Source organism: Schistocerca gregaria, chromosome 6 (assembly GCF_023897955.1).
Source record: "Schistocerca gregaria isolate iqSchGreg1 chromosome 6, iqSchGreg1.2, whole genome shotgun sequence".
NCBI classification, from domain to species: domain Eukaryota; kingdom Metazoa; phylum Arthropoda; class Insecta; order Orthoptera; family Acrididae; genus Schistocerca; species Schistocerca gregaria.
In genome coordinates this window covers 270,856,431-271,000,609 of record NC_064925.1, presented here as the reverse complement: position 1 = coordinate 271,000,609, position 144,179 = coordinate 270,856,431, and the positions used below count along the sequence as shown (strand labels likewise).

The window sequence follows — 144,179 nt, the reverse complement described above, 5'->3', positions numbered from 1 at the left end:
CTGTGATAGGTGACCTGAGTGGAACCAATGAGGTTATGGAAATTTGCTCTGCCGGCGATGTAGAATATACGTAAGTCTTCAATGTGGGTAGGAGGTGTGGAAAATTGAGGAGACTGTAGAGGATTTACGCGAGGGCGAGCACATGCATACCAAAAGCTAGTGAGTGACCATGATATTCGAGGACTTGGTGGGAATGAAATTATTTTATTATTATATCATTGTTTTGGAAGCTGTCGATGATAGTAAGGTGCAACCAGTTATTTTGCCAGTTTGTAGTTCCTGTAGTATTAGTCTATTATGTGCATATGTTTGGATAGTTTGTATATCAGGATTTTATGTTAGATGGCTGTCATGATTTCGTCTAAAATGTTTTAGTGTTAGGTTAATGGATTAGTTAACTGAATATAGTCATGGAGGTGGAATGTGTCGGTGGTTTGTCCTAAAACTATTTCCTGGGATTTGGAGGGGTTGATTTCTATTTGAAGGGATCTTCGTGATTTCTAAAATGTATGGTGAAGGGCTACGAAGGCGGTGACGTCAGCGTGCTGAAGGGGGAGTTCTGTTGGAGATTGCTTTGGCAAATCGGTAGTTTACAGGTGCTAAAAGAGAACAGAGAGGAGCTCTGGAGCACAGTTTTTGTGGAATGAAAGGTATCGGGATTGATTATGTAAATAGTGACGAAGGATTAGTAATTCGTTAGTAAGGACGCAACAAGGCAGACGTACTTAACTGGAAATGTGTAAGTTGCGAAATTGAGTGATTATTTTTTCTGTTCTCTGACTCGTGTGTGAATATGTGAAATGCTTCACTACTCCCCTCAAGATGGAGGTCTGATGAAAGTTACATTTAAAGGAAAGAATACGAAATTGTAACATTCAGTTTAAGGCCCAGAATTTAGGACCTGCTCCGAACTCTTTGTAATAACGCGTCTTACTTACAATTATGCCTTTGCTATTTCTAAATAATACACCTGACTTACTGAAATGGAATTGGTACTTTTTTGTACCTGCATCATAACATACGATTTTTAAGAGTGAATGGTGCTAATACTTGAAACATGATGTTAGGTTAAATGATTACCATTTATTTCCCCCACAGAAGAGATTCAACATGATTTCAACAACTGATGATCACACGAAACATGAACCAAAATCTGCATTAGGAAAACAAGAATAAAGTAAATGAAGAAAAACTTATAATTGAAGGGTGAAACATATGATTCTGAGGGATTCTGAGTGAAGCTCCTGAATAAAGCTGTACTTAGAAGCAAAGGCCTCGTAACATGGACCAAGAAATTGAAATTTTTCTATATTCCATCCACCTTCCACAATCGTAAGAAGCAATCTGCAGAATGTTGCAGCTATTAACAGAGCTCCGTCTGTCACAACTGAAGGTTAAACAGAAAACTGTCTACTTGTCTATGTGCTAAGGCAGATGGCTGCTCTGCACTTGCAATTATGGATCAGAAGTATTTCCTCCCGTTGTCAGGGTAGATGTGCCTGTTAATCTCCAAAGTAGTCCACCTTCCTAGGGGAAGAAAGAAAAGGATGCCACACTCTGTTGTTGGAAGTTATGAAGTTTTGCAATCACCTTCTTTCTATCGTTTCTAGCATGCCTCTACCAGTCCCAGAAAGCAGCACAGTGTAGAGTAACTGTTATGTAAATCAATATTTGTATCCAATCCCGTCTGTGCCTACATTTCATGCTTATCAAGATAGCATCTCCTATTATCCCTCTGACATCATGTTATTTACACCATCAGCATTTCTCTGTCTACACGTTGTTAGAGTCACAGCGTGTTCACACGTAGTCTGGAGTTTCACCAAGAGCAGACTAATCGGAAGTGGTCATGGAAGGATTTACACTGTCCCTTTGCCGAAGTTCCTAAGATTTTGACATTCGTTAGGGCCGCCTTCACGGTGCATGGTGAGGAAAGCTTCTTACTCCTGCAATGCAGCCAAATAGCGGCGAGAACGCTTGTTTTGAGTTTTCACTGAGCCTGAAGCCACCTGTATATTTCAGGGCAAGAGCTGCATTCTACATGCTGCCGCCAAGTATATAACGAGGGGCTGCAAGTAATACACAATTTATTACAAATGCTATATTTAAAAAATGAGCACGCAATATTCACGCATATGACGAAATGAAATTGTGATCCATCTTCAAATACACTTCTTCGCTTATTAAAGAGAAGGACTATTCAGTTTTAATGTCCCGTCATACAGCTAAACTAAAACCAAGCAGGCCGTATATACCGACAAACAGCTACTGTCCAGTATTGTAGAAGGTGGTTATAAAAATCGTATGAAATGAGTCGAAGGAATCACTTGCGATTTCCGTAGTGTTACCACCAGTTCACGTAAAGCATTGACAGTGCAGATATGCTAAGAAAGAACGGGGAACAGTGGTCAATCAACTCCCTACAAGTCAGCGCTATATTCTGTGACAATCCGGTCGAAGCGTTTGCGTTTGGCGAATTCCTGAGGAGCGTTATCTTCTATCACATGTATCGTCAAGAATGTGGTAAGGAGGAGGTGGTGTTGCTCGTGACTGGTGTTGTATCGTCCAGAGATGGCGTTGCCACACCAAAGTTGGCAACGCTAATCGATGCTACAGACTTTAACGAAGGCTCGGTGCAATCCGCAACGATGTATGTGACACATTCCTGAAGACCACGCCTCCCCTATCAGCTCTCAGCGCCCTCACGTTGAGTTCAGTATAGTATCGAGCATGCCAGAGCTCGGACCATTTCGTGATCTAATCTACAAGAGTAGATGTGGTAATGTAGAACCAACGTGGTAGTTAATGTTTCTGATGGACGTCTTCATTAAAATGTGGAATATGGTAAGGCAAGAGCACAGTTCGTTAATCTGTGCGTCAAGTGACTCTTTATAGTCTCAAAAGCAGCTGTAAGTTATCAAGATATCCTGTAGAACACATCTGCTTCAAAGTTAGTCCAGTTTTATATTCATTTATGTAATAAACTGAATTAATATGTCATGTGCTCTAGTTTAATGTGCCACCTCACCAACAATCAAAGAAGACACAGTTGTGGCCAGACGACTGTAGTTTCGTCCTGTCACAAGAGTTAGAGTGTGGCCCTCTTACAGGGCATGAGAAAACTGTAAATTCAGAAGGATGCGAATTCATTTTACAGCATGGTTCTTTGCATTGAGTTGCGGAGCAGTTCGGACACGATGATCGTGCGTTGCGCCATGTAGCATCTGTGTGGCAGTTGCTTGTAGGTACCATCATATCTGAAACGGACTGGACTATCCAGAGTCCTAATCTGGATTGTTTTGTGGTAGACATTTGGAATGAGTTTGATTGTTTACTTCACTTGCAGAAATGGTCTGCAGCATATTTTCAAACTGCCACTCATACCCCGTATTGTAGACACATTTTTTTAATTTTTTTATTTTACACTTCTCGTTCCGAAGGACCAAATTGGAGAGCCAGTCTCGAAGGTCATGGAACGTTTCGGTACATGAAATTACAACATAAAAGTAATAACAGATTAAATAAATGTTTATAAACCGAAAAATGACAAGCTTTTAGTTTATATAAACGCTGTCAACAATATAACACAGGAATCAGTTTTATTTTTAAAGGAACTCCTCAGCAGAATAGGAAGCGTGACCCGAAAGGAATTTCTTAAGTTTCGACCTGAAAGCGCTTGGATTACACCTAAGATTCTTGAATTCTTGTGGTAGTTTTTTGGAAATGGATGTAGCAGTATACCGAACAGCTTTGTGCACAAAAGTGAAGGAAGTGCGATCGAAGTGCAGATGGGATTTCTGCCTAGTATTAACTGAGAGGTTCAAAAATGGCTCTGAGGACTATGGGACTTAACTGCAGTGGTCATCAGTCCCCTAGAACTTAGAACTACTTAAACCTAACTAACCTAATGACATCACACACATCAATGCCCGAGGCAGGATTCGAACCTGCGACCGGAGCGGTCGCGCGGTTCCAGACTGTAGCGCCTAGCAAAGCTCGGTCACTCCGGCCAGCTAACTGAGAGGAAGCCGCTAATTCGTGTGAATAAATTAATATTTCTAACCAGAAACTACAGTAAAGAATATACACAGTTAGAGGCCAGGGTCAAAATACCTAGCCTAATGAACAGGGTCGACAAGAGATTCACAAACTTACACCACTTATTGCTTGAACCACCAGTTTCTGAGCCATAAACGTGAGAATGGGCAGAGCTACCCCAAAATGTAATACCAAACGCAATAAGTGAATAGAAATAAACAAAGGGGACTAATAGTGTGTCGAACTACCACTTATTTCACATGTTCAAATAGTAAAAATGGCTACATTAAGTCTTTGAACGAGATCCCAAACGTGGCGTTTCTACGGCAGTCTATTAGCTATCTGAGTACCAAGAAATTCGAAATGTTCAGTTTCCATAATCATTCAGTGAAATTAAATGTCGGATTTTGTTGAATTCAGTGTTAGAAGCTGTAAAAACTTAGTCTTTCTCTGATTTATCCTTAGTTAATTTTCTACAAGCAATGAAGTTATGTCATGATCTGCAATACTTGAAACAGTGCACAGTTACACACAACATTCTTTTTTGCTAACAAGGTAGTGACATCAGCAAACATATTTTAGAATCACCTGTAATACTAGAGCGTATTTATATAAATAAGGAATAGAAGTATCCACAGCACTTATCCCTGACGCACCCCCATTTAAATGTGGCTCACTCTGACCCCACATCATAGCCGTTCTCAACACTGCGGCTTATGACCTTTTGTTGTAAGAGATGAACCAGTTGTGAGCTACTCCCATACTCGTTAATGGTACAACGTCTGGTGAACATTTTGTGGTCAACACAAACAAACGCCTTAGTTAAATCTAAAATATGCCTAGCATACGAAACCTTTTGTTTAATGCATCCAGCGTCACACAGAGAAATCAGAATATAGCATTTTCAGTTGTTAAATCACTTCTAAAACCGAACTATTCATGTGATAGTAAATTATGTGAAATAAAGTGATCAAACGTCCTTACTTACTCAGCCTTTCCAATAACTTTAGAAAACACTGATGGCACATATTTGTGTCTAAAACTTACATTAGCCTTTTCTCCCGTTTTATAAAGCGGCTTTACTACTGAGTACTTTAATCGTTCAGGAAACTGACCGCCATTAAAGGAAAAATTACAAATGTTGCTAAGAACACTGCAGTACTATAGTATGCTGCTACGTACACCATCATACCCATGTGAGTCCATGGTCTTCAGTGATTTAATTATTGAATTAATCTTCTCGTTGTCAGTAATACAGAGGAGCACTTCAGACATCAGTCTCGAAAAGTCATCATGCAAGAGAGTTATATGATTCCCTGTAGAAAGTAAGTTCTTATTTAATTCACCAGCAGTGCTCAGAAAGTGACTGTTATATGCTGTAGATATATCTGACTTATTAGTAACAGAATATTACTAGCACGAACTGACTTTATATTGTAGAACTTGTACTGCTAACCAAACACTTCCTCCACAGCTGACCATATGGATTTAATTTTATCCTGTGAATTACCTATTCTATTAGCGTGCCACATACTCTTTTTCTTGGTAATAATATTTTTAAGAACCTCACAATACTGTTTGTAGGGGCTACTGTAGCTCGATTGTGATTACTTCAAACATTTTGATATAATTCCCACTTTTTTCTACATGATATCCTCCTACTACTAGTTAGCGCCACAGGCTGTGTTTTATTGTTTGTACCCTGTTTAGAACGTTCTAATCGAAAGCAGTTTTCAAAAAGCAAGAGAAATGGGTCAGGGAAAGCATTATATTTGGCATCTACATTATCGTCACTATAAAGTTGCTGCGGTTCTTGTTTCTTAACGAGGTTTAAAAAATTCCCTATTGCCGTTGGATTACCTTCTCTACATAGTTTGTTACTACATATAACATTTTTTGAGTAAAAAAAACGTTTTAGTGTTAAAATTTGTACATCATGGTCTGAAAGACCATTCGCTGTTTTACTGACAGAATGTCCTTCTTAAGAATGAGTACAAATAATGTCTATGGCGGTGTTACTGTTCCCTTGCACAATGATTGGAAAAAAATACAGTCTGCATCAGGTCATATAAATTTCGGAGATATTCCAACATCATTTCTTGCACAGTCACGTACTAAATTATTACTGATGTCGCCACATATAACTAAATTTTGGTACTTCCTATAAAGTGAAACTAGAACCCTCGCTAGCTTGAGAATAATTACTCTGAAGTCTGAGTTGGAGGGCCTATAAATAAGAACAACCAGAAGTTTAGTTCCGCTAAATTCAGCTGCTCCTGCACAACATTCAAATACCTGTTCAGTACAGTGCCCTTATATGTCTGCAGACTCGAATGGTATTACTGTTTTTTTTTCTTTTTTTTACGTGCATGGCCACTCCCCCACTCCGCAAAGAACTCCTGGGAAAAACAGCCAGATAACCTGTACCCTGGTAAAGCAAGCCTCTTTATTGCCAAATTATTTTAGTGTTGCTCTAACATACCAATAAAGTTAGAGTCAACATATATAACCAGTTCCCCTTGCGCAATCCCGCCACAATCAACTACACAGTCACCTATAATCTTTGCCAGCCTTCCCTTCCCATACCAATTGAGATGCAGGCCATACCAAGTAAAACACCAACTTTTGATAGCTGGCACTACAGCAATGTGAGCTATGCACTCGTCCATCAGCGCTTTCTCCAGCCCCGTGTTATCACGCCTAACAGCAACATTAAGATGAGGCCGATCATGATGCTGAAAGAGCTGGACAAAGTTTCACATTAGCGCCCCCTGTTTGAGTATCTATGTAGTGGTTATGTTTACCAGGTCACCACCTAGATCATATTCCACATCCCTATCAAGACTATTCCCTGTTACACCCAAATTCACTTCGTGATCCTCTTTCATAAAATTCATACTTAAGTCACAGAGTCAGCCCTGCCCTAGGCTTCACAGTGCTGGCGACCCCGTGCTATCACCCCAACACTTCCTGAAAGTGCTGGCACACACCTCTGCCATGCGAGCTACCTAGTAATAGAATGTTCTTATTTTTATTAGAAATTGCAACTGACATAGCCCCCTAACTGCTGGGGACTGCTTCATGTCCCTACACCTAAAGCTACAAGAGGCTCCTCTCCACTAATCTCTGGCAGTTGGTCAGATATATTGGCTATACGCACAGTAAAACTGTCTGAATATCTCGTAAACCTAGCTGCCCTTTACCAACTGCCAATTCGCATTCCCCAGGGCCCATCACCCTCCTCAACCTATCTAGTTCCTCCTTTGCGTTTTGTAACTACAACAGAGGCGCGCAGATCTTAAGGTTCCTGCTCCTCTGTCAAGTTATTTCTGCTGCACACCCTGCATTTCCTGGAGAGCTGTATAATGGAATTGCGGTAAAGGAAATTTGGGCATGACCGGGACTTGATTTCGGATCTCCCGCTTATAGCTAGCGGCCGCTTGTCATATGTCATCAACCACATGTGTAATTGTACTCGTATATCCCTTGTACGTCCATTGTGCACGAGGGTTGGAACTTAAATAGTGGCAACTATTTACTTACAACTTGTACACAATAGATGAGCATTTCAAAGTTTTACTGACCTTCAACGTAGTCATCAGCATTGTGTATAACCCGTTGCCAGCGATGTGGAGGTCTTAGGATACTCTTAGCAGTGCCAGTTGTGTTGACAGTTCGAGGTTGCGTTTCGGTCTACTCTGAACAGGTCTGGAGTTCACTACACGCAGAAGGCAACTACACAAGCAGCAGGGGTTGTGTGGCGTGGACTGGGTTGTTTTTCAGGCTAGAGTGTCTCGGGAAAACACAAAGACGGCCTCAGTCACACAGGGTGCAGGCCGAACACAGGAAGAATGCAGGTACAGGAACCACCGGTATAACAGTTGTAAATTGTTCTAGCTGTGTTGCGAAAGTAGCAGAGCTCCATGCGCTAATAAAAACATCAAGTCGCCATAGGCACTGGAAGTTGGCCAAAGCCGGAGACACATTGAGCTGAAATTTTTCCGAAGAACCTAACAGTGTTCCGAAAGGATAGGCTAAACACAGTTGGTGGTAACGTATTCGGTGCTGTTAGAAGTCGCTTATCTTGTCGCGGGATTAAAGTAGGTAGTTTCGTCGAATTACAATGGGCAGCGCTCATTCTTGGCAATCGGTATAAAGTAATAATAAGGACCTTTTATCGACCTCCCAATTCTGGTGATACAATTGCCGAAAGCTTCAATCAAAACTTGAGTTTAATTTCGAACATGCAACCGACTCATACAGTTATAGTGGATGGTGACTTTAATTCACCCTTGATGTGTTGGCGTAAATACGTATTTAATTCCAGAGGTATGCATAAAACGTTTTCCGAAATTGTGCTAAACACTTTCTCTGGAAATTATTTCGAGAAGTTAGTACATGTGCCCACGCAAATAGTAAACGGTTCGTGAAAAAACACTTGACCTCTTAGTAACAAATAATCCTGAGCTAATAACGAGCATCAAAACAGATACAGGGATTAATTAACACAGGGTTGTCGCAGAGAGATTGAATATTGTAACCTCCAAATCCTCCAAAAGTACACTAAAAATATATCTGTTCAGAAAGACATATGAAAATTCAATGGACTCCTTCCTCAAGACAATCACCACTCATTCCAAATTAACAAGGTAAGTGTAGGCCAGATGTGGCTTGAATTAAAAGAAATTGTAATGGCAGCAATTTAGAGATTTATATCAAATAAATTAAGAAACGAAGGAGCTGTTGTGAATGGCCTTTCTAATCATGATGCTCAGCTAGTTACAGTATATGACATAGCTCCATTCAGTAATTCAAATCCACCCTCCAAAGTTGTGCGTTCAATTAATGCCTCAACAATTATAAATTTCAGAGAAAATCTTCAGCAGTTAGACTGGCATGAGGTGTGCAAGAAAACCAATGCTAATTTAAAATGTAACTTATTTCATGATACACTTGTAAGACAATTTGAAAACTGTTTCCCCAAGAAAGTAGTTAATCTAATTATAAGAAACCATGGGAAAATCCTTGGCTTACTAAAGGAATAAAAATATCTTGTGACCATAAAAGGGAACTGTATCTAACAACAAGAAAGAGTAATGACGCAGAAACATCCAAATATTGTAGAAACTACTGTGTTTCATTAACAAAGGTTATTAAAAAATCCAGAAGCATGTGCATCATGTCTGAGATTAATTTCTCTGATAACGAAGTCAAAACAATTGGGAATATTATTACAAGAGAGACAGGGCAAGCATGAGTACAGGATGACGGCATCACCATCAAAGCGAATGAAAACTTGATAAACAACCAGCCATAAGTCGAAAACATTTTGAATAATCATTTTTTAAATGTTGTAGAGTAAATAGGATCTAAATGTTCATTAGAAGAAGCGAGGCAGTTAATGGAAGAGGCCTTACCCACACCATTCTATACAATTGAAATTCCACCCACCTCTCCTTCTGAGACTAGGAACAAAATAAACTCTCTCAAGAATAAAAGCTCAAATGGAATTGATGTCGTTTCCAGCAGGATAATAAAAGCTTGTTCCCAAGTTATAAGTGAGAATCTTAACCACATATGTAATAGCTCTCTGGAATGATTGTTCAATGGAAAATGCAGTATATACTTTCCCTAATGAAATATTAAATGCTCTGAGTAACCCGAAGTCACCTATTGCGATTTTTTGTGGCCTCTCAAATGCTTTTGACTGTGTAAATCAAGGTTAAATCTAACTTTGGCTCAGCAAGGGGTACATTATGCTGCCACAAAACTCTTTGGTCACTTACCTAATAGCATCAAAAGTCTGACAGATAGCCACATAGCTTTTAAAAATAAATTAAAAGAATTTCTTAATGGCAACTCCTTCTACTCATTAGATGAATTTTTAGATATAGTAAGTGGGTAATTTCCCCAACCCTCACAAAAAAATTGTGTCATGTAATGTTTTGTGTAATGTAATATCTTGTATGGACACTTTTTATTAACCTGACACATTCCACGGCATTAGGAAGTGTCATATTCATGATCTATGGAATAAGTACTAATCTAATCTAATTCTACTTTCTTTCGGTCCAGACTGTATACCAGTTACGTTTCTTTCAGAGTATGTTGATACAATAGCTCCAAACTTAACAACCGTTCGGTCGACGAAGGATCTGTACCCGAAGACTGGGAAGTTTCACAGGTCAGACCAATTTTCAAGAAAGGTAGTAGAAGTAATCCACTGAACTACAGGCCCACATCATAACGGTCGATATGCAGCAGGACTTTGGCACATATATTGTTTTCGAAAGTTAAGAATTATGTCGAAGAAATCGGTGTATTGACACACGGAACACACGGATTTAGGAAACATCAATCTTGTAAAACGCAGCAACTCTTTACTTACCCGAAGTGTTGAGTGCTGTTGACAAGGGATGTCAGATTGAGTCTGTATTTTTAGACTTATAGAAGGCTTTTGATACTGTACTACACAAGCGACTTGCAGCAAAATTGCGTGTTTCTGGAATATCGTCTCAGCGACGTGACTGGATTGCCGATTTCCTCTGGTAGAGGTCACAGTTCGTAATAACTGACGGAAAGTCATCGGGTGTAACAGAAGTGATTTCTAGCGTTGCCAAGGTAGTGTTACAGGTCCTTTGCTGTTCCTTATATACATAAATGATTTTTATCTAATTTCTCATTTTCACTTAAATGCATTTTCTATGTTGTATACTGGGCAAATAAGCGTAGAGTAGTGGCACAATAAGAGTTTACAATACAGTAACATATTTTTGTGGCCAGTGTACTCTTATCGTTACGAGCAGTAGCACCATTTCATGGTGACTCTGTTGGCAACGTGCTCTAGTTCGCACCACAGTTACAGCTATGCTAAACGATGCCCAGGTGATTTTGTTTTTACATCTTTACGATGTCGCTATGGATTAATTATGCTAGGATTTATTTTAAAGGGGTTCGCTTTATCAAATTTTATGAGCATTTTGAGAGCTTTTACTTACTGTAAGCAGTACTACTCAGCATGCTATGATTTATTTGCAAGATGTAGACTTTCTCATAGCTGTAATTGTTTTCCAGTTTTTCTGCAAGTCAAACCATGGCACCACTGATGGAAACCGAAAATCTCATGACAAAACTTTTTGTTAACAACGGGAATAAAATAAAGAGATTCTGAATTCCTCACGATCTGTGCTAGTCTGTTTTTTATGTTTTGATGGCTGCGCCTGTCGTCTTCTATTTAGCTTCCTGCACTTCGTTTCCTTTAAGTTCCCCAATTTTAGTAAGTTTATTGCAAATACCTTCCTGTTAGTCGCCATTACTTGCCTCTTGCTTTGGTTTACTCTCACTCCAAAATATTTGCTCATTAGACTGATTCATGCATTTCATTTTCTCTTTCACTGAGGAGAGTAGTATCATCAATAATTTCGATCAATCATTAGAATTCCACTCTCAGGCTTTCTTTTAAATCCGTCATTGTTTCTTCGATGTACAAGTTGAAAAATAGTGCCATAGAGTGTTCCCCCGTTATGTATCAGCTTTTGTCCTATCACTTTGTTCGTTTTCTTCCATTCTTATTTCTATTACTTGGCTCTTAAGACAGGGGTTTAAGAGAAGATGTGCGAAAGATAATTCTGGGTCAGGTGATGCCTTCAAGAGTAAACAATAGATGCCTCATCACAACTTTCCGACTGTTTCACAAACCGAAGGGATTTCCTGTTCCCAGAATACCACTGGCTGTGAGGGGCCCCAGTCTTTTACTGCCTCTTTCAGTTCGTCGTCCTAGCTGAAGTGCTTCCCTTTCAGTTGTGGACCAAACACACTGCAGTCGCAGGCCGACGTGTCTGTGGTGCAGGGAACATGCTTCAAGTTGTCCGGCCTGTAGTTGTTGTTGTTGTGGTCTTCAGTCCTGAGACTGGTTTGATGCAGCTCTTCATGCTACTCCATTCTGTGCAAGCTTTTTCATCTCCCAGTACCTACTGCAGCCTACATCCTTCTGAATCTGCTTAGTGTATTCATTTCCTGGTCTCCCTCTACGATTTTTACCCTCCATGCTACCCTCCAATACTAAATTAGTGATTAGTGATCCCTCGATGTCTCAGAACATGTACTACCAACCGATCCCTTCTTCTAATCCAGTTGTACCACAAGCAACTCTTCTCCCCAATTCTATTCAAAACATCTTCATCAGTTATGTGATCTACCCATCTAATTTTCAGCGTTCTCCTGTACCACCACATTTCGAAAGCTTCTATTCTCTTCTTGTCTAAACTATTTATCAGCCACGTTTCACTTCCGTACATGGCTACACTTTTTACAAATACTTTCAGAAACGACTTCCTGACATTTAAATCTATACTCGATGATAACAAATTTTTCTTCTTCAGAAACAGTTTCCTTGCCATTGCCAGTCTACATTTTATATCCTCTCTACTTCGACCATCATCAGTTATTTTGCTCCACAAATAGCAATATTTACTACTTTATGCGTCTCCTTTCCTAATCTAATTCCCGCTGCACCAACCAATTTAATTCTACTACAGTCCATTATTCTCATTTTGCTTTTGTTGATGTTCATCTTATACCCTCCTTTCAAGACACTGTCCATTCCCCTCAAATGCTCTTCCAGGCCCTTTGCTGTCTGTAACAGAATTATGACAGAATTACAATCTCAACGGCGAACCTCAAAGTTATTATTTCTTCTTCATGGATTTTAATGCCTACTCCGATCTTTTCTTTTGTTTCCTTTATTGCTTGCTCAATATTCAGATTGAATGACATCGGGGAGAGGCTACAACCCTGTCTCACTCCCTTCCCAACTACTGCTTCACTTTCATACCGCTCGACTCCGTCTGAATGTGTATGCTCTGTGTTATGAGAGGTTTGTAATATGTGCTTCAAATTGTTAGTTGAGTCTGATTTTAACCCTTCCATGATTTTTTTGTGGTGAATTCTGTGTTTTTTGTGTGTATTCCTTTTCTCTGTGAGTACAACCCAACTCCCTTGGTCATATCTTCTTATCATAATATTGGGCATGTAGATTTTCTTCATATGTTAACTAACTGAATTTATTCTTTTTAATCTGTGTTGACATGATTTCCATTTTTTCTTTTTTTAATTCTGTAGTTTGTCTTGTATTACATTATTTTAGTTATTATTTTCATCCTCAGTGAGAATATAATCAGTTGCTACAATGAGAATTTCAGTTAGCTGTCAATTTTCGAAATGAGTCAACATTGTGTTTTAAACCTTTTTCCAAGAGATGCTGTGTGTTTTCAGTTAGCATTATATTTGTAAGATATACAACTCTTGATGGAAATGTGGCATCTGTATGTGACTGTCGTTATGATCTTTATGCAGTGCAGTTTAGATTCGTGATTTTTTTATGTTTTATTCGCATGTTGTCTGTGGACCTGTGTGGTGAGGTTCAGACTTTTTCCATGATGGTAGTAAACTAGCACACTTATTTCTGCAGTATTTGAAGACAGATATCAGATAATTTTTTGTCTGTGAAGCATTTTTTGAATGCAATTACTTCCTTTCATGTTTCAGGCAGTTTATCTTTGGCTCCATAAACGCACATTTTCATTTAGATGCAATGACTGAATTGAAATTTCCTTAATAATTGGCGTCTACCTGTATTATTAGCATTTCATTGTTCATTCTGTCTCTACTATTGTGGCCTAAGTAATGTTTTTTACATCTTCTCTTAATCTTATAGTGATGTCGGATGTTAAACCATATGTTGTAGTAACTGTAGCTGTGTTATGATATTCACATTCAGCAGTTACTCTAATATCACTGAAGCAGACAGTGTCTCTGTTTGAAGCTATCAATAATGTGTTTGTTTCATGTCATTGGTGGTCAGTAGTACCACAAAGTAGAGGTTATATGGTATTCATGCAAAAATGTCCGATTAGTTTAGGCCAGTGGTGGACCAAACTATCATCTCAATTCATCAATCAGAAAGTATTTGTTCTGTTTTTCCTGTACAAAGTTGCTGATTAATAAAATGATATGCTCACGTTTCTGTGCCTCATGTATCGGTTTCTTCAAAAAATGGCTCTAAGCAGTATGGTACTTAACAACTGAGGTCATCAGTCCCCTAGACATAGAACTAATTGAACCTAACTAACCTAAGGACAGCATACACATCTATACCTGAGGCAGCATTCGAACCTGCGACCATAGCAGCAGTGCAGTTCTGAAGTGCCTAGTTCCTCTCAGCTACAGTGGCCAGATTAGGGTTTTCCTTAGATGAGATTGAAGTGCCTTGTATTTGTAGTTGTATTTATGTACGTATTGTACTGTGTTTGGCAAACATAAAATATGATATCGCTAGAATAAGTAACATTTCTATTCCATTCTTGTGAAGACTTGTTTTGGTACACTCTCAAAAAACCTAAGTTTCTTTAATTTCAGTTTAGTGTGAGTTACATAGAGCATTTTGGAAAGAAATTATACATTTGTACCCACATGTCACATACTCTCAAATAATTTCAAAATGAATTCTCATGTGATGGAGATTGTCTGTTCTATATCTCCATAAATTTCATTTCAGGAGTTTATTTAATTACATGTAAATCACTTTCCTTTAAGTCAGTGATGAGACTTCTGTGGAAGAAAGAAGAGAAATCTGGTTTTGTAAATGAAAAGTTTTTCAAATATTTTCGACATAACTCAAAACAACAGTGATATAGCCTAGTCATGTAAGTACAATTGACTGACTATACAAAAAGCTGTCCTGATTTCTATGAAAAATTTATTCCCACACATTATTCCTTGTTTATTACTACCAACCATAACAAATTAGTAAAACTCTGTGACAGGTTCCAGCTGTCCATCCTCCAAATTAAAATCAAATATGTAGTGCTGAGGATCTTGAGGTATACTCATTACATGTTACCATAATACATGTGACTGAATTGCCAAGTTTATCCCTTTCTGGATTCTGCATTATGAAAATTATATTGTGGTACACTTTCTTAAATTATCAGTTTTGAAATTTGGCTTAAGCAGTTCTGGATTTGTTTCAACTAGAATATTTTCCTTCTTGCATTAGATGGTCCTTGTGCAAATAACTGCGTTTCACTCTGTACACTATGAAATATCGTTAGAATTGACTATGGTATTTTTTAGCAAACTTTTATCACAATTAATTATTTGTAATTTATACACTTAGATTCGGTGTTCTTCTGAAATTAGGAAGCGAAATATTGCTTTAAGCACAAACATATTTGAAATTAACACATTCAGCTGCGATACAATAATATCAGTATTCTTCATTGTACCATATTAGGGCTGCCTTTCTTCCAGAGAGTATTCATGACTTAATTTCAAGTGCTGAAGATAACCCCAAAATTAATTGTAATTGAAAACAATACAAAAGTCACAATTGTAAAAAAGAGTGGTGTGTAAAGAGAAGCTCTTTGTTGATGACAATGAAGATCTTTTGATACCAATAACATTTACTAAATCCGTTTTCATATTAATACTGCAGAAGAGTTCCATTCCTTGATAGAAAATACTTCAATATTAATCTTCAAAACGATTTACTATTTTAATTTAAAAATATTTATATGCTGTTCTGGTGAGTAATTATCACAGAGGAATAACTAAGTAATAATATATATATATATATATATATATATATATATATATATATATATATATGTCTTTTTGATTGTTATAACTAGGTTTTTAATAAAGCCACTGTGTAACACTGTAGAAAGAGCAGATAATTGAATTGAAAAGTAAAATTGTTCACTGAGAATATCTGTACAATAACTCTCTAAATATAATGTTTCTACACTTGAACTTTTCAGTTAGAAATTGAGGTTAAACATGGAGATTGCTCATCTTATACTTCATTTGCTGTTGATAAAATCTGTTGTAGTGGGCTGTAAAACTACTATGTTACATCAATCTGGTTCCAGTATCAAGTAATCGCCATATTCATTTTTCGGCAGTATTAGCAGAATTTCTGACATATGTAATGGATTATCTTATACCTGAAAGCAAAGAAATATTCATTGTTGGTAACATGATTAGTTATCCATTGTCTGTTGTGTGTATTTTTCAATTCCATTGCCTAATGTGCTCTCTATATGATGTCACTTTCTGAACATATCTGAAATATTCAGTTTTTTTAAATGGAATATTTACAGGAAGTGCAATCAGAAAATTGTTGTATAAAAATAAACCCACAAGGCTTTGGATTTTCATAGACCACTATTTAGGATGTCACTGAGTTATGATGGATCTCAAACAGTTCAAAGGAAATGAAGACTCTTCAGTGTAAATGTAATTAGCATTTGTTCTAATACGACGGCTATTCAGAGTAGGGAACCTAGCGCACACCGATCGCATATTTTTTGGTATATGAATGCTCAGCAGCTCAGTTGGCATCCATCTGTGACAGTGGGAGTGCCTTTATGTGTTTTGTTTTTTCAATATTCGAATTTGAAATGTGCTCTGCAATCTAAAATCCCGTCAGTTGTGAGGCGCGGTCTGTGATATGGTTTTTATACTGGCTGCAGAATAAGAGGGGTGTAGCAATTGTTAGTGAGAAGAATTTATCAGTAAAATGAGTTAAGTATGGTATAAGCCATTTAACTAATTCTACCTATAATAGTCTCATAACTGTAAAATACAGATTTGGTGCAAGACTATACATTATCAGACCATCTCTGTCAAATAACAACAGTAAAATCAGGCATCGAATCATTCCCTAAACTACAAGCCTATAAACGACATCTATCAGAAATCAAAATAAAAGATTTTTCAAAAGAACTAGAAAAACAAAGCTGGGATGAAGTGTATAAGGAAACCAATGTGAATATGAAATTCTCCAAATTCTCCACATTGTTTAAATTGAACTTTGAAACAGCATTTCCAAAAGTATGCATGACTGTATCAACATCTCACAAAAACAGATGGATAACAGCAGGTATTAAGAAGTCCTCCCAAACACTTAAACACCTCAGTTCCATGAAAAAGATTCACAATGATCCAGAATTCTTAAATTTCTATCATAGATACAAAAAGATTTATAGGAAGGTGCTGATTGCTGCAAAAAAGTCATTTAATGACAAAATAATATATAATGCAGAGAATAAAAGCAAAGCAGTCTGGGATGTTATAAAAAAGGAAACGGGGAGAGGCAAACAAACGCAGAATAACATACTGCTAAGGGAGGGGGATAAGGTAATAAATGATCCACAACACTTAGCAAACTATGTAAACGAGCATTTTTCAAGTATTGCAAAGAAGTTACAGCAAAAATTCCCCACAACAAATATAACACCTGCAAAAATTGTTGCACTAGATACAATGATGTTACTTCCAACCACAGAGAATGAAGTCAATAAAACTGTTCAAAAGCTAAAAAATAAAAAGTCAGAAGGCTTAGATGATGTACCAATGTGTGTACTGAAATAATGCATAGGGGTTATACAAGGCCCATTAACAAATATAATAAACGAATCCTTCACATCAGGGACATTTCCAGAGCAGCTAAAACAGGCAAGAGTTGTACCTTTGCTTAAGAAAGGTAATGCAGAAGACATAGAAAATTACCAACCCATTTCCCTGCTGTCAGCATTCTCAAAAATAATAGAAGCAATTATGAAAGACAGATTAATGAATTATCTGAATAAATACAATCTTTTAAGCAAATCACAGTTTGGTTTTCGAAGTGGCAAAAATACGGAGTCAGCCATAGTAGAATTCACAAAAGTTGTACTTAATGCTCTTGATAAAGATGAGTGTGTCACAGGCATATTTTTGGATCTTTCTAAGGCTTTTGATACAGTCGACCACAAGATTCTATTAAATAAATTAGAAGCATTAGGAATAAGAGGGGTAGCTAATGACTGGTTTCGATCATACCTAACAGATAGGGTACAAAGAGTAGAGATAACACATACTTCAAATAGATCTAAACATTTAGTAAAATACTTATCAGAACCAAAACATATTAATATAGGGGTTCCACAAGGTAGCATATTAGGACCAATACTATTCCTGATATACATCAATGACTTTCCCAGTAGTGTTACTCATGGTGAGAAAATTCTCTTCGCTGATGACAGCAATATTATAGTCACTGAGAGAACAAGAGAACTCCTTACCGAGAAAGCAAATGAAACTCTCAAGGAAGTTTATGATTGGTCAATAAGCAACAAATTGACATTAAACATAAAGAAAACTAATGCCATGAACTTCAGTTTGAAGAGGAAAAATGACAATGTTAAATTAAATGTAGATGGCACCTCTATAGACTGTGTAACAAATGCAAAATTTCTAGGAATGAATATTGACTCTCAGCTGAAGTGGTGTGAACACACAAAGGTACTTGCAAACAGAATGTCATCAGCATGTTATGCCCTTAGAATTCTATCATCTGTGTGTAACATGCAGTGTCTTTTAGTTACATATTATTCATATGTACACTCAATTCTTAGCTATGGCATTCTTTTTTGGGGAACAAATCCACAAAATATGAACACAATTTTCAAACTCCAGAAAAGAGCCATAAGAATAATAACCAGAAATAGTAGTCGAGCTCATTGTAAAGATCTGTTCAAAACACTGGGAATTTTAACTGCTCCATGTGAACACATTTACCAGTCAGTTGTACACATCAAAAGTAACATTGGCAATTACTGCACAAACAGCTCTGTCCATGACCATGCAACAGGAGATAGACTCAACTTACATTTACCAAGAAAAAATAAACATAAAACTCAAAACAGCATTTTCTACTAAGGAATAAAACTGTACAATAAATTACCAAAAGAGATTAAGGAAATTTCAAAAATACACTTATTTAAGAAGGCAGCTAAAAAGTACCTGTTATGCAATACATTTTATACATTGAAGGATTACTTAGATAGAGCAGAGTAGGGGTTTGATAAAAAAATGTTATACAAACAAATAATAATAATAATGATGATTATAAAACATCCAATATTCCACATAACACCTTCACTTTATTATTTTTCTTCTTTTTTCCTTTCTAGAGACACTCTCCCCTCAAGCTATGCATAGCACAATACTAACACCTCTTCCTCTTTCTGAGCTCAACATCTCACTCATTATGAAGGGATGCTGACTCAGTTTTTCAGGATAGCAAATGGGAACTTGCAGTACAGAAAATGGCCCAAGGATCACCTGTGTGTGTGTGTGTGTGTGTGTGTGTGTGTGTGTGTGTGTGTGTGTGTGTATGTAGTGAGTGAAGTGTTATGAAACAATGTGTGTATAGTGTGTGCAGAGACTGATAGTGAAATATGAGTGAACAGTGTGGCATTACATTATTTAATGAGTTATTTGTAAATAAATTATTGTATACCAGGAGTAAAATCTAATGTTTGTCTCTAACTAGAAGTCTGTAAATATATTTGTATACGAATTAGCTTATTGTAAATTGATCTAAGCTTGTAATTACTTTGACATGTCCTATATCCTTGTAAAAAGAGATCTACAGATGAATAAAACTACTACTACTACTATTTATATTGAAGGGAAAGTATGATTTCTGTTTCCATAATGGTAGAGCACTTGGCCGCAAAAGGCAAAGGTCCCGAGTTCGAGTCTCGGTCCAGCACACAGTTTTAATCTGCTAGGAAGTTTCATGATTTTTGTTTCTTGTAATGATCCCCATTCTTTTAATCTTGCAATGGGCAGGATCCTTTGAAAAGCTAAATGAACTGTTTCAGCATGTGGAGTTCTGTGGCAAAGATTTGCGGCTGACAGAACGCTCCTGCTTTCATTTTAAGAAATTCCATTATTTTCATTATTTTAATTTACTGTGTGTGGCTGATGTATTGGAGTGAATAGATCATAGTTTAAAAAATCTTTAGTTAGTGTAGGCGGATGTACTTGATAAGCATTGGGAGTAACACACAATCATCGACATTGACAATAAACACAGCAGCTTTATTGGCTTAATCATTTATAAAATTAACATTGAAGACTCATGATATTTGACATTGAAGTGACAGGTAGAACATTTGCCCTCCAGTTTACAGAAAACACAAAAGTACACTCAGTTTATTGAGGTAGCAATAGGCAAGTGTGGCCTCGCAGCTTATGCTGGCCACAACTTCTGTGAACATGATGACTGAATAATGATGAGGATAACAGTGTACACATCTCACTTTAGATATGTATGTGTAATAATGAAGTCCTAATTAAATTAGAAAAAACTAAAAGTAAAAATGAATGCCATATAGTTTTAATTACTTTAACAAAGGAAAGAAGGAAAAACAATATTTCCAAGATCCTACTTACAACTCATAGCCCTTTTCCTTCTCTCACTACAGATCTTTTAAGCACATGAATAGCTCCATTTTAAGAGAAGCTAGTCTTCAGTGCATATTACTCTTTACAACGTTATTTCTCCTGAAATGTGTCATATACATTATTTTACCAGTATATCCAGGTATGTAAATGAATGAACCAGTTTTGATGTTACATTATATGCAATCCAGCTAGTAGTTAACAACCTGTCATAGAGAATCAACATACTCACAAAATATGTAAAACTGGTGGACTCTACAACATACATTCCAGCTTTCTGAACTAACGCCTCCACAGTAACAATAACCGCAATTCAAAGAAGACATGTCTTATAGCACATGAGAGAAAGAAATACAGAAATAAGGTATCAGTTGATGTGTTCAGTTTTAAGTATCGATGGAAATGAGACTTTTAACATGTTGGCAAAAAAAGAATCAAATAAACAAGCTAACAACCGAAGCCATTCCATCAGGAACACATAGGAAAACTATTCACAAGATGATTGAACGGCCTCATATTACAGACTTAACAAATAAATCCAAAGGGAGAATTTGGTGAAACATGCGAAACACTGAGAGCATTTCAGTTCTAAACCAAGGAAAAAAGCAGCAACTAAGTTTCTACTATGACTGAAACATAACAGCATAGTCCATTCCCTATACAGAATAAGAGTGCATCCAAAAAATGAAAATCATGCTTGAAAAACCGATGTTTCACTAGCTTTCTTCATTGTTACATTACCTTCTATTACTACATCTGTGAATTTTTCTGGCACGCTAATGTACAGTGCTACATTATCATTATTTTTAAAGTAAATATACATTAAGGATATAATATGTTCACATTAATATGTAGTGAGATGTTAAGTGTATCATGGATTACTTTTCCCGGCTGGAGTGGCCGTGCGGTTCTAGGCGTTACACTCTGGAGCCGAGCGACCGCTATGGTCGCGGGTTCGCATCCTGCCTCGGGCATGGATGTGTGTGATGTCCTTAGGTTAGTTAGGTTTAATTAGTTCTAGGCTCTAGGCGACTGATGATCTCAGAAGTAAAGTCGCATAGGCTCAGAGCCATTTGAACCACTTTGATTACTTTTCTGTAAATCAGTGTGTATCTACAACATATGTATATATTGTTTGAAAAATGTGTTGCGATTAGAATTACGAGGGTTGCATGAAAAGTAATGTCTCCACCTTCCCTAATTGGGTTTGGTTAGGAATATTTTAATAAATCAAATGCAGAAATAACCCTGAGAATGTGATCTTTAATTTCCAATATTCACTTTTCCTCATAATCACCAGCTAATTGGATAAATTTCTGCAAACAATGAACAAGTTTTCTGAAGCCTGCACGGCGCGAGCTTTTGTGTCAATATTCCATATACTGATGTTTCGTCTCTGGGTCGTAATGATGTACCCACGTTTCGTCTCCTGTCGCAACTGAATCGAAAAAGGCATCACCTTCATTCTCGTAATGTGAGAAAAGTTCCTGGCAAATTTCAAGCCTGTGCACTTTCATTTCAGGAGTCAGCATCCGGCGTACCCATCGTCCACAGAACTTCCGATGGCAAAGCAAAGGAATAATGTGACCCCCACGTTCTTGTGAAATGCCGATTGTGCTTGCAGTTTCTCTCTGAGTCGTACAACGGTCGTCCTGAATCAATCGCTCAACATTTTGCTTGTGAAACTTGGTGGTTGCTGTCATAGGACGTCCAACTCTTTGTTTGTCAGGCAGGTCAGATGTTCCTACCTCAACATCTTTAAACATACTCGCCCAAAAGCGCGCTCAGTACTCACATAAACACAGCACCAGATATTGCTATCATTCTCTGATGAATCACCTTTGTGGTGATACCTTCTGCTGTCAAGAATTCAGTGACTGCATGTTGCTTAAATCGCATTGACCAACCATCTGCTCAGGGTTCCATTCTTTACACAACCGTTCAACGTTAAGGCTTCCTTTCAACTGGAGCTATAGAGAAGAGGTTACAGAACAAGCCAGTACCTGCCACATACCAATGCTGCCAACTGTTGAAGAGTTACGAAGGTAGAGGCTCTACTTTTCAGTCAACCCTCGTAATAGTAAAGAAATAATATCTGATAACGTTTTCCTTGATGCTAAACTTTTGCTGTATGAACATGTAAAATGTAGTCAGTATTTAACTTCTCCAATTCATTGTTTTGTGGAGTGTGCTAAAGAGAGAAAATTTTGATCAGGTGTAACATTATTTATATTTTTTGACCCCACTAAGTGCTCTTCTCCTCAAATACTGGATAATTAGCTCTTTAAAGCTGTTACTGGCCCAACTGAACCTAGGATGAGGTGACTAGTAGACTGATTTAGCCATTCTGTAATATACAGGGTGTTATGTTAGAGCTCATTTTAGTTTCGTCAGTATGTACTGTACTTCCTCGATTCACCGCCAGTTCGCCCAATTGAAGGAAGGTAATGTTCACTTCGGTGCTTGTGTTGACATGCGACTCATTGCTCTACTAGCATCGAGGAGATCAGTACGTAGCATCAACAGGTTAGTGTTCATCACGAACGTGGTTTTGCAGTCAGTGCAATGTTTACAAATGCGGAGTTGACAGATGCACATTTGATGTATGGATTAGCACGGAGCAATAGCCGTATCGAGACAGATTTCCAGAACAAAGGTGTCCCGACAGGAAGACGTTCGAAGCAATTGATCAGCGTCTTAGGGAGCATGGAACATTCCAGCCTATGACTCGCGACTGGGGAATACCTAGAACGACGAGGACATCTGCAATGGACGAGGCAATTCTTTGTGCAGTTGACGATAACCCTAATGTCAGCGTCAGAGAAGTTGCTGCTGTACAAGGTAACGTTGACCACGTCACTGTTTGGAGAGTGGTACGGGGGAACCAGTTGTTTCCGTTCCATGTACAGCATGTGCAGGCAGTATCAGCAGCTGACTGACCCCCACGGGTACTCTTCTGCGAATGGTTTATTCAACAATGTGTCAGTCCTGATTTCAGTGAAAATGTTCTCTTTATGGATGAGGCTTCATTCCAACGTGATCAAATAGTAAATTTTCACAATCAACATGTATAGGCTGACGAGAATCCGCACGCAATTGTGCAATCACGTCATCAACACAGATTTTCTGTGAACGTTTGAGCAGGCATTGTTTGTGTTGTCTTGATTGGGCCCCATGTTCTTCCACCTACTCTCAATGGAGCACGTTAACATGATTTCATACGGGACACTCCACCTGTGCCTTTACAAGTACGACACAACGTGTGGTTCATTCTCGATGGAGCTTCTGTTCATTTCAGTCGAAGTATACGTACGCTTCTCAACAACAGATTCGGTGACTGATGGATTGGTAGAGGTGGACCAATTCCATGGCCTCCACGCTCTCCTGTCCTCAACCCTCTTGACTTTCATTTATGGGGGCATTTGAAATTCTTCTCTACGCAACCCCGGTACCAAATGTAAAGACTCTTCTTGCTCGTATTGTGGACGGCTGTGATACAATACGCTGTTCCCAGGACTGCATCAGCGCATCAGCGACTCCATGCCACAGAGGGTGGATGCATGTGTCCTCACTAATGGAGGACATTTTGAACATTTCCTGTAACAGAGTGTTTGAAGTCACGCTGGTACGTTCTGTTCCTGTGTGTTTCCATTCCATGATTAATGTGATTTGGAGAGAAATAGTAAAATGAGCTATAACATGGAAAGTAAGCGTTTCCGGACACATGTCCACATAACATATTTTCTTTCTTTGTGTGTGAGGAATGTTTCCTGAAAGTTTGGCCATACCTTTTTGTAACACCCTGTATTTGTCAATTATGGCTTATCTTGAATTATTTCCAACGTTCACGCAACTGCACAGTACATTTAATGATGGTATCAGCTAAATATAATAGGAAGATTTTGAGTGTGATATTAACCCTCACAATGCCAAAGATGAGAGGGGCGATATTTCATCCCACCTTTTTACCTCTAGTGTACTGTATATTTTAAAATTTTGAAAAAAATGTTTGCTGTTCTAATTCTTATACAACATTTTAAATTTGTTTTACATTTTCCAATCTTAGCCCATAATTTAAGTCTTTGTACTAAATGTCAATTTTTGCTGCAAATGTCATATTTGTATTTCCACTATGGTGGACCTCCTCACACATCACTATACATTTAAAAACTATGTTGTGAGTAAATAATCAACGATAATTAACGAAATTAACATTTTTAAAATGTTTTGTGGCGGACATGGAAAATGCGATCGTATATCCTAAAGAACATTTTCGTGTTCAATACCCTGCTTATATATTAGTACCCATTTGAAAATCATGTTGTTAGTAAAAGTTAACAACAATAACGACATTTGTTTTTTCTGAGAGCTGTAAAGTACCCACCAGAATAATAGTATACATTATGTAGTACATATTATGGAAAAAGCGTTAGTATTGCTGGAATGAATAAATCTATCTTCCACAACCCTCAGAATTACAGTAACCAGAGCCAGTCCAAGAACATTTTTCAGACACAAGCGACTTACCATTTGGCAGCCTTGCCCTCACTCATCGCCGCCAGCCCTTTAGCTTGTATTCTTCTAGTTGCTAAAGTTTTCGCTACAGTTCTGATACACACAGAATACAAATCAAGCAGGAACAAGAAATAGTAGCCAACAGAACAACTATTTTGTAAGAGACTGCTAAAATTCCTTAGTAGGACAGAAAAATATGAAGGCTTACATAAGAAAGGATATGTCCTGTCATACGCATATCCCTTTACATTTACATATTTGACACATTGACTGTTCCATCTCAGTTGTTATTTTCAGAATGTGTATCTGCAAATTGTTCTAAAAATTATGAAACCAACCGGTCTATTAGTGATGATTCTTCTTCACACTCTCTGGCAATCTGTTTTAGAGCAGAACTTAGTGAGTGTGGTTTGAGTAGTGTTCTAATTTTTCTGTTAGTATCACTATTCCCAGTGACTTAATTGTCCTAGGTAATCATGTGACTTACTTTGTGTGACAACAAGGAAACTATGAAATTATTGTCGATAGTTCACAAAACGAGAATGGGTATAGTGTCCTGTGTTGATATTCCCAAGAAACTGAAATGCATGTTTGTATCGATACTTCATTAATCTGGGATTATTATTGTGCACGTTTATCATGAAGTCGTTAGCAAATTACTTCTCTCTGTTTACATCAACAATGAGCATATGGCATGATTTCCAATGTTAAATCGTTGAACAATTACGACAGATATGCTCGACAGAATACTTGAAGTACAGAAGTACAGAAGTACTTGGTGGATGACAGTAGTTTTTCATTTCTGAATAAGGAATATTGCCAAATTAAATTTCTAAGTGGATATTCCGTAAGAAATACCGATTAGTATCACATGCATTGTTTTGCTTTTGGAGCTGGCCAATTCATTTTACTTTTGCAATTTATTTTCGGTTTTTTCAGTGTGATGCTAAATATGTTCTGAAGACTTTTACTTTATTCATCTAATTATGGATCAGTATGATTAAATTGTGAGAATGAACTTCTGCAACAAGGCTATAAGGTGAGAACACTACTAGCCATTAGGGGACTAACTGTTCTTTGTCCAAAAACGCATAGTGAGGGTAAGGACCCCAAACAGTAAGAATTTTGATTCATTTGCAACCTCCTGCACTGTTCCACATTCTGTTTCAATCTTTATTTCACTTTGGGTCTTTTACTATATTTAAAGCTTGGTACTGAAAACGTTGGAAAATTAAAGTCATACGATAAGTAGAAGATTTACAAGTTATGATGGTGACGAAAACTTGTTGTAATTCATGTAAGGAATCAGAATTCATAATTATGATGGAACGATGTTCTGACAGTGAAATGTGGAGTGATATTAAGGTTTTTATGTATGTCATTATGAGTAAATTCTACATATTGAACTTGTAGTGAGTATTATTATTATTCACGTATGGGCCCAATAACACCACGTGAGGTAGAATCCATCAATGTCACTTTTGATTGTTAGCCTTACTTTGTGTCAAAATGTGTTTCATCCTTTCAGATTAAAGTCTCTTTCGTTCATCAGACCACTGTGTACCTTTCCTTTTTGTAATTTTCCTCTGACAAACTTTCCAAGGAAGTATCTTGTGCCTGTATATTTTTCTGTCTGTAACATATGCCTATGTTATATCAGGTAGTTTAAGATCCTCCTTAATAGAAGCGATCCACTTAACTCGTTCAGTTTTGGCCTTACTGCCTTACTTCTGTTTTCGTAGAATTCTAATTTCTTTTGTCTGCCTGGTGGATGGTGTTCTTTTAATGTGCCAATAATATTTAAATATTCCTTTTCTTATGTCACAATGTATGCCTGTGTATTCTCCTTATTATTTCTCAGCCTGAATGTTCCTCCATCAGTAATATTTGGGCCTAATATTTTCGTAAAAATCTTTCTTTTTCCTAAAAACTTTCCTTTCTTCAATGTTCTTAAAGTTCCTGCTGCATTAAGACATTCATATTTGATTGCACTGCTACAATGCCGAAGTTTACTGAATTTAGAAACATTTTATACCATAGATAATTGGTGTCAATCTTAATGTAGGTGCCATGTTTCAAGAGCGATCTTCGTTTGCAGCTATTTTCGGTCCATTTACTTTTATGATTACCACAAGTATTGAAATTGAGGAACCTCTTTTTATATTTGCATATGTTGATTTCAAAAACATAGGTGCATGTTTGTTGCATGCCATATATCCCGTTTTTCGAAGGGTATTTGTAGTCCTACTTGTGCGGCAGCTTCCTTAAGAAATTCAATTTGTGTTCGACCCTTGTTAATATCCTTAGTTAAAATTTCCAGATCATCTGCAAAGATGAGGCAGCCTACTTTAATATTACTTCTGTCTAACTTGATTGATTGGACTATATTTAGACTCGACTTTTGTTCTCACCAATCAGAACTCACCTTTTCCAAAACACATTTAATCAGTAAGGGGGAGAGTTAATCTCCCTGTCTAACACCAGTCTTTATAAGAAAAGATTCAGAAATTTCTCCCATGAATTAGAGTTTTGTTATCTAGCCATTGCTCCTTTAAAATATGGAGAAGAGATTCATGATCAACTGAGTCATTAGTCTTTTCAAAATCCATAAATTTACATACAATATAGTTTTCAGAAATCTATAGGTGCATAAGGGTTAGTTTTAAATTAAGATTTTGTCCAGACTGGATCTGTTTAGTCTGAAGCCATCTTGGTATTAGCCAATTTTAAGTTCTAACCGTGTTTGGGCTAGATCACATAAACATTGCGATAGTATTTTGTATGTAACCAGGAGAAGAGAGATTCTTCAGTAATTATTAACATCGGTTCTGTCGGCTTTTTTACGCAATGGATGAATTAGGGTGGTTTCCCAGTCCTGAGGTATTTTCTCAGTATACCACATACGTCCTATTAGTTGAGAGATATCGTCTATAGCGTTGGGGCCAGGATTTTAGTACTTCTACAATTATATTGTGTTCTCTGGATGCTTCTTTGTTTTCAAGTTTCCTAATTTGTTTAATTTCTTCGATTTTGTCAGGTTCTTTTGAATTACGGTTGGTGTTATTAGTTTTCTGTGCTTGGAATTTATTCGCTTGTTCTGGACTGTCTAATAGTTCTTAAAAACAAGTAGCAAATAACTTACAATTTTTCTGGATATTAAGAGCCAAATAGCCATTTTTATTCGTGCAGCAAAGACTTTGAGCTTGATAAGCAGTTCTGTTTTCAATGCTTCGCAAAATTGTCTTGTATTGTTCTCTTGGAAGTCTTTCGTGCTCTCTGAAAGTTGGGTATTTTCGTTGTTTACTTTAGTCTGTCAGATTAATTCGGATGTTTCTTTTCTTACTAGTAGAAAGGTGTCATACGTGCTTTCAGTTTTGTTACCATTCCAATTTTGGAATGCCTCATGCCTAGAATTAATGTTGTTTCACAATCTGCTTTTTTAAAAATATTTTTCTGTTGTGATGATGTTTTCTTTTAGGTTTTGCCAGTTGTTTTCTGTCATTTTCGTTTCTTAGAGTTGGGGTTATTTTAGCAGTGTCCAATTTTGATATGAGATATAATTTTGGTTTTGAAGAGTTTTTGAGGTTGATGTTTTACTTTTATTCATATTAAATACTGGTCACAATTTATGAGCCTCTTTTCTAACTTTGATTTTAAAATTTCTTTGTAGTTAAGGTATGAAATTAGTACATGGAAGATTTGAATTTCCTTAATAAATGTATTGGGTTCCCACCAGGTATTTTGTACAGAAGGGTTATTTTTAAAATATGTTGACATGATATTAAGGTTAAAATTTTTGCATCTTTCATCAAGTCTTTGGCCATTTTGATTTGTCCATTTATGCCGAGGAAATCCACCCACTGATTTCTTATATTTTTTCTCTTTACCTAATTGAGCATTAAAATTACCCATTATAATTTTAACATGGTTTGAGAGAATTTTTGTGATGATGCCTTTTCACCTTCTCAAGATACATTAACTTCTTCATATTTTTATCGTTATTTTCACTAGCCAATTAAAGTGTATGCCTTATTTGCACATTTTAAAGAAATTATCGTTAGTTTATTACTAATGAGTTTTACCTCTGTTAGTGATTTAAAATATTTTTGGAGACTGCAAAAGCAACTCCCAGTTGTGGTGTATTATTGAGGATTCTTTTATTAGTTCTGCTTTTAAAAAGACAGCAGTTGCCAAAATCCATGGGGTTACTTCCGCCATTCGTATTTCTTGAAGTACCAAAATTAAAATCTTCTGTTCTTTTAATGTATCTCCCAATTTATGTTTTCCTGCTTGCAAAGGTATTTGTTGTTAAGTGTTGCAAAAAATGTTTTTTTTTAAGTTGGCCACAGCACTCCAGCTTCATCTGTTGACTCACACAGTATGTTCACCTAGCTGCCCCAGAATCTGGAAGACCTGTTGCACCAGCAATACTGGCGGTCGATTGATTGACTGTCTAAATGCTCCATGATAATTGTACCTAGTATCATGTTAGCTAGCGTAGACTCATTGAGTGAACTCAGAGTGGTAAGACTGGAAGCATTACTTCAAGAATATAGATTTCGGACACACCAATGGTGAACAGACGCTTACCACTTTGCTACTTTCTACAAGATAGAGGCAAAGAGAATTAGGTTTTATTTTGCCTTGTTCTGGGACTGCTTATTGTGTATTCACAGCTGTCCAACATATCTAGTGGAGCGTTCACTATTCCCCATCTGTGGCCCATTAAATACCCTAAGCGAGATCGGATTCTTGGACTTTTAGTTACGAAGTCTTGAAGCTGGGAGTAGTGAGTATTATTATTTTGTGTACTGTTAAGAGGTGAGTCATGTGGTTTGTTAGGTCTACTCGAGCTGGAAGTTATGGCAGAGTTATTTGGTTTTATGACTGTATTAAGTGATGTAAGAGGATTGGTTAGATACATACAATGGTGTATACATTTGCTCCAGGTTGAGGCGTTTACAGGGAGATCATCTTTTGTTTTTGGGTGTTACTGATGCGTTAGCTGTGTTTATGCTTTTTACAGGTATTATTGTAACTAGAAGATTGTAAAGGGTGTTACGGGTACAGGTACAAATGTTGTGATAATTGGTACCTTAATATGTATCCATTTCACTGTATTAGTGGTTACTTTCCTCCACCTAATAGCTTTCCTACAAACAAATTAACCTGATTTTTCTGCACAGTTCTATCTGAACCAGAATGGACTGTACCTCTCGATATGGATTCTGCATTTTATGTCCATGCATCACACTTCAATACCTGATCTTATTCCCAGGGCAAAATAAACGTTAATGGCTCCTTTATACCATGGTGGTTAGTACCATTGTGGTACTAACGGATCAAAAAATATTACTTACCATAGACTTAATAATTAGTCACCAAATGCAGTAAACACTGACATAATGTTTTTCAATACACCATCCTCAATCATCAATAGAGGCATCTGCACTTCACCCATGTTACCCTGTACTACGTTAGCTAAGAACAAGGACTATGAATTTACTGAGTGTTTTGAATATTTACCTTAGGTGAAAGAACCGAATTAGGGAGTTTTGGATGCCAAACCATGATAATATTGGAATATATGTATATTACTCATTTATTCTTCCTCTTCTTGAAAGGAACTTCACCTGTTATATCTAACAAATAACATTTAACTCACATTCAGTAAAGATATCAGGTTTGTGTAGTCAGATACAACATAGAATTAGATTTAAAAGTCTTGTCAGCAGCCTTTACAACCATTACTATTTCTTTTATCTCTGATGTCTCTAATCTTGTGACATTCTGAGGGGACACTTACGTAGCCCATGTTGTGCTGATAGCTCCATGGTCAACTATAATGTAACAGAGTTTGCTGGTGAACTACAATTTTGGCACAGTGCCCAAGATGTACGTCAAGTAAATATTCTTAGTTTATAGATGATGAGGATGTTGAAAAATTCGCAGCTCTGGAAAAATCTAAAGTGCCATCTTGCAAAAATTCTGTGTCCCCTGAAATGCCGCCCAATGTCAGGGAGTAAAAGTGTTACAATTGTTTAAGCAATATAGCCCAAACATCAAACATTAAAACAAGAATAGTTATTCATTCAGTTCTAGTGGCTATGAGATAAATTCATATTTGTCTTTGTTTCTCATCACCAGGTTATCCTTCTAATTAAAGATTTTTACAATTCTGCGATTTTCATTAGAAATCATTTCGTATTGTCATTCATTGCCATGCTTTTTTAATTGATAATTTTATAGATTTTAATAAAATTATTTTTTGTATTAATTGTATCAGCTCTGTCAGTATCACTATGTTGTATATACTTACACCATGTGCTAATGTCCTTGCTTCACCTTGAAACTTCAAGTATCTCACTGCACCAAGATCCTCCTTTGAGGAATCTGTTTCATAGGACATACTGCAATCTTTCACTAACTAAACGATGTTCCCTATCTGTCTTTCAATGATCATACCATAAAGTATTTATATACTCCATTTTACTTACATTACTACATTAATTATACTTTTCAAAACGAGATGTGGAAAATATCAGATCCCATTATGGTGCTATGGTACAGAGGAATACCTTGTCTGTGATGTACGTGGCCAAATATGAGAAAATGTGTTTTAAGTACAGAGACAAAAAGACTTCAATGTGGGAAGTGCCAGGACAAAATGGTACCCCATGTGGGGAATTGAGGAATTAAGTGAAAGATATGAAACGTTACAATCTAAGGAAGAAAGAAGGTAGACTCCAAAAAGAGATATCTCACTGCAAATTCAGGATATATTCATTGGGGTATTTCTTAGGTGGGCTAGGTGATAAAGATCTTCATTATGTAAGGGACCCATACTCCCTTACTGAGAGCTAAACATACTTTGCTTGCACAGGTCTAAGTAAGGTTTGGAACAGATTGTCAAGTGCTAAGTGCCTCAAGCAGGTGATATTCATGTCAGTTGAAGTTGAAGAGTCAGTGATTAAAGTTTTTCTAATGACAATGTGGAAAGATCACTATTGTACTGCTTGTATTTGTGCACCTTCAAGGTTTAACAATACTAAATTCAATGAGAGGCGTTCCAGTAAGCCCCACAGATCACCACCATCAGCTTCCGCTTTACTGATGGCAGAAATGTTATATTAACCTTAGTCCAACATGTTAACTAAATTACAAAGTGGACTGATTAGGAATTCACACCTGTACCTTGTTTTCAAATTCTTTACTTTCTCAGGGTAAAAAGTTTATTTGACTACTTATACTAAATTAAGCTTGCCTCCATTAAAATTATATGAATTGAACCATATAATTCCGTGAAATAAAAATACCACAAAAAACCTTATAACAAGACTGTAGAAAAGTTCACAAACGCTTACCAGAACTGTAATTTAATTAATTAAACTTATAAATCTGATTAATAAATGTAAATTCCACAGAATTTCGGTCTGTGACTTCCCATAGTATAGAAATAATCGTTACTCTAGTAAAATACGCTCTAAGACTGTTAAAAATTTATTCACACCATCTTTGGACCAGAAGTATGTCTCTCCTAGTGTAAAGCTCCCCAAGGATGTTCAGTTCCCTTCAGCATTTCAAATAGCATCGTTATCACTTCTGGTGAACATTCTTATCTCATGAAACTTTCCTTCAGAAAACTGGTACTTCCCTACAGCAGAAGATATATGTTGCCTCCCAGCACAGAGGACAGTGGATAAAGCGACAAAGGCAATTACTAATATAGGCTGGCTACGTATCTGAAGCAAAGAAAGAAAGTTTCTTCCCTGTATGGAGAACCAAAGGTAGTTACACCATGATACATTGCTTGAGCCCCCAATACTTCACACTGATTGAGTATACAGCACACATGTGCTCACTCCTTAAAAAGTAAAAGTAAAATTGTGTTCTAGACCAGCATGTCAGTTAATGCTATGACTCATCGTCAATCATCACCTTTTAAAATCTGATAAATACATCGTAATAGGCACCAAACACTTACTTGGGCACTGCAGGTCCTCAGGGCATCTGCAAATCTACATTCCTAATTACAGCTCATGAATAGCCTCCAATTCTTCCACCCACCACAACTACTAATCAACATGTCTTGTTTTATATTAACACTTAAGAGTTAGTTGATAAATATAGATGGTTATTAATAAAAATTCCTCCAATTATCTTTTTCAAGTGTCACTTTGCCTAACATTTAACCAAATAAATTACCAACTATATTTGACAGATGCTAGAAATACCATGCATCACTAAATTTTTGAATTGTGGGAATTAATAAATGTTATATTTTATTAACAACTATTGTCAGTATTTCTATATCACACTCATTAATATCTGTTGTTAGTGTTGATGAGTCATTGCATGTAATTGCCATTGTCCCATTTGCATGAACACCACAAATTAATTGTCAGTGGAATGCCTGCCATTCTCCATCTCTACAAAGCAATGGACCAACATCTACATCAATGAAGTCCGATAAGGGTTCTATTATTATTAAACATCGTATGTAAACTACAACTGTAGTAACTACTGTCAATTTCTGACATGCACATTATTTGTAATATTGTTCATAAACATAAAGCAATTCTGATCCAAAATATAAACCATTTGATAGTATACTTCTTTCACTTGTAACATATATGAAGTACAAACGATTGCTAATATGTGAATCATGTGCAGTAGATCTGTTGTACATAAAGTTACAAATGTTCTTGTTTCTATTATTAACAGGTGCATATGGTAAATTTTTAGTAGTAAAGGATCAATACTAATTGAAGTCAGTAATATTCCATTAATAACAAAACACACTAAGTTTTAATGGTATTAGAGGATAGTAAATTCTTGATAGTAAGCTACTGGAATTTTCTGTAGTGTCAGAAGATGGAATAATCTACTAATGACGCTGATTATGAATACACAGTGGTGCTTGGTGCTGGTATATTACTTAGAAAGTTGCATTATTGTTATTTTGGACACTTCAAAAGTAATATGAAAGTCACAGGTTTTGTGGTGACTACTTTTCGATTTTTACATCATCATCAACTAATTATATCGTCACATGGATAAGATAGATAACTACATACACATGTATGATGTATTCACCCAAGCCTTGATTAATCTGATGATATAAATCGAAATGTGTAAGGAAGAAAGTAGCCACCACACAATAGCGACCGTTAGATCACTGATATCATCTTCAAATTACTTAATATTGGGTACGTACCTGTTCTGCGACTTCATGTCACATCTGTCACCAATGGTACATTCTTATTATTAAGTAAGAAAGTGTTTTATCTTTTAAATTGCCATTGTGAGCAACTTAACCATTATCTTGTGATACTAGTTTCTAGTTTCTCTAGCTGAGATTCCATTTTTTACACTTACTATAAATTTTTTAAATCTTAATTCGCAACTGTGATAAATTATCTGTTATTCCTACAGCTTCTGTTTCTGACAATTACTATTGCTTCAGAAGGCCAGCTTGCACTGAAGTTGTAGTATAAGAATGTTTAAAATCGCCATAGCATGCTTATTTCTTAAAGTCAATGGGATCATATATCTCTATTCGTTGTTTGGATTTTACATCAGATAGTCCTACATAAATTTATTTTCTACTTGATCTAATCTATCATCTGTTGATCAAATTTTTGTTCATTGAAGTAACATCTTTGTGTCATACTGCTTTTGTGTCTGTTGACTGCTTTAAAATTCTCTGCATAACTGCTTCTAAAGTGACACTGATCCCTAAGAGAGCAATTTCATCAATCATTCAAGTAATTTTTATTCAAACAGTTCTGGAAGTGGTATTATGAACGACGAACATGTGACTGTTCACAATATTTACCTCTTTTGTTTCAGTATTTCAGTAACGAATTAAATTCGATGTAGAATTTCTCTTTTGAAATTCAATGTTGCTTGATATTTCAGTTGTTTACGTTGGTATTTACCTAACACGTTGATATTATAGATTGCCACAACAAATATTTGAGTTTACAAGTAAGAGTTCACTTCACATGTAATTGTGTAGCTAAGAAACAGAGAACCCCACCTGTTGATTGACTGGATTCTGCACTGTGATCATGAATGGGGAGTTATCTCTTCATGATTGGTTGTAATACCACATTAGCACCTCCTAGGGGCATCGTGTTCAAACTGCTGACAGCGAAATGCAGGCTGACAATAAACGTCACTGGTGGCTGAGTAGATCTGCTACACACTTTGTCGTCTCTGTCTCGAATTATTCTCCTTATAGATTGAGTTTCTATTCAATGAAGTTGCAGGACATGTGTCATCTGTACTTGCTTTCAACATTAGATTTTTGATCGACATTGACTGATGAACCATGTGAAGGTGTCGGAGAGATATAGTCATAAGCCACACTTTTGTCAAAATTGAGATATTCACGCTATGACATTCTCAACGATGCCCTCTTCATCTTTGATGGAAGAAGTGATGATGTAGTGGAGTTCTATACCCTGCCACCTGGTGTCTTTTTCAGAAGACACATAGTCACAAGTCACATCAAAGTGGTTGAATGCTCACGCACATCTGAAGGCACTTCGCACATTCTAGGTGTATATTGCAGTGACAGTAGTCTAAATTAGGATCCTTTTTAACAGTGATGGTGATAAGTCTGGGTGTCCTTCAAGCCAAAATACCAGCTCATAAGATGTTTTGGTAACTATACAAAAATAATTTTTGCTGGTGATCATTGTTCGGTAGATTAGATTAGATTAGATTAGATTAATAGATTAGATTAATACTTGTTCCATAGATCATGAATACGACACTTTGTAATGATGTGGAACGTGTCAGGTTAATAAAAGATGTCTGTACAAGAAATTACATTACACAAAATATTGCATGACACTAATGATCAAGTTTTTTTTTTTACTTAGTTTATATCTAAAAATTCAGCCAATGAGTAGAAGGAGTTGTCATCTAGAAATTCTTTTAATTTATTTTTAAATGTTAGTTGGCTATCTGTCAGGCTTTTGATGCTGTTTGGTAAGTGCCCAAAGACTTTTGTGGCAGCATAATTTACCCCTTTCTGTGCCAAAGTCAGATTTAACCCTGCATAGTGGAGATCATCCTTTCTCCTGGTGTTATAGGTATGCACACTGCTATTACTTTTGAATTGGGTTGGATTATTATCAACAAATTTCATAAGGGAATATATATACTGTGAGGTTACTGTGAGGATCCCTAGATCCTTAAATAGATGTCTGCAGGATGACCGTGGGTGGGCTCCAGCAATTATTCTGATTACACGTTTTTGTGCAATGAATACTTTTCTACTCAACGATGAATTACCCCAGAATATGATGCCATACGAAAGCAGTGAATGAAAGTAGGCATAGTAAGCTAATTTACTGAGATTCTTATCACCAAAATTTGCAATAACCCTAATAGCATACGTAGCTGAACTCAGACGTTTCAGCAGACCATCAATGTGTTGCTTCCAGTTTAACCTCTCATCAATGGACACACCTAAAAATTTTGAAAATTCTACCTTAGCTACAGACTTCTGTTCAAATTCTATATTTATTACTGGAGTTGTGCCATTTACTGTACAGAACTGTATATACTGTGTTTTATCAAAATTTAAAGAGAGTGGCTTGTGACTTTGTTTCTCATAACAATGCTCTCATGGTTGATGATCGTCTTTTGTGTTAGTGAGAAGCCTTTAGAGCTGAATTTTAATAACCACTGATTGCGATAATAATATAGTTTTCATGGTTACAAATATGTAAGAATATTTTTATTATCATGCCATTTCATCAGCATACAATGATTTGTATGGCTTATGACTATATCTCACGGAAGTTCTGTGGCTATTCTTCTATTCATATTACAGCCTGAAGTAACTAGAGCAAATTAAGTATCACCCCAGAAACCAAGCTCTTCAAGAAAAGAAAGCATAATACTGGTGTGTGGAAAAAAATTAAGGTAAAACGTGGACCTAATACGGCTCAGCAGTATGTGTCTTCTAAAGCCAACAAGACTGTTGAGGCAGTATCTTTGGGAAGTCCCTGTAGTTGTTCAAATAAGTGCTATACTAAACTACTCGGAGAAGAAGAAAATATTTTCCACTCGTTTTGGAACATAGGAAACATCAATGCCCACAATACCTACCTAATGTGCTGTATGAAAATGGTGCCAAAAAAGTGAAGGTTTGTTTAACTTTTTTTAAACACGAATGGACCTGATGTCACAGATTTACTTTACCTTGTTCTGCTTCACATTTCTTTCTTTCACAGCTATCCAAAATCGACTACAAAGCAAATTTCATATAGAGCTGTGACATTTTTATACAATGTGAAAGTAAATGGAATAGAAGTCATGATTTGCAAGCAAGGTTTCCCTAGAGTTCATGGCTTACAGAACCACACAAGAAAAGTGAGGAATTTGCAACAGCAAATGAAGCTGGATCGCTCAGTTCCAAAATAAGACTTTTGAGTTCGAATATAACGTAGGCTTCAAACTGCTGAAAAGCGACACCCGTTCACATGTGATGCCTTTCTAACAGCAACGAGTAACTAAGAATTATATACAAAAGAAATTACACAAAGAAATAGCAACATGAGTGGGGTCTAAGAAAGGCTGATAGCGTGCAGAATATGATCGTATCTTTAATTTCTCTGGCTAAAGAGAATGTGAAAGAGCACCATGTAGTGGCAATGAACATCCAACAAACGTTTCCCACGCCAAAACTATCAATTGGCCCAGCATTCTACAAAAGAAAAGTGTGGACTTATAACCCACGATTGTGGGTCAAATGAGGGATACATCTTTCCGTGGACTGAGAAGAATGGAGGAAGTCGGGAACTTGGAGATAACTAACACTCAAGCAAAAATCTCCACAGAATCACAGATAACTGTAAGGGCCAGGCAAAGAATTGGCCTCTATTTGCCCTGGAAAAGACTCTCATTGCCACCAAAAGATTTGAATCTGTGCAGCATTATTTCCTCGTGGTAGGTCATGCTAGACTTCCTTGGGATCGTGATTTTGGTAGTAATGAAATTTACGCGAGAAACATATGTCCAATAGTATACATGCCAGATGAATGGACGAAGTAGTCCAAAAAATTTCGTTGTGACGAACATGCACAGACATCACTCCTGAGACTTGGGCGATCTGAAGTCATTAATCTCCATACCCACTCTATTCAAATCTGGAGATCCCATTCGTTTTAGTGAAGCGACACAATTTAAGTTTGAGTATAAAGAACATTTATCTCTAAGTGTGATGCACTGCTACTCAGATATCTTCATGTCAGTGGATCTACATAGTAAGTAGAAAGGAAGACCTGCTGAACCAGGTCTATTTCAGTTGCTAATAAAATACAAAAAGCCAATTGAAATTGATCAGAAAAATATTGATGACATTCTGTCTGTTATGGCAGACAAACCTGCAGCATACGAAAGGTTTTTTCGGTCAAGTGTTGGAAATAATGTGAACAATGATGATGTACAAGAACTTCCTTGATTTCACATTTATAGTTTAAAGAAAATTATTAGACTGACTTATCTGTTATGTATGTATGTGTGTGTGTGTGTGTGTGTGTGTGTGTGTGTGTGTGTGTGTGTGTGTGTGTGTGTGTGCGTGTGTGTGCGAAAGTGCAAAAATTGTTAAATACTACTAGTTGTTACATAATTATCAAAATAAATCCTTAAAAACGTATTTTGTGTTCTACATTATTTTCAGGGAGATACAGTCGTAAGCCATTTTCGACCACTTCATAATTAAAATGACTCTCAAATTAATATCAGATAATAGAAAGAAGATTTTCTATTTTACACAAGGTTTGCAATGTGTTTAAGTATAATGAAAAGCAAAAAGGGAGTGTCTATTTGGTCTTCAACATTTTTATACTTTCATGAAACTTTAATGTCGCTGTATCTCAAAAAAAGTTGCATGTGGCTTATGAATATATCTCTCAGACCCCTTCATATAGTTTTATTGGGCGTATTTGGTATTTTCTGTTAAAAGTCAGTTGGTAATGTTTAATTCTGCACTTACTCTCTCGTCGATTTTTTCCAAGAATACCTTCTTTATTGATGGTGTCAATTTCGTCTTTCAACTTAGCAGACGAAAATTGTTTCTAGTTCTAAATATTACCTCACAACAACTTGATGTTAAAATTACACATTCATATCAATTTCAATCAGTGTTAATGTTATCCACATCTCATTCTCACTTCCACATAACTCCTTATTCACTTTAAATAGGAATTACTCCACAGTCACATCTGCACTTGTAGGAATCACAAAGACTTTGGTTACTCTTGGTCATAATGGTGTCTAGTCTTGCACACTGCAAGACAGCACTCACACATGCAATAAAGCTGTCGATATTAGTTTATTAGTTCAGAATAAATCCGCTGAATGCAAATATCGTTGTATAAGCTGTATTAGGTGACATGAATATTTGTGACAAATAGGGACTCGAACCCAGATTTTACCTTTAATATGTCTGTGTACGCATTACGGACTGCTCCAGACTTTCACATGCCACACTGTCTACATCGCTATTCCATTGTCTTCTACATTCATCATTAAATGCTCACTGCTTAATACTGTGTTCCACACCAGTCAGAATGATACAGTGGGAAGGCGGCCACTAGTTGGTAGTTACATGGGTCTCGATTCCCCGCGCTCTTATTCTCACTGGTGCTGCATTACATGCTTAAGCAGCGAACATTCACTGATGAATATAGGAGACCACGTATAGGGGAGCACACAGTAACATTTGGGAGTTTGAGTCTGTGCTTGAAACGTACAGGGACAGCCTAACGGTAAAGCGGCTGCTGGCGATATGTAGGGAAATGTGGGTTCAGTTTCAGACCTGGCACAAATTCCCATACTTCACCAGTAGGTAGTAGGTGTCTACCTAATGCAGCCAACGTAAATTTACTTATTTGCTTTTACCAAATATATTTCTTTTTACTGTCAGTCATATCAATATTTCTTCAACCAGAGATTAAGTAAACATTAATTTGTGACCATACAGTTCACCTGAACGTAGTGAAACCACCTTAATCCCTGAGCAATCAAATCGTAATTAAATTGTTCTCCAATAAGACTCGTAACAGAGTCAAAAACGGAATGAAAATAATGTTTTATTTTTCTTAGTAGGTATATCCTTATTCGTTAATTTTCTCTTGGAATTTCTTTATTACAGATAATAATTTCGCACATTATTGTCATACGAGAGCTTTCCATATGTCAGTGCTTTAAAATACTGGTACAGATTTCTTGTTATCAGGTATATATTCCTTTTTGGTCCAGTGTGAGGGATGAAGATGTGTGTGATCATCAGGGAGAGCAGGTCATCGTTAATCATGTCAAATGTCGAGCCACTTTTACATAACTTTACTTGTAACATAATATATATACACACTCGAGCAAGGCGGCCGCCTACTGACGCGAACGCGACTTGCAGGAGCTACGATCGGTGACGGTAAGATACCCGCCTGGCAGTAAGGTCTCACTTTTATTCGGAGTGGCCAGTTGAATTCGCGAACGACGACTCGCTTGTTCGGATTCAGCAGCCGCTGGAATTCACGTACAGCAAAGAAGGGTGAATGTTTGTGTACCTTATTTCTGTGCTCTTACACCACCTTCATCAGTAGCGACGAGATGCTGCAATTGCACTCTTAAGAACAGTTCTCTACCGTATTAATTCTAACAATGTGGCAAATGGTGTTGCACTCACGCTACAGAACTGTTACGCTCTAATCGTAAAAGCAAACCACAATGTCAACAGCAGGAAGAGGCGTAGAGGACCTTGACCACTTCAGTCGAAGAAATCAAGGTACTATCTGTCAGCGATGTACTACCACTTACCTAACGCTTATCTCTGTCTCGGTCACAGATACCGTGTCGAAGCGCTGCTCATATCCGCTCACTGGCTGGTCAGTGACGAACAGCGGATTTCGGCGTCGTCGTGTCACCAACCGAACACCGTCTGACGCATTCTTCCACTGTCTCAGCTGCTACTGGGGTCTGTCTCGCTTCCGTTCTTCCGGTTGACTGAACTGCTAAAATACCACTTAACACCGCTCATGTGCGCTTAGGTAGGACGACATGCCTGTAGCACTTTAATTTAAGCAGGAAAGTGATTTCAGAAACTTTATCTGCTTTCACCAGTACTGGACTCCTCAAATAAATTAAGTCCTCAATGTAAGTATAATCACTTTCTTTTTGGTCTTTCAAACATACGAAGAGGGATGGATATTACACTCAGAGGATTAACACTCATTCAATGTCTAGTTTGTTGTCGCTTTCACCTAAGACATGTAACGTCTTCCTTGGTGCTTCTAAGGAAACTTCCGCGGTTCAATTGATGACAACTGCATGTGTATCTTAAAGCACTGTTCCGTAGCTTTCCATTCAAAGATGTACGCCAATGCTTCTCTCTCTCTCTCTCTCTCTCTCTCTCTCTCTCTCTCTCTCTCTCTCTGTGTGTGTGTGTGTGTGTGTGTGTGTGTGTGTGTATGTGTGTGTGCGCGCTCGGGCGCTCTCACGTGCATGTCTGTTAATGATAGGGAATAATTCATTTAAATTAATATTGTGAAGCATTTGCAATATCACTTTATTTATCAGTGTGAAAAGTGATCAGCTGTTGCGTTGTACAGTTATAGCGAACCAGGGAAATAAATCAGTCGGAAGAAGCAACCCAAACAGAATCGTGGCACTTCTAATCGTCCTTGAAATTACGAAGAATGGCGAAGAATGAATACGACACATTCAACACCTGCAAGGAATTAACAAAATGTTGTAATCAATATATTTACTACTTTAGATTAATCATAAAATAGTCGTCTATCGTAGTAGATACGTATATCTCAAATGTTACGCTATGAAACGATCTAGGACTTACAACATTAGCACCCATCTCTTAATCAAATTTTACGCTGTTCAACAATGCTACATCTAGAAAAAGTTAACTATAAATCTACAACTGAAAACAGCAATGTAGTTATATTAGTGCCAGAGCATTAGTGGATACTTATTGCTTAACACTGAAGTATCTTTAGATTTTCACTGTACAATTTTCCTTAACCAATAATTACTAGAGACTCGTGCCCATTATATTTGTGGAACTGATCAACATAAATATAAAATTAAAGCATCAATGACAGTTAGAAACGTTGTAACACCACCTGCATTTCATATTTCGACGATATATAAGGCCTATATGGAAGTTAAAGGTAGACTAAAAGTTTCAGTTTAGCATCTCTGCGACATAAACATCATGGAAGTACAACTACTTAAGTCATCCTAGAAATATTTTGGGAGTAAGCAGACTGGAATTCTTTGAATAACCCTATCATCATTTTCCTGACTTTAATTTGCTCAGATCCTATATGAGGATAACCGTTTGGAGATCTTAGACTTTTCTGCACACGCATCCTGTAACCTAATAATTGTCATCTCATATGATATAAATTTTTAAATTCTTACATACTGACAAGATGCACAGGAAGAATCTCTTGCTTGAATGTGTTTGAAACAACTGTCTCCCATGATGTCACGTAGGCACAGAAGCTTTAACAGTTGCCGTCAGCATGTACTCAGAATATGTTGTGCAGGTAAATAACACTACCTCAAAATTCCGTCCTCTGTGAATTCCACACCTCCCTCAAATGCATACATCGACCATTTTCCGTCATTCTTGGCGACTTGTACCATTTTCACGGAAATATTCTACACACTCTGCGTATTAGGAAATTTGCGATTATTCTTTCGGAAACGGCATTCAACTTAACAAATTATGTTCAAGGAACATTTACTATTAAGTTTATTATCTCAATATCTATCGACACATCGTTCTAGTTGGCGTAACCATAGGAAGTAGTCATCTGGAGTAAGATGGTAATTTGTTTTCTTCGGCGTACTGATAGTACATCATTCTGATGTTCCTATTACTTTTTTCATTCATGTTTTGTATATAAAGTTCCTCTATCAATTTTTGGAAATTCAGTGCAAGTGGAAACAACCCAAAAACTAAGAAATATTGAGACGGAATCGCTGACGTACTGCCTGTTTTCATCTTAGCTCGTATCCTCCAATGTTGCAGAAAATAATGGTGTATTGTACCTAAACCAATTCCTATTTCTAAATTTGTAAATAATGCGTTGTAGAAGCTTATTGGCAAAGAAGGAAAGATTAAGCGGCTCATCTCTTGGTGTCATGAACATTCAGAAGCTACGCCTTCCGTTATTGTAGACGCCGCAAAGATCGTATATTTCTCATCACAGATGTGTGTCTTTATCCGTTCCGAAATATGCTGCCTCCGAAAAACCATTGTAGCTCACCGCCTAGAGTGTTACTAGTAATTTTCAATATGATCAATGACAACTAGCGATCTACAACGTGTCAATAAATACGAGCTAGCAAGCGGGTATACGACAGTGCAGTGGTCTGTTTATGAACCACAAAGAAGGATGGATTCAGAAAATTCACCATAGTTCCTACATTATGTTCGTAGAGAAAATTGACGTCCATCCACGATTTGTCAGATTTGTATCATTCTTTTGACTAGTGGGATACTCGATTCAGTCAGAAGTGTTACTTTGTTGTTCATACTAACTAATCGTGCGTTTCAATACAATGAAATCTCTTAAGGTCATGGATCTCAGTTGAACAAAAAATTGTATTGGGAGACGAGTACCTTGTGGAGTAGCCCTCATCCACCAGCGTATGTCTCTCCCATTATTTTACCACTGCTAGTGACAAAATGTATCCATTCACAGAAGAACGTTACCTTGAAAAAAAAAAATCCCTTCTCTCCTGCAGTGGTCATTACTGTCTGGAACCCCGCGACCACTGCAGTCGTAGGTTCGAATCCTGCCTCAGGCGCCGGCCGCGGTGGTCTAGAGTTTCTAGGCGATCAGTCCGGAACCGCTTGACTGCTACGGTCGCAGTTTCGAATCCTGCCTCGGGCATGGATGTGTGTGATGTCCTTAGGTTAGTTAAGTTTAATTAGTTCTAAGTTCTTGGGGACTGATGACCACAGATGTTAAGTCCCATTGGGCTCACAGCCATTTGAACCATTTTGGACCTGCCTCGGGCATGGATGTTTGTGGTGTCCTTAGGTTATTTAGGTGTAAGTAGTTCTAAGTTCTAGGGGACTGGTGACATCAGCAATTAAGTCCCATAGTGCTCAGAGCCATTTCCTGCAGTGGCTATTTTTCCTAATACGGCAAGGAAAGTGTATGCGGATTTGGTGAGCGTTTCTAAAACTTAAAAGACCGTACTGGATCCATGTTCAACCCCACATCAGCCTGAATGATCTCTGAAGCATCTTCAAGGAGATAACTGCCTGTCTTCAACGTCCTGTAACGACAAATACTAGCGAAGAGTAAGTAGTGACACATTAATTATCGTCTACTACGGATCTCTACCATTTCCCCGCGACGATCTGATGATAATAGTACACGCAACGATACTATTCGAGTTGAACTATACGCAAACGTTTGCCCTGATCTCGTCGCATCCAAAAGACATAGTGGGCGGTAACTACGTTTCTGAGTGCGTTACACTGAGAGATTCTCTTGGCTAATGGCTGCGTACCTCCTAGTGGATGAGTATGGTCATGATAGGAGAGTTACGAAGTTCGAGAGAGGTAAACGATCATGTACCACATAGAAAACTAAATTTACGATACAGCAGCACCACATTTTAAATGTGCATGACCAGTATACTGATCACCATAGCGTTACGATGCGATCACATTGTATTATGACCAGCAAGTCGGTAATGCCAAGAGGTGAGAGGGGAGTAAACTGAAATTAATAAAACGAAAGACATGGTGAACTGTATATGAAACTTGTACATGTAATCTGCAAGAATGAACGTGGATTTCAGAGTAAATTTCATTTCACTAACGCTGTGGTATTTATTCCCGTTGTGGGTAACTAGCTGTAGAACAATTACCATTATTGGAGTACATCCAGGTGAAATTTCCTTGTTAACAAGATGTGGTGAACTAGATGTAGCTCAATCACCATTATTGGAGTACCTCCAGATGAATAATTTTTTAAAAAAGAATGAAAATGAAATCATGATGCACATTTGCACTGTAGGCTTTAGAGAAACAATTACTTCTATTGTTTAAAGCGAGATTAGTTATTTTTCTTTCAGTGAAATATTGATAGAGCCAAATTACCCTGCAGTTAGACTGAATAAATACATATACATACATACATATATATATATATATATATATATATATATATATATATATATATATATATATATATATATATATATATATATATTCAGAATGAAGAAAAATTCCAAAAATTGGAACTAAACAACCGTACTAGCAGTTATCGGATATCCAACTAATCCTAAAATCATTTTCGTACAATTTTACAGTAATATGTTTACCTGCATGGCCGTCTTCCACAGAATCTGTTAAAATCACTCATTATTGGTTTCTCCGTCTGGAGCTTATTGCAAAAGATACAAAAACGTACAAACATATGTATCGAACTAGCAGAAAAACCACGGTAGATGCTTAATGTATAAATGCGAAACACGTCTGGTGTAAAATTCTATTTAATTAAAATGAAGTAAGCTCAAAACGGGAAAACCAATAACAACCAACGCTTACCTTATCAAAGGAATTTACCTTTTTATGAAACCTTATTATCTTTTCACATCGAAGTGATTACGACTAGGGCGGAGTGCGTCTGACACAGTGGTGTTATCAGTGACCATCATTTCATTTGTTTCATCCATGTGATTTCTGACAGTTTATTATCATGCCGTCACCTATGAATGACAAGTTCAGGTGAAAATTGTCTGTTGTCTTCAGTCCAGAGACTGGTTTGTTGCAGCTCTCCATACTACTCTATCCTGTGCAAGCGTCTTCATCTCCCAGTACCTAATACAACCTACGTGGTTCTGAATCTGTTTAGTGTATTCATCTCTTGGTCTCCCTGTACGATTTTTAACCTCCATGCGGCCTCCCAATACCAAATTGGTGACATCTTGATGCCTCAGAATATGCCCTACAAACCGATCCCTTCTTCTAGTCAGCCACAAATTTCTCTACTCTCCATTTCTGTTCAATACCTCCTCATTAGTTATGTGATCTACCCATCAAATCTTCAGCATTTTTCTGCAGCATCACATTTCGAAAGCTTCTATTCTCTTCTTGTCTAAAGTATTTATCGTCCAGGTTTCACTTCCATACATGGCTACACTCCATACAAATACTTCCACAAAAGTCATCCTGACAGTTAAATCTATACTCGATGTTAACAAATTTCTCTTCTTCATAAATGCTTTCCTTGTCATTCCCAGTCTACATTTTATATCCTCTCTACTTCGACCATGATAAGTTATTTTGCTCCCCAAAGAGCAAAACTCATTAACAACTTCAAGCGTCTCTTTTCCTAATTTAATTCCCGCAGCATCACCCGATTTAATTCGACTTCATTCCATTATCGTCGTTTTACTTTTATTTATGTTCATCTTACATCCGCCTTTCAAGTCACTGTCCATTCCGTTCAACTGCTCTTCCAGCCCCTTTGCTGTCTATGACAGATTTACAATATCTGTATGTTACTAAAATATCTTACTCAATCTAGTTATAAAAACCACTGTCGTTGCCTTCGGTTTATGGAGCAATAAAATTGGTAAGTTTAGACAGAAACCGTATCACATACTTTCAACAGACTTTCAGACGACTTACTCGTGCGACGTATGTTCCAATGCTCCACCTGCCTGCTGGACGTCACACAACGATGAAACTGAGGGTGATTAACGTCCTTTAAAAAGCGTTACTTTCGATTATAAACTAAAGGACTGACGTTTTGTGGCGAGATCAACAGAGGTGAATGCCTTTGTAATGTTATGAACGCTCCTGGCTATTGCCAAGTGACAGCTGCTTGAACGTAGTCATTAGATCTGATCCGAATATGGCGCCTCACACATGTACTCATGGTTTCTCGGTTCAGTCACACTGTCCACTACTCGTTCATGTCAAACAGCATGTTACGTCGTAGATCAGCGCATGTTCATTTTTGTACTGTTGTGCAACCAAAGGACGATACCCATCGCCGACGCATAAATTACTTCTTTCAAATCCCTCCGAGCTTTGAGTTCCTATCCGGTCTACCGGCGGACTTACTGCCATCTGTAAGGCCACACTCTGCTGTGAAACCACAGCGAGATCGGCGATTTACACTGGAACTTGATATGTCGTCTGATGGTCAAAAAGTGTCAACACTCCTATATTAGCACCGCTTTCAGATGGCCGATTTCGCAGATGCAAAATTTTCGCACATAGCAGGACCTCAGATCCTTTCCTCGATTAACAGGTAAGAAATTTAAGCAGAGAATATTTCCCTCTGTGAGTAGAAGGTCGCAGAAACTGCTACGTTGTGAATCTCTTTTCACAGGCTGGTCTTGGACCACTGTAAAAGCGCAGCATCAGGTCTATAGGGAATACTGGTCAACTCACAGAGAATAGTGATCAACGCACTACAGACTACTTTGTGCTACACATTAGACAGAGTAAATGAAGTTACAGCGTGAAAAGTGGGTAAATGTATCCTAGCCGCGAATTAGAGCAACAGCTGTCATAGCAGCAAACTTATTGTTATCATGAATCCAATTTCTTCCTAATTTATGGCTATTAGCGACAGCCTACGAGGCAGTACAGTAACAGCATCACATTGGAACATCGTGCACATTTGGAATACTGCACACTTTAGGGATAAAGCTGACACATATATCCATGATACACGATCTTATGGCTGCGCCAGAACAAATCCTCACCGACACGAAGGACTCTCTAGAGAGAGTGAAGAAGCCACCAGCAGTGACGCGCAGCGGCCTCTGGGCTCTGACCATCAGAAGCAGCAGCGACCGTTTGGTGGACGTTGGGCATTCCTGCACTGATGTCACCGCGTCGTATGCCGAGAGCGCTACTTTTTCGCTCTGAAAGAAATGACAAGTACCTCAGTTAATCAACAGATAACATCGACTTTTCTACAGATATACGATATTAATTACTGTGACGTATTACTCTTTGAGAAAAAAAAGAAGTTTTAAATATTGTTCGTAACTCCTTGACTCTTTCAACGTTTATAAAAACATGTTCTTCAGGTGGAAAACAGTGACTTTTTTCCTTCATTATTATTTAATCCGACTTCACCGCATATGGACATGGGAAGGGAGAGGTTCGGTCTTCAGCCAGTTGACAAAATATGGAAATGAGGTGGAAGAATACCAAACAGAAAGGTGGAATATTTCAATGAATTAAAAAAGTTTAAAACTGAAAATAAAATGGCAAGCATTTATATGTAAGAGGCATAACCTCTTTCGCTTTTAGTTATACTTGCAATGAAAGTTATAAAACAGAAGCAGTATGATTATATTTAAAAACATTCGCTACATCTTAAAAAATCTTTATGCAGAAAAAAAAAGATTTTTATAAAAAGAAACTCTTTCCTCGCAAGGAAGCTGGAAGGACCTGCACACGGATAAGTATACTCTTGTCGAAGGGGAAAGGTTGGTCGCTGGGGAGGTGAGAATGGAGGTGGTATGTGAATGTATCGATTGAGTAGAAGTGTCTGTTAGAAAACAAGAGGGATTGCAGTATAGGGGGTATTAGTGAGGCTAAAACTTTGTGTTAAAAGTGGCTGGGGAGAGAAGGGTGGAAGGGCAAAAATAAGAAATAAAAAAAATATGGAGAAGGGTGGGGGAGTAAGCAGCAACGACGAACCGACAAGGTGGAATTGTTCGAGTGGGCTTTTAGTTGGTTGGAGGGTTAAATGTTGAGATGGAGTTCATGACCTGGAACAGGGAGACGGTTCAAGTTGTCTTGAGAGACTGTGTGGCGGGTATGTAGGTGTAAGGTTTTGTGGCATGTGTTGGCAGGGGTGCAACAGTGTACTAAGGTGGGAAAGTAAAGTGAAAAATATTTATTGGAGTCGAGTCTGTACATGGTACAGATCGTTCGATGGTGTTCAGTGTGAGTAAGGACATACAGGAATTAGATGAGTTGGGCCCATTTGACGGTAGGGAGTCAGATGTGGATGGCGATGTACAGGGCATAGCGTTCAAGGATCTGGAGGGACTTACTTAGTGGGCGTATATCAATGCAACATTTTCATAGCAAAATAAAGGATCAGATCAAGCTTTTTAGGTATGGAGGACAATTGAGAGTTGCAATCAACAAGTTCAATTCGTTAGTACTTTTGGTAGCTGTAGTTTTAGCCTGTTTTCGGCTTTCTCTTGGATGGTTAGGAAGTGATGTTTCCAAGTTCGTGGTCGCTGGAGAGTTAGACCAAGACATTACATCTAGTTGGTTAACTGGAATGAATGATCGTAAATGGTGAGGTAGAGCTCATGTAGACGATGATGAGGATGGTGTATCCTATTGTACTGCCTGATTTTTGGAAGAACTGATTTTCAGAAGCCATTGGTTACAACAGCAGTTAAACAGATTGAGGTGGGTTTGGAGCGACTGTTGGGTTATCTGTGGGGAAAGCGGTGTCATCAGAAAAGTGAAGAAGGTAGATTGGATGACATGGTTAGGGTATATCAGTAATTTAAAGAAGATAAAGGAGAAGTGAGAGGATCGAGGCTTGGGCTGGAAAATGTGAGAATTGGTGCTGTTAATGATGACAAAGAATGCATGATTAGAGAGGAAGGATGCAATAAGATGAGAAAAATTAATCTAGGTATTTACCTCTGGAGTTTGAACAGGAGACTGGAATGCTATACATGGTAGGCAGCTACTTCCAGGTCGAGGGAAACCAAGATAGCGGATTTACAGGTGTTGATCTGAAACGACAGGAGATTGGTGAGGTGCATGATCTAGTCATCAGAGAGGAAGGTGGGGTAGAAGCTACGCTATTTAATGGAAGGAATTGGTGTTGGTTCGGATGCTGATGGATATGTCGAGACAGGATGATTTCCAAGACTTTGGTGAATACGAATTTGAGCCAGATAGGGCAATAGGAGGAGGTCTCGTTAGAGGGTGTCGGTGGTTTGAGAAAAAGTAGAATTTTGGTGTTTTCCACAGCTCAGTATAGTAACCTGTGGAGACTATAGTGGTATAAAGGACGGCGAGGGTGAGTAGAAAGGAAAGAGGTACTCTTTAAGGTGTCAATATCTGATGCAGTTGTGACCAAGTGTGTGTTTCGTGTTCTCTGAAGTACTACTTTTAATTCTGTTTATTTAATGTTGTCGAAGTACTGGGAGCTATTAGTCAGGGATGAGAAAATGGTATTTGCGCAGTTGTGCATAGTAAGGAAAAAGTGTGGTTCGCCTTGGATTGAAAAAGTGTCAGAGAGGTAGGATGCAAAGTCATCAGCTTTGCTCTGGTTGTCAGGTAAGGAATGATTGTTGTGGTGGAGCGGGTACTTCAGGATGGAATGGTTGCCACTGATTCGGTAGAATACATTCCAGTGCTTACAAGAGTTAATGAGCAGTGTAACGTTGACTCCGGTGCGTGTATAAGACCAGTTCTAGCGTTCCTTAGTGTAAAAAATAATTTTGGCGTGTCTCTGTATTTGACGGGACTGCGTGGGTGTATACTCGTCACAAGTCCTTAGTAAGGCGTGGTATTAGGATGGGATCCTTGGAAAAGGAGTAGGGCTTGGAAGAGAGTAGGGCGATGATGATATTGGCCTTGGTAGGTACATGAGCACTTATGAGTCCAACAAGGTCTGTGGCAGAAAGGACATAGGCCACCGTATCCTCCACGGATTTCCTCATATGCTCATGAGTGCAAATTTCGTACTAAGTGCTTTTTCGTATACAGGACAATGTATCCTATCTGTCGACTGTTGTAAAGATTTTGCTCCTTCACAGCCATGTAATTCTTTAAATTCTTTTTGCATGGTATAGTACTGTAAAGTCGTTTCACAGCAAATTCTGAGTGCACGTCGCTTATGCAACTGAGCCGTATACGAGTATTCTGCTAATTCTCGTCCCTCTGTAAAGAGGAAACACTGTCAAATTTAAATTTACTTGCTGTAGTGCCAGTTCTTGTCACACAACTGAATATTAGTGTCCCAGCAGCGCTTGTTCTTCCAAAAACTTGTTCTTTAGCTTAAGTCCCGATAATCGCGACGTAACCCGAAATTTTGCGTGACATAAACACAAAAAATTTTATTCATGTTTTCTTGATAGTGCAAAATTCGTTTGAAAAAGACTGTTACTACTTTCATCAGTGTCTATTGTCGCAATAAAAGTGTAATTAAACGTTTCTAAATCGTATTTAACTAACGCATTTCGTATTGTTTACTAGTTACATAGACGTGATGTAGGCCTAAATTTTCCGAGTCATAAACGTTTAAAACCTGACCAAACACGCCTGATATCGCAAAGTCTCTGAAAGAAAATTAATTACAAATTAATTCTCCTGTCATTGTATCTCAAAATCAGTACAAAAAAAAACACCGCACTTTAGAACTTTGTGTCGTTTGTTGTTTACACACACACAATCTAGTGTCCTTGACAAATTTAAAACATTATTTAAACTTAATTATGCTTTCAAAACTGACCACTAGTGAGAAATGTTGGAGCTGTTATAGGGTAGTGAGTAGAGGGATTTGTTGCCAATCTTGTAGGAAATATTTTCGCTGGAGGAGGAAGTTGGGAGACTGTTGACAGAACAGGAGAGGCTCTCTCCTGGAACTGCAGAGTATGCAGTAAGAACATTTTGATTGGCAAACAGGAAAAGAAAATCTGTTCCCTTCAGGCACAGTTGGAGGAAGCAACGAAGGAACTCATAAGGATCAAGGAGGAGGGTGGTTGGGAACTGGCAGCTGGTAGGAGGATAGGAAGAAAGAAAACACAATCTGACAGTTTTATTATCAACACAAGAAACAGGTATCTATCACTGCCAGAGTTAAGTAGAGAAGAACCTCAGGTAGAACGAGGAGCAGAAAATGTGCAGCTCACTTCAACCGAGGCCAAGATGCCTAAGAATGTACAAAGCGTTAGGAAGAAGAAAGTGCTGCTGCTAGGTAGTAGCCACGGGCGAGGTGTAGGCCCTCCGTTACAGGAAAGTTTAGGGGCAGCGTATCAGGCCACCAGTATCTTCAAGCCAAATGCAGAGCTAAGTCATGTGATAGAGGACCTAGGGTCCTTATGTAATGACTTTGCAAAAAAAAAAGGACCATGTAGTGATATTGAGTGGGGCGGGAAAGAGTTTGGACAGTGATGGGGCAAATGACATAGGTGGTGAGCTGGACAAGATAGCTTCCCTGACTCATGGCACAAACGTACACCTTTTTGAACTGTTATGGCGTCATATCGACCACACGTTGATGGAGCTGTGAGGCGAAACAATGTAGGGTTAGGAATGGCTCTGAGGACAGTCAACTTTGCTCGTTTCTCTGGTGCCTGTCGTGACTATCAACAGATGGGGTATCACTAGGCATGGCCTACACCTAAACAGGACTGGGAAGGGAAGATTGATACAGCTGATTCATGAAAGTGTAGGGGGAGGATTTTGGGCCACACATGGTCAAATGCTTCTTGTCGTAGGTAGGAAAAGTAGCTATTTTTGGAATAAATCCAGACAAAAGTTTCCCCTGCCTAAAGAGTATCTCCAGCACTTTAATAAATACTGAAACAGTCACTCATAAGACAGATTGTAACACCCAAAACATCTCCTATACAGTATGTGACAAAGAAAAACAAACCATGAGAAAGAGTAACATGACACATTTCAAGGGCTTAACAGTCCTCCATCAAAACAAACAATCAATAAAAAATAAAATACAACTAATAGAAGTCGAGCTCCAATCTTTGAACTGCACAGTAGTTTGTGTTAGTGATCACTGATGTAGAGACACAGAAATCCCACTTGTAGTATTACCATTGTATGAAAAGGCAAACTATTACTGTAGAACTACTTGCCCCAAACAAGTATAACACCTGTAAATCGTGTTGCACAAAATAAAATGATGTTACATCCAACCACAGAGAATGAAGTCACTAAAACAGTTCAGAAACTAAAAACCCAAAACTCAGTAGGCTTAGATGAAGTACTAATGTGTGTACTGAAACAATGCATAGGGATTATACAAGGACCCTTAACAAATATAATAAATAAATGCCTCATATCAGGGATATTTCCAGAGCAGTTGAAACAGGCAAGAATTGTACCTTTTCTTAAGAAAGGTAACGCAGAAGACATAGAAAATTACCTGACGATTGCCCTGCTGTCAGCATTCTCAAAAATAATGGAAGCAATTATGAAAGACAGATTAATGAATTACCTGAATGAATACAATCATTTAAGCGAATCACAGTTTGGCTTCCAAAGTGGCAAAAATACGGAGTCAGCCAATACCAGAATTCACAAAAATTGTACTTGATGCTCTTGATAGAGATGAGTGTGTCAGAGGCATATCTCTGGATCATTCTAAGGCATTTGATACAGTCGACGAGAATATTCTGTTAAATAAATTAGAAGCATTAGGAATAAGAGGAGCACCTAATTACTGGTTTGGATCATATCTAACACATTTCATACAAAGTGTAGAGATAACACACACTTCAAAATTATCCAAACATTTATTTAAACACTACCAAAACCAAAATACATTAATATAGGGGTTCCACAAGGTAGCATATTAGTACCAATACTGTTAATCATAAACATCAATGATCTTGAAAGTAGTGTTCCTCATGGTGCTAAAAATCCTCTTTGCTTATGAGAGCAATATTATAGTCAATGAGAAAACAACAGAACTCCTTTCTGAGGAAGCAAATGAACCTCTCAAGGAAGTTTGTGGTTGGTCAATATGTAATAATGTGACATTGAACACAAAGAAAAGAATTTCAGTTTGAAGCGGAAATATGACAATATTAAATTAAATGTAGATGGTACCTCTATAGACTGTGTAACAAATGCAAAATTTCTAGGAATGAATATTGATTCTCAGTTGAAGTGGTGTGGACACACAAAGGTACTTGCAAACAGAAAGTCATCAGCATGTTATGGCCTTAGAATCCTATCATATGTGTGTAACATGTGGTGTCTTTTAGTTACATATTGTTCATATGTAGACTGAATTCTTAGCTATGGAATTCATTTTTGGGTAACAAATGCACAAAAGATGAACACAATTTTCAATCTCCATAAAACAGCCCTAAGAATAATAACCAAAAATACTAGTCGAGATCTTTGTAAAGATCTGTTCAGAACACTGGGGATTTTAACTACTCCATGTGAATAGATTTACCACTCACTTGTACACGTCAAAAATAACATTGGTAATTACTGCAGAAACAGCTTTGTCCATCACCATGCAACAAGAGATAGACTCAGCTTACAATTACCAAAATAAAATAAACATCAAACTCAAAACAGCATTTCCTACGAAGAAATAGAACTCTACAATAAATTAGCAAAAGAGATTAAAGAAATTGAGAAAATAAGGTTACTTAAAAAACCATCTAAAAGGTACCTGTGATGCACTACCTTTTCTACATTCAAGGATTACTCAGGTAAAATAGAGTAGGGGTTTGATAAGAAATGTTATACAAATAAATAATAATAGTAATGATTATAAAATATCCAACATTCCACATAACACCACCACTTTACGCTTTTCCTTCTTTTTCTCCTTTCTAAAAATACTTATCTCCCAGCTATGAATAGCATAACACTAACACCTTTTCCTTTTTGTAAACTCAACATCTCACTCATTGTGAAGGGTGTTGACTTTTTTCAGGATAGCAAACGGGAAGTTGCAGTACAGAAAATGGCCCAGAGATCACCATTCTGTGTGTGTGTGTGTGTGTCTGTGTGTGTGTGTCTGTGTGTGTGTGTATGTGTGTGTGTGTGTGTGTGTGTGTGTGTGTGTGTGTGTGTATGTGTGTGTGTGTGTGTGTGTGTGTGTGTGTGTGTGTGTGTGTGTGTGTGTGTATGTCTAGTGGGTAAAGTGGTATTAAGCAATTTTGTATAGTGTGTGTAGTGACTGATAGTTAGATATGAGTGAACAATGTAATATTAAATCATTTAATAAGTTATTTGTGAAAGAAGTATTGTATACCAGGATAAATCACCGAGTGATGTGGCGCAATGTTTAGCACACTGGACTCACATTCGGGAGGACGACGGTTCAATCCCGTCTCCGGCCATCCTGATTTAGGTTTTCTGTGATTTCCCTAAATCGCTTCAGGCAAATGCCGGGATGTTTCCTTCCCCATCCTTCCCTCACCCGAGCTTGCGCTCAGTCTCTAATGACCTCATTGTCGATGTGACTTTAAACACTAATCTCCTTCTCCTCCTCCTCCTCCAGGATAAATCTAATCATTGTCTCTAACAAAAAGTTTGTAAATAAATGTGTATACAATTTATCCTTGTAAAAAGAGATCTACAGATGAGTAAAGCTACTACTACTACCACCATTATATGAAGTACAATTTATCACCTATAGCATACAGAACATCAGAGTTTCAATTCTTTTTACTTTAACTGTTTTGCCAATTCTAAATTTACTACAAATGTCGAAATTGTAACAATCTGAACCTTGAAAAAATAAAGTAAAATGTTAGAATTGGATAAACACACAGAGAGGATTCATAAGAGGTTAATCTCCCTAGATCTTTGCTCACTCTCTCTCTCTCTCTCTCTCTCTCTCTATATATATATATATATATATATATATATATATATATATATTACTCTCAGTGTATACATACAACAGCCATAGAAGAAAACGTCAGTTCATTACACTAATATATTCATATATTCTGAAAATTTTTGAATTAGAAACTATTACCTAAAATATACATGTAAAATGACATAAACTAAACACATTTTACATCAAAACAGATAGTTAAAAGTTAATTTTACAATGACTTTCAGTTATATATACAAGAAGAAAGTGTTAATTTGAAACAATATAAAATGAAGTGTCAGTTTCACGTTAAGAACACTAAGCTTTCCCCACAGCATATAAGCTATGATTTTCCAAAACACAATGACATAAATTAAAATATTTGCAGTAAATAGAATGTATTCATGTTAACCTGTTGTTACACAATCTACAATAGCTACCACATAAAATTGTTGTGTGTACAAATATATAAATCTATAAATCCTATCAGCCAATGGAGATGGCTGTAAATATTGGGTTAGGTGACATATATCACCCAGACCTCTGCTGCATAGCAATAGAGAGTCCATGGTTTATTTGGCAAATTTTCTCAGCACAGTAACAAATCTAATGTAAAAAACCCTCAATATTTTTGAGCCTAAGCTGTTGGGGCGATATTTTATTTATTTTATTTATTTATTTATGCATTTATTTTACCTGGCAAGATTAGGGCCTTCAGGCCCTCTCTTACACCTAACCAGGCATACTCAGGTTCAACGAGTTACAGTTTCTACTTAACATTAAGGACATATAGCCTATTATGCAGTATTGATGTTAAAGGAAAAAATAGATATTATAACAGTAGTATAATGATAATTATAACAATAAAAAATAATTATAACAATCAATAATAATAATAATAATAATAATAATAATAGTAATAAAATAATAATAATAATAATAGTAATAATAATAATAATAATGACTATGTATATGAAAGTAAACATACTTTTCTTTTCTGAATGTCAGTCCCATTGTTAGTTGGGAATTTTCTCGTTATGTTCTTGCAGCTTGTGAGTTATTCTCATCGAGCAGAGACATAAGACGATAGAATGGGGTGAAAGAGATATATAAGAGGTAGATAGGTTAGAGGAAGAGAAACAGAACGGTAAAATTCGAAGCTGTGATGGAGAGGAGAAAGAAAGAGATGGGAGGGGCACAAGAATGGTGGTTATACCGTCCCTAATATGTAAGCTTTGAGTTCCCTCTTGAATGTTGAGTAGTTCTGGATAAGACGCAGATCACAGGGGAGCGCGTTCCATAGTCGTATGGCTGAGATGGAGAATGACACGGAGAAAGATTTTGTGTTATGTAAAGGTACAGCCAAGATGATAGACGTATCCGATCTAGTGTTGCGATTGTGGAATGACGATAGGTGTTTAATGTGAGAAGATAAGTATTGGGGGCACCAGTGGCTAAGAAATCGATGAAGTAAGCACATCGTGTGGAGATCGCGTGCCGTATGTGGGCGTATCCAACCTAGCTGGGAGTATGAAGGACTGATATGATCATACAACCGAATATTGCACACGTATCTAACGCAAGCATTCATCACTAGCTCGAGGCATCTAGAATTTTCACTATTTGTGCCGTGTTGAACTACATCGCAGTAGTAAAGATTAGGCAAGACTAGTGTTTGGACTAATTTTTGTTTAACATGGGTTGGAAATATTTTTCTAAACTTTTGAATTGCATGTAGGGAGGAGAGCGATTTCCGGCAAGCTGTGACTGTTTGTTCTTCCCAGTTTAGGTGTTCATCCAAGATTGTTCCAAGGTCTTTTACTGTTTTTTGGTATGGTAGTTGGGTACCATTGAGGAGTATTTTAGGGACTGTTTCGCGAAAGTACCGGCTGATTAACTTTGGATGAGATATAAGTATGACCTGGGATTTCTTGGGGTTTAGTTTCAGACCTAGGTTCTGTGCCCATCGAGAAACAGAACAAAGATCTGCGTTCATACTCGCTACTGCGCCAGCAATGTTTTTGGGGCTTGCACTTATGTACAGTTGGATGTCGTCGGCATAAAGATGGTAGTTGCAGGAGTGTATCACTGAAGAAATATCATTAATGTACAGTGAGAAGAGTAGTGGACCAAGGACGGAGCCTTGGGGAACTCCAGAGCGCACGCTTTTCCATGATGACTTTTCCGACCCACAAATGACTTGTTGACTTCTGTTTTTGAGGTAGCTGTCGAACCATTGTATTGCTCTGTTTGAGAAATTCAGCTGTTTCATTTTAATTAGTAATATATCGAAGTCAACTGTGTCAAAAGCCTTGCTAAAGTCAAGCAGTGTTAGGATAGTAGCTTCACGTCTGTCCATAGCATGTTTAATGTCATCAGTTACTTTGATTAATGCGGTTGCTGTACTATGGTGCTTTCGAAAGCCTGACTGATATTCGTCATGGACGTTATGAGTTTTGAGGTAATCCGTCAGTTGTTCATGAACGATGTGCTCTAGGGCTTTAGAAATTGCAGGTAGTATGCTGATCGGCCTGTAGTCACCTGGCGACTTAGGGTTGTCAGTCTTGGGTATAGGCTTAATTAAACTTTGCTTCCACTCAGTAGGATATGTACTACTGACAAGAGACAGGTTGAAGATGTCTGTGATAACTGGAATAATAGTGTCTACGACGTTCTTAATCATGCCAATGCTCACTCCATCATCTCCTACTGCCTCGGAAGAGATTCTCATAATTGCCTTGTGTACTGTGCCGGTAGTCACATGTTTTAGGAAAAACTTGTCTCTCGAGAGATTGATATCTTGGGGCTGGTAATTTGTCGCTGCGTGGCAGTTTGCAGCTGTTGAGAAGAAATCGTTTAATTCTTCTGCAGACGCTTGATAAACAGCGTCAGATCTTCGCTTCCCTATACCGAAACTGCGCAGCTTTTTCCACAGTGCAGCAGGTTTTGATATGCCGCATACGACAGAGCGGGCATGTCTGATTTTGGCATTGCTCACGCTTTGCTTGGTTCTGTTTCGGAGTTTCCTATAAGCTTCGTACGCCTCGGGAGTTGGGTTACGCTTGAAGGCCCTATGTGCAGCATCACGTTTATTCATTAACTGACGTAATGCAGTGGTGAGCCACGGAGCGGGAGCTCTCTTTACCTTAACAGTGCGTTGAGGAGCATGTTTATCATACAGTGCAATAATTTTGCGACATAATTGCCGAATTTTTTCGTCTAAAGTCGGTTCATCGTTTATATCATGCCAAGGGATATCTGAGCAATCCTTTTGAAGAGCGTCATGGTTAACTTTTTTTAAGTTTCTGTAGGTTACCAGGTGAGATTTTTCTTTGGTAGTATGCATTGAGTAATTTAAGAATATCACGTCATGAGCAGAGAGTCCCGGAGCGGATGTCTGATTGGCGCGGATTATTTTATCTGGTCGCTTTGTTGCTATTATATCTATGATTGTGTGGCTGTGTGGCGTGTGATGAGTTGGGTCCAGCGGTGTTAAACTCATATCATTGGAGTGGAACAGTCGCCTTAGTTTTTCGGCAGAGGGAGATTTTAACTGTAAGTCGATGTTTGTGTCGCCCATAATGATTATGTGTTCATACTGTGTCACGAGTGAGGACAGGGCAGACTGAAAGGAGGACATGGCACCGACGTTTGGAGGTTTATAGATTACTCCAATTAGCAGTTTCTGATTTGATGTATTTATTTCGAAAAACAAGAACTCTGCTTCTCCTTCGCCCTTTGCATCCAATGTGCATAGCACAGTAGGTGTCAGATCAGAGCGAACATAGGCACCCACACCACCCCCGCGTCGTGTTTCACGATCTGCCCTTAGGAGAGAGTAACCAGCGATTCGGATAGCGTCGGAAGAAATGTTTGGTTTCAACCAAGTTTCCGAGACGAGGATAATGTGGAACAGCGATTGGCAGAACAGGTCACAGAACTCGTCGAAGTGAGCCGTTAGCGACTGCGCGTTCGCGTGGGCCACAAAGAGCCCGCCGCCGGAACCGGTCCGTCCCATTGTGGCCGCCTGTAGGACCGAGCGCGCTCCGTTTACCTGCTGGCCGGAAGAGGGACAAAAGCTGGATTTCGCGGGGGAAGACATGTTTACAGGTGTCCAAGGTTGTGACTGACTCAAGCGTCTGTGAACTAAAGGTGAAAAACACGCTGGAAGTATAGGAGAAGGGAGCGAAAAGAAAGATGGAAAGTGGCAGTAGTGGTTACGAAAAAGATAATAGTAGTAGTAGTGGTAGTGGCGAAGATGAAAATAACAGATATAGAAAGGCGGTTGTGAGGAGATTCCTGTTAATGGAGAATGTTAATTCCCATTTGACTGACAATATGAATATACATGAGCACTTATAATAGACAAATAAAGAAACAATATTTTTGTGAAACAATTGACTGATTTTAAATAGAGTACTTATGGTACTTATAGAAATAACGGAGCAGTATTTAAGCTAAAAAAATGAAAAGAAAGAATAAGAAAATTAACTTATATTAGACAGATTACAATATGAGACTTTGTGTCTCGCGAGATTTCGCTCAGTCTTTCAGTTCGAACATGTTTGTCACCGTTTTCCTCCCTCCTTCCGTCTTGATTACGATCCTGCCATCCTGGGTCCATACATTTTGAAGGCCAAACTGTGTGATCGCAGCGTTCAAAACTTTTAGTCTTTCGCGCGTCAGATCTTCCCTCAGGGTAACCCCACTCTTGGCGAGTTTTCTTTTCTGAGCAAACACTTCAGCTCTTTTCCGGTAAGACACAAATTTAATTATTATGGGCCTGGGTTTCATGGCACCTCGTGTCCTGCGCCCAACACGGTGGCTTCTGTCAATATCGGCCACGTCGATCTGCACGCCAAGTTTCTCACGCACGAGGCTAATGGCCAGGTCGTCGGTGTTTTCGCGATCGTTTTCAGCTACCCCGAACAAGCGCAAGCTGTTCCTTCGCTGATACTGCTCAATTTCATCGGTGGCAGCAGACAGTTTAGCCTCTAGGTCGGCGGCTTTTTTCTCTTGTGCGGCCAGGGACTTTCTAAGAGACTGGATTTCGGTGCTGTTGCGCCCGACAGACTCTTGTAGTTTGTCCATGACCGCGGCCGTCACGGAGTCCGTGATGGATTGGACGATTACGTCTAGCGTGTCTTTGCTGTGCAGCGCCGCACTCACCTGGGACCGGACGAGCTCCCCGATGTCGGGAAGCGGGGCCTCACCTGCCGCCGGAGACCGGGCGCCCGCGCTGCCTGCACCCCTGTAGCCTCGCCTGCTGCCGCTTACTCGTGCTCTTCCCATTTTTCACTCACTTATCACTTATCACTTATCACTTGTGGTAATCAACGGAGAACAATACACCACGGCAAGTAACACTTGTTTAGTCGGATGCACACGTTGTGGACTGCCGCACTTCTCTGTAACACCTTCAATGAGCGGAAAAACTCGCGAGCCGAAGAAACGCGCGTCACTCAGTGGCCGCCATATTGAAAAATATGTTGAATCTCTGTACTAAAATAAGAAAAATGTGTCAATAATAATTTAAAAACCACATTTATTATTTACAAGGGTGAGAGGGGAGATGGAGATGTTTGAATGACTGACACAAGTCACAAGGATCTACAACAGCGTGATGTATATCAGGTTGTAGAACTTAATAAGAATGAATGGCTAACTTCTTAATGAGACACAAACAGTAAGGGTCAATATAGTATACCATGGTGATTGGAGACAGTCATATAGAGGATTCCGAAAAGTTTGGATAGATGAATGTGAACATCTTACATTAAAAATTTAAAGATCCCATCCCTGACGCTGCATCCCTGTCACTGCATCAGGCACTCGACGATCATGATTTCGAACGTCATATAGAATTTTGTCTGTCTGCCCTTTCCGCAACTGGGAAACGACCCAAAGTTTTTCCAACGTGTGCTCTTTACCAATGAAGAAACTTTTACTAACCACACTAATGTAAAGATGCATAATATGTAATACAATTCCACCGAAAATCCACACTGTGTTTGTTAGGTGCAACATTTAAGTCCGTGGAGCGTAAACGTATGGGGCGGTATCATAGGAAATTGCGTTGTGGGGCTTCACTTCATCTCAGGTGTTCTAAATTGACATTTGTACTGACACATTCCGACGAACATTCTGCAGGTTTTTCAGAAGAAGTACCAGTTGATATTTGACGATGTATGTGACTGCCATATGACGTTTCTGTGGCTCACTCATTCGTGTTACAACGCAAATACTGAATGAGAGGATTACTGGATTGGACGAGATTCTGTTGTCAAATGGCCTGCAAGGTCCCCGATATGATTCCTCTTGATTTCTTCAAATGTGTGTTAATTCCTAAGGGATCGAACTGCTGACGTCATCGGTCGCTATACTTACACACTACTTTAACTAACTTATGCTAAAAACAACGCACAAGCACACAACAAGAGGCAGGATTCGAAACTCCGGCGGGAGGCGTCGCGCAGTCCGTGACATGGCGCCCTAGACCGCGAGGCCACTCCGCGTGGCTTGATTTCTTTCTTAGAAGAACACTCAAAGATGCAGTCCATGACGAAGCCCCAACCACGCCAGACGATATGTGTCGTCGAATCGCAGTGCATGTTCTACCATATGATCCATTTTAATTAGAACTGCTCATTGTTCTTAAGAACGGTGATTTCAATTGTGCCATTCAGTCCACATGCTTTTCTTTAAAAAAATAAATGATACAGTTATTTATTTGGTAGGCAAATTTCATGGTCTGTGATTTGGGTGGAAACCAAATCATTGTCAGTATATTGTTTATTTCATTTACGTGTGTACGTAATCACTTTGCAATATAAAATGAAACGACAGCGTTCACCGAGGGTAGATGGTAATACTGTCGTTACTTGCTTACGTTCAGCATGGAACGACGTTTCGTTAAGAATAGTATTTATTTTGTGATGTGCAGGTGGTCACCAAAGTATTTTTAACGTTTAGTTTAACGAATATCTGAAATATGATATAATTTAGAGCAGTATAGGTATAGACACATGTCCAACAGCGAGTATTTTTCCTCTAAGCATCACACAGCCACGTACAGAAAAACAGAGGTCAATTCTTCCTTCTAAGTATTAGATACTGAATACAGTTGTTGCTTTTTCAGCGTATAAGGTGTCTTTATTTTTGAAGAGTGAACAGCTGATTTCTGTATTCCAGCTCAGGTAAATCGGGGAGGATGCACAAATATGAAATAGTTTTCCCAAACCGTCTGGATACGCTATATTCTAGTATATGTCGTATTTCCATACACTATATTCGTAAGTGGATCTACATCTAGGTCGTAACTTGGTTTATTCTCTCAGTGTGCGCAGACCTACCTTACTTCTAATAGCTATGCAGCCTGGTCCCTGACACCAGCTTGCTCGTTTTTGCACTACAAATGGCGTTTGCGACCACCGTGTTCTAGCATTCTAGCAGACCTCGAGCTTCTTAACTATAGATTTCAACGTGAATATTATCAAACGCAATATCACTGTAATTGTGTTCTCAAGAGCTATTGAATGTAGTTATGGAAAACGTAGTATTTCATTTTAAGAAACGAACTTACTTCAATATCTCAGTTGATACCAGAGCAAAAACATTAACCAAACAAACACATACGTGCCCTTCGACGCCCTAACATTTGACGAAAACCCTGTTTCGATATATATTACCTTTCACGAAATAAGAGGGCTGTTACATCTTTCATGACTCCCATTTATGTGGTTTATACACATTACATAAGTATATAAAAAGTATATAACCGTCATCACCTAATTACTGGATTTGTAATCCATAATACACATGATTATTTTGTGATATGCTATCATACATTTGTTCACCAATAGAGCTATTGAGATGTGTATACCCATTGATAATATTTAATTTTATCGTGATTTTTATTTATGCTGGCTACACATTCATAGTAAGCATAAAATTTACAGAAAGTAATTGGAGTTTCTTTGTTTCACATAGTGTATGTTGTATATTGCTCTTCATGTAATGGTTAACTCGTGTTTGTGTACCCTAATTGATTCGTATTGTTTCTGTTGGATTGAAAACTACTTTGCCTTTTTCTGGCACTTCAGCGAGGATATTTATGCTCTCTGGCAATCTATAATCGGTAGCTGATGACGTGTCTATGAACAAGTTCTTGACGACGTTGATTAACCACTAGCTGTAACTGTCAAATCACATATTGCATGGCCATGACTTACCCATATTGCAATTTGTTCATGTGGATGCAATAACATCCTTTCAGCCACATGCAATACTCATTATGAACAATACAAAAAGTAGCCTGAAGTGTTACACATTTATGTCCTGTTTGCAACAACACGTTTACTGTGTGTTTGTAAATTAGGTTCTCATGTTATAGTGAACTCCATGTTGATATGTTTCATTTTAGATACTTCATAATTATTGAAATTGGCCGATAGCGCACTGATTAAAAAATAAAAACAATACAGTCTCCTACAGAAGAAGATTTCCATCAAAAAAATTATTGACACCAGGTTTCACACGAAATTATGTTTAATAAGAATGTTGTTGCGGTCTTCAATCCAGAGACTAGTTTGATGTAGCTTTCCATGCTACTCTATCCTGTGCAAGATTCTTCATTTGCCAATACGTACTGCAACTTACATCCTTCTGGATCTGCTTAGGGTATTCATGTCTTGGTCTCACTCTACGAATTATTGCTTGCCTTGCTCCCCTCCAAATCCAAATTGGTGATCCCTTCACACCTCAGAACAAGTCCTACTAAACGATCCCTTCTACTAGTCAAGTTGTACCACACATTTCTCTTCTCCCCAATTTTATTCAGTACCTCCTCATTTGTTACGTCATCAACCCATATAATCTGTAGCATTCTACTATAGCACCACATTTCGAAAGTTTCTATTCTCTTCTTGTCCAAACTATTTATCCTCCATGTTTCACTGACATACATGGCTACACTCCATACAAATACTTTCAGAAACCACATCCTGACACTTAAATCTATTCTCATTGTTAACAAATTTCTCTTCTTCAGAAAGGATTTCCTCGCCATTGCCAGTCTACATTTTCTATCCTCTCTACTTCGACCGTCATCAGTTATTTTGCTTCCCAAATAGAAAAACTCATTTACTACCTTAAGTGTCTCATAGCCTAATCTAATTCCCTCAGCATCATCCTATTTAATTCGACTACATTCCATTGTACTCGTTTTGCTTTTGTTGATGTTCACCTTATATTCTCCTTTCAAGACCCAGTCCATTCCGTTCAATAGCTCTTCCAGGTCCTTTGCTGTCTCTGACAGAATTACAATGTCATCAGCAAAACCTCAAAATTTTTATTTACTTCTCTATGGAATTTAATTTCAACTCTGAAATGTTGTTTCGTTTCCTATACTGCTTGCTCAATATACAGATTGAATAACATCGGGGATAGGCTACAATGCCGTCTCACTCCTTCCCAACCACTGATTCCCTTACATTCCCCTCTTCTTTTATAACTGTACAAATTTCTGTACAAATCGTAAATAGCCATTCGCTCCCTGTATTTTACCCCTGCCACCTTCAGAATTTGAAAGACAGTATTCCAATTAAAATTGTCAAAAGCTTTCTCTAAGTCTACAACTGCTAGAAACGTAGGTTTGCCTTTCCTTAATCTATCTTCTAGGACAGAGGTCCCCAACAATGTTTTCTCGAGGACCCACACATCTAGCATGATTGGTACCTTGTCATATGACAGTATCAAGTAGCTAAAAAAGCCAAATTAAGAGTCTTTTTATACGTTTTCTATTTTTGGTATTTAGAAAAAACACTGACATATTCGGTATTGGAAAAATATTGAACGACCAAAACCCCCTGGGGGTCTGCGGACCACCTGTTAGGAACCATTGTTCTACGATTACTTGTAGTGTCAGAATTGCCTCACGTGTTCCAAAATTTCTACGGCATTCAGACTGATCTTCCCCGAGGTTGGCTTCTACCAGTTTTTCCATTCGCTTGTAAAGAATTCGCGTTAGTATTTTGCAGCTGTCACTTATTAAACAGATAGTTCTGTAATTTTCATGTCTGTCAACACCTACTTTATTTGTTATTGGAATCACTATATTCTTCTTGAAGTCTGAGGGTATTTCGCCTGTGTCAAACGTCTTGCTCACTAGATTGTAGAGTTTTGTCAGGGATGGCTCTCCCAAGGCTATCAATAGTTTTAATGGAAATACTTCCAGAGCCTTGTTTCGCGAGCAACCGCCACACTCGCAGGTTCGAATCCTGCCTTCGGCATGGATGTGTGTGATATCCTTAGGTTAGTAGTTTTAAGTTCTAGGCGCACGAGGAACAACACTTTTGGTTAGGTGAATACAGGGTTATAAATACAGAATCCAATAGGGGTAATGCAGGAGTAGGCTTAATAATGAATAAAAAATAGGAGTAGGGGCAAGCTACTACAAACAGCATAGTGAACGCATTATTGTGGCCAAGATAGACACGAAGACCACGACTACTACAGTAGTACAAGTTTATATGCCAACTAGCTCTGCAGATGACGAAGAAATTGGTGAAATGCATGATGAGATAAAAGAAATTATTCAGTTTGTGAGGGTAGACGAAAATTTAATAGTCATGTTTGACTGGAATTCAAGAGTAGGAAAAGGGAGAGAAGGAAACATAGTAGGTGAATATAGATTGGGGCTAAGAAATGAAAGAGGAAGCCGCCTGGTAGAATTTTCTGCAGAGCATAACTTAATCATAGCTAACACTTGGTTTAACAATCATGAAAGAAGGTAGTATACATGGAAGAACAGTGGAGATACTCTAAGGTTTCAGATAGATTATATAATGGTAAGACAGAGATTTAGGAACCAGGTTGTAAATTGTAAGACATTTCCAGGGGCAGATGTGGACTCTGACCACAATCTACTGGTTATGAACTGTAGATTAAAACTGAAGAAACTGCAAAATGGTGGGAATTTAGGGAGATGGGACCTGGATAGACTGAATAAACCAGAGGTTGTACAGAGTCACAGGGAGAGCATAAGGGAACAATTGACGAGAATGGGGGAAAGAAATACAGTAGAAGAAGAATATGTATCTTTGAGGGATGAAGTAGTGAAGGCAGCAGAGGATCAAATAGGTACAAAGACGAGGGCTAGTTAAAATCCTTTGGTGACAGAAGAAATATTGAATTTAATTGATGAAAGGAGAAAATATAAAAATGCAGTAAATGAAGCAGGCAAAAAGCAATACAAACGTCTCAAAAATGAGATCGACAGTAAGTGCAAAATGGGTAAGCAGGGATGACTAGAAGACAAATGTAAGGAAGTAGAGGCTGTCTCACTAGGGGTAAAATAGATACTGCCTATAGGAAATTTAAAGAGACCATTGGAGAAAAGAAACCCTCTTTTACGAATAACAAGAGCTCAGAGACAAACTCAGTTCTAAGCGAAGAAGGAAAAGCAGAGAGGTGGAAGGAATATACAGAGGGTCTATACAAGGCCGATTTACTTGAGGGTAATGTTATAGAAACGGAAGAGGATGTAGATGAAGATGAAATGGGATATATGATACTGCGTGAAGAGTTTGATAGAGCACTGACAGATTTGAGTCGAAACAAGGCCCTGGGAGTAGACAACATTCCATTAGAACTACTGACAGCCTTGGGAGAGCCAGTTCTGACAAAACTCTACCATCTGGTGAGCAAGATGTATGAGACAGGCGAAATACCCTCAGACTTCATGAGGAATATAATAATTCCAATCCCAAAGAAAGCAGGCGTTGACAGGTGTGAAAATTACCGGTTTAAAAAGTCACAGCTGCAAAATACTAACGCGAATTCTTTACAGGCGAATGGAAAACTGGTAGAAGCCTACCTTGGAAATGATCGGTTTGGATTCCGTAGAAATGTTGGACCACGTGAGGCAATACGGACTCTACGACTTATGTTGGATGCTAGATTAACAAAAGGCAAACCTACGATTCTACCATTTCTAGACTTAGAGAAGGCTTTTGACAGTGCTGACTGGAATACTCTCTTTCAAATTCTGAAGGTGGCAGGGATAAAATACAGGGAGTGAAAGGCTATTTACAATTTGTACTGAAAGCAGATGGCAGTTATAAGAGTCGCGGGAGATGAAAGGGAAGCAGCAGTTGGGAAGGGAGTGAGACAGGGTTGTAGCCTTTCCCCGATGTTGTTCAATCTGTATATTGAGCAAGCAGTAAAAGAAACAGAAGAAAAATTTGGAGTGGGTATTAAAATCCATGGAGAAAAAATTAAAAACTTTGAGGTTCACCGATGACATTGTAATTCTGTCAGAGACAGCAAAGTCTTGAAAGAGCAGTTGAACAGAATGGACAGTGTCTTGAAAAGAGGACATAAGATGAACATCAAGAAAAGCAAAACGAGGATAATGGAATGTAGTTGGATTAAGTCGGGTGATGCAGAGGGAATTAGATTAGGAAATGAGACACTGAAAATAGTAAAGGAGTTTTGCTATTTGGGGAGCAAAATAACTGATGAGGTCGAAGTAGAGAGGATATAAAATGTAGACTGGCAATGGGAAGGAAAGCGTTTCTGAAGAAGAGAAATTTGTTAACATCGATGACTGATTTATATGTCAGAAAGTCGTTTCTGAAAGTTTTTGTATGGAGTGTGGCCTTGTATGGAAGTGAAACATGGACGATAAATAGTTTGGACAAGAAGAGAATAGAAGCTTTCGAAATGTGGTGCTACAGAAGAGTGCTGAAAACTAGATTGGTAGAACCCATAACTAATGAGGAGGTACTGAATAGGATTGGGAAGAAGAGGAGTTTGTGGCACAACTTGACTAGATTAAGGGATCGGTTGGTAGGATATGTCCTGAGGCTTCAAGGGATCACCAGTTTAGTATTGGAGGGCAGTGTGGACGGTAAAAATCGTAGAGGGAGACCAAGAGGTGAATACACTAAACAGATTCAGAAGGATGTAGGCTGCAGTAGGTGCTGGGAGATGAAGAAGCTTGCACAGGATAGAGTAGCATGGAGAACTGCGTCAAACTAGTCTCAGGACCGAAGACCACAACAACAACAAGTTCTAGGGGTCTGATGACTTCAGATGTTAAGTCCCATAGTGCTCAGTGCCATTTCCACCATTTGAACCTTATTTCGACTTAGGTCCTTCAGAGCTCTGTCAAACTCTTGATGCAGTATAATTTCTCTCATCTCATTTTAATCTATGTCCTCTTCCATTTCCATAATACTGTCCTCAAATACAACGTCCTTGTATAGACCCTCCATATACTCATTACAACTCCCTGCTTTCCCTTCTTTGCTTAGGACTAGGTTTCCATCTGTGGTCTTGATATTCAAACAATGGTTCTCTTTTCTCCAAAGGTCTTTTTAGTTTTCCTGTATGCAGTATCTATCTTACCTCTAACTATATATGCCTCTACATCACTACATTTGTCTTCTAGCCATCACTGCTTAGCCATTTTGTACTTCCTCTCGATCTCATTTTTGAGTCGTTTGTATTCTGTTTTGCCTGCTTCATTTACTGCATTTTTATATTTTCTCCTTTCATCGATTATACTAACATTTCTTCTGTTAGCCAAGGATTTCTGCTAGCACTCTTCTTCTTAGCTACTTGATATTTTGCTGCCTTCACTATTTCATCTCTCAAAGTACACATTCTTCTTCTGCTAATTTTTCCCCCCATTCTCATCAATCGTTGCTTAATGCTCTCCCTCAAACCCCCTACAAACTCTCGTTCTTTCAGTTTATCCAGGTCCCACCTCCTTCAGTTCGCACCTTTCTGCAGTTTCTTCAGTTCTAATCTACAGTTCATAACCAACATATTGTGGTCATAATCCACATCTTCCCCTGGAAATGTCTTGAAATTGAAAAGCTGGTTCCTAAATGTCTGTCTTAATATTATGTAATCTATCTGAAACCTTCCAATATCTCCAGGCCTCTTCCATGTATACAACCTTCTTTCATGAATCTTGAACCAAGTGTTAGCTATGATTAAACTATTCTCTGTGAAAAATTCTAATAGGCTGTTTCCTCTTTCATTCCTTATACCCATTCCATATTCACCTACTACATTTCCTTCTCTCCCCTTTCGTACTACCGAATTCCAGTCACCCATGACTACCAAATTTTCGTTTCCCTTCACCATCTGTATAATTTCTTTTGCCTCATCATACATTTGATCAATCTCTTCGTCATCTGCAGAGCTATTTGGCATATGAACTTGTACTACTGTGGTAGGCGTGGGCTTCGTATCTATCTTGGCTACAATAATGCATTCACTATGCGGTCAGTAGTAGCTTACCTGCACTTATATTTTTTATTGATTACTTAACCAAGTCCTGCATTACAGCTGTTTGATTTTGTATTTATAACCCAGTATTCACCCGACCAGAAGTCTTGTTCCTTCTGCCACAAATTCCCAGTATATCTAAATTTAACCAATCCATTTCTCTTTTTAAATTTTCTAACCTACCTGCTCAATTAAGGGATCGGACATTCTACACTGCAATATGTAGAACGCCAGTTTTCTTTCTCCTAATAACAACACCCTCCTGTCCCCCCCCCCCCCCCTTAAGTTTCCAATGGGGGAATATTTTACCTCCGGAATATTTTATAGAAGAGGACGTCATCATCATATTACCATACAGTAAAACTGCATACCCTCGGGAAAAATTACAAAATTACGGCTGTAGTTTCCCCTTGCTTTCAGCTGTTCGTAGTGCCAGCACAGCAAGGCCGTTTCAGTTAATGTTACAAGTCCGGATAAGTCCGTCATCCAGAGTGTTGCCCCTGACACTGCCATTACTGAGAAGCTTGCTGTCCCTCTTCAGGAACCACACGTTTGTCTGGCCTCTCAACAGATACCCCTCCGTTGTGGTAGCACCTACCGTACCGCTATCTCTATCGCTGAGGTAGGCCAGTCTCCCCATCAATGCTGAGGTCCATGGTTCATGGGGGGTTATTAAGAATACAAAATGAAAAACCAAAAATAAACGAGTCAATCATGTGAGCTTCACGAAAATAATCACAGTATAATCAGTTTTCCTTCCACCAGTTTTCTTGGCCAAAGGAACATTTATGTTGGTTACCATTTACAACATGAGTTAATATGTGACTTACATCTTCCATATGAGAATTATTTTGGTAGCGATTGTTGCCAACAGATCTGTTGCTACTAAGAACTGCACATGGTCCTGTCAGGCAACTGCAGCTACAGTAACGCTGCTAGGTCTTCAGTCTCTACCGAAGTGTTGACTTAGTTTCTTTCGCACTATATAGTTCATCAGGCAGTACAATCAACAAATAGCACAAGATATCCTCACCGTTAACTCCCAAGGAATCAATAAAGAAATCAAGAGACCAATAAACTGTTTATGGAAAGATTCTGCAGGTACTGAGGCGTGACTCTATTCAGAAGCAACACTATTACCCACACTCGTATCAGCCAATCATGAAAAAACAGTACTCTGACCTTTGGTTGCTGATCAGTAGAATCTGTACGAGGCAAATCTGCACCCGACTGCATCTTGATGGCTCAGTAGTTTCTTCAGAAAACTGGATGATATCGGCATACACTACTGATCACATTTTGCTATTTCTATATAACATGAGAGAAATGTTTTAACTACCTCAGTCACAAGTCTAACACTTAAGTTCATGGTACGTGATAAGATTTCTCGTACATTTTTTTCCACTACTGTTCCGATCTGGAATGAGATGGCTGACAGCCATCCTTTTCTCAATCTAAACATTACACTGATCTGCCCTCTTCATGCTATTCCTAAGAGATAGGTCATGTAACGATAATAGGATTCAGTTCAACCCTTTTCCCACATCATCTTCGACTACACAAAGTGATCATTACGTTATATATATGCAGTAGTCACAGTCACCAACACTATATTGCCACACATCTGGCACAAACGCCAATAGTAACGTCACTGGAAATTCTACCAGAATACTGCCAAAGAGAAACGCATAGTGTAACACTAAACACTAACATAAACACTAAACATAACTCCACTAGAGCACTACTTTTCTGTAATTATCATTGAAGGAAACTGGTACATACCTCCGAAACGAGGTCATCTCCGAACCAGCAGTACATAAAGAGCTCTAAAAGCATGGCGAGCATGTAGCTGCTGGTCTTACCAAGATCCTGGAAACCCTCAGCCCTCTGAAAGAAACAAGAAATTATTACTACCACGGCCATTTACTTCAACCTCGACAGAGACACTATAGCCGGCAGTCAGCCACCCACATGACACATTATTACTTGGAACTTCGTTACATATCAGATTGCCTTGCTGTGTAGGATTTCTGCAGCAATTCCCAACGTTCGTCTACTGAGTATGGGATGAGAGAAATGTAAAATATAAATGTCCTACCACAATGTGAAAATGAAGCCTCAAGCTTTCATAATTTTTAGTCTTACAAAGATTACAGGTGAACAAGTACTCCTTTGATCAGTTATTATAGAAGAAGAATCATTTACTCGTTAAAGGGCGTCTCTTCTGGTGTAATACAATGGACCACGCAGTGTAGAGCTCAGTGAATTTAGATTCAGAGGGAACTGTGTATCTTGTTGCTCTTCCACCTTAGCTCTGTTTTACGATGTTAACTAAAAGTGTAAATATAATTACCTAACCATAATCCTAAATCAGAAAACAAATGCTCTCTTTCTCTTGTGGTTGGTTTGTTGGGAATTAGAAACAATCTGAGAGAAAAGGAAGTGCCTTTACGGTTAGACACTAGTAATATTGCTGGGAGAAGATACTGCGTACCTCGCGTAGATCAGGGGTCCCAAGAACTGTTTACACTTAATAGAGAGTTATATTTCATAGAAGCTTTGTTTCTCGAAGTAAATACCTCTCTGAAAACAAACTCTATAGTTTACTAATACAGGTATATCGGCGAATCACAAACTACAGACAGATGTGATTCAAACTGCAACTCAGAAACGTTTCACTTATAGGTACTCACACGAAAAGTGAGCAACAGTACATGTAGGAAGCTGACATTCCTGCTCTTTGGTCAATATAAATTAAAGCAAGAAAAAGTAAAGCAGTTTAGTACACATTCACTTATCCCAAGTGTGCAATGTAACGAGACCACCAGGAATGTTACATACATGGTTAAATATATGTATTCATTCAGTTTGTGATTTTCTTTGTAAATTGTAGTGTCACCTTTGACAGCTGTATATATTCATATGTAAGTGTATATATAACGTGGAAGTTACTTCATTGCGAAGTGAAATATAACAAAAATTAGCTGCATTCACAAGTAACCACAGCAGTAAAAAAATTCCAAGTAATCTTCTATAAACTTACTAAATTTCAGTTAAAAGTATACTAGAATCTTCTATCTATCGAGGATGCTGAATCTCAGTAAAGGTCCTTCAATAATCAGGTGCACTCTGAATCATGCATCTGTGCACAAATTGTACAGTGACAAACTAGAAAGTCAATGAAAAAAGAATATAGAGTAGGAGGACATGGGGCTTGTGGAATATTCTGCACTTCAATACAGTAATGGGGTATGCATTACTTTTGTGGTCACGATCCAAGGTGGCAGCCACTTTACCTTGAAGAGTACAAGCTTTAGGATAGGTTGGCTGAATACCAGGGATAATAACGTAATCATATACCGAGACCAAGACATCATTAAGATAGCAGGTGGTGCAATATTAAAAAAATGAATGTGTAAGATGGCAGTAAATATAATAAATATAAGATTGCACTAGCAAAAAATATCACAATATTTAAAAATATGCAAGATAGTGGTACCAGGAAGTTGTAATGAAAATGAAACAATCAGTTTTTTTAGCAAAATCTCCTATGTAAAGAAGTATCCATTGAATATCAGCTAGCAAACCTTCAAAAACTTTCTGAGCAGTGAAACGTAAATTAAAGGTATTGATTATCAGAGAGTCAGCAAAGTGTTTGATTATACTTGAATATGAGATGTTACGAGATTGTTCTGGCATAAATTTGGAAACTTACATCTTGCTTCTACTCAGTGTGGGTCAGAATTTTTGCATACTCTACCCTACATGTGAACTGGATATAGCTCATTGCGTAGCTTCACCTGCCTTGGCATAAGATTTGTTGCTGACACCTGCAAATTTAATATTCCAAGTTACTACGGATCTAAAACAGATACAATATCTTGGACATTTTTTCAGAGGTGGTACTGCTCACTGATCCCACAGACATGCATTCACAAACAACATGTTCATGTCTAGGTATGAAAATGAGGATAAGTCATACATTATATGTTCAGAAATTATTAGCCTCCTCGGTTGGGAAATGGAGCAATACCTCTGGGTCCTTTAAATGAAACAAAAAATTTACTGTCACCGGTAGCTGTTTATATATCCACATGAGGCGTTTGAAAGGCGTAAACCTCCATCATCATGTGAATTTGCATTTGTTAGTATGATGCGTGTGTGTGTTGTGTTAGAATTTTTTGGAGGAACTTGTGTCACTGTCTGCAACTGTCACAGGCTCCTTTCACTGCCGTGACACATGATATGTATACTGTGCCGCAAATTTTTTTTCGTTTGATACAGGAACACTTTATATTTGAGATCTGAAAACAATCCACCTGACTCCAGGAGGATATGTTTTAGAAATAGATCTTGAATATTGCCAAAATTTCTGTAATCTACATTTCGATATAAGATTATGCCCTGGGCATATGATACCACCTACTAGCTGCATGGGAGGCAAGTTTTGTGCTCTACTTTATATGATAAGAGAAATTATGCAATGCACTCTAAAAATCTAAAACTGTGTTTGCGTCACAAACTGGCCTTCGGAAGAATTCATAAGTTAATGTCATTCAGTAATAACCTCTTTCTAAAAATCTAATTTTTTATGGAGATTGTATGCAACGAAAGAGTCCATATGTAAAAACTAACATTAACTGTGTAAATTAAAGAGGGTGCTACCTTCAGCTTTTTCGATGGCAGCTATTGTCTGATCTGATATGGCCGTCTAAGCTCCATTCTTTGTAGCTCTGAATAATTTGTATTGTAAGAAACTAATTTTCAATGAAAATTTGTTCGAATACTTTGTTGCTACACTGTTCGACATATTAGTGTCAAAAAATATAGTAATATCAGTTTTATTTTGCAACTTGCTGTTGGAGAAACGCTACATTTCGACATGGCAGTGATCTGGCATTAGCGTGCCTTGGTTACAAAGTTTCAGTACATGTTTTTTGAGAATTGCACAGCCTTAGCCTCCAGTCATTTGAAGAAGAAGTCATAGAATTTTAATTTATTACACTGTAACGATTGATTACCAAATCATGATGTACAATTTACATTTCAAAAACTCTTTCGTTCCAGATCTTTAGCTGCACTGCTCTCAACACTTGTCTGTGCATTTACATCGCACATTATTTAATAGTTTAGGAAGTTATTTAGTGAACGGAGGCAGAGGCCAAGTAATACTGCTAACTGCGCCTGAATATTTATTAAGTAATGTCTATTGTACAAAGTTGTAGTTGTTTTGATTGTTCTAATCGGTTTTTTCAAAGTCGAGCAGTACCTCAAAAATATTTTTGTATGGATACACAAATCAATTTGAAATTAAAACTGAGTGAATCGAACCAGACATTTATAGCCAAGAGAATAGGTAAATGAAAAATCAACAAGCAGGAGGACAATAAAAATAGAGCTGAGAGAGTATTCATAATTGCACTTCATTGTTCAATGTAGTGAGTATTATGTTGGCATCTCATAATTTTTTCTTTAAATATCTGAGCAACACTTTGGCACCTTAGCGAGTCACAAACTGTCATACAACACAACACAGTTAACAGCAACAAATCTAAAAAAGTTTAACTGGTCCTAGATGGGCGATCTTGTAACATCTCACACATAATGTAGTGTACTGTTATTGAAGTAAATGCACCCTGTATTGTGGTTATTCAGCAACAGTACTGACATTTTCAATTATCAGTTAATCTTAAGGGTAAAATTGGCGCTAAAAGATAATATGGTATAAACAAATTCTGGTAACACATCTTTTGATGAAAGTAAATAGTAGAAATTAATTCAGACTTGGAGAATATGAATGCCTTGTGTGTGAGAGCAACTCATAGTCTGAAGGTGACACATTTCAATCACTATGCGATCAAATACTGGTCATAAACGAACATAGTGGCTGTCCAGCCTATAGCCAAAACTGCATTTCCACACTTTCAAACTTCTAGTGAACTCGAGTTTCTCCATACATTGCTAAAAACATTATGTAATGAGACCCTATGTAGACTAAAGCTGAATGGCCACGTTTAGGAAGGACATAGTTGCAATGGTATGAGCTGAAATGACCCCATAGTTCGATGAAACAATGAAAAATATCACAACACAAATTTAAGAAGTTTCATTGACTGTATTTGATTTGCTGCCAGAATTAAGGAACATTCCCTAGATGAAGGGCAAATATCCCCAGAGAACAAATTAGTAAGAGCATGGATTGGGTGCACTCACAGATAATTTAATGACATATTTCATTTTCTTATAAAATGCTAGGTTGAGCACACTAGCCACTTACTTACTAATATTTTTATAAATATATCACTTGAGCATGCAAACCAATACACCCATAAAAAACACTTAAATATTTCCAATCAAAATTCTATGCTGCAAATCATATGTCAAATTCTTTTTGCCATACATTACTACATAAATAAGTATATCTTTCGAAATTTTTTCATTAAAAGTTCCACACAACTTCATGGTTATTTTCTTCAAGATGTATTTATTACTTAGATAGGACAACTTTGAACAAAACGTAATGGTTCACACTAAAATCACGATGAAATTGTGTAATTCACTTAAACTTTAGGAAACCATCATAAGCTTTAGATAATTATTTGATGGATCTAGATTCCATATTTCTTGAGGAAAAATCTCGTTTCTTCCATTTTTAATGCAGATATTCTGTAATTTCAGTCTATCGCATAAGGAAGAGTCAGGTAACTGATTATTTTTCCTTTTTGTATGGAAAAGAACGAAGATGAAATAAGGCATATCAAATTCTGCAGAGTAATAGAAATTTTTTTTATCTAAAAAAATGGTTCAAATGGCTCTGAGCACTATGGGACTCAACATCTATGGTCATAAGTCCGCTAGAACTTAGAACTACTTAAACGTAACTAACCTAAGGATGTCACACAACACCCAGCCATCACGAAGCAGAGGAAATCCCTGATCCCACAGGAGATCGAACCCGGGAACCCGGGCGTGGGAAGCGAGAATGCTACTGTATGACCACAAGATGTGGGCTGCAATATCTAACCCAAAATTTCTTTTTTCATCCAATCCAGAAATCTCTACAGTTTGTGGCTCAAAGAAAGGTATGGGAAAATAGGGATTTTTAGGTCTATGTTGTTCTAATTCAAGCTTATATTCTGATTCTAATTTAACAACAGGAACATGAATTTCCATTGATTCTACAACAATTATTCCCTGTCTTGGAAGTGTGGCCACATTTTCAACTTCAGCTTGAGTATGATTTGACCAACAAAGAATAGAATCTCCAGCATTTAATGACTATGAAAAAAATACTGTTAAATCTCCTTCCCCCATTGTTTGATTATAATCTTTAAAAAACCTGCCAAATAATTCTAATGAATAAAGTACTTCATTTTTTCTTAGTTTTTATCCATCTATTATTAAGAATATGGCCTGCCATGGTTAACACATTTGCTAGAGTCGAAGTCAATCATACAAGAGCCAATGAAGAAATAAATGGAAGTTCCATTTTAGACAAAATATTGTTACCTCTCTTTATGGTGATAACATCGAACGGTTTTGTGACATAATTATCGATTAATTTTTCGAAGGATTTTTCCATCAAAAGTAGGATAATCTGTACCATCAGCTTCAATAATACTGAGGTTCATGTGTAACTGGGTGTGATTACGTTGAACCTAACCATTTCCAATATTTATATTAATCTTTGTGTTCTTGTTGGGGAGATTCAAATTATTTCTAGTCTTCTTATTCACAATGAATGAATAAAACTCATAACTCTCAACTTCATTCATGATTTATTTACGAATACAGAATTTTAAAAAGTTTCTAAAATTACTGTTACACAAGCACCATTAAGTTCAATCAAACTATCATTTTCGTCAGTTATAGCAATTCCTAAGTCCTGAACTGGATCATATAGGTAAGAAAATCACATCGCTGTACTTACATATAGGTAAGAAAATCATATCGCTATGCTTTCAACTACCCAATTTCCACTACTTTGCGAAAATAATTAAGTTCTATGTTGTTTATGGATTATTTTTCATTTCTAATTCTAAGTATTTTTAACCAACCTAATAAATTTTTTCCTCTGTAAGTTGGAGTTGAAAACGCAATGTCTACCATGAAAAATAATAAATATTCTGTAAGGGAACTTTTGGGGAATAGAGTAAAACCAACCTACAAAAGTTTTGGTTTATGGCTACTTACTGAAAATTTAAATAATAATAATCATGTAACATATATTGGAGATAATATACACAAATTGACAAAAAATTAGAAGAATTTAATCCAAATATAGAACTATTTTGCGATAATATTATGTTAGTTAAAATAACAGATTTTGTAGACTGTGAATGAGAAGTGAGAATGGAAAATTTCTTCTAAATAAATGAAGTATTTGGTGATTTTAAAAGTATTTTAAGATCTAGATTTTCTAAATTTACTTTGGCAAGACATGAGGTTAAAGCAAAAATTCCATATTTATTAGATGCCAATACACAAACAGTTAAAGGTACTAAACAAATTATTAGTGCAGATATAAAAATTATAGAACAAAAGTGAAACAGTCCTGTTGGTATTCATTGCAAAATAGAATTAGCAAATGTTAAACTCGATGCACTTTTAAGAGAATTACCATAATTTTAAAAGAACTTAAAAAGGAATACTTTTATTAATTGCATTTAGACATAACACAAGATTTTGCAGAAATTTTTGATAAAGAAGGAATATGGAAATACTTAACAAATAATTTTAATTTTCGAATGGAAGGAAAATATAAAGAGGAATGTAATGTAATAGTTATCAACAACAATTCTGTTGGAAAAGACTGTTGACCATGGATAAATTGTAATTCTCCAAAAATTTATTTGCCAGGTACTGAGTCCTGGAGGTATGAACAACTTGGTAATCATATTACAGATTTCTTAAATTGTCCAGACAGTAAATTAAAGGAAACATTTACTTCTAATTTAGTTAAAGAAAATGGAATTACAAGGCTGCAAGCGACCATTTATAATTAAATTAATCCAGATTTCCAAAGACAACAGGAATTCGATCCATTAACAGACTGTTTAGAATTAATAACAGACACCAGGAAATATCTCGAGAGAAAAACACATTTTATAAAGTTACACTGGCTAAAATGTTGCAAAACGTAACAGACACACTACAAAAAAGTTGTTGTTCTATTTACAATAATTGCTTGCAATATGGCTATTGGGTTAGTAAAAATTCGAAAAAATTAACTGGAATACAAATAAAAATTAAAACAGAAAATAAAGAGGCAAGGGAAAAATAATTAAATTTGTATTACCTGCATTTAGTTTTAGTTTGTTACCTATTAACTATAAAGAAATTTCGAAGAGACACAGAATGTGATTTCTGTGAAACAAACGTGCATTATAAAATCTGGAAAAACATATTTTTCTAAATTCAATACTCTGTTTCCTGCAATACCCAAAGGAATAAATATCGAATAGTTGGGATTAATACAAACAAGCAATTTTATTGCTTTTGTGCGTAGAAAAACATTAAATATAACCAATAAAACCAGTTAATACACCATATTTACAGATTAAATCTATAAAATGTGGATCTTAAACTACTATTAAAACCACCATATGCTTGGTTTCTTACAAGGCATTTCCCATTTTTAATTTCTCCTTCGCAAGTTGTTAGAATTAGAGATGCAAAATTATTAATAAATGGAACAGAATTTATTTGTTTTCGAAAAGTAGCTGAAGCTGGTTAGTTGAAAGCATAGCAATGTAATTTTATTACATATATGAGGTAAATGAGTGTTATTAGATTACTGATTGTGAATGTTTAAAAACTCGATATGTAAAGAAAATTTCTTATGAGCTCGATAACAAATTTAAAGTCATTTTGTTAGAAATGTTCAATACAAAAATTGATAACTCGTACTTCCACGTTTTTAAAGATGATGATATTTAACTCAAGTATAAAGGACTGAAGAGAACTAAAAATAATGGTAATGAATTTTATTATCTGGAGTTCGTTGTGTAGCTTTTTGGGGCTGCAGAATTTGACATAATATTCACAGCATGAAAATTTGATTGTAAATTTTACAAGTGGTATTTTTTGTGGGTTGTTTGTTTGCATGCTCAAGTGGTTCGTTTTATAAAAATGTTAAGAAGTGCAAATAATCTGCCAATTTACTTCTTAACAAAAATGTGTAGCAACAAGAAGAAACGTTAGCTAGCAATCTAACAAAATTATCTCATGCTTGTCAGCCTTCGACTACTGATGTAGATTAGCCTTCTGGTGAAAATACCACACTCCTTGACACTGTACATACACGTCAATCCAAAGTAGAACATCTCACAACTGAACTGGCCGATAGTTCAAAGCTACAATTCTATGAACAGGTTCATAACTTTAGCAGTAATCATGCTGAATGGATAAATAAAAATAATAAGCACAGCGGTGATGAGTTAATACTTCGCAAACAAGGGGGTTTGTTAGACCCGAACAGAATCATGAATTCAGAGAACTTACACAAACTTCTGACAAAGATCTGCCAGTCTCACAACAAAATGTGCCTTCACAGTTGTCTAATTTGCAAAACGAAGTAAGACTGATGCAGGAAAGTGTAACCGTTCCTCACCTGTGGTAACACACACGAATGAAAGTTCTAGTCGCGTGTAAATCGGCCTAAATTTTAGTACTGAAAATGTTAATAGCGACGTACAGTACATTCTGGTGGCAATACTTGTCATCTATAACATTCGCGAATTTTCGGAAAGGATTGTCCACCCTGTTGTTTTACTTAAATCATTGAAAAAAAAAGGTTTGCTTAGGACTAGCACTGACCGGCAAGAGATAATTATGCGGTAGGTTACATACAGGAAGACACCGACGTATGGAAACGGAAACTGCCGACAACAGTACCGACTGCGAAGAGTTTGAACGAGCATTCCTAAACAAATTTTGCTCACGATCGGTTCACAAGGGATTGAGAAAACATATCTTGTAACCAGAGTTCTTTAATTCACGTCTAGGTAGCCTAAGACGTTATTTCGAAGACAAATAAGTCGATCCTGTCTGAAAACTTGATGGGATGCGGATACTGAAAGCAAAGACCCCTTTTGGGATACATGACAAACTAATACAAGTTCCAAAGACGGATTTAAAATATCTTATGACTGTACTCGATTCACCGGATTTAATCCAGGAAGATATGCTTTGGTGGGAAATAATAACAGTCACACCAACCACGCAATGCAGTCGCAACATTATTGCCAAACTAATTTGCATAGCAAAAATTTTGTCAAGTACGCATGAACAGTTATTCAAACTGTTTTCTCAGAGCTATGGACCGAAGTCACCTAATAAGAAAAGAAAAGCCGTAACCGGTCCATCCAGGATACAATGGTAATCATAAATGGAGAAACAAATGGAGTGGATGATAGTTGAATCCATAACTGTGATAAGGTCGTAATAACAGCAATAACAATAATTATGGAAATTTTCAATGACAGTGGTGCCATGAAAAAACAATAATAACTTTCTTCGGAACCCGCATGCCCTAAATAATATCCGCAACGTCCAGAACAGTTCCAAACACAACATGCGAAGTCGTACGGTTCCAGGTGAGTGGACCACAAACCATTGTCATGTAAGTGTGTCAGAGCTAGCGAATGAGCCTTAACCGTCGAGTGACCACTCATGAAGCTAGATTCAACGGAAATGGCTGACCGGTTGCCAATGGCAGACATTGAAATTCACATAACACATAAGATTTTGCCCCTTAAAATCATTTATGTTCGCTGGTATAAAGGTAAATTTACTTCGATTACCTGGTAGTAATGGAAATGCCAGCTACAAAAGAATTACATACACTTTATAACTGTTTGAAAATATTTATGGGAGAAAGCTAGAGCTGGAGAGCCTCACACACTTAGATGGCTTGTGTTCAAATACACTCGTATTCAAAACGTATTACACATTCACACTTACTGTCTTAAAATTGCTAATCATTCATTATTTAAGAAAATTATCCAATTGACATGGGTCAGAAACACACTGTTTGTATTGACGAATAGAAAAATACAACATATACTCATAAGAGCCAAAGAAACTGTTACACCTGCCAAATATCGTGTACGGCGCTCGCGAGCACGCAGAAGTACCGCTACACGACGTGATATGGACACTACTAATGCTGCTGGGGTATCCATAATTCCGTAAGCATATGAGAGGGTGGAGCTCTCTTCTGAACAGCACGTTGCATGGCATCCCAGATTTGCTCAATAATGTTCATGTGTCGGAGCTTGGAGGCAAGCGTAAGCGTATAAGCTCAGAACAGTGTCCCTGGAGCCACTCTGCAGCAATTCTGGACGTGTGGGGTGTACATTGTCCCGCTGGAATTGCCAAAATCCGCCAGAATGCAGAATGGACATGAATGGATGCAGGTGATGAAATAGGATGTTTACGTATGTGCGACTTATCAGAGTCCAATTTCGGTGTAGATAGGCCCAGTCATGGCATAAAGCTTTGTGATATGCTGTCATCAAGAGTACACGAGCGGGCCTTCGGCACCGAAAGCCCATATCGATGATGTTTCGTTGGATGGTTCCCACGCTGACACTTGTTGAAGGCCGAGCACTGAAATCTGCAGCAATTTGTGGAAGGGCAGCGCTTCTGTCACGTTCAACGATTTTCGTCAGTCGTCGTTGGCCCTGTTATTGCAGGATCTGTTTCAGGCCGCAGTGATATCGGAGATTTGATTTTTTACAGTATTCCTGATATTCTTGGTTCACTCGTGAAATGGTCGTACGGAAAAATCCCCACGTCATCGTTACCTCCGAGATGCCATGTCCCATAGCTCGTGCGCTGACTATAACACCATGTTCTAACTCACTTAAATCCTAATAACCCGCCACCGTTGTAACAGTGATCGACCTAAAAATTGGGTCACACATTTGTTTACTTAAACAGGCGTTGCCGACCGTAGCACCGTATTCTACCTTTTTATGGGCAAGTGTTACTTGCTGAGACGTTCAGGAGATTCTTGAAGGTCGAAGCGAACAGGACGTGCCGTAGACCTCCTACTTACAGTAAAATCAGTAAAAAGAGTTTACATGCAAAAGGAAGTCACATGCGCACTTGGCTAATTGCATACATTTACAAACACCATCAGCATAAGATATCACGCATCGTAGACTATTGCTATGACATGGAAATGTGGTCGTGACCTAGGGATAGAATTTAGCATTTACAATTTGTTATTTACATTTTTTATAACACACTATTAAATCTGTCATTATCATCATTCTCCAGATGTTTATGATTCAAACATGAAGCATTCACCTCGTCTGAAGTACGAAATGGTTATTATCTTTTGTCAGAATAAGTAATTTGTTTTTCTTTACGGTGAAAACTGAGTACAGCTTACAAGATAACATTCCAAAATGTTAATAAATGAACCAGATGAAATTTGGTGGATTTGTAGAGGGAGCAAAATAATATTCTATTATAAAGTATATGACTGATCAGGGTGATGGCGGGTCGGCGTGAGGGCCTTAGGGCGAGCCGGTGATCAGCATTTGAACACGGTTGAATAAACTTCTATTAAAAACTCGTTACATACATACTCAGAAGCGGCCAGTGTCTTCGCAGCCTACCGACGCCAATGCGCCGCAGAAGCCCGGTGTCTGACGACGCAGCAGGGTGTCTGATGACAACGGCCGCCCAGAAGACAGAAAGACTCACTTTTATTCTAAGTTGCTACCTGACTCGCGCGGGCCGCGAACGGGAAATGCGGACTCAGCGGTGACGGAAATATGTGTACCGCGCTGAAGGGTGAACGATCGCTTGCCTACTTCACCCGTTCCCTTACAGTATATATTTAACTACTTGTGCCCAATTTCACTTTTAAGGGGTTTAGCACGACCTGAAAGGCTAGTTGACACATTGGGTTTATACGGAATATCTTCAAAAGGATGGTATACCCTCCATAACAAATGTTTTTCATGTAAAAGTTGATAGGTTATGTTCTTCAAAACTGTGTAAACGACTTCTGTAATAATTTAAAATTTAGTAAACTATCCCACCACTATTAATTAATGTTGAAAAAGGAAAACTGTTGTTAGAAAATAAATTAAAGTAAATTACAAGCCATAATTTAAAATTTAGTAAACTATCCCACCACTATTAATTAATGTTGAAAAAGGAAAACTGTTGTTAGAGAATAAATTAAAGTAAATTACAAGCCATAAAGCCCCATGAACTAAAGTTGGTTCCTAAAACAATTCACGTGCTAAGAAAACAAAATAACATGCTATAATAGTATTTTCAACATACCTAACCAAAATATCAATACATTCGTTACTATTCTAATTATTTATTTTACTTATATTTATGTTCTGTTTTGAACTGTTATTTTACGTTCTACAAGGTTTTTTTAAATGTATTTTAGTTTACCGTTTCACATATGTGTATATTGTTAGAAAATATTAAGTAACTCATTATTGTGGTAGTAAATAATTAGAGTAATTGACAATGTGTATGGAAATGCTTAAAGCAGAACACTTTCTTCACACCATGTACATAAAATGGATAACCTTTTTTACATGATGTACATAGTGGGTAACATAAAATAAAATCCAGTAGGATCATAAATTTTCACAGGAGATACTCTAAATATCCTGATTTGTATTATGTATATTTCAGTTCACTGGTAAGCCTTGGCAAAGAGAATTGATTACTTTGTAAAGAATGTACCTTGATTGTATTGTTTCTCAAGCATACAACTTGACAGAAATGGAGAAAACGACATATAAAGCAATAACGTATTTGACGCCTCTAGCAGCATTCAGGTAACGACCAACAACACCAACACCTACGATTTCAAGTGGTTTGCTAGGCAAAACGCAGTACAACTCATTCTTATTAGTTTTGTTGATGGATTCTGCTTACTGACAGATGCTACAAATGCTGAGTAATCGATGTCCTTGCTGTCACATACTGTGAAAGCAGCAAAATAGGGTAATTTCCCTTACACTCTTTGTGCTTCTACTATGTCCCCATACATAATGTGGATACGAAAAGAGTTTATCTACACTGTCAGTCAGTATGCATACCCACAAAGATTTTGTTTCGGGCTGCCTTGCAGAGAACAATACATTACTACATAGGGCGCAAAATTGTTGAAAACTGCTTGCATTAACCTGTTTCAGCTATGTTCTTAGTACCAACTTCGACCTTCTACTTGTAGTTCTTTCTTGTTTTCTTACTACATGAATTATTTTAAACGAATTTTCTTGTAAGGACAACGCCTAATGTACTAGGCAGAGGTGTAGTAATGTGCACGACATCGAAATCTCAGAGCTTTCAGTGACTGTTGGGCGACGTTGAATGCATGACCTCATCAAGGTGGTAGTTGGTGAGAAATTAAAAAATCATCGATGGCAGTGGTGACAAATTTAAAATTTAAAATTGCTAGATAGCGGGAAATTTAAAAATACAACATGGCGGCGGTGGAAACATTTAAAACTGCATGGCTTGTAGCCTGGGAAAAGTGTTGAAATTTTTCAGCTAACCGTATCACTTATAAATGCTAGATGTTACTGATAAGGAAAAATGTACATTCAAAGACGCTGCAGAATTTTTTCAGACCAAAGCCCAACAATATACAAGACTATTCTACTATACCGTAGTATTGCTAAAATATTACGTACACCTCTTCATCTACAGATGTGAAGTTTAAAAGTATTAGGTTATTAATCAAACGTCTAATAATAATGCATCACACACACACAGGCACACACATTTTGTAATACTCTGCCTCTTCTTCATACTTATTGTTTATGTCAAATACTCTACGTTCTTCGCAGTTAACTATCCATGTACTGCTTCCCAAGGAGTGCATTTTTCCTCTGGCAAAACCGATGGTAGTCGGAAGGTGCGAGATCCGGACCGTAGGGTGGAATAACAGTCCAGTGTGGTTTTGTGAGCTGTTCTCGGATTCACATACTTCCGTGAGCCCTTGCCTTGTCATGGAGTAGGAGATGTTTGCATTTTTGAGGCGACCTTTATTCTGAAGTCATTTCTTCACACAACAAATGGAATAACCCCTTCGGGGTCCCAGCAGACAGTCACCATGGTGGTGGTTGTTGGGATGTTTAAGGGGGACTAGACAGCTAAGGTCATCAGCTCCCCACAGTCACCCCCTGACTTAAACAGCTAAGGATGACGCTTTGAAGTGTTCCTTCAGCCGCGAGATTATGTCTCACCACTCCACGGATTGCTGGTTTGTTTCCGGTTCGAAGTATCGAACAATGTTTCATCGCCTCTGACAGCGTTCGAGAAAAGTCACCACGGCCAGGCTGGTAATGCGCAAATGATTCCACACAGATGGTAGTTCGTTGCTCTGTATGATCTTATGCTTTGCGGTGAAGAACCTTTGATATCCAAAGTGGTGGAAGAGTGCGTCAGCACTATCAAGAGAGACGTCCAGTTGTGCAGCGAGGTGTCTGATTGTGGTCTGTCGATCACCTGGAATGAGTGTCTACGCATTCGGACTGTGTTGGAGTCACTGCTGTGTGCAAGCTGCCAGCACGGAGGGTGATTGGAGAGATTTCTGCCACCTCGCTGTCATTATGACAGACGCCTCAGCCAGCGACTGATTGTGCGTATGTTTACGCCAGATCTACATGCACATTCTGCAAGTGCCCATGAATTCCGGCGATGATATGGTTTTCCGCCGAAAGACAATTAATGACAAATCTCTGCTTCCAACAGGTTTCTGTTACAGGCAGCAATATGAAGGCTACATATGGCGCCCCCAACTAGTAGAACTTAATGGAACTGTAGGGGCTGAGGCGGGAATATAAAAAGATATGCCACAAACAAATTTAACATTTTTCCAACGCGAACTGGCCGAGGAATAAGTGTGCAGCATTACTTATTAAACACCTCTCATACAGCCTGAGTTTCATTACTGATCCTTTTACACGGCTTTCTCAAAAGATGCCGAGATATGTTAAAAAAAAACGTCTTCCCGTCTATGGTCACGCAACAGAAGCTGCTGCCTCATATCCAACGTATACATCTAGGATACAACATCGTGTTTCTTGTTATGTAAGGGATTGCGTAATTATGCTAAGTTAGGCAACAGTATTCTAAGGAAAAGTGAAGAACTGATCACTACACAGTTCGCAGGAGACACTAGTATGCACAAATGGTAACGAAATCTAAGAAATAGGTGATCAGGGACCATTTACTAAAACCGTAGAGTCATGTAGGTTCACTCTGTCTGATTCTAACATACCTGCACACTACACCATTGCTTACTAACAAGATGTTATGCTCCTGCGGCCAAATTTGACTAGTGCAACATGGATAACACTTACGTATGGCGAAATTAGTCAAAAAGTGACGTTTTCAGATAATTATCTCTTATTAATATTTGATCTCTCCTGAATAATTTGATGCATTATTTGTCGAAAAGTTGCAATTAGAAGTGTATTTTTTATCATTTCAAAGTTAATAATGTGTGTGTAAAATTATCCGGTAGTTCTGCACTGACTTACCTAAGCATCTCTATCTCTTGAACTATTCAATCTAGAAGGCTGTGGTTGCCAGCTATTTATTCCTTGAAATCACGTTAATGTTCGTGTTAAGTGGTTGGATACACTGTGTAAGCAGAAATGGCATTAAAGCACATGCATTTTGTTGATTTACTTTGTGGTTGTAGTGCTTCATAAGTTTTGAACTGAAACAAATAGTGGTTTGGTGTGTTATTATACGCTCTTATACCTCTTTTCAACATGACGAAAAGAAAGGGTTGTTTTAAGAAGCGACGTTTCCATGGAAATCAGAATATCACAAAATCTGAATCCAGTGTTGGTCCTGAAATAGCTTTTTCACAGACCTGTGATAAGGACTCGCCTACTAGTGCTTTGAAGAGGAAACTTGGAGACCATGAGGATGTATTTATTGGCAAAGGTCAAAATAGTTTCGGTTATGTTCTTTTCTATTTGAGTGTGTTATGACAAGATGCTGTCTCATGTAAAGCTTGTGGTGGGCAAATTAGCATTTCTGAGGACTCATCTGCAAGAATGGACTGGCTAACAAACGTGATATTCAGTGCAAAGTTTGCAGGCTCTCGACATCATTTTGGACTTCTTCAAAGTGCAAGAATGACTTGTTTGAGAGCAATGTTAGATTTCTGTATAGAATGAGGTGAATTGGGACAGAATTGACTGCAGCTGACGTATTGTGTGCAACGCTGAACTTGCCAAACCCACCAACCAGATCAAGTAAGTACACAGAAGTAATTGGTGAATGTGTCAAATCTGTTGCCTTTGCTTCTATGAAAGCTGCTGCTACAGAAGCAGCAGAATTATATAACACAACAGACTTATCTGTAGCAGTTGATGGCACATGGCAGAAGACAGGTCATACATCTAAAAATGCAGCTGCAACTGTCACTAGTGTTGACACAGGTAAAGTTTTAGACATTGAAGTGCTAACTAACTAAATATTGTCATCAGTGTAAATCAGTTGATGAAACAAGTGAAAGCCATAAAACAAATTGTGCTAAGATTTATGAAGGGACTAGCGGGGTTATGGAGGCTGCTGCAGTTGTTTCTATGTTCAGATGTCGACAACCGGAGAGAAGTGTGTGTTACACTGAATACTTTGGGGATGGTGACTCAAAAGCTTACAAATCAGTAGTGGAATGCGAACCTGATGGTAATAAGCAGATTGTTAAGATGGAATGTGTGGGCCACGTTCAAAAACGGATGGGAACGCGTCTTCGAAAATTGAAATAGACAATAGGAATAGAGTAGTTATCAGATGGAAACACTCTAAATGGTAAAGGATAACTTACAGACAAAAACATTGATGAACTCTAGCATTATTATGGAATTGCAATAAGCAACAATACAAATGACCTACAAGGGATGAAACGAGCAGTGTGGGCTACATTCTTCCAAAAATCTTCCACTGATGATACACCTATACATGGTCTTTGTCCACCTGGTTCTGATTCATGGCGCAAGTACGGCAACACTCAGGCAGCGGATAGCGATGAACCATTTAGGCACAAAAATAGCATACCATCTGCAGTGATGGAAGCTATTAAACCAATATATAGAGAATTAGCTCATCCTGACCTTTCCAAATGTCTCCATGGTCTAACACAAAACCCCAATGAGTCTTTCAATAATGTAATTTGGACCTGTGTACCAAAAGGTGTCTTTGTAGGAAAGAAAACTCTATGCTTGGGTGTTTGTGATGCTGTGATAACGTTTAATGATGGTATAAAGGGAGGAATTGGGGTACCAAAGGAAATTGGTATCACTCCAGGTGCCAACACACTGCAAGCCTTTCAGCGAATGGATCGACTTAGGATCATGAAAGCCCAGCATGCAGCAGAGGAAATGACTAAAGAAGCAAGAGTCAGGAACAAAAGGAAGCTTCTAGGTTTTGCAGGATAGACAAGAACAGGATCCAGATAATGCTGATTATGGGCCTGGCTGTTTCTAGATGCTGGCATACCTCCACGTGCAAGTTAATATCAAAGAAAATATTTCAACTTGACTTGCCGTGAATGACATTTTCAAAATTATTTGACCCATTACCTCAGGAACTGTTACGGATACATATTTATAATTTTACACTATGTTACCACATGGTATACTACAGCTACTGAACCTACCAAAACATCCCCACCTCTATCGGTTTTTTATTTACCGAAGAAAAAGGGGACTTTTAAAAAAAATGTTGGACAACATTTTTAAAAAATCGTAACTCATTACTTCTGTGTACATTTTTATTCTGGTTGAGTAATCAGAAAAGGAGTGAAACTATACATCCCAAAAATTTCAGATCTGTATCTGTCACAGGTTCTGAGATAATGGTTCATCAATATTGCAAATTTAGCACTGTGGGTGTAGGACATATGTACTATACTTAAGAAATTCTGTTATTTAGTTTATAGGGTTGTGGCAGATGGTTTTCAGTCGTGTTAGTTGACACAAATCTTCTATTTCTGAATCTTTCTGGAAAATGCATACTTGATCATGTTTCTTAGTATCTACCGAAGTATTAGATGCATAGCTTACCGTTGCAGCCTGAAACAGCTGCAAGCATAAAGACGTCCCAATGGAGAGGCTTTGTCCCAGTAACATCCCACTTAAACACTTCTCCAGCAGCTGAACGTTCCTGCCAACACGCCAAGAAAAACGATTTACCTTACAGGCTAGTAGTATAGCAATGCACAATCCACCACACTTTTTGGAGGTATATACGAGGTGTGTGAGAAAAGTAGAGACCACACTGCTAGCAATCTGACAGTGCTGTGTTGATCTAATTGTGAAGACCGGTGTGTTCATCCCTTCCAGACGCTCAGTCTGAGTTTCAGCTCCGCAAAGCCATGATGCGATTTTTGAGAACGTCATCAATGAAGCTGTGTTATTCTTGCGTTTTATAAAAACGCAACCGTGGAATGTAGAGCAACGCTATGCCAACAGATTTTATGCTAAACATAGGGAATCCAAAAAAGTGACCTGTGATGAACTGAAAGAGGCCTTTGGGGAACATTCCTGATTCAGAGCACACGTTTTTGGTTGCCGCAGATCATTTTTGGAAGGCCGAGAACACTTAGCATGAGCCTCGCTCAGGGAGAGCTTAAAACTCAAAAGCCGACGAAAACGTCGACCTTTCGTGTGCTCTTACGAGAAAACACCGCCTTTTAACAGTAAGAGTGATGAATGACTTGTTAAGTTAAACAGTTTCACGGTTCATCAAAAGTTTTACCAGAGTCTGGCACATGCGGAAAGCTTCTGCCAAAAAAGGATCCTGTATCATGATAATGCCCTATGTCACGCCCCCAACTTCTATTGCGGAATTTTTGACCAGTGATAATTTCCTTCTCTCGAAATGGTAAAATGTCCTTAGATAAGGTCATTTTGTGGCTCTGGAGAACACACAGAGAATGTGATCGACATGTTAAAGGTCTCGTCAGTTGAAGCTTTTCAGCACTGCTACCAAGACTGGCAATAACGACATTATCGCTTTATAGCTGCTTGATGGAGACAATACCGTTTTTTTTGAAAGAAAATAAACTTTTATGCATAAAAATCAGTCTCATTACGTTTCTCAGACACATCATATATACCACGTATGTATACATACTGCACCCACGATGTTACAAGTCATGCCCGACTTATAGAATGCCATCATGCCCATTCCCTCTTCTAAACCACTAGCACAATCCCTGTCATAACGTTTTTTCGACGTCTAAAATGTCTGTCACATTCACATGTTCATGAAGGATGTAACATGTAGTGTTTCTACGTTCCTATTGGTCATCAAAGCAGTGTAGACGGCAACATTATGCAAATGGTGTAGCTGATACGACTTTCGTCTGGATTATTTATCAAAAATACATAGGTCAATGTTACTTCCTCATATAAAATGTCTGTCAAAAATATGTAAAGAATGTGGCTTATAATATCTACACACCAAAATCTACGCAAATAGTTTGTAAATTTGTTTATGCGCGGCGTCACTTTGTTATTTTCCACATTTAAAATGAATGTCAAAAATACATAGAGGATGTAACATAGAGTATATCCGACACTGTAGTACTTTTCAAAATTATGCAAGCACACGCACACACAGTATTTATGTCATTATCACGCTCACTTTTAAAACGTCTGTCAGAAATATGTTATGTGTTGCATCCTCCATGAATATGTGACAAACATTTTAGGCGTCGAAATAACATTATGACTTGGAGTGTGCCAGTGGTTTAGAAGAGGGAATGGACATTATCACAGTGTAGAAAGATACTGACAACACTGCTATGACTTACAGTGACTCCACATCTGGTAATATCCCACTTACACTCCTGGAAATTGAAATAAGAACACCGTGAATTCATTGTCCCAGGAAGGGGAAACTTTATTGACACATTCCTGGGGTCAGATACATCACATGATCTCACTGATAGAACCACAGGCACATAGACACAGGCAACAGAGCATGCACAATGTCGGCACTAGTACAGTGTATATCCACCTTTCGCAGCAATGCAGGCTGCTATTCTCCCATGGAGACGATCGTAGAGATGCTGGATGTAGTCCTGTGGAACGGCTTGCCATGCCATTTCCACCTGGCGCCTCAGTTGGACCAGCGTTCGTGCTGGACGTGCAGACCGCGTGAGACGTCGCTTCATCCAGTCCCAAACATGCTCAATGGGGGACAGATCCGGAGATCTTGCTGGCCAGGGTAGTTGACTTACACCTTCTAGAGCACGTTGGGTGGCACGGGGTACATGCGGATGTGCATTATCCTGTTTGAACAGCAAGTTCCCTTGCCGGTCTAGGAATGGTAGAACGATGGGTTCGATGACGGTTTGGATGTACCGTGCACTATTCAGTGTCCCCTCGACGATCACCAGAGGTGTACGGCCAGTGTAGGAGATCGCTCCCAACACCATGATGCCGGGTGTTGGCCCTGTGTGGCTCGGTCGTATGCATTCCTGATTGTGGCGCTCACCTGCACGGTGCCAAACACGCATACGACCATCATTGGCACCAAGGCAGAAGCGACTCTCATCGCTGAAGACGACACGTCTCCATTCGTCCCTCCATTCACGCCTGTCGCGACACCACTGGAGGCGGGCTGCACGATGTTGGGGCGTGAGCGGAAGACGGCCTAATGGTGTGCGGGACCGTAGCCCAGCTTCATGGAGACGGTTGCGAATGGTCCTCGCCGATACCCCAGGAGCAACAGTGTCCCTAATTTGCTGGGAAGTGGCGGTGCGGTCCCCTACGGCACTGCGTAGGATCCTACGGTCTTGGCGTGCATCTGTGCGTCGCTGCGGTCCGGTCCCAGGTCGACGGGCACGTGCACCTTCCGCCGACCACTGGCGACAACATAGATGTACTGTGGAGACCTCACGCCCCACGTGTTGAGCAATTCGGCGGTACGTCCACCCGGCCTCCCGCAAGCCCACTATACGCCCTCGCTCAAAGTCCGTCAACTGCACATACGGTTCAAGTCCACGCTGTCACGGCATGCTACCAGTGTTAAAGACTGCGATGGAGCTCCGTATGCCACGGCAAACTGGCTGACACTGACGGCGGCGGTGCACAAATGCAGCGCAGCTAGCGCCATTCGATGGCCAACACCACGGTTCCTGGTGTGTCCGCTGTGCCGTGCGTGTGATCATTGCTTGTACAGCCCTCTCGCAGTGTCCGGAGCAAGTATGGTGGGTCTGACACACCGGTGTCAATGTGTTCTTTTTTCCATTTCCAGGAGTGTATATAGAGTGACTTGTGTTCCATCAAAACTGGTCCATACAACTTCATTAAAGCTGTACTGTATATCATCAGGGAAGGGGGAGAAAGTTTTTACATATGCCTCGTGACAACAGTGTGGAGGGGGTCGAGTGATTAGGACTTGAGAGTGGGCATCCAGGGATGCCGTTATGTTACAGAACAGGAAATTATGTACAATAAAGAGGATATATTTCATTGTACGGCATAGAAGGGGAGCGGGTAGGGCCAGAAGTCACCAGGTTTAGGCAAACATATGAGGTTGAACAATTTATTGAAATGGGCAACGGAAGGGGTTCAGGTTAACTTATGTTGGTGGCTGGCCGTGAAAATCAGAACCAGCGGCTCTGCCTTCCGAAAAGACGTCTGTTCTGCTATAGGTCTGGATTACAAGAGAGAGGGGCAACTGTGTTCAGCACCGCAGAACACTCCAGCGTCCATACACGTGACCTGTATTCCTCGCTCGCTATTGGCTAAGGCACGTAGGAACAGCGTAAGTTGCTCTAGGAGTAAACTTGTAAAGATTTGACTACGTTTTGAAATATATTTTTTAAACGAGTTCCCTAAAATATTCCTTGACTGGCTGCCACCATGAACAAAGCTCTGCATGCGCTGGTGCCACCTTAGTTTTGCATCTATAAGTTTATTTATTGTATAACTACCATACAAAAATACGTTATGATGTGTTCTTGCAAATTTGTAGACACTGTTTCATTAAAAATATTTCATTGCTTTAGGAAAATTGGTATTTTGATTCAGTTGTACTAAATGCTTTCGTATTTCCTCTGAGAATGACAGCGACTAGCATTATTTTTCCACATAAATAGATCCATTAACTGCCGAATAAACTGCATAAACTGAAACACACAGAGATAACTTCGTTAACTTTCTAACAGGCATACCTAAAGCTGTCACGTTTATAGGCACTGATTGTGATATTAATAACATGGCATTTTTAAGCGATAGCAATCCTTTGTGGAACAAAAAATTAAGTATTTTGATTAAAAAGTTAAGTAAAAGCAATGAACAAGTATAATTAACTTTTTATTAGACTTACTCTGCGTAATGGTTCTCAGAACTAACGTTGCAACTATCACACAAGCAGGTGCACACTGTATTCCTTAGAACATTCAACATTTCATTGCTTTCTAGTCATAAAACTAAGTGAATAAGCTAAATAAACGAACTGGAGCTATTTAGCATTGCTGAGTGGTCGTCAACGATGGTATACATTGCTATGTTAGCACAATAGCCCAAGGTTTATGCACTGAAAAGCATAAAAACTACATCTGTTCTACTTTTTGCAACAGCACACCCTCTTGAGGGTTAAATAAATAATTTACGATAACAATATGTTAGTGTAATTCATTACAATAGCTACAGGATTCTTATGTTACTATAATTCATTACAACAGTTACAGGACTGGATTTTATTCTTTTGCTGGAATAGGTACGGTATTGTCCTTTTCATGTTAATTTCTCAGCACTCAGTATGCAAATGAAATGAGTTTTCATTTATTCTAAGATTGTGTGGCTTAACCAGAAGCGACTTGGTGATTATATAAGATATGTAAGTAGCATGGTCTCAGATGCCATATGGCGTAATTTTTTTGAATTTTATTTGATGATTATCTATGAGCAAATATAAAATAGAGCAATTTGCTACAACTTTGATCTGTGCTTATCTGTAACTGTCTATGCATTGAGACAGTTTGTTACATGTCTGATGCTTATCTGTAACCAAAACATATATTTGGGGTAAGGGGAGACACAATGATCAGATTGAGGGCAGTTACCATGTCAGCTGACCACTCCTACTCAAAGAGTATCCATTTTTTTCTAATCAAAGATTTTCTAATCAGATAAATTGCGTTTGAATATGGAGAAAAATAACGCTGAATGTGGTGCAAGTTATTACAGTTTCATCAAGGGTACTTGTTACTAAAATAAATGCCCTGTGACTAGGGCCTTCCTTCGTGTAGACCGTTCAGTGGGTTCAAGTCTTTCAATCTGACACCACTTCGGCGACCTGCTCGTGGATGGGGATGAAATGATGAGGATTAGGACAACACAACACCCAGTCCCTGAGCCGAGAAAATCCCCAACCCAGATTGGAATCGAACTGGGGCTCTTAGGATTGACGCTCTGTGGCACTCCCCATTTAGCTAGAGGGGACGGACTACTTGTTACTTAAAATGTGATATAAATACTGAAGTTTGTTGCTGAGAAGTGCACCTTAACCTGTAAGCTTGATGAATTGTACTAGTTAGAGAACCATGTGTGTTTTGAGAAATAATGGAGAAAATTTTTGTTTTCTTTAAAGTGTGGCACAATAATCGATTTCCCTCACTAAAAAATGGAGCTTAACCAATAATGTGTGCCTGCAATTCCGATATGTGAGCCATATAAGTGTCATAATGTCACAGAACAGCTAAGTTACAACAGCAGTGTCATTTGGATTTTGTACTTTTATATAGGCAGTTTTATTTTGGGGTGTATACATGTCGTAACTCATACATCGAACAGATATACTTGTCTATTACGAAAATATGCATTTTAACTGACATTACACATTAAAGACGATGAAAATACATCGTTTTTAGTCTGATTAGCTGTGGAAAGTGTCATAAAATGTACCATCTGGGTATAAGTTTTCAGTTATTTAGTATCTGGAGATAGAGTCAATCAACTTTGATAGACAGCTTTCAAGTCATAGATCCAATCAACAAATTTCCAAGCATTGGCTTTTGTACTTCAACAGATTATAATCAGATAAGGAAGTACAGTAAGTTATACTAGTATTATCCCATCATTATATATTTCTAACAGACATTTTAGATGTGAAAATGACAATGTGACACTTTATGTAACCACTGTGTGTTGTTGACATATATGTGGTAAATAATAGAGACATACCGTATATCACACGAGTAATGTCAACACCTTTACATACTTTTGATATACATTTTATATATGGAAATAAGATTGTGATACTTGAGACAACCATCCCTATTTTTGGCAGACGTTTTATATGTGGAAATACCATTGATATAAACACAACAAATGACTGGTAGTATGTGTGCTTACATACATTTAAAAAATAATGCAGATGTAAAAATACCATAAGTTAAACCTTTAATGTAGCTTTGACTGGAATATTATACATGTAAATACCAGGTGGCTATTATTAAACTGTCGGTGCTGTAGTTCACACTGCATACATTGCAGGTCACTGAAACATCGATGGTATTTTCAGTAATGTATGTGGTTGTGGAGTATGTTGAAAAAATAAGTGTATCACTTTCTGCTAGCAGGTGAAATTGTGGTGCTGTAAGTAGTTGAAATGTTTCCTGTTCTGTAGTCGGTATGCCGTCGGTCACTTGGAGACACATGTTGATTGCTTTTGTTAAGTGACTATTATTATAAAATTTCCTGGAGGTTGGTATATTTTCCATACAAAATTCAATGGCTTTCGAGAACAGACACAAAGCTGGTTGTTTTATCAGAATGGTAGCAACAGTAGTGTTGTACTATGGAAACATCATTGCCAGGGACATCTGCGATGAGTCCCAGTGTCAGTGAACAGGCTTAAGAATAAAGTGAATAAATGTGAATAAAGAGTTGAGTTAAATTAGCGTTTAATATGGAAGTGGTTAAGAAATGGGATATCATACGAGCTTTCAAGATGAATTATAAGATTTCAGTGAAACATGTGATTGGAAGAAAATCTTGCTTGTATGGAAAGGAAAAACCTATAAGGCGAGAACACAACGAGAAGGCGCTAAAATGAATACATTATTCAACAGACTGGCAAATAGAGATGCTTGTCTCCCTATGTATTTATACTTTAAAGAAAGGCACACTGCTAGCATCGAAACTGGTTAACTCATGGAGCTGACAGAGAAAAACAGATCACTGAGAGTTCTACAATCCTACAGCCAATGTCTTCTCAACATTTTTTGTTGTAAGGTGCAGCATTTGATCGAATAGATGAACACTAATAGTATCTACAGGAACAGAGCTATAGTCGACCACAATTATATCAAATCGGGATGTATTGCAATAGTTACACTGTCTCTGTGTGTATGTGTGTGTGTGTGTGTGTGTGTGTGTGTGTGTGTGTGTGTGTGTGTGTGTGTGTGCTGGGAGGGGGGGCGGCATGGAGCAGCAAGCCGTTCATTAATTTCCAGGGTCCATAGGTGGAAGCCAGTCGGATAAGGTATCGACCTGAATCAAATCGCAGCAGGAAAGGAACCATTCCCATCGCAACATCTTGGCTACCTAATTACTGACTTGTCTGTTTCATGGATGATAACTGATGTATCTTGTTATGAGCGAAACAAATCTAGTAACATACAAGAGTGTCATTTAAATTAATCTTATAATTATGTTGGTGTTTGAGGTTAGTGTCATTGTCTGGTAGATTCTTCAGATAAGTGACTACTTGCTCAAAGGCTTTAATGGCTTAATACAGCACTCCTTTCTGAGTGACGCTTGACTGAATGATGCACAATTAAGTTCAATTTCTTGACATTTTTATCTTAAATTCAGGATTTATCCATAATGCATTAAGTTGCAGAAATTAGATCCTTTGAAGACCTGGCATATATGACTTGCTTTTCTGGTTCTTGTAAATGTAAATAAATGGTAAACTGTAATTTGTTTCTTTACTCTCCTGTGTTATCTCTAATGGTGTGGTCACAGCTTCGCTGTAAATACTTGCTTGAGTGTAAGTTTAGTGACAGATCATTAGTGAAGAACTATACAATTATCAAGAAAATTTTATCTACATCCAGATGTTTTGAAGATGCATTGAACTGAATTTAATGCTTGCATTGATGAGAAATAGAACTCCTTCATACTGCGGGATATGTGTTCACACATCCTTTACAGATACATATGCCAAGAAAGAGAGAGGTCCCATCCCTCTCCCTGCTGTTCATCTGCAGTGTTTACCTAATATTCTGAAAAGATGCTCCTGTCTTATAGACTCCTTGGATTTGTTAAAGTGATAATATACGCTTTTTGTTTTATGAAATGAAAACTAATAACTAACAACATACAAAAATATTTGAAATTTTAGAGGAGACTACTGAGAAGTATACAATCAAATTCTTGAGACAAGTCAAAGAAAAATACTAACAGACTGTATTAGACCGAATTTTGGAATTCATACTTCATGCAAGGTCCTCTGTGAATTGACTAATATTGTTATTTTTTGTAGGTGTGTTACTGTTCACATGTACATAACATTTCCTATAACCTTTGAGTAGTGGTAGGGGTGAGACTAATAGTTGTTAGTATTTGCCTTACTGTATTACATGTAAAGATATCTGACAGTGATGTATATCAGCCTGTCTGGGAACAAATCTGTAGACAGTGATATTCTGAATTTGAACATTGGAACATTGTGTATATTTACAGAACAGAATTTTAGTGAAGCGCTTGAGATGTTATTAACATCACTAGAGTTTTGCGTTTGAGAGTTAACCACATTCTTAGTTTTTTGCCACAAAATGGAGTAATTCTCCTACAGATATGTTAGTTAAACATTGACATCTTCTGCACAATACAGTTTCTGAAAGGCTGGCACGAAACTTTTGTTTGTGTTATCGTTAAGGTCTTTCACTTCCATAGCACTGCTTCATTGCGATCAGCGTGTTGTTAAAGGTGGATACTTGCGACCTGTAGTAAGAGATACCTTTCACGGCTTTCTTAAATCACTGATTCAGTATTCACCTACAGACATACTATGTTATAAGATATGTTTCCCTATGAAATCCTGGATTGAAAATCAACAGCAGAACTCTGGCTACAAGTAAGATTTCCAAAGCGTTTCTTTTATCTAAATATTTCAAAGGAAAATATTGTAATATCTCCACATACCACTATTTTCTTTCATATGTGCACTAAGTGAAGCAATAATCATACAACTCTTGACATATCTGAAAACCTGTCAGTAACACGCTATGGTCACAGGTTAGAATCCCACCTCGGGCCTGGATGTGTGTCATGTCCTTAGGTTAGTTACGTTTAAGAATTAGGGGACTGATGACTTCAGAAGTTAAGTCCCATAGTGCTCAGAGCAATTTGAACCATTTTGTCAGTAACATTTTTTATACTGTAAGATGTATTAATGAGGTTTATAGCTGTATAAAGTAACAATTGCCTGTTTCCAGTCGCTTATCTAAGCTAAATGTATTTTAGTAAAACTGATGTTGTTATAACATACATGACCACTACTCCTCTTTCTATACTTTCACTTTGCAGATAACCTGAAAATTTATAGTCATATGTTTAATACACAGGTGATGATACAATAAAATGTTGGTGAATAGCCGTAAAACATCAGGCTTCAAGCTCGTGCAAGCAGCCATGAAGGACACTGAGAGACTGTTGAATCTTGACAATATTATCCAAGGGAAGCAACAGCTGTTATCACTAACACAAGTAACAAAATGCCTAAACTTGTTTCAGTGAATATAGCTGTTGCTTCCATTGTTATAAAATGGAAGACAATCGAAGAATAGTATCATTACTTCTAACTTGCATCAGTAGCATAATTGTTGTTGTTGGTGTGGTCTTCAGTCCTGAGACTGGTTTGATGCAGCTCTCCATGCTCCTCTATCCTATGCAAGCTTCTTCATCTCCCAGTACCTACTGCAGCCTACATCCTTCTGAATATGCTTAGTGTATTCATCTCTTGGTCTCCCTCTACGAGTTTTGCTCTCCATGCCGCCCTCCAGTACTAAATTGGTGATCCCTTGATGCCTCAGAACATGATCTACCAACCGATCCCTTCTTCTAGTCAAGTTGTGCCAGAAACTTCTGTTCTCCCGAATCCTATTCAATACCTCCTCATTAGTTATATGATCTACCCATCTAATCTTCAGCATTCTTCTGTACCACCACATTTGGAAAGCTTCTGTTCTCTTCTTCCTCCAAACTAGTTATTGTCCATGTTTCACTTCCATACATGGCTACGCTCCATAGAAATACTTTCAGAATTCAGAAATACTGTAGCATTATATGGCACCGAATATTAATGCTTGTCTGCGATATAACGCAGAAATTGCATTATCACAATAAAAACTTCTATAGCTATAAGTATAAATTGGACAAGCACTGTTTGTCAAAAACTAAACCTATAAACTATATGAATTCTATAAACTTATTCTTCTTTCATTTTGTAATTGTTTCATATATTTACCTTATGACTGATTGATGATGGAGGACACTCTTTCTGAGCCGACAATGTATAATGCGGTTTTCATACTGCTGTGTATTTTTGATGGACTGTGTCTGGAAAGAAGAGGAATTAGAGTGTGAGATGTTGTCATTTAGGCTGTGGAGGTTTCTACTGAGCAGATTGAGTTGGTTACGCAGCTGAACGATCAGGACGACGTTGAAGGAGTCGGCAGCCATGGTACCCACAACCACGAAGTAGTTGATGTAGAGGGTGTAGAGCCACGTGGCGGCGAAGGAGAGCGGCCGCGACACGTCGTACGGAAGCGCGAGGACGAACGGCAGCCCGTCAGCGCTGATGGGTGTGGAGGCGTATATGGCGGAGGTGACCACACCCGAACACAGGTAGGCGGACACGAACCGGCGTATGGAGGTGTTCCTGAGGCGCAGCAGCTGCAAGTCGTCTGCGCTCAGAAACTCGCCGAAGTCGCGGCGCACCTGCAAACTGTCAAGTTCTTTGCACTCGAACACGCTATTGACAAGAATACTGCAGCAGTGGGTAACAAAACCAACTGAATGCCAAATGATACTGCAAGGCACTGTAAAAGAGCTAAAATATATATCATTTCCATGTCATGATTCGGAGAGTCAATGTTCAGTTTTCAGACGTTTCTGGTTTGATCCCTTTATTTATGTTTAAGTTCATCATTTTCAGTTAGACTATTATTTGACTGTCAAGGATGACTTCGTCTTGTGTTTGAATCTCTCTATCTAAGTGTAACAACTTTTTCAATATTATTCACCCTTATTGTATCCTCTTCAATTACAAACTCTGATGATGGCCTTGCAAGACGTAAACCAGTCAATGAAGTAAACTAGTACTGTACAACAAGGACAGTTTCTGCTTCTAATTTACAATTATAAAGATGATCTACCAAGAATTAATCGAAGAATCTGTTACCATAACAGAACACAATTTTCTTACAATGTTTAGATATTTTGTTCTAGTACAGTAGAATATTGAAAAATGTTATAAATGTTTTCCTTTCAATGCAACATATTTTTTTACGTGTCATTTGCCCATGCTACCTCTTAATGTTCGATCTTCTCTTAGTTCAGTGTACGCAAAGTGTATGGGATGTTGGGCTTGTTGTAAACTTGATAGTAAAATTAGCCTCTAATCACTGAAAGGGATTCACATTTAAAACATGCTATCAAAAACCTCCACATAATTTTGATGATTGGACTGAAATTGGTTTTTCGTTGTTCTCCTACCAGACGTAGAAACTTGTCACCACTTACATGCTCTCGCTCCATAATACAAGTATATTTTTCGTTGTTTACTGTTTTGATATCCTATCAAGGCCTAACGTTTATATGTGGTTATATTGCTATACAAGTTACTGCAATCGATAAAAAATTGTTTTATTTCCACTGCGCATTTGAGAGAGATAAAGCTCCATAGTCATATGGATTTATGTCACTTACTAATGCACGTTAAGTACCACATGTACATAATTAGTTAACCTGTAGCACTATCTTCTAGACGACCTGTAACACTGTCTTCTGAAAGGCACTTACGTACATTATTAACTGACATACATCCAGGTGACAACAGAGATATAAGCCTCTCAATTGCTCACTGGAAATAAAACAAATTTTGACTGACTGCATTAATTTCTAGTTTTAATTAATATTAACAATAAACCAAGGTATAAAAGTTATACTTCAATAAGGTACGAAAACATTGTTTATGGTGGTATTACGGAGAAAGAGCACTTAAGAGACGACACATTTCTACACTTAAGCATGGGTAATGCTCCAGTAACCGAAGTGACAAGTGAAGCTGTGTACGAGATCTTGAAAAATACGTAGATTTCAACTTTTCTCAATACACATGCTACCAAATGTCTTATGTGAAGCAGATAACCTCAGAGCTTCTTCTAGCCTGGTATACCTCTGTGCACTATCCAAACTTTGGAGATGCTCTCTTTCCCTGCTGAGAAACTAATTCCACTGGAAGGAAGGGTGTAGCATACAGTTTCACCTCACGTTAGTGCCGTAATGATTCATTAATCTTTCACTTTCTAAAGGCAGCAACGTGTAGCTTAGAAAGTTTGAATATAATATACAACAAATTTAATTCCTGATGCAATCCACGAGACGTATTCATATATTTTATTAGGTTTCACAGTGACTAACATTCAAGGATCCATGTTCGAGTGTCAAATTAGTTCAAATGTCCCTGAGCACTATGTGACGTAACATCTGAGGTCATTAGTCCCTTAGAACTTAGAACTGCTTAAAACTGAGGATATCACACACATCCATGCCGGAGGCAGGATTCGAACCTGCGACCGTAGCGGTCCCGCGGTTCCAGACTGAGGCGCGTAAAACAGCTCGGCCACAACGGCCTGCGTTCGAGTGTCCACCAGGCATTATATTAATCATGTTCTGTCGATCCTGCAGAGAGGATGTTTCGTTTGGGAAAGTAACACTATGATGTTCGTTTTCTCGCAGAATAAAGTTTCATGTCCATTAGGTACCAGACTCATTAGATCTCCGATGGGTCAGCTTGAATCAGTGAGTCTTATATTTATGTGTTGCGTGGATGATATTTACGGTGTCTTGCTATGAAACAATTTTAACAACTTATTTTCCAATAAGATTTTTATGAGCCATTGTATCGTTTCAATGACATTCTACGATTGAAAAGTCGTTTGATGTTCCATGATCCTCAAGGGGTCTGACTCACTTACTAGCCTTGTCTTTAGTTACTTTGTGCTCAAAATCTAAGCACTCTTGCAATCCGAATGGAGTTCAGATTGTTCACAACATCTACATTTCTTTATTGTTTCGTGAAATGCCATCCATTCCATTTTTCGTTTCATTTAATCTATTCAAAATCTGTTGTACTTTCGTTTATGAATTTTTTAGCGACAAACACGCTCTTTTGGGCATATTGTAACATGTGGTCGCTATTATTACGGTATAATGTCCTAAATATCATTTTTACTTTCTTACCTCCTTTTACATTACAATTAGCCATTAACGTCCGGTAGTGACATTGATGGTCATTACCGACTTTAGGTTTCTCCATGCTCCTGAATCTCCTCATGATATTATGAACACAATGGATCATTGGTTTCAATAGTTTCAACAATGATTTTTATAAATGGTCTCATAGGTTAAAATGTTTGTCTAGCGAAATTAGGATAAATACTTAAGGACTTAGTCATCATCTACTGAGTTCTAGGAGTGTACCTGAACAATTTGGCTAAATTTATACATTTTTAACCTGCCAACTTAATGAAGTGTCCTGCAAAATTCAGCCTCAGAATGTGGTAGTCAACGAGTGTCACCATCACCGTATTTTCTAGACACAATTTTGGGAATCATTAGAAAACGCTGATAATGATAATTTTCTTATAAAATGGTACAAATACAAAATATCACCGTAATATGTGAAAAGTGTATTGACGTACGTTTTATTAATAGCTTCCAGGATAAGGAAGTGTCAGCAAACTTACTATACTCATCAGAACTTCGATTTTCTTTAGCTTGTCTTATTCTCCAACTAAATTTCGCCACAATTTATTCTTCTCTCAAAGAGAGGCTTTCGCGGTTTCCACACTGTACCATATGTTATTAAAGTGAAAAAATAAGCTTACAGTAGTAGCATTAGTGTCAGGAAAGCAGAAGAGAATCTCCAATATGTTATACACAAACAGGTGAAATAAATTTGTAATTCGGGATATACCATTTCATAACTGCCAAATCCGTGACTGAAGCGTGAAGATTTTCGATCTTTCTGTGTTGGCTGACCAACAGCAGAAGTTGGTAGAAGTATGAGGAAATCCTGTCCTAAGACAGCCTGTCCTAAGAGAGCCTGCACTGTTGAGAGATTTACACACCTCCATCCCCACTTATGACATCAAACGCTGTTGCCAGATTTTCCTTCTCTGTCCCTCTGCTGTAAACTGATTCATATTTAATGGTTGGAAATGGAAAATTTACTGGGAAATTCAAAAAATGGTGGAAATCACAAAGACGCGTTTTGACAACTTTATATCGTTACATATCAAGATATTTGCTATTATCAGTAGCATTTGAGAGTAAATTTTCTGAGATGCCTGGACACAGTGGCTGTGTTGCAGCTTCCTCTCATTTCGCCTAGGTAGAATTTTTAACTAATCGCTCCCTGCAGACTAGGTTTCGAATAAAGTTTGATTGCAGTTGCTTAGTGTGGTGAGAACTTGGTAGCAGTCGGCAGGTTGAGTCGAATGGGATAAGCTGTCTCGAGCGATCAAGTTAAAACTACGTTTAGGCCGAAACTGTTCAGCTAGAGTTGTCTACTCGTTTTGAAATACGATTAATCTCCCCATGTATGTCCACTTGAGAGTTTCAATGTAAAAAGACGGTGTAATATAGTCACATGTAAAGTCTTAAGTAACTGTACATATTTAAATAGGTTTGCTATGAGTTGTTCTTGGGACACTAAACAGTACGGTTTGTATTCTGCTAACAATAACTGTTCTTAATCGAGCCCGATATTTTCCGTTTTCAGAAATTATCAACTACTGGTTTATCTGTCTCTCAGTTAAAAGATTTGTAAATGCACAAATATAGTCATAATGTAATAGGCACATAACATATATGGACACCAGTGACAAGGAAGGCAAACCCTTCAACTATTTTCGGTTCTGGAGCCTGATAGCCTGCATCAACACATGGCGAGGGATTTGGCATTTTCAGTGGCGCCTCAATTTTTAAGCAACGTTGGAGAGGAAAAAGAATATAGTCAGTGAACAATTAGTTTGATTATATTTTGTGCACGCTATACATATTTTAATGACAATGGCAAGTAAGATTGGCAGTAATAACGAACTTATTGGAGAGGGCAATGTGATTGAGAGCAGTGTTCCCATTAGTCTTATGAGTGAATAGGAACTAATTAGCAGACTTCAAAATGTAGATGCACGGGAGAATGAACGTTCAAACTGAAGCACATATGTTGAACCATGGAAGCAGTCACAGATAACAATCAGGTTGAGAATTTTTGCAAGGACGACAAAATAAGGCAATTTTTACCAGAGAATGAAAATAATAAAAATTGATTCCTGATATGATCGAAACAATTGATGGTTTTAATTAAAACCCCAGAGAAGGCTGGAATAAAATAACACAGAATAGTGATCAAGAGCTGAAAACAGATTTAGAAAAGGTGATTGTAGGATCAGAGAAAAATGGGAAATTTTCTTGACACACATTACGGTAAGAACTATGACTAAGATAAGGAAGCAGAGGAGGTTGAGGTGCATTCTCAATTAATCTCAAAGCAATGAGGCGTTCATCCGAATACAGTGTTCTCTGATGCAATAGGCATACAAATGTCATGTAACTAGAGTTGATTTTTGATGTACAATAGTTTACTGTGTTTAAAATTAATGCTAATGAACTGTATCCAATTACTTAGGCGAAACAGTGCTCGAAATTTAACGTCACGGGATCATGATTTATCGATACAAGAAAGGTATAAAGAAGGCTTATTTCAGTGTTAACAACGACGACTTTACAAACAGATATATTTTAAAGTTTCACTTTCACTAAATCACACTGACCTAGGATACATGGGTTTTTGTGGTCATTATAGTTCCTTGGTGACCACATAGCAGGACGATTCGACGTGGAAAATGTCACAATGACAGTCCAGTTTAAAACAGCTTTCTCAAGTGGATATTTGGCCAAGGATCGACAGGAAAATGTGCATTATTTGTTAAACCATAGCGCATATGCAAAGAATAGCGATCAGTACTTCACTGCAGGTATGAAAAAATGTAAGATGGAACGATAATTTTGAAAACAGTATGCAAAAAGAGAGAAGGGATTTGTATGCTCGTTATGTGAAGAAGTGGTGAAAAAGCGACTGAAATAGGAAGAGGAATAAATTTCACTTAGTTTCGAATGACAATAACTGGTGATTATTTTCAGGATGGTGACTGATGTGGAAATTTATTAATACCTTTTAATATAGTGTATTTAAAGTTATATGTTGGCACTGTATTTAACTAAACAATTAATCCATAATGCTCATGAGCTGCAGGCCGGCGACGCTACATCATTGCTACGTCATCCTGTGCTGAGGGGTGGCTAATGGGTTATGAAAAACGTCACAACTCCCTAGGTCAGCAGATACTCATCTTTCGGAGGAGTGACATGATGATCAATACATCACATAACAGTGACCAACGTGACTTTGCTGGGCGAACTGGCTCCACATTTGTCTTCCACCAGCAGGCAGATCGGTGGCCTTTTGTTTATCAACATAGCCCATTTAGATACTCTAATGCTAAGGCAGTTATTTGTTCATGTAGTGCACTGTAACGCCAAGTCCTTTTATTCTTTCTTTTTCATCTCTTATTTTATTAATTGTTGACATTATCATTTTTAATTATTTAAAATGTCATACTTTGTGTGTTTACAAATTTCCTTGTATATGTGATTACTTTTGTTCTAATATCATATCAACATTGAATATTTGTTATTGGTGATAATACAAATATGAAAACATATTTTCCTTGGTAAAGGGTTTGTATATTTTCATGGAACTCAATGAGTAATGGACAAGTTAGTGAGCTGTGGTGCTAAGTTCCTCCATGAGAAAATATTATCATAGTGATTAGTTAATACATCATTAATCAATATATGAGTGTCATTGATTCGTTAACTACTTCTATCGTGTATTCCTATTGGGTGAGTTTATGAGAAGAGCTAGATTTATCCTTCACCTCTCCCTATCCTCCGCAACACTTCTAGGCTAATTGTGTAGGACACATAAGGTAAGAAAAAGAAATTATGCGCTTCAGATACTGTCCTCTTGTTTGGATATATGAATGCAACACCTGTCACCTCTCCAACTTCGATGTATGGTACATGTACCTTTATCAGGTCCCTCCAACCCCTGAACATCTACTTCTCTAGGTCAATAAGGTGATGGTAGGTTGTGACATCCGTAGTGTGACCCCAACCATAAGCCCCGTCGCCCACTCATCTGGAGATAGTAATCTTCAACATCATGAGATCGCATTTCTACTGTATCGATCACCATCATGAAGCATCATCAGAGACCACTTCCTACACGCTGAACCTAATTCAGAAGAAAACAGTCATATTCGAGAGTAATTTTTAATCCACTCCTCTCTATCTTTGAAGGTTTGTGTAATTTTACGAATATGCAAAATTATTATTTTTTGTGCAGTGCTATAGCCCTATGATGCAGCACTAGCTAAAATTATGGAGCAAGATATACAACTATCTACTACCGTGGCTCTTTGAACCACAGAAGCACACAGGTAGCTTACCTGATATCTCGGTTATGAAATTCGAATTTCTGGCATATGCACCACTGTAGCAGTATGCCATAGTAGGTGTACCTGATACACAGCCATTTGAGCTTCCACTACAGTCTTAACCTAATGAGCTGCAACTAAATTGTGTCAATGTACTACTGTTTGCCACAATATATTACTTGTCTTGAAATAGACTGAAACATGTAAATATACACTCAAAAGCAGATACAGAATTTCACGTAGTAATAGAAATCAATGATGTTGTACGTTGTGTTAAAGTGCAGTATACATGGAATGAGGCTACATATGAATATGATTAGTTACGACTGAATATGTGCCATTCCATACTCTGATAAATATCTGCTTCTTTGGCAAGAAGGTATCGATTTTAAAAACGTATGAAGCTGCAGGTCTCAAAGTAACATCTGGAGACTCTTCCATTTATTTATGTCATTTGAATGTCGTGAACTCACATGATCTAGAAACTGGATTATATATTTCGCTAGGCCTGTTGAATCGCTGGCGCCTGTATGGCTTTGACCTATTATATGAGTCTCCAAACAATTTGCATGAGCGAAGAGTGGATCTCAATGACATAAAACAATTTATAAATTCATATGATCATTCGGAAATGAGGCCTCATTGAGTCCTCCCCATAAGCATGTAATCAATAAAAGCGCAACTTATGGATGGAATACCTAGCCACATTACCGTTCCCATAGCTTTGAATGCGATGCAGGTCGAATTTAATCCTCAGCTGGTAACACTTAAAAAATGCATTGTAATGGTAACATCTGTCTGGGAGACTAATATTACTAAATCTTGCAGTTTATGTGAATATATAAAATTAATAAGAATTTAAAAATGAGATCAAATATTTATGCTAATTCTGTCTTGTCCTTAAATTACAATTTGCGTCACAAAATGCAAAGACTCCATATCTTTTCTTCATTAAATTCTTTATAAACCTGATTAATCTTTCACAAAACCCTAAAAATTAAATACTAATGTTTTCAATGAAATGTGTTCTAAAGTTGACGTATTTGGTTCAAATGGCTCTGAGCACTATGGGACTTAACTTCTCCGGCCATCAGTCCCCTAGAACTTAGAACTACTTTAACCTAACTAACCTAAAGACATCAAACACATCTGTGCACGAGGCAGGATTCGAGCCTGCGATCGTAGCGGTCGCGCCGTTTCAGACTGTATTCACGTATTTTCTCAGATATAATGATATACACTGAAGTAACGAAAAAATTACGAACATTCTACACATATGTCGCATATTTTCATGGAGCACTGCAAGCAACTGTGTTGACTGCGTTTCACGCACTGTATGCTGTTATTGTGTTCAGTGCATAGGGACAGTAACGACAGAGCTTTTTCCCTTTCCGTTGGATCATCATCCCGCTGCTCTTCCCCCAACATATTTGAAATAGTTTTCCTGAGTTTATCATGTAAGTTTAGAATCTGGTGCCTTCTCTGTATATCTCTTCTAATGAAGTTGAATACTGTGCTCTTCGTACACACAGATCTTGACATTGTAGCCTTTTCTAAATACATAACATAGGCATTTGTGCAGGTCCATCAGTTACCTGAGTAGTTGCTGCACTTCATGTCTATAAAGCCGACGAAAGATTTCGTGGCATTACGGAAATTAATAATTTCTGGTCTATTGCTTGTTTCATCTGTACACGCAGAATGCCACACTGAAGAAAGCATGATAACTGCCTCAGATGTTTTTGGAACAAAAGACAAGAATGTAACATCTTTATTGAAATTATAAATACTAGTGCGTACTTCCTTCTTTGTGTTGGAAAGAAATTCTTTTGAAACTATTCTTTTGTTAGGTTTTAGGGTTCCAGCACATGTCAACTTGTTTTTAGCAGCTCCTTACACCCTCCCCCCCCCTCAGGGGTTATAATAGGCCCACAGTGTTCCTGTCTGTCGTAGGAGGGGACTAAAAGGAGTCTCACAGGTTTTGGGCTCTATGTCATGGCCCTCTGTAGGGTTTGACATCCATACTTCGAAATTTTTCTGAAGAGCGAGCCAGTTGGGAAGGGCGCCTTACATGGTGCATCATGTCCATCGTGCCGTGAGATCTTTAGCCCACTCATTGCAGTCCTGCTCATTCTCCAACTCTTGGGCGAGGATATATTCCAGGGTACAGTTTCCGCCATCCACAATACTGTGTCGCTTTCTGCGCCAACGACGACTGTGGACTACTTTGCACCTGATATAAAGCACGGTAGCCCATCCATTGAGGTGGAGTCGCCATGTACCCTGTTGGTTGTAGTCCACTGACAAGACAAGGATCGCTCTGCTGATGCATGCGCCGTTAACTTCCCACATATGCCAAGGAGCGTGGAGCATTGGGACTCCTGTCAATGGGCAACCAGACAGGTGGCCCTTGCTGCATGTGGGTGGTGCCCGTGTGGAGGTTCCTTGGTCGGAGTGGCTGGCATCATGGCAGATGACCCGCAATGAAGCTTCACCAGCAGCCAGCAATCTCTAAGCGCTGTAGGGCTGACTTGAATATGCAGAAGTGTGACCCCAATTCTTTCCCCTCCCTGGCCACACTGTGGAAGGAGCAAAAGGAGGGAAGCGAAACCTGTTCGCCCAGTGGCTAGTTTGTATGAGAGCTGATGGAGAGTCTTTCATTACGAAGAAACCTCAGTTCTTCGTAGACCATTTAGTTGACAAGTTTGGAGAGGTGAAAGGCTTGTCCAAAATGCATCCTAGCTCAGTTTTGACAAAAACAACATCGTCTAACCAGTCACAGGCATTACTTGACTGTGACAAGTTGGCGGATTCTTTAGTTATGATCACGCCCTGTAAGAGTTTAAATACGGTCAAGGGTATTGTATTCCACAGGGACGTTCTTTTGCAGTCTGATGAGCAGATGCGAGGCAATTTAGAGCGACGAGGTGTTGATTTTGTCCAGAGCGTCCACCGGAGTCTGACGAATAATCAGGTTCCCACCGGTGCATTCATCTTGGCCTTCAAGGGTGATACATGAAGGTCCAGGCAATGGTCTACCGCTGTGACGTCAAGCCCTATATCCCTCCCCCCATGCGGTGCTTTATGTGCTGGAAGTAAGGGCCATATGTCTTCCTGGTGTGCTTCCAGCCTCACATGTCGAGATTGTGGGTGCACGTCACATTCCAATATTCCATGTGCCCTGCTTCCCATCTGTGTCAACTTCAGAGAGCATCATTCACCTTGCTCCCCAGACTGCAGGATTTTACAAAAAGAGAGGAAAATCTTAAAATATAAGACCCTGGACCGACTGACCTACACTGAGGCTAAGAGAAAATATGAGCAACTGTGTACTGTGGCTATGACCTCCTCATATACCGCTGCTATGAGAACAGCTGTAGCCTCATGCATTGCATCAATTCCTGCTAGCACTCAGGGCCATAAGACTACACCTGCCGCCGTGATGGTGGGAGCCACTTCCCTCCCTCTTCGTCCTGCACCATGTACTTCTTGCGCAACACCCCTCCCAATCATCAGAGACATCTGTCCCCACTTCTCCCATCTAGAAGTGTTCTGACTAGTGGAAAAGCAGACACCCACCAGTGGGTGAAGCAACCACAGGTGGCTGTTTGTAGGGATTTCCAGTCCTCCTCCACCCCTGAGACTGACCCATTTAAGCCCTCCCAGCCAAAACCACCGAAGGAACAGTGAGAGAAACAAAAAAAAAAGAAGAAGGTACTCAAGAATCCACACTTTGTGATGCAACCTTACCACCACTCCCTACAAGCTCTGTGTCTGAGATGGAGACTCTGGCGTCTGCTGAGGACCTAGATCTCGCCAGGTCCTCAGACACAATGGATGTTGCACACACACATACTCAGTTGGTGAAAGGCAGTGACCCCATGGCATGATCTGCAATCTTGGTCAATTCAGGACTTTTTCGTCCTTGGACAATGTCATTCTCCAGTGGAATTGTAGCGGTTTTTTCCATCACCTTGCTGATCTTTGACAACTTATTTGCCTTCACCCTTTCTTCTGCATTGCTCTCCTGGAAACTTGGTTTCCGGCAATGCGAAACCCCACACTCCTTGGCTATCAGGATTATCATAAGAATTGGGCAGCTTATGAGAGGGTCTCTGGTGGAGTCTTCATCTACATCCTTATCTCTCTTTGCAGCGAGTGTGAAGTTCTTTAAACACCTTTAAAGGCTGTCACTGCTCATGCGTGGACGCCTCAGGCTTTTACTATCTCCAGCATCTATCTTCCACCGATGTGGCGATGTCCCACAGCATTTATTGGCTATGCAGATAGCCCAACTGCCGCCATCTTTTCTGTTACTGGGCGGTGTTAACGCCCATAACCTTTTGGGGGGAGTGGCTTGTTGGCAAAAGGCCAAGGCACTGTCATTGATCAGGTGTTCGTACAGATAGATCTTTCTCTCTTAAATAATGGTACTTCAACACATTTCAATGTGGCTCATGGCATGTACTCATCATCGACCTTTCACTCAGCAGCTCTGGCCTTCTACCATTTATACATTGGAGTGTACACGACAACTTGTGTGGCAGTGACCACTTTCAGATCTTTCTGTCACTGCCACAGCGTCACTCTTATTGGCGCCTCGCCAGATGGGCTTTCAATAAGGCTAACTGAGACTCGTTTGCCTCTGTTGCCACTATTGAGCCTCTTTCTCATGACAAAATTGATGTGGTGGTTTACATGGTCACCACTGGCATTGTTTATGCCACAGAATCTGCAATTCCCTGTTCTTCCAGGTCGTCTCGGTGACGAACTGTGCCTTGGTGTTCACCCGAGAGCACTGAGGTGATTAGAGATCGCAGGTGGGCCCTCCAGCGTCATAACTGGTTCCTGTCATTGGAACACCTCATTTCAATGCCTCTGTGCCTGAGCCCGCCACATTATTTGCTGTCGGAAGCAGGAGTGCTAGGAAAGGTATGTCTCCACCATTGGCATCTTAACCTCTCCATCACAGGTTTGGACCAAGATTTGGCAGCTCTATCGATTTCAGATCCCATTAGCGCCCCTGAATGGAGCAGTCTGTACTGAACCATTAACGATTGCAGAATTCTTAGAAGAGCATTTTTCTCAGAGCTCCGCTTCTACAAATTACCCTCTGGCCTTCCACCCCCTGAAAGAGCGTTTGGAATGTCGGAGCCTTTCATTCCATATGCACCACATCAAATTATACAATGCTCCAATCAGTGAGTGGAAATTCCAAAGTGCCCTAGCTGCTTGCCCTGATGTGGCTCCCAGGCAGGACCACATCCACTATCACATATTGAAACACCTCTGAGTGAACTGCCAGCGATGCCTCCTACATCTTTCAAATTGTATATGGGTTGAAAAAATGGCTCTGAGCACTATGGGACTCAACTTCTGAGGTCATTAGTCCCCTACAACTTAGAACTAGTTAAACCTAACCAACCTAAGGACATCACACACTCATCCGTGCCCAAGGCAGGATTCGAACCTGCAACCGTAACGGTCTCGCGGTTCCAGACTGCAGCGCCTACAACCGCACGGCCACTTCGGCCAGCTATATGGGTTGAGGGTGAGTTCCTATCACAGTAGCAGGAGAGCATCATTCTCCCCATGTTGAAACCTGGCTAGAACCCACTGAAGCTGCATAGCTATTGCCCCATTAACCTCACCAACATTCCAAGCAAATTGCTCAAATGCATGGTGTGCTGGAGTTTGAGTTGGCTACTCGAGTCTTGGGGCCTTCTGGTTCTGTCTCAGGGTGAGTTCAATAAGGGCCAATCTGCCACCAGTAATCTGGTCTGCCTGCCGCTGTGGGAACGTCTGTGTTGGCTTCTTTGTATGCTGATGACTTTTGCCTGTACTATAGCTCCACTGGCATTGTAGTTGCTGAACAGCAATTGCAGGGCGCTATCTGGAAGGAGCAGTCTTGGGCCATATCGCGTGTCTTACAGTTTTCTGCTGCCACGACTTGAGTCATGCAATTCTGCTGGCACCACACTATTCATTCTGAGCCACAGCTTTACCTTGATGGCGAACTTCTTGCTGTGGTGGGGACACATCGGTTTTTGGGGATGCTTTTTGATGCCTGGTTGACTTGGCTCCCTCATATTCGGCAGCTTAAACAAACGTGGTGTGGCATTCTTAACGCTCTTTGTTGCTTGAGACACACCAGCTGGGGAGCCGATTAGTCTACACTTCTACGACAGTATCAGGCGTTGTGTCAGTCCCATTTCGATTATGGGATCCTGGCTTATGGTTTGGCATCATCTTGTGTGTTGCGGTTGCTTGACCCCATACTTCACTGTGGGATCCGACTTGCCACTAGAGCTTTCCACCCAAGCCCTGTAAACAGCCTCCTTGTGGAGGCTGGTATCCCTCCACTGCAGATCCGGCGCCAGTGACAACTGGCCACTTATGCTGTATAAGTCTGTAGCTTGCCTCGGCATGCACATAACCATCTCCTGTTCCCCAACTCGGCCGTCCATTTTCCAGAACGGCGGCCCCGGTCAGGGTGTATGATCATGGTCCACATCCATGCTCATCTATCTGGGCTTGAGTTTTTCCATTTCCCACCTCTTTTCTGGGCCCATATACTGTGGTGTGTGCCACGCCCATGCCCTCAGCTGGATTCAGCACAGGGTCCGAAGGACTGATTCCCTCCTGAGGCCCTGTGTCACTGCTTTCTTTCCATCCTTGCCGCGTTTCCAGCGTGTTACGTGGTCTGTACCGATGGTTCAGTGATTACTCGTTGGCATGGTTATGCTATTACTCTAGGCGATCAATCTGAACAGCGCTCATTGCCATCTGGCTGCAGTGCTTTCACTTCTCAGCTGGTAGCCATCTTCCGTGCCCTAGGATGTATCCGCTACTCCTCAGGTGAGTCCTTCATTATCCGTAGTGATTGCATGGGCGGTTTACGAGCTATCGACCAGTGTTTTCCTCACTTTCGTCTGGTGATGGCTACCCATAAGTATGAAAAGTATGCATCTGAGAGAGACATGACCTTTATGCCATATTTTGCACGTTTCTTGGCCATATATATTCTTAATCAGTAAATACCTCAAATGGGACTAGACTTTCATCATCACAAGCATGAGCTCCAATTGAGTATGCTTTCTGACAGAAATAAAGAAATTAAAAATTTAGGACACAGCTGATGCAGGATTATCTACTTTTTTGTTAATGAGTAGATGTATTATCAAATCTGAGAGCCAAATGTGAAACTTCACATAGTTTTAGAGACATGGTTGCACGAAAAATGGGACGTCCAGTACAGTAATTGCAAAAAAAAATATATGTTGCGAATTTTTCACATCCAAATTTAAAAGTGAAACTTGAAACCATGAAACCAATCAACGCCTCAATTTCAGTTTCGTCTCTATCTTTGGCATTCGAGGAGAAATGAATCAATAATTTATTCATTATGACTTGCAGCTCATCCAAAATCCCAGTTCTGGAAAACTAACGCTATATTTCTTTTAGGTCTGGATCATTATGTAACTGGTTGTCAGGGTCTAGCCCTGAGAACAGTCTAACTATTATTATATTTTCCTGAGGTGTCTTAGTGCCGCAAGTAGGCTCTATGGAACTCCAAGTGAAACAGTTCATCTTGCTATGACGAGGTATGTAATTTTCTCACTGTCACCATCTGAGCAAAGTCAACACTAACTCGTTTATTCTGAGACGAGCTGAGAACATCATTCACATCTATCTCAGAATCCGTCTCATAGTCTAAACCATATAAGTGATCTTCTTCAGGAAGAAAAGACTCGTCTGAATGATCATCATCATCACTTCCCTCAACCTGCATTGAAGACATCTGAACCATTCTTTTGCTTATTTGTGACACATCAGGTATCCCCCGCCCCAATAGCAGCCACGTGTAAATAAATAGGTATTTGGAAGTAAGGACTGCAACAAAAAAAATGTACTCCATTTAAATAATATTTGTCCATCAGACGAAGAAACATTTTTCCCTTTGCAGTAATATCCGCCAGCGAGACGATGTGCCTGACCTGTGTGCGTGATTAAAACAATACTATCGTATAAATGAAGCAATGGCGTCCGCACAATAATACGCTCCGCTCACGGTTATGGCATGGTTGAAGTACCACACCAAAGTGACAATGCACATGTGGCGACAATGTGTTGAGAAGTTTTATAGCGGCTTAAGAGGGGGATGTTAGCAACTACGGGTTAGTCCATGCACAAAACAGTTCTTTGTGAAATACTACAGTCATAAGTGCATTCATCAACCATAGTGATCAAAAATGTAAATACGTAGTGAAATAATGTTTGCTACAAATGTTGTTTTATTTCCCTAATCTCCATTCTGTCATTCAGATTTGTTTTAATCAGGTGGTCAACATCATGAAGCGTTATCAGAGAGCAACTACTGCCTCCTACACAGAGTAACTGAAACTGCACAGTCGATTGTGAGTATTATTAACCCCTTCCTCTCACCAATATTATTTACTGCTATTTACAGTTCTGAAACACGATTTGAATAAACAGGACCGCTGCTACTGTTTAGAATTCTTTATTGAAGAATACGACCTATTTCTCAAATTAAACTCTCAAATTTGTTTCGCCAAATTGGTCGCGTCCCCCAATAAAAATGTCTTAACAGTCGCAGCGGTCCTGTTTTTTTTAGATAATGGAATATGCTCCTATGAAGTTCCCTCAAGGAGATCCCAGTGGAGTACTGTTCCGGAATCTTTTACCAATAGAGAGATCATCATAACATTTTCTCCCCAAAGGCCATATTTCCAGGGGATGCACAGTATGGGTATTTAATGCAGCGTTTCTATTACTTTCTGCCTCCTAATGCTGTAGATGATTGCTGATTCTTCCATCTTTAGGGGCCCAAAGGGCTGGAAAATGCCCTGAACCTGTGTTCTCGCCGCCAAACTTTTTGAAACGGCGTTGGCAGAATGACGGCGTCTTCTGTCCTGGAAGTTTTCGGCCGCCACTGTTTATGACTTTTTTTAAAATGTAGTCGGTGGCTGAGATCGAACCTGGGCCCAAGCGCGTTTTGATTAGTAATCGAAGGTGGTAGACCTAGACCATGGGATGCACCACTCTACCTACCCCACAAAAAAGGAAGAAACGGTGCACACAGCAGCAGTGTTATTACTCGCCGATGTAAACAATCGTGGTTCTTGGGCTACAGGAATGGTACGGCAGCAGCATGTGACAAGAATACGTTGTGCAGACAACAGAGGCAAGCCTTCACGTGTTTTCCATTTCGTGGTTACAAACAAGAAAAAATTGTAAAGACTATTCTTCATGCTCTGCAATATTTAATCCTGTCATATGTCGCAGTCACGCCACCCCTGTTTCTGAAGAACCATCAATGTTTCCACCGACGAGTACTGCCACTGCTGCTGTGCGCACCTTGTCGGCCCACACATGTCACTACAGACAGATAGGCCCAGATTATTGGCCCACATTCTTACCCACCAGGATGACAACACAGGACAAGTTCATCCAGACTGCCAAATACGAGCGACGGAGTACATTGGTTCAAATGGCTCTGAGCACTATGGGACTACTTCTGAGGTCGTCCGTCCACTAGAAAGTTTTTTTTTAGGTCATCAGTCTACTGACTGGTTTGATGCGGCCCCCAGGAATTCTTCCCCTGTGCTAACCTCTTCATCTCAGAGTAGCAGTTGCAACCTACGTCCTCAATTATTTGCTTGACGTATTCGAATCTGTCTTCCTCTACAGTTTTTGCCCTCTACAGCTCAATCTAGTACCATGGAAGTCATTCTCTCATGTCTTAGGAGATGTCCTATCATCCTGTCCCTTCTCCTTATCAGTGTTTTCCACATATTCCTTTCCTCTCCGATTCTGCGTAAAACCTCCTCATTCCTTACCTTATCGGTCCACCTAATTTTCAACATTCGTCTAGAGCACCACATCTCAAATGCTTCAATTCCCTTCTGTTCCGGTTTTTCCACAGTCCATGTTTCACTACCATACAATGCTATACTCCAGACGTACATCCTCAAAAATTTCTTCCTCAAATTAAGGCCGGTATTTGATATTAGTAGACTTCTCTTGGCCACAAAAGCCTTTTTTGCCATAGCGAATCTGCATTTGAAGTCCTCCTTGCTCCGTCCGTCATTGGTTATTTTACTGCCAAGGTAGCAGAATTCCTTAACTTCATTGACTTCGTGACCATCAATCCTGATGTTAAGTTTCTCGCTGTTCTCATTTCTACTACTTCTCATTACCTTCGTCTTTCTCCGATTTACTCTCAAACCATACTGTGTACTCATTAGACTGTTCATTCCGTTCAGCAGATCATTTAATTCTTATTCACTTTCACTCAGGAAGGCAATGTCATCAGCGAATCGTATCATTGATATCCTTTCACCTCGTATTTTAATTCCACTCCTGAACCTTTCTTTTATTTCCATCATTGCTTCCTCGATATACAGATTGCAGAGTAAGGGCGAAAGGCTACAGCCTTGTCTTACACCCTTGTTAATACGAGCAGTTGGTTCTTGATCGTCCACTCTTATTATTCCCTCTTGGTTGTTGTACATATTGTATATGACCTGTCTCTCAATATAGCTTACCCCTACTTTTTTCAGAATCTCGAACAGCTTGCACCATTTTATATTGTCGAACGCTGTTTCCAGATCGACAAATCCTATGAACGTGTCTTGATTTTTCTTCAGCCTTGCTTCCATTATTAGCCGTAACGTCAGAATTGCCTCTCTCGTGCCTTTAGTTTTTCTAAAGCCAAACTGATCGTCACCTAGCGCATTCTCAATTTTCTTTTCTATTCTTCTGTATATGATTCTTGTAAGCAGCTTCGATGCATGATCTGTTAAGCTGATTGTGCGATAATTCTCGCACTTGTCAGCTCTTGCCGTCTTCGGAATTGTGTGGATGATGCTTTTCCGAAAGTCAGATGGTATGTCGCCAGACTCATATATTCTACACACCAACGTGAATAGTCGTTTTGTTGCCACTTCCCCTAATGATTTTAGAAATTCTGATGGAATGTTATTTATCCCTTCTGCCTTATTTGACCGTAAGTCGTCCAAAGCTCTTTTAAATTCCGATTCTAATACTGGATCCCCTATCTCTTCTAAATCGACTCCTGTTTCTTCTTCTATCACATCAGACAAATCCTTACCCTCATAGAGGCTTTGAATGTATTCTTTCCACATATCTGCTCTCTCCTCTGCATTTAACAGTGGAATTCCTGTTGCACTCTTAATGTTACCACCGTTGCTCTTAATGTCACCAGAGGTTGTTTTGACTTTCATGTATGCTGAGTCTGTCCTTCCGACAATCATATCTTTTTCGATGTCTTCACATTTTTCCTGCAGCCATTTCGTCTTAGCTTCCCTGCACTTCCTATTTATTTCATTCCTCAGCGACTTGTATTTCTGTATTGCTGATTTTCCCGGAACATGTTTGTACTTCCTCCTTTCATCAATCAACTGAAGTATTTCTTCTGTTACAAATGGTTTCTTCGCGGCTACCTTCTTTGTACCTATGTTTTCCTTCCCAACTTCTGTGATGGCCCTTTTTAGAGATGTCCATTCCTCTTCAACTGTGCTGCCTACTGCGCTATTCCTTATTGGTGTATCTATAGCGTTAGAGAACTTCAAACGTATCTCGTCATTAGTTAGAACTTCCGTATCCCACTTCTTTGCGTATTGATTCTTCCTGACTAATGTCTTGAACTTCAGCCTACTCTTTATCACTACTATATTGTGATCTGAGTCTATATCTGCTCCTGGGTACGCCTTACAATCCAGTATCTGATTTCGGAATCTCTGTCTGACCATGACGTAATCTAATTGAAATCTTCCCGTATCTCCCGGAATTTTGCCACTATACCTCCTCCTCTTGTGATTCCTGAACAGCGTATTCGCTATTACTAGCTGAAACTTGTTACAGAACTCAGTCTTTCTCCTCTTTCATTCCTTGTCCCAAGCCCATACTCTCCTGTAACCTTTTCTTCTACTCCTTCCCCTACAACTGCATTCCAGTCGCCCATGATTATAAGATTTTCGTCACCCTTTACATACTGCATTACCCTTTCAGTATCGTCATACACTTTCTCTGTCCGTTCATCTTCAGCTTGCGACGTCGGCATGTATACCTGAACTATCGTTGCCGGTGTTGGTCTGCTGTCGATTCTGATTAGAACAACCTGGTCACTGAACTGTTCACAGTAACACACCCTCTGCCCTACCTTCCTATTCATAACGAATCCTACATCTGTTATCCTATTTTCTGCTGCTGTTGATATTACCCGATACTCATCTGACCAGAAATCATTGTCTTCCTTCCACTTCACTTCACTGACCCCTACTATATTTAGATTGAGCCTTTGCATTTCCCTTTTCAGATTTTCTAGTTTCCCTACCACGTTCAAGCTTCTGACATTCCATGCCCCGACTCGTAGAACATTATCCTTTCGTTGATTATTCAATCTTTTTCTCATGGTAACCTCCCCCTTGGCAGTCCCCTCCCGGAGATCCGAATGGGGGACTATTCCGGAATCTTTTGCCAATAGAGAGATCATCATGACACTTCTTCAACTACAGGCCACATGTCCTGAGGATACACGTTACGTGTCTTTAATGCTGTGGTTTCCATTGCCTTCTGCATCCTCATGTCGTTGATCATTGCTGATTCTTCCGCCTTTAGGGGCAATTTCCCACCCCTAGGACAAGAGAGCGCCCTGAACCTCTATCCGCTCCTCCGCCCTCTTTGACAAGGCCGTTGGCAGAATGAGGCTGACTTCTTATGCCGGAAGTCTTAGGCCGCAAATGCTGATTATTTAGGCAGGGATAGAACCCGGGACCGTAAACGTTTTGATTATGAGTCAAAGACGCTACCCCTAGACCACGGGTACAGTTACCCCCTAGAACCTAGAACTACTTAAACCTAACTAATCTCAGGACATCATACACATCCATACCCATGGCAGGATTCGAACATGCGACTGTAGCGGCTACGCGGTTCCAGACTGAAACGCCTAGAACCACTCGGCCACAGAGGCCGGCAGTGATGGAGTAAGTGGCACAGTCTGACAGCCAGTGTTTGCATAAGCAAAGCTACCTAACTGGCACCAGCTGCCAAGGTGACTTGTGGCTTGACTAGTGGCATATATATATACTACTGGCCATTAAAATTGCTACACCAAGAAGATATGCAGATGGTAAACGGGTATTCACTGACAAATATATTGTACTAGAACTGACATGTGATTACATTTTCACGCAATCTGGGTGCATTCATTCTTAGAAATCAGTACCCAGAACAACCACCTCTGGCCGTAATAACTGCCTTGATACGCCTGGCATTGAGTCAAACAGAGCTTGGATGGCGTGTACAGGTACAGCTGCCCATGCAGCTTCAACACAATACCACAGTTCAGCAGGACGACTGGGGTATTGTGACGAGCCAGTTGCTCGGCCACCATTGGCCAGACGTTTTCAGTTGGTGAGAGATCTGGAGTATTTACAGGCCAGGGCAGCAGTAGAACATTTTCTGTATCCAGAAAGGCCTGTACAGGACCTGCCACATGCAGTCGTGCATTATCCTGCTGAAATGTAGGATTTCACAGGTATCGAATGTTGGGTAGAGCCACGGGTCGTAACACATCTGAAATGTAACGTCCACTGTTCAAAGTGCCGTCAATGTGAACAAGAGGTGACCGAGACGTGTAACCAATGGCACCCCATACCATAACGCCGAGTGATACGCCAGTACGGCAATGTCGGATACACGCTTCCAATGTTCATTCACCGCGATGTCGCCAAACACGGATGCGACCATCGTGATGACGTAAACAGAACCTGGATTCATCCGAAAAAATGACGTTTTTCCGTTCGTGCACCCAGGTTCGTCGTTGAGTACACCTTCGTAGGCGCTCCTGTCTGTGGTGCAGCGTCAAGGGTAACCCCAGCCATGGTTTCCGAGCTTATAGTCCATGCTGCTGCAAACATCGTCGAACTGTTCGTGCTGATGGTTGTTGTCTTGCAAACGTCCCCATGTGTCGACTCAGGGATGGAGAAGTGGCTGCACGTTCCGTTACAACCATGCGGATAAGATGCCTGTCATCTCGACTGCTAGTGATACGAGGCCATTGGGATCCAGCACGGCGTTCCGTAATACCCTCCAGAACCCACGGATTCCATATTCTGCTAACAGTCATTGGATCTCGACCAACGCGAGGAGCAATGTCGCGATACGATAAACTGCAATCGCGATAGGCTACAATCCGACTTTTATCAAATCGGAAACGTGATGGTATGCATTTCTCCATCGTACAGGAGGCATCACAACAACGTTTCACCAGGCAACGCCTGTCAACTGCTGTTTGTGTATGAGAAATCGGTTGGAAACTTTCCTCATGTTCGCACGTTATAGATGTATCGCCTTATTACCACCGAGTAGACAAATTTTCAGAGCAATATCCTTAATAATATTTCTTCTGTTACCCAAGGATTTCTAGCAGCCCTCGTCTTTGTACCTACTTTATCCTCTGCTGCCTTCACTACTTCATCCCTCAGAGCTACCCATTCTTCTTCTACTGTGTTTATTTCCCCCATTCCTGTCAATTGTTCCCTTATGCTCTCCTTGACACTCTGTACATCCTCTGGTTCTTTCAGCTTATCCAGATCCCATGTCCTTAATTTCCCACCTTTTTGCAGTTTCTTAAGTTTTAACCTGCAGGTCATAACCAATAGATTGTGGTCAGAGTCCACATCTGCCCCTGGAAATGTCCTACAATTTAAAACCTGATTCCTAAATCTCTGTCTTACCATTATATAATCTATCTGATACCTTTTAGTATCTCCAGGATTCTTCCATGTATACAAGCTTCTTTTATGATTCTTGAACCAAGTGTTAGCTATGATTAAGTTATGCTATGTGCAAAATTCTACCAGACTGCTTCCTCTTTCATTTCTTTGCCCCAGTCCATATTCACCTACTACGTTTCCTTCTCTCCCTTTTCCTACTACCGAATTCCAGTCACCCATGACTATTAAATTTTCGTCTCCCTTCACTACTTGAATAATTTCTTTTATCTCATCATACAGTTCATCAATTTCTTCATCATCTGCAGAGCTAGTTGGTATATAAACTTGTACTACTGTAGTAGGCATGGGCTTTGCTTCAATCTTGGCCACAATAATGCGTTCACTATGCTGTTTGTTGTAGCTTACCCGCATTCCTATTTTCCTATTCATTATTAAACCTACTCCTGCATTACCCCTATTTGATTTTGTATTTATAACCCTGTACTCACCTGACCAAAAGTCTTGTTCCTCCTGCCACCGAACTTCACTAATTCCCACTATATCTAATTTTAACCTACCCATTTCCCTTTTTAAATTTTCTAACCTAAGTGCCCGTTTAAGGGATCTGACATTCCACGCTCCTATCCGTAGAACGGCAGTTTTCTTCCTCCTGATAACGACGTCCTCCTGAGTATTTACCGCCCGGAGATCCGAATGGGGGACTATTTTACCTCCAGAATATTTTACCCAAGAGGACGCCATCATCATTTAATCATACAGTAAAGCTGCATGTCCTCGAGAAAAGTTACGGCTGTAGTTTCCCCTTGCTTTCAGCCGTTCGCAGTACCAGCACAGCAAGGCCATTTTGGTTATTATTACAAGGCCAGATCAGTCAATCATCCAGACTGTTGCCCCTGCAACTACTGAAAAGGCTGCTGCCCCTCTTCAGGAACCACACGTTTGTATGGCCTCTCAACAGATACCCCTCCGTTGTGGTTGCAGCTAACGGTACGGTCATCTGTATCGCTGAGGCACGCAAGCCTCCCCACCAACGGCTAGGTCCATGGTTCATGGGTGGTTGAAGTAGGTAATACTTTAAATTGAAATCTTTGTCCGGAAGCGTACCATTTCCTTGCTACAAACATTTGGAAAATTTGTTGTTAACGATCACCTTTACAAGCAATTGCGGAGGCATGACTCAGTGAATAAGCCCTTTTACAGTTTCTCTCATAAACAGCCAAAGAAACTAAGTAAAGAAATTTTTAGGCAAGCTTTCTTCAGAACATAGAATTGTGGATAAACTAAAGACTTTTATAATAACAGTTTTCAGTTGCACTATTGATACTTGAATTCAACAATTAAATGACGTTATACCAGCGTAAAAAATATTGTTGATGATTTTTCTTTTTTACATCCTGTTCATCCTTTAAACGTAGAAAATTAAGATATTGAGAAAAGCTCACAAGAAACTATAAATCAGATTATATACATGAATTTACTAACCTAAAAATATTTATGTGGAAAGGATTTGGAAATAATGATAATATGTCAGTTAAAGGCCGCCAAAATTTTTTCTTTTTTGGAAATACTGTTCCTTTCAAGTAGTCCTCCCGACGTATGTGCAACTTTTCAGCTTTGAGTTTTCGAGCTACTTCTGTTATGGCGGGAAGATCATTTTCTAAACTGAAACCAATAAAAACCTTTCTTAGAAATTCAGAGTCCGAGTCCAGATTATGTGCGTTAGCACTTCTAAATACTGAACATTTAACATGTCATTCTCTTAAATTGGATGAGGTGGTCGAAACGTTTTAGAATGTTAAGATCGGTTAAAGTGAAATGAAGTATTTTCTGTAGCCTCACTTGAAGAACTGAATGCGTTGCTTTTTCTGCAATAAATGTATTTTACTTTTAACCTCAATTAAGGTATGTGAAAGTCTAATGTTTTCATATTTGTTCTTTGGAGACTTGTTAGTGCACAAGGCCCCCAAAATATATTTGCAAGAGTGACAACGAACGAAAAATAAAAACTTCAAGACGTTCTTTCCTCTTCATATTTGTATGACATCTCACGCTTCCGCCGACTTTCAAAGTCTCTATTCTCAGGAAATACTACACGCCTGTGATACTTTATTTAATTGGGCGAAGTGTGTCCCTGAAGCGTCACTAAGTAATGCAACTTCCATATGTTGGAGACTATGTCGATGTTTATGCTGAAAGAACATTGATGCCGATGTAGATGGTGAATGACTCACCTTATTTAACCATCAAACGCAGCGCCCATTTCGGTACCAAAAGTATGGTAACTATCCTGATTAACTTCACTTAAAACTTCCTGGCTGATAGGCCATGGTCGAAGTATAAAACTCTCTCCTGACGTTTCGTCTCTGACTGCGGGAGACATCCTCGGAGGTAAAGCGCTTTACCTCCGAGGATGTCTCCCGCAGTTGGAGACGAAACGTCAGGAGAGAGTTTTATACTTCGACCACGGCCTATCAGCCCGGAAGTTTTACGTGAAGACAATACCGGCCATGAAAGCTTACATTGTATGATTATCCTGATTAAAGTTGTTGTCGCATATTCTGAGGTCAGTGTCTTCCTTCGTGACAGAAGCACAGAAAGCAGACGCGTGGGTTAATATTTCCGTTTCAAGAAAGATAATAGGGCTACTGTGTACCAGAGACCAAAACATAGAGACACTCAGTCATCAAAGAAATGACAGGATATTGTTGACCTTTCTTTCTTCGAAGAATGCCAGAGAGCTCCTGATGTCAAGGATGGGAGAAGTCGCAAAATATTTGAGACTGTGTAAAAATTCTCACGAAGCAAGAACTCCATGATGAGCTACACTACTGGACATTAAAATGGCTACACCATAAAGAAATGCACATGATAAACTGGTATTCATTGGACAAATACACTCCTGGAAATGGAAAAAAGAACACATTGACACCGGTGTTCAGACCCACCATACTTGCTCCGGACACTGCGAGAGGGCTGTACAAGCAATGATCACACGCACGGCACAGCGGACACACCAGGAACCGCGGTGTTGGCCGTCGAATGGCGCTAGCTGCGCAGCATTTGTGCACCGCCGCCGTCAGTGTCAGCCAGTTTGCCGTGGCATACGGAGCTCCATCGCAGTCTTTAACACTGGTAGCATGCCTCGACAGCGTGGACGTGAACCGTATGTACAGTTGACGTACTTTGAGCGAGGGCGTATAGTGGGCATGCGGGAGGCCGGGTGGACGTACCGCCGAATTGCTCAACACGTGGGGCGTGAGGTCTCCACAGTACATCGATGTTGTCGCCAGTGGTCGGCGGAAGGTGCACGTGCCCGTCGACCTGGGACCGGACCGCAGCGACGCACGGATGCACGCCAAGACCGTAGGATCCTACGCAGTGCCGTAAGGGGACCCCACCGCCACTTCCCAGCAAATTAGGGACACTGTTGCTCCTGGGGTATCGGCGAGGACCATTCGCAACCGTCTCCACGAAGCTGGGCTACGGTCCCGCACACCATTAGGCCGTCTTCCGCTCACGCCCCAACATCGTGCAGCCCGCCTCCAGTGGTGTCGCGACAGGCGTGAGTAGAGGGACGAATGGAGATGTGTCGTCTTCAGCGATGAGAGTCGCTTCTGCCTTGGTGCCAATGATGGTCGTATGCGTGTTTGGCGCCGTGCAGGTGAGCGCCACACTCAGGACTGCATACGACCGAGCCACACAGGGCCAACACCCGGCATCATGGTGTGGGGAGCGATCTCCTACAATGGCCGTACACCTCTGGTGATCGTCGAGGGTACACTCAATAGTGCACGGTACATCCAAACCGTCATAGAACCCATCGTTCTACCATTCCTAGACCGGCAAGGGAACTTGCTGTTCCAACAGGACAATGCACGTCTGCATGTATCCTGTGTCACCCAACGTGCTCTAGAAGGTGTAAGTCAACTACCCTGGCCAGCAAGATCTCCGGATCTGTCCCCCATTGAGCATGTCTGGGACTGGATGAAGCGTTGTCTCACGCGGTCTGCACGTCCAACACCAACGCTGGTCCAACTGAGGCGCCAGGTGGAAATGGCATGGCAAGCCGTTCCACAGGACTACATCCAGCATCTCTACGATCGTCTCCATGGGAGAATAGCAGCCTGCATTGCTGCGAAAGGTGGATATACACTGTACTAGTGCCGACATTGTGCATGCTCTGTTGCCTGTGTCTATGTGCCTGTGGTTCTGTCAGTGTGATCATGTGATGTATCTGACCCCAGGAATGTGTAAATAAAGTCTCCCCTTCCTGGGACAATGAATTCACGGTGTTCTTATTTCAATTTCCAGGAGTGTATATTATACTAGAACTGACATGTCATTACATTTTCGTGCAATGTGGGTGCATAGATCCAGAACAACTACCTCTAGCCGTAATCACGGCCTTGATACGTCAGTGCATTGAGTCAAACAGAGCTTGGATGGCGTGTACAGGTACAGCTGTACAACTGCCCATGCATCTTCAACACGATACCACAGTTGATCAAGAGTAGTGACTGGCGTTTTATGACGAGCCAGTTGCTCGGCCACCATTGGCCAGACGTTTTCAGTTGGTGAGAGATCTGGAGAATGTTCTGGCCAGGGGAGCAGTAGAACATTTTCTGTATCCAGAAAGGCCCATACAGGACCTGCATATGCGATCGCGCATTACCCTGCTGAAATGTAAGGTTTCCCAGGGATCGAATGTAGGGTAGAGCCACGGGTCTTAACACATCTGAAATGTAACGTCCACTATTCAAAGTGCCGTCAATGCGAACAAGAGGTGACCTAGACGTGTAACCAATTGTACCGCATACCATCACGCCGTGTGATACGCCAGTATGGCGATGACGAATACACGCTTCCAATGTACGTTCACCGCGATGTCGCCAAACACGGATGCGACCATCATGATGCTGTAAACAGAACCTGGCATAATACGAAAAAATGACGTTTTTCCGTTCGTGCTTCCAGGTTTGTCACTGAGTACACCATCGCAGGCGCTACTTTCTATGCTGCACCGTCAAGGGTAACCGCAGCCATGGTCTCCGAGCTGTTAGTCCGTGCTGCTGCAAACGTCGTCGAACTGTTCGTGTGGATGGTTGTTGTCTTGCAAACGTCCTCATCTGTTGACTCAGGGATCGAGACATGGCTGCACGATCCGTTTCAGCCATGCGGATAAGATGCCTCTCATCTCGAGTGCTAGTGATACGAGGCCGTGGGGATCCAGCACGGCGTTCCGTATTACCCCCCTGAACCCACCGATTCCATATTCTGCTTACAGTCATTGGATCTCGACCACGCGAGCAGCAATGTCGCGATACGATAAACCGCAATCGCGATAGGCTACAATCCGATATTTATCAAAGTCGGAAACGTGGTAGTAGGCATTTCTCCTCCTTACACGAGGTATCACAACAACGTTTCACCAGGCAACGCCGGTCAAATGCTGTTTGTGTATAAGAAATCGGTTGGAAACTTTCCTCATGTCAGCACGTTGTAGGTGTCGCCACCGGTGCCAATCTTGTGTTAATGCTCTGAAAAGCTAACCATTTGCATATCACAGCATCCTCTTCCTGTCGGTTAAATTTCTCGTCTGTAGCACATCTTCGTGGTGTAGCAATTTTAATGGCAAGTAGCGTAATATTAACGTCTCCGCGAAAAGATACGGTGTCATATAGAACTGAGGGGCAGTTTCGCTAACCTGCACGGCGAGCTTGTGGAACTCGGGCTCCCACGCTGCAATGTGCCTGAGGCGCATCATCCATGTGCTGGCCGTGGCGAGAACGCTCAGTGTAAGGGTGAACCGCTGCAGGTCTGCCACTCCGTCGCGGCTAAGGAGGACAGACTGGGAGCAGATGAAGAGCGACAGGGCCACCGTAGAGAGAGCCTTGACCAGGTAGTGGACGCGGCTGGCCCAGGGACCAGCGTGCGGGTGGCGCATCGTACCCGACCAGTGCAGGATCTTCAGCAGGTAGTCCAGGTCGCTGACCTCGTCTGCAGCTTCAGCCGCTGTAGGCGCCGTTGAAGTCGGCAGCATCACCGTGTCAGTATTTCCTCTCTGTGCACAAGATATTGTGTTTTAGAAGTTTAGAGGTAGTAAAATGTTCTCACAATTTGAGCTGGCTGAGTTCTTATAAATGGAGCAGCTTTTGACGAACTCATTTAACTAGCAACTCTAGAACTTCATAATAGTTCAACTCTCTGGGAAACATAAAGCGACGGTATTTGTGAACGTGTTGAAATTATCGGTTTGCCCCATGTACTCCCGCATGCATCAGCTCCCATTACTTGTAACAATGACATTCAAGTAAAAGAAATTGGTTTCCGTGGAGCCTTCCAGACTGGGAGACAACTGCAAACGACATTCCGAATGTAGTGAATTATTATTAATATATTCCCTTATACATGTGTAAATTTCTTCCACCAGCAGGAGAGCTACAGAACCAAGATTTGCAGTCGTACTACAACTGATCGCACCATCGTCACTCCTCAGTGGAAAAATATTCATGAATGTGTTTTAAATACAATTAATTACTGCATAGAGGTTTAAATGAACAGCCAAAAAATAATCATAATAAATAATATTTTATTACAAGATTTTTCTGATGTTACTCAGCTCCATCCTGTAGGCATTACCTCTCTGTGTGAGGCATAATTATAAAAAACAACTAATTATATATTAACGATGGCTGACATATAGCAATGAAATACATTAACTGCAAGAGTCCAGATAGAGTATCGAGACAATGAATAGCGAACCATAATTACATGGGCTATAAATGTGATACTATAGAACAAAAAATGTTAATAGGTATATGCTCTCCAGTTTTAACTATTTCCACGTGTTTATGTCATTACCATTCGGTCTCCGTTATTACAAGGTGTACTACTTTGCTTCCGCCGCTTGCCAATAGGTGTCGACAACGGTAAGTAGGGGTCGAAAGAAACAGATCGCAGACGTCAGGCAGTTTGCTTGGACGTCGGTAAACATAACCTCATTCAATCATTAGTCGATTTGTGTCAGCATCACAAACTTTTCTTGATTGAAAATATCAGTTTACGAGCCTACTTCTCGTCATTTCCTGGAGGTGTTACTGTTTTGTTTCATTATGAAGAAAACTGCGGCTGAGTGTCATTGAATGCTCTCAAGTACGTATGGTAAGGTTGCTGTTAGTGAAAGAACGTGTCGTGAGTGGTTTCAACGCTTCAAGAACGGTGATTTTAACGTCGTAGACCAGCATAGTGATGAAAGAGAGAATGTTTTCTAAGATGCAGAATTGGGGATATTGCTGAGGGAAGACTCGGGTCAAACTCAAGAACAATTGGCACCATTAGTGGAAGTAACACAGCAGGCCATTTCAAAACGCCTCAAGTCTATGGGCATAATTCAGAAAGAAGGAACTCGGGCCGCGTGTGAGCTGAAAGCAAGAGACGTTGAAGGGGTTTGCGTGTTTCTGAACAGTCGCTTCAGAGGCAAAAACGGAAGAGATTTCTGCATCACATTGTGACCGGGGACGAAAAATGGATTTACTACGATGAGCCTAAACGCAAAAAAATCATGGTGATATCCGGATCATGCTTCCACGTCGACGGCCAAACCGAATATTCACAGCTCCAAGATCATGCTCTGCATATGGTGGGACCAGCTATGGGGTGTTAAACCGAATGAAACAATCACACGTGCTCGTTATCGAAATCAATTAATGCGTTTGAGCAGAGCATTCAACGACAAACGGCCGCAATACAGCGAGAAGCCCGATAAATTGATTTTGCATTACGACAACGCTCGACTTCACGTTTCAAAAGAGGTCAAAACGTTCTTGGAAACGTTAAAATGGGAAGTTCTACCCCACCCTCCGTATTCTCCAGACATTGCTACCTCTGACTATCAAAGTTGTTCAAATGTGTGTGAAATTTTATGGGACTTAACTGCTAAGGTCATCAGTCCCTAAGCTTACACACTACTTAACCTAATTTATTCTAAGGACAAACACACACACCCATGCCCGAGAGATGACTCGAACCTCTGCCGGGACCAGACGCACAGTCCATGACTGCCTCTGACTATCACCTGTTTGGATCAATGGCGCTTGGGCTAGCTGACCAACACTTCCAATCTCATGAAGAAGTCACAAATTGGATCGATTCGTGGATCGCTGCTAAAGATTAACAATTCTTTTTGACGCGGGATTATTATACTACTGAAAGACGTGAGAAAGTAGTGGCCAGCGATGGAAAATACTTCGAATGATACATGTATAACCGATTCGTTTCATTCAAGCCTCAAATGTCGGGGAAAAAACGGCGGAAGCAAAGTTGTACACCTTGCATTATTATTATTATTATTATTATTATTATAGCATTCGTAGAACACAGAGGTGTTCCACACACACAAATGAAAACATCAAGAAATAACAATTTATTTGTACCCATAAGCAGTATCGCCCAATGGAATGGCTTTCACCCTGATTCACCCTGATACATAAAATGAACCCACACAATAAACTGAAGTCGAACCCTCCATTAAAATGAACTTGTGCCGATGCAATGTAACGGTTTTGTAGGGTAAAGCAGACAAAAGCCCCTGTTTCATTGAAGTCATTGCAGTCGACTTTTGCATGTTCGTTACATTAACAACTGGTACTAACTTGCCGACATACATCATATTTTGAAGTAATAGCTAGTTGAACTCATAAAAAGCATTAGAGCCTTCTGTCACATTTTATAGTTGTATCGCATTAATACAAGATGTGTTCACCCTCGTACATGTGACTAAGTGATCTAAATGCTAGAAAAAGACAAGTATAAATTTTCAACATTATTTTGGACTTTTGATGATGCAATAAGGTGAGAGTAAATATTAAAATTCACTGGAAAAAGAAGCAATGTACCTGCTCTGTATTGACAACGTAGGAACCTTTCTACAACGTTGTTGTCATGTCATTTGGTATGTACTCACTTCGCCCCCCGGAAAATAAGTGAAAGATGCACCACTGTCGCAGCCGTATTGGCCTTAGCATGTGTGCTCCGACATGTTTGATAAATCCAATGCGTGTGTCAGCAACTTTCTGTTTTCTGCCAGCTGATTTATTACTTGAATTATTTGTTTTAAATAAAATACTATAGTGGGATAGAGTCGTAATTCTCTCGTTCCATAATATGCTCTTGTGAAACGTCCCCTTTGAACAATTAATGAATTACTGTGCTTAAACTCACACACAATCCTTTTAGCGCAACGCAATGTGACTTTCAAAAATCCCTACAAAAGAATGGCCCTGACTAACATTAACCTATACGTTTCACAAATCACTTACCTCACAAAAATCTTGCTTACTTGAAGTGCTGCAATACAGCGAGCGCCACTACTGCCAGCTAAATAAAAGATTCAAACTACGGGAGGCACCAACTACTGATAGGGATAGTTAGCAAATGAAAGATTTTAATAGAGAACAAACAATGTATTTACCTTAATATGATCAAAAGTCATAATATATATAGCAGTTCATGACATCCAGTCTTACAAATTTCAAAACTCCGCCATTTCTCTCCCTACATCCACCACTGCTGGCGGCTCACCTCCAACTGCGCAACGCTACGTGCTGTTAACATCCAGCTGCCCAACGCTACAATGGCGAGTATTACAACAATGCCAACCAGCCACAGACTGCACACAGCACAGCCAGTGATTTTCATACAGAGCGCTACGTGGCGTTACCAATAAGAAAACCTAAACAACCTCCTTACACTTTTAATTGTTCATCATCATTTTTAAACATGCGCCATATGATGAGCGATACATGTAACTATGGCGGTGTGGTCTGATACGCACCCCCCAAACTAGATTGAAAATGTCAGTGTGCCATTCTTGTTAAACCTCAAGCTGTACACAGAGAAAAATTCTAATGTCAGATGTTAATAATAATACGTGGTCATCCCCTACATACTGTGGGTCCCTCCTCCCTGGTTAAACAAATCGCTTAATATTACCACCAATATTACCCCAACCGTCGGAAAACAAAAGTTATATTATAAAGTACTCACATTCCAAATATCGTAGCTTTTATTTAGCAAAAGCACACTGTACCACAGCAATGCATAGATGCCTATGGGGAAAATTTTTCTCTGATACCAAACAACAGGTCGCTACTAATATTAAGGGACTGACGCCTACAACAATATGCAGAATACTGCAGTTGGTCTTCTTCATATTTCCTGATGTTTTACAGCATGGGGTGCGCTCAACAGAGTGCGTCACTTGGCTGTTAGATACAACATTTACATTTGATCTATTGTCAGTGGGCCACAATGCATTTATAATGAAAATTAGTTCTTAATTGTCTATGATGCTTCCAGCAGTTAGAGGTTCTTCCTTAGCACATAGGTGTTAGCCAACCACAAATTTCGTTTCTTTGACTTTCTAATGCTAATGCTATCATAGCAATCTGAGATTTATAATCATATTATTCTATTCCGAGAACAAGCCTATATGTACACCATGCAAAGAAGTCGAAGTAATTCTACCCTCAACATTGGATATCGCATTATTACACAATTATTCTGCACACAATATTACAACAACTGCTTCGCTTAAGAAAATCCTACAACTAAAGCAATATTCCTCAAGGCACAGTACAGTGCGTCATTGGCAACTGATGACCTATGAGGATTGATACGGTGCACACACACACACACACACACACACACACACACACACACACACACACACACAAACAAACTGTAATAATGTGGAATTACGACTCACATAGCACTAGTAATTTATTGTGTAGCTTCATATGACAATGAACTCAAAGTAGAGAATAATACTACATGCAAATGCATAAGCCCACCACCCCACCTAATCGTTAGTGAGTTAATGAAAATGTTTTATTTCAACAACAGTGGTTTGTGATGTACATATGTTGGCATTTCACCTGACATGGGTAGATGTAGTAGTAGAAATAGAAGATGTGATACATGATAGGAAGATTCAGCTAATGCGAATACAGTACTATCAGTGTTGCTACAGACTCCTGCATACTGAGGGCCAACATGTTCAGGCCAGATCCGATCAACAGTGGTTTGTTCGGCATTGAGCATCTTAGTGTCTTGGTAGTAAGTGCTTCCACTGGCACAGCTCTTACACTTTTGGATCACGTGATGCCTTAAAGTTTATTATGAAAACAACGAAGTGTAGCATTACCTTTTCGCTGCTAACTGGATATATATACATCAAAGTGATGGCTTTGTGTGAGGTGTTATACATCACATGTTTGCTGCTTCTAATTGGGGTGGCATTACGTAGTTACTGAATTTAGAGTCAATGAGAAACTTATATTTGGAAATTATTGGTATGGCAGGTGGTTTCGATGGAGGAAAAATGAACATGTATAAAAAAATTTATAAATGGGTATTTACACTCCTGGAAATGGAAAAAAGAACACATTGACACCGGTGTGTCAGACCCACCATACTTGCTCCGGACACTGTGAGAGGGCTGTACAAGCAATGATCACACGCACGGCACAGCGGACACACCAGGAACCGCGGTGTTGGCCATCGAATGGCGCTAGCTGCGCAGCATTTGTGCACCGCCGCCGTCAGTGTCAGCCAGTTTGCCGTGGCATACGGAGCTCCATCGCAGTCTTTAACACTGGTAGCATGCCGCGACAGCGTGGACGTGAACCGTATGTGCAGTTGACGGACTTTGAGTGAGGGTGTATAGTGGGCATGCTGGAGGCCAGGTGGACGTACCGCCGAATTGCTCAACACGTGGGACGTGAGGTCTCCACAGTACATCGATGTTGTCGCCAGTGGTCGGCGGAAGGTGCACGTGCCCGTCGACCTGGGACCGGACCGCAGCGACGCACGGATGCACGCCAAGACCGTAGGATCCTACGCAGTGCCGTAGGGGACCGCACCGCCACTTCCCAGCAAATTAGGGACACTGTTGCTCCTGGGGTATCGGCGAGGACCATTCGGAACCGTCTCCATGAAGCTGGGCTACGGTCCTCCACACCGTTAGGCCGTCTTCCGCTCACGCCCCAACATCGTGCAGCCCGCCTCCAGTGGTGTCGCGACAGGCGTGAATAGAGGGACGAATCGAGACGTGTCGTCTTCAGCGATGAGAGTCGCTTCTGCCTTGGTGCCAATGATGGTCGTATGCGTGTTTGGCGCCGTGCAGGTGAGCGCCACAATCAGGACTGCATACGACCAAGGCACACAGGGCCAACACCCGGCATCATGGTGTGGGGAGCGATTCCTACACTGGCCGTACACCTCTGGTGATCGTCGAGGGGACACTGAATAGTGCACGGTACATCCAAACCGTCATCGAACCCATCGTTCTACCATTCCTAGACCGGCAAGGGAACTTGCTGTTCCAACAGGACAATGCACGTCCGCATGTATCCCGTGCCACCCAACGTGCTCTAGAAGGTGTAGTTCAAGTACCCTGGCCAGCAAGATCTCCGGATCTGTCCCTCATTGAGCATATTTGGGACTGGATGAAGCGTCGTCTCACGCGGTCTGCACGTCCAGCACGAACGCTGGTCCAACTGAGGCGCCAGGTGGAAATGGCATGGCAAGCCGTTCCACAGGACTACGTCCAGCATCTCTACGATCGTCTCCATGGGAGAATAGCAGCCTGCATTACTGCGAAAGGTGGATATACACTGTACTAGTGCCGACATTGTGCATGCTCTGTTGCCTGTGTCTATGTGCCTGTGGTTCTGTCAGTGTGATCATGTGATGTATCTGACCACAGGAATGTGTCAATAAAGTTTCCTCTTCCTGGGACAATGAATTCACGGTGTTCTTATTTCAATTTCCAGGAGTGTATTTTAAGTCACAGTACTTGTGTAATATCAATCTCTAAAAAAGAAAATCTTTGTTTTTCGTTTTGAAGCTGTGATTTATAACTATGGATGGGGTTGTTAGATTTTGTCCACAAGGAGAACGTTTTAAATGTATTGTGTATGATGAAGCTGTAATAAATAGATACTTTTTTCTACGAGTTGCATTATGTGTTTATTATTATGTATCTCTAGGAACAGACACTGTTTCTCTCAACACATGTAATGAAATAGCGATAATTTCTACAAAGAAGCTCGTGCTGTTGCTGAGGCAGGTCTCTGGCACACAGCATCTACATCTACATCTACATGACTACTCTGCAATTCACATTAAAGTGCTTGGCAGAGGGTCCATCGAACCACAATCATACTATCTGTCTACCATTCCACTCCTTAACAACGCGCGGGAGAAACGAACACCTAAACCTTTCTGTTCGAGCTCTGATTTCTCTTATTTCATTTTGATGATCATTCCTACCTATGTAGGTTGGGCTCAACAAAATATTTTCGCATTCGGAAGAGAAAGTTGATGACTGAAATTTCGTAAAAAGATCTCGCCGCGACGAAAAACGTCTTTGCTTTAATGACTTCCATCCCAATTCGCGTATCATATCTGCCACACTCTCTCCCCTATTACGTGATAATAAAAGACGAGCTGCCCTTTTTAGCACCCTTTCGATATCCTCCGTCAATCCCACCTGGTAAGGATCCCACACCGCGCAGCAATATTCTAAAAGAGGACGAACGAGTGTAGTGTAAGCTGTCTCTTTAGTGGACTTGTTGAATCTTCTAAGTGTCCTGCCAATGAAACGCAACCTTTGGCTCGCCGTCCCCACAATATTATCTATGTGGTCTTACCAACTGAAGTTTTTCGTTATTTTAACACCAAGGTACTTAGTTGAATTGACAGCCTTGAGAATTGTACTATTTATCGAGTAATCGAATTCCAACGGATTTCTTTTGGAACTCATGTGGATCACCTCACACTTTTCGTTATTTAGCGTCAACTGCCACCTGCCACACCATATAGCAATCTTTTCTAAATCGCTTTGCAACTGATACTGGTCTTCCGATGACCTTACTAGACGGTAAATTACAGCATCATCTGCGAACAACCTAAGAGAACTGCTCAGATTGTCACCGAGGTCATTTATATAGATCAGGAACAGCAGAGGTCCCAGGATGCTTCCCTGGGGAACACTTGATATCACTTCAGTTTTACTCGATGATTTGCCGTCTATTACTACGAACTGCGACCTTCCTGACAGGAAATCACGAATCCAGTCGCACAACTGAGACGATACCCCACAGGCCCGCAGCTTGATTAGAAGTCGCTTGTGAGGAACGGTGTCAAAAGCTTTCCGGAAATCGAGAAATATGGAATCAACTTGAGAGCCCCTGTCGATAGTGGCCATTACTTCGAGCGAATAAAGCGCTAGCTGCATTGCACAAGAGCGATGTTTTCTGAAACCTTGCTGATTACGTATCAATAGATCGTTCCTTTCGAGGTGATTCATAATGTTTGAATACAGTATATGCTCCAAATCCCTTCTGCAAACCGACGTCAATGATATAGGTCTGTCATTAGATGGATTACTCCTAATACATTTCTTAAACACTGGTGTGACCTGCGCAATTTTCCAATATGTAGGTACAGATCTATCGGTGAGCAAGCATACGAAAAAAGCAATGGTCTTCACTTAGCAAAAACAATGGTTCGTCTAGGGGGATTGAATATCACTCTCACTTCTTCCTGGAAGCATATTTTTACACATGTGAGCTTTCCCGGAAGCTCCCACTGTCACATGACGTTATGATACTGCTTTCACAAGATTTGATAGACGTTTGATACAAGCTGCATTCCTTGCAATAAATTTTGTGTCTCTTATGACAAATGTTATACGCGAAAATCTTCACCCTTCGCACGAATTGTGAAGAAGCACTTGCAAAACCGTGCAGTACGTTTAACACATGCAGTTTTCCCCAGCATCTCAACAGCCACCCCCTCCCCCAATGGCAGTGTACATATGCAGTTTGATCACCGTCACGGGTTTGAATGAAACCAACCTCTCATCGTTGCTTACACAGACTGGCCAGCCATCAAAGGGTACGAACCTCGCATGATACATCGATTAGCCAAAAAATTATGACCACTGCCGACCGTGACGTTGGTTGCTGCCTGGTGGCGTTGCACGCACGTGACACGGTAACAATAGTATGTATGCGGAGCAGACACAGGCATATACAGGGTACAAATGAGGAAATCCCCTGAGATAAGTGACTTTTACAAAGGGAAAATTATTGTCACGTAGGCCCTGTGAACGAGTATCTCGAAAACGGCGCAGCTGGTCTCGATTATAGGTGCTAGTGTCGTGAATGTCTACGGAAAGATGTAGACGGACAGCGAAACTACCAATTGTCGATAAGCGATTGGACGTCAGCGACTGTCCACAGACCAGGGGCTCGGAAGCTTTTCTGCTCTGTAAAGTAGGATAGATTGTTATTTACGGCATCTCTGCCGAAAGAGCGCAATGCTGGTGCATGCACAAGTGTTTTGGAGCACACCGTTCACCATACTTTGTTGAACGTGGAGCTTCCCTGCAGATAACCCTTAACTGTTCTCATGTTGACCCAATGACATGGCCAGTTACGATTGTAGAGAGAATGCGACCATAGGGATACGGCCGTAGATAAATGTAAATGTGACGGTTCCTCCAGTGAAACACATTTTTGCTGCACTAGGTCGCTCGTCTCCCCACTGTTCGCAAACAGCTGAACGTGTTGATGGCCGAGGTCAGTCATCTTCAGGCTGCTGCATCGGAGAGTAGTGGCATTGGGAAGTCTGGTGCGTCGCCTGGTACATCCCAGGTGCTACATGCTTCAACCACGGTCCCTGCTGTCGAGACATCTTCGCGGCTACCGAGCGCGGTTGGGCCTCCGTCTTCCCAATGGGAGTGGCGGGTTCAGCGGCAAAGGCGGAGGGTCAATGTGGAGGCTGGCCGTGTGGCATCGCCCGTTCTGCCTGTGCGTGGACATGTGGCCGCTCCTTCAACAAGGTCAGAGCGGTCATACAGAGTGATGGGAGGGGGGAGGGAGGGGAAGGGTTTATTAGTGAGTGGGAGCTCCAATGTTAGGCGGGTAATAGTGCCCCTTAGGGGGAAATAGCGGAAAGGTTGGCTGCTTGCTGCGGGGGGGGGGGGGGGTCATATACGAGATGTGGAGACGGCGATAGAGAGCACTGGGTGCACCCAACTGCAAATTATTGCTCATGTCACCACCAATGACTCCTGCCGTCTGGGTTCAGAGGTTATCCTCAGTTCAAACAGACAGTTGGCGGAGTTGGTGGAGGCGGAAAGCCTCGCTCGCGGGGTGGAGTCTGAGCTAACTATTTGTAGTCCAGTTCCCAGAACCGATCGCGATCCTCTGGTTTGAAGCCAAGTGCAAGGCTTAAACCAGAGGCTCAGACGATTCTACGGAGATGTGAGGTGCAAATTTCTCGACCTCCGCTATCGGGTGGAGAAATGTAGGGTCCCCCTCAATAGATCAGGCGTTCTCTACACGTAGGAAGCGCCTAAAACGGTGGCGGAGTACGTGTGGAGTGCAATAGTGAGCAATAGCTTAGAGAATTCCCTCCCTAGGCCCGACAAGACGCCTCCTGAGACGCGACAAGATAGTAGTAGGCAAAACGCAACAGGGAATAACAATATTAATGTAGTAATAGTAAACTGCAGGGGCGTCTATAGAAAGGTCTCAGAAATGCTCTCATTAATAAACGGTCACAATGCCCACTTACTACTAGGGACAGGAAGTTGGCTGAAAACAGATGTAAACAGTAATGAAACTCTAAACTCAGACTGGAGTGTGTACCGCAGAGACAGGCTGGACAGTGAAGGGAGAGGCGTGTTCATAGCGATAAGAAGTGCAATAGTAACGAAGGAAATTGACGGAGATCCGAAATGTGAAATGATTTGGATGAAGGTCACAGTTAAAGCAGGCTCATACATGGTAATTAGATGTCTCTATAGGTCCTCTGGCTCAGCAGCTGTTGTGGCAGAGCACCTGAAGGAAAATATGGAAACTATTTCGAGTTGATTTCCCAACCATGTTATAGTTCTGAGTGGAGATTTTAATTTGCCTGATATAGACTGGGAGACTCAAAAGTTTATAACGGTTGGCAGGGACAAAGAATCCAGTGAAATTTTTTAAGTGCATTATCTGAAAGCTACCTTGAGCAATTAAACAGAGAACCGACTCCTGGCGATAACATGTTAGACCTTCTGGTGACAAGCAGACCCGAACTAACTGAAACAGTTAACGCAGAACAGGAAATCAGCGATCAGAAATCGGTTACTTCATCGATGATTTTAGCCGTAAATACAAATATTAAAAATGGTAGGAAACTTTTCTGTTTAGCAAAAGTGACAAATGGAAGATTTCAAAGTACTTGACGGCTCAACACAAAAGTATTGTCTTAAGTACAGATAGGGTTGACGATCAGTGGACAAAGTTCGAAACCATCGTACAATATGCATTAGATAAGTGTGTGCCAAGCAAGATCGTGAGAGATGGAAAAGAGCCACCGTGGGACAACAACAGTGTAGGAAAACTACTGCGGAAGCAAAGGGGACTTCACAGCAGACATAATCGTAGCCAAAGCCTTGCAGACAAACATAAATTACCCGTATCGAAATGTAGTGTGAGGACGGCTATCCGAGAGGCGTTCAATGAATTCGAAACTAAAGTTTTATGTACTGACTTTACAGAAAATCCTAAGAAATTTTGGTCTTATGTCAAAGCGGTCGGTGGATCAAAACAAAATGTCCAGATACTCTATGACCAAAATGGTACTGAAACAGAGGATGACAGACTAAAGGCCAAAATACTATATGTCTTTTTCCAAAACTGTTTCACAGGGGAAGACTACACTCTAGTTTCTTCTCTAGATTGTAGCACAGATTACAAAATGGTAGATATCGAAATAGACGACAGAGGGATAGACAACCAATTAAAATCGCTCGCAAGAGGAAAGGCCGCTAGACCTGATGGGATACCAGTTTCGATTTTACACTGAGTACGGAAGGAACTTGCTCCCCTTCTTGCAGCGATGTGTAGTATTTCTAGAAGAGCGTAGCGTTCCAAAGGATTGGAAAAGGGCACGGGGTATCCCCGTTTTAAAGAAGAGGCGTCGAACAGATGTGCAAAACTATAGACGTATACCTCTAACGTCGATCGGTTGTAGAATTTTGGATCACCTGTTATGTTGTAATAAAATTACTTTTCTGGAGACTAGAAATCTACTCTGTAGGAATTTGCATGGGTTTCGAAAAAGACTATGGTGTGAAACCCAGCTCGCGCTATTCGTCCACGAGACTCAGAGGGCCATAGACACGGGTTTCCAGGTAGATGCCGTGTTTCTTGACTTCCGCAAGGCGTTCGATACAGTTCCCCACAGTCGTCTAATGAACAAAGTAAGAGCATATAGATTATCAGACCAATTGCTTGATTGGATTGAAGAGTTCCTAGATAACAGAACACAGCATGTCATTCCCAATGGAGAGAAGTCTTCCGAAGTAAGATTGATTTCAGGTGTGCCGCAGTGGAGTGTCGTAAGACCGTTGCTATTCCCAATATACATAAATGACCTTGTTGATAACATCGGAAGTTCACTGAGGCTTTTTTCGGATGATGCTGTGGTACATCGAGAGGTTGTAGCAATGGAAAACTTTACTGAAATGCAGGAGGATCTGCAGCGAATTGACGCATGGTGCAAGGAATGGCAGTTGAATATCAATGAAGACAAGTGTATTGTGCTGCGAATAAATAGAAAGAAAGATTCTTTATCATTTAGCTACAATTAGCAGGTCAACAACTGTAAGCAGTTAATTCCATAAATTATCTGGGAGTAGGCACTAGGAGTGATTTAAAATGGAATGACCATATAAAGTTGATCGTCAGTAAAGCCGATGCCAGACTGAGATTCATTGGAAGAATCCTAAGGAAATGCAATTCGAAAAAAACAAAGGAAAAATGTTATAGTACTCTTGTTCGCTCACTGCTCACCAGTGTAAAATCCGTACCAGATAGGGTTGATAAAAGAGATAGAGAAGATCCAACGGAGAGCAGCGCGCTTCGTTACAGGATCATTTAGTAATAGCGAAAGCGTTACAGAAATGATAGATAATCAGTAGATGTTGATGATTCCTCGTAAGAAATAAGCCCCTCTCATCTCGGATGTGATTTTCTTATTCTAGATGTTATGAAACATGTTCTTTTATGCTACAATTATTATACCCACTTTGATGATGATGGTGACGCCAGCCATCTTGCATCCACAACGGAGATCCAAGAGGGTCAGCTTGATTGATTCGCTTTGTCCCTCCAGATCGTACGCAACCCTCCCCTAATGCTTCATTTCATAAACGTCACATAAATGTCACATTGAGATGGAGAAGAAGAAGAATCATAGCAGCAACACGGAGCTGGTGGTAATTCCCCATATAGGTACGGTTGTTACTGACTTTCGCCATATGTGTATTAATGTTGCAGGTTATCTTACAACAACAGAGAAGATGCTTCCTAACAAAATGGATGTATGACGGAGACGACATGCAAACGAGAGTTAGATAATATCTTAGCTACGATTCTCCTGAAGAGGGTCGTAGACATTTACATACGTGTATACATAGACGATGAACTCAAACACATTTGCAGAAGGAGCACAATGCAATTAATCGGACACTATGACTCTGTAAGTACGTATCCTTAGCGGTATAAATCGTAGTTTCCTATACGTGTATCACATAACCGAGCACTCTCAAATCATGTCAAAGTTGAGGAATACAATGCTTTAAGATTCTTGCTCTTTTTTCTTTCTTTCACCAGATGCAGCCACATACTGTATGAAACATCCCTTGTGTTCCTCCAGAAGTTATCTATGCTGCTTACCGAATAACAGCCCACGAGAGGACGTCGTTAGAAAAACTAGATTGCTTAAGTTTTTACTAGATAAAATACTTTTCCTGTGACTCAAATTGTCTGGTTTCTTACCAGTGCTTCAAGGTTACTGCTGTCGTTATTAAATTTCTGAGGATCCCTACGTGTGAAACGGTTTATTGTAGACAGAGAGAAGCTGTGTGTGCTTAATGCAGTTCTGACATAAGTAAATAATTTTTAGCTTTTTTAGCTGAATAATTTTAAATTTAGTCGTCAGGTACTTCCACGCACAGCTGCTAAAAAAAAAAAAATAAATAAAAAAAAAAAGATCTGAATTTTCCGAAAGCGAAAGCAGAAAAATCGCAGTAACTAGTAACATTTACAAATCCTAAAAGGCCATGTGTCCAGAAAAAGTGCTGAATACCCTGAGAGGTGGTAATACTCACCGAAATAAGAAAAAAATGGGGTCCGAAAAAGCATACTTTCCGAGATAAACACGTGTTTATAGGAATGGCTGCGCGACGCTTACTGATATTAGCACAGTCGTAGCACTGGTGCTCCGTCAACTGTATTGGCAGGGTATTACCATGTCTTACTCACTGTACTCTGTCTACTGTTAGGTGCTCTACAGTCAGTTGTGTGGTTGGAGTCGTGTTGTAGTCTTCGCTAGTTTTCGTCGTGTGTGCGTTCCTTATTGTGCAGTACTGTGACCCTGGGTATGTGTCATGGTGGTTTACCTTTTTCCAAACGAGGATTCATTTATATGTTTAGTGCTATTACGCTGTTTCTACATAAGAATGGTGTAGCATGTTTAAATTTTCTCTTTCCCATCACTTGTTAGCAATGAAAGCCTACAACTCGACAAGTGAAATGGCGGATATGATTTTCTGCTTTAGTTTAGCAAATGAACGTAGCCTGTGAACCTGTATCCTCCACTCTGTAAAATATCTACAGTGCAGAGTAACTTTTGATAAGCTGCTCGGCAGACTTTTCCAGCGTTTGAGGTACACAGACAATCTTGCATCACGGAGGACTGACAGTGGAATGCCTCTTACAGTCTGTACACCTGATATGCAGGAGCGTGTGATACACTCAGTGAAAGAAGTCCCATGGACCAGTTTCCTACGATTAGCAGCAGCACGCGTGTCTCACTCTCAATTTCTGTCCCCATATCATTTACCCTCCATTAACCACGGACCTTGCCGTTGGTGGGGAGGCATGCGTGCCTCAGCGATACAAATAGGCATACCGTAGGTACAACCACAACGGAGGGGTACCTGTTGAGAGACCAGACAAACGTGTGGTTTTTGAAGAGGGGCAGCAGCCTTTTCAGTAGTTGCAAGGGCAACAGTCTGGATGATTGACTGATCTGGCCTTGTAACAGTATCCAAAACGGCCTTGCTGTGCTGGTACTGCGAACGGCTGAAAGCAAGGGGAAACTACGGCCGTCATTTTTCCCGAGGGCATGCAGTTTTACTGTATTATTAAATGATGATGGCGTCCTCTTGGGTACAATATTCCGGATGTAAAATAGTCCCCCATTCGGATCTCCGGGCGGGGACTACTCAAGAGGATGTCGTTATCAAGAGAAAGAAAACTGGCGTTCTACGGATCGGAGCGTGGAATGTCGGATCCCTTAATCGGGCAGGTAGGTTAGAAAATTTAAAAAGGGAAATGGATAGGTTAAAGTCAGATATAGTGGGAATTAGTGAAGTTCGGTGGCAGGATGAACAAGACTTTTGGTCAGGCGAATACTGGGTTATAAATACAAAATCAAATAGGGGTAATGCGGGAGTAGGTTTAATAAGGAATAGGAAAATAGGAATGCGATTAAACTACTACAAACAGCATAGTGAACGCATTATTGTGGCCAAGATAGATACGAAGCCCACACCTTCTACAGTAGTACAAGTTTATATGCAAACTAGCTCTGTAGAGGACGAAGAAATTGAAGATATGTATGATGAAATAAAAGAAATTATTCAGATAGTGAAGGGAGACGAAAATT

The 144,179-nt window shown here is 39.6% G+C and overlaps 1 protein-coding gene across 1 annotated transcript; it reads right to left on the bottom strand.

Annotated features, from left to right (window-relative positions):
* Positions 1-41,545: 41,545 nt before the first annotated feature.
* Positions 41,546-128,424, bottom strand: LOC126278837 (odorant receptor Or2-like). The gene is made up of 6 exons (XM_049979112.1): positions 128,089-128,424; positions 100,275-100,747; positions 89,843-89,942; positions 71,544-71,648; positions 47,644-47,805; positions 41,546-41,602 (listed from the first exon to the last, which is right to left on the bottom strand). Exons 1-6 carry the CDS (start codon positions 128,422-128,424, stop codon positions 41,546-41,548), a joined length of 1,233 nt encoding a protein of 410 aa, XP_049835069.1.
* Between the last annotated feature and the right edge of the window lie 15,755 nt (positions 128,425-144,179).

Coding starts and splice junctions, on each gene's coding strand:
- LOC126278837 (XM_049979112.1), bottom strand. CDS start 128,424: ATGCTGCCGACTTCAACGGCGCCTACAGCGGCTGAAGCTGCAGACGAG. Junction 89,943..100,274: donor CATCATCAATCAGTCATAAG/GTAAATATATGA, acceptor GCGTGTTGGCAG/GAACGTTCAGCTGCTGGAGA. Junction 47,806..71,543: donor GAGATGACCTCGTTTCGGAG/GTATGTACCAGT, acceptor CATTTCTTTCAG/AGCGAAAAAGTAGCGCTCTC.